The sequence below is a fragment of the Rhinoderma darwinii genome, unplaced genomic scaffold, assembly GCF_050947455.1.
Source record: "Rhinoderma darwinii isolate aRhiDar2 unplaced genomic scaffold, aRhiDar2.hap1 Scaffold_138, whole genome shotgun sequence".
NCBI lineage: Eukaryota > Metazoa > Chordata > Amphibia > Anura > Rhinodermatidae > Rhinoderma > Rhinoderma darwinii.
Window position 1 is genome coordinate 496,593 of NW_027461966.1, and position 144,179 is coordinate 640,771.

Consider the following 144,179-nt stretch of genomic DNA (forward strand, 5'->3'; position numbering starts at 1 on the left):
AACTTCTCCTGGAAAGTGTTGCCCTGGTACGATGCGTGTGGCCTCGCTTCCAGTTGTACTGGGTGCCCCCCCCCCCCCCCGTTCCTGGTCCCTAAAGATTAGGTTCTTGATAACCACCTCTTGAAATTCCAGGAAAGTTCCCCTCTGGCCTGTACATCGACGTAGCACGTACACATTGTACAATGCCATCTGTATGATGTGCACGGCCAGCTTCTTATACCACACCGCATGGCGCTGTAGGGCTTCAGGACATGATCTGACAAGTCCACCCCTCCCATTTACCTATTGTAGTCCAAGATGCAGTCTGGTTTAGGGGTCTCTGTACTGGTACCTCGTACAGGTACATGGGTACTGGTGTGGCATCTCTCTTGTACTTGACACACAATATGTTGCTGCTAGATTGTGCCCTGCGCTCACCCCTTCTTGTTTGCCCTGCAGAGTCTTAGGGAGGCCTCTCAGATTTCTTCTAGCAGTGCCGCATGCCGCCGGACTTCTGGAAGCGAGGCAGTTGAAGAGTGGGACGCCGGTATAAAAATTATCCAGGTAGAGGTGGTAACCCTGGTCCAGCAGTGGGTGCACCAAATCCCACACAATTTTTGCATTAACTCCCAGTAAGGGGGGGCATTCTGGGGGCTGAATACTGGTGTCCTTCCCTTCATATATCCTAAACCTGTAGGTATACCCTGATGCACTCTCGCACAGCTTATACATCTTCACGCCATACCTTGCCCTCTTACCCGGCAGGTACTCACGGAATTGAATCCTCCCTTTAAAATGTACCAGGGACTCATCAATAGAAATACACTTCTCGGGGGTGTATGCTTGGGAAAACCGGGCACTGAAATGGTCTAATAGGGGTCTCCGTTTATACAAACGGTCAAAACTGGGGTCATCTCGGGGCCGGCACTGCTCATTATCAGTATAATGTAAGAAGCGAAGTATTGCCTAATTTTTTATTTTTTTTAGGTTCTAGTTCAGTTCTGAAGTTGCTTTGAGGGGCCCATATATTAGAAACCCCTATGAAACACCCCAGTTTAGAAACTAGACCCCTCAAAGTATTCACAACAGCATTTAGAAAGTTTATTAACCCTTTAGATGTTTCACAGAAATTTAGAGCAAAGTAGAGGAGAAATTTATATTTTTTTTTTTGTCAGAAAATCCTCTTTATACCATTTTTTTTATAACACAAAAGGTTTTACCAGAGAAACGAAACTCAATACTTATTGCCCAGATTCTGCAGTTTTGAGAAATATCCCACATGTGGCCCTCGGGCGGTAATGGACTGAAGCATCGGCCTCCGAAGCAAAGGAGCACCTAGTGGATTTTGAGGCCTCCTTTTTATTAGGCACCATGTCCAGTTTGAAGAGGTCTTGTGGTGCCAAAACAGTGGAAAACCCCCAAAAGTGACCCCATTTTGGAAACTAGACCCCTTGAGGGATTCATTGCAGTTTTCATGGGGTGCATGCAGCTTTTTGATCAGTTTTTATTCTATTTTTAGGTGGCGTGGTGACTAAAAAACAGCAATTCTACTATTGTTTTTTTAATCTATTTTTTTACAGCGTTCACCGTGCGCTATAAATGACATATTCACTTTATTCTGCGGGGCGATACGATTACGGCGATACCAGATGTTTATAGTTTTTTTATGTCTTGTGGCGCTTTCACAATAAAATACGTTTTGTAAACAATCATTCACTTTTTGTGTTACCTTATTCTAAGAGCCATAACGTTTTTATTTTTCAATCAATAAAGCCGTTCGAGGACTTATTTTTTGCGTAACGAACTGCAGTTTCGATCAGTACCATTTTTAGGTAAATGCGACTTTTTGATCTCTTTTTATTCCCTTTTTTGGGAGGTGAAGTGACCAAACAATTGTGATTCTGGTACGGTTTACTATTATTTTCTTTTACGGCGTTCACCGCGCGAGATAAATAACGAAATAATTTTTAGTTCAGGCCGTTACGGACGCGGCGATACCAATTATGTATAGTTTATTTGTTTGTTTATATATTTTTATTAATAATAAAGGACTGATAAGGGAAAAGGGGGGATTTTTACTTTTATTACTTTTAAATCTTTTATTTTCTTATTTTTACACATCTTTTTTTAACTTTTTTTTTACTTTATTACTTTGTCCCACTAGGGGACTTGAGGGCAGGAGGCCCTGATCGCTATTCTAATACACTGCACTACATGCGTAGTGCAGTGTATTAGAGCTGTCAGCTACTCACTGACAGCAAGCATAGTGGGTCCTGACTTCGTCAGGACCCACTAGGCTTCCGTCGATGGCAGAGCCGGACGCCATTGTTTGGTGTCCGGTTGCCATAGCCACCATCGCAAGCCGCTATCACGTAGCAGGCTGGCAATTGTAGCTTAACCCCTAAAAAGCCGTGATCACTATTGAACACGGCTTTTAAGGGGTTAATCAGCGGGGACACAGCGATCGGTCCCCGCTGTAGGAGCTGTGACAGCTGCTGTACGAGACAGCAGCTGTCACAGCTCCTGTATGTGTCGGGAGGACGGCCGAAATGGCCGTTACTCCCGCGACGTAATAGTCCGTTGCTGAGCGCTAACGATATAGTTAGCGCAACGGATTATTACGCCGCTGAGCGCGAAGGGGTTAAGGACCAATGATGGGCAGATACAATAAAGCAGCTGCAGCCTAGCATCACCAGGGTGGGAAGGGCCACGATTTTTGTCCCTTCCCAGCCTCATAATACCAGCCTGCGGCCTAACCGTCGTTTCAGATGGTCAGGCACTGAATCGTAGTCGACTCTTCCCGGTATCCCTGGCGGCAGTGGGAATTGGGGTAATAATAGGCGTTAGTGATAGCCTTGTTACTGGCTAATGCTAAGCCCCAGCCTTAGTAATTGAATGCTGTCAATCAGACAGCTGCCATTACTAAGGCCATAATAAAGTATTAAAAAAAACAGCCATAAGAATTTTTTTTTATTGAAATGAAAACTCCCCCCCCCATGCAACCCTCTTTCACAATTTTTTTATTTTTTTTAAAAGTAGATCATTGAAGTAGTCCAATGAATCTACGACGTAGTCCAAACGGTCCAGCGGAACCTACCAAAAAAAGTTATGAGTATAACATTTAAAAGAACTTCAATTTGCCACAATTTGCCCTGATCCTCCTTTTGCTGCGTTGTTGATCTATGATACTAAAGTAACACAGTAAGTAGAATTCTTTAAATCTTTTCTAAACCTCAAACAGCACTTTAGCAAATAAACAACAAATGTTTTCCTATTTAACCCCTTAATGACCGGGCCATTTTGCACGTTAATGACCAAGGATTATTTTTTGCTTTTTCACGGTTGCATTCCAAGAGTCGTAACTATTTTTGTATTCCGTCTATATAGCCGTATAAGGGCTTGTTTTTTGCGGGACGAGTTGTATTTTGTAATTGTACAATTTTTAGATGCTTATAATATATCGATTAACTTTTATTAACTTTATTTTAGGAGAGAATTGAAAATAAGCAGTTATTCCAGCATTGATTTTCACGTTACAAATTTACGCCGTTTACTATGCAGCGTAAATAACATGTTCACTTTATTCTATGGGTCGGCACGATTACGAGGATACCAAATATGTAAGGGTTTTATATGTTTTCCTACGTTTGCACAATAAAAACCCTTTTAGAAACAAAATAACTTGTTTTTGAATCGCCGCATTCCAAGAGACGTAACGTTTTTATTTTTCCGTCAATGTGGCCGCATGGGGGCTTGATTTTTGCGGGCCAATGTGTAGTTTTCATTAGTACTATTTTGGGGTACATAAGACTTATAGATTAATTTTTATTACATTTTTTATGGGGGGAATGGGAGAAAAGAGAGAATTGTGCCGTTGTTTTTTGCGGTTTTTTTGGACGCCGTTCATCCGGCGGTTTAATTAATGTGTTCATTTTATTGTTCAAGTCGTTACGATCGCGGGGATACCATATATGTGTTTGTGTGATTTTTTTGACACTATTACTAAATAAAACCACTTTTTGGGCAAAAAAAGTTGTTTTATTTGATTTTCACTGTAATTATTATTTTATTTTTATTCACCAACTTTATTTAACTGATTGACATTTTTTTTTTTAGTCCCACCAGGGGACTTCACTATGCGATCTGCTGATCGCATATATAATGCTTTGGTATACTTAGTATACCAAAGCATTATTGCCTGTCAGTGTAAAACTGACAGGCAATCTGTTAGGTCATGCCTCCGGCATCGCCTAACAGGCAGTTGCGGAAGACAGACCTGGGGGTCTTTGTTAGACCCCCCGCTGCCATGGAAACCCGACGGCGACCCGCGATTTGTTTGCGGGGGCGCCGATGGGATGACAGAGGGAGCTCTCTCCCTCTGTCAAACACATTAGATGCCGCTGTCACTATTGACAGCGGCATTTAATGGGTTAAACTGACGGAATCGGAGCGCGCTTCGATTCCGGCAGTTGCAGCAGGAGCCAGGCTGTGTATAACAGCCGTGCTCCTGCCGCTGATCGCGTGGGTACAGTGTCAGTACCCGCACCATCACAGGACGGATATATCCGTCCTCCTGCGCAAACTAGCAGCTGCAGAGGACGGATATATCCGTCCTTCGGCGTTAAGAGGTTAAAAAATTTAAATGCTGCGTGTTTGTTGTGTAAAGCTAGTAATGAGAAAACTCTGATAAATGGGGGGGGGTCTTTTTATAGTTCGCCTCAGGCAGCAGAGGGGCTTGGTTCACCCCTGCTCATAGTTCTGGGTGGTCATGCACCAGGCTGATCAATTTCTCCACATCCATCTTGTCTCTTGAATGCTGGGAACTTTGGCACGCCCTGCCGTTGCTTGGCAACGGATCCGTCAAAAACTTACCCATAGGCTTCAATGGCCGTCTAAAGAGTTATTCCCAACTGGTGAGGCGCCCATTGGCCACAGATTCCAGATGGAAACTAGCAGACAGGGGGCAACGGCCCCCTGTTCACTAGTTCCAGCCTGGAATCTGCAGCCAGTGGCAGCCCCACTTCAGTGTGTGAACTACGGCATTAGGAATTTTCTCATTAGAAAGGAAATAAATTTCTTGTTTGCAATCATTTTCATTCAAGCATTGACTTCTCACTTCTGTTCAGAAACAGAACCATTATCAAGTCATTTCAGTTGTATTATAGTCAGTTCCGTCATTAATTCTGGCCTATTAGGCATCACCCGGCAGTAACAGGATCCCAGCATCATTATTCTTCATTGTTGTTCATACTTAGATGGCCAGTGGAATTATTAGACCTGACATTCCCCAATATAAAGATAAATGATATTAAGGTGTACCTTTTGTACCATTTGTGACCCGCTTAAAAACCTTTTAGGATATGAATCTCAGTGTAAAAATTCAAGTATCTAGTCTACAATACAAAACAATGAGTGCTCTATACTTTTTATTAGCTTCAGTCACTTGCAGGCTGCAGACCCATTCATTTCAATATAAAACAGAGTAGACTTTTATTTTTCGACGTGTCATTACATCTGTATATTATATGTGGAGTTGTCATTATACACCGTCTCTATGATCTGATGACGGGCATATTCCCCAAACTGCACCACCATGCTGCCCATACACTGACTGTATAGTCTGTGTCGCCAGCTAAGTCCTTGGTCTCCGTCATCTAATGTTGACGGATAACTGGCATCGCTGGACTCCACTGGCCGGTGAGTCCACGCCTTGTTCACACTCCTCGATGTAGGCCTGAGGCTCGTTCGCAAGTCAGACTGCTAGCTCTGCCCCCTAGATGTTAATATTGATGTTCAGGTCTTGACAGCTGATATTGATGTCCACAACCATTGGATAGTACATGGGGAAGTGATCTACAACCTTGATGTCTCTGTCCTCAGCGGTTCATCCCTGATAAATGCATTTTATTTGTTGGCACTGCCGATGTAAAACCACTTGGTGGCCAGGATGGAGATGACCCTTTCAGTGGCTTTTCTGATATTACATGAGAAGCCTTCGCAGTGCAGTGTGGCCAGAGCTAGGCTGAGACTATATAAGTCCAGGTCTTACATGACATCATGGTTGATGGCATCTTTAAGAAATTCAACATGTCTGACTACAGCTTCCTTGTCCTCTGAGTTGACCAGATAGCTTGGGATCTGGAGGAGCACGGTCTTCATCAATTTTGGGTGGTTATGAGCCAGACAGCTGTAGATGGATTTCAGGTCATTGATGTTTGGAGAGATTTCCGTCCGGAAAAATCCCCGAATGTTGGCTCCTTTGATGTAGGAGAGGCAGCTCTGCAGAGATAAAGTACTGGCTGCTACTATCTCCTGGTTGTCACTATGTAATTTCAGGAGTAAAGTTGGTATACAGCTCCTGACTTTGTCTGTAAAATATCCAAATAGCGGAAGGCGGCAGCTCTCTGTCAGATCTCTTAACAGGTTTATGGCTGCAATCTGGACTTCTCCGTCCGGATAGTCCATATGCTCCCGGGATATTTTAATGAATTGTCTACGGAGGACAGAAAGCTTCAGGCGTCTGATAATGGAGGACAGCGCCCTCAGTGCCGCCATGATGATCTTGATGCTGCTGGTTTTTGATAGTCTAAACTCCATGTGGGCAATGATCTTATTCTTGTAGCTCTCAACCAGTCTTGTAGCTCCGGTGGTGGCATTCCCCAGTGCCTCCATGGCGATGCTGCACAAGATGTTATCGTCCTCTTCTATGATCTTCAGCAGATGTTGGATTGCGCACTCTTGGTATTTCTGCTTTATAAGTCTTGGATGCTTCAAAGCCTCATTGAAGAACATAGCTGCTGTCATTTTGGCCTTTGGGTCCGCATTCTTCAGGGCATTGAGCAGAAACTGAAGGAAATCTTTTGTTATTTTCCTGCCAGATACCAGAGATGTCACAAGCATGTTCATCCCAATACGCTGCTTCTCTGTATCTTCCAGTTCCTTATTATCCGCCGCAACTTGCTCCCTGTACTTTTCTAGGAGCTCGGCGTGAGGAAGGGTCTGTAACTCGTCATTGACTGGCTTGGTCGGCTGGCTCTCCGATGATTCGGGTACAGTAAAGAATTCCAGGGCAACTTTGGTGGAGTCTTGAAGCTCAGCATAGACATCAGGCAACCAGGTGGAAATGTTGGCCTTCATGTTGCTTATGGCCTTCATAAGTTGCACTTTGCAGCTGCCACCCTTCACAATATATTCTTGGATGCTGCCGCATAAACGTCTTATAGCATAGCACAACGTCTCCTTAGATAGTTGGTCAGGAGCATTTTTGACCACTTGGCCCAGCACTGGCAGCATGTCCAAGATGTGTGGCATGATGACTGTAGCACACAGAGATGTCACTTCTGTCAAAGTGTCGACAATGGCAGCATTGAAATCCTCATAAACGATGTTGTATCTCATTTCCCCGACCACCGCTTCAAGATGGAGGATGCTCAGCCAGACGATAACCTTCTTAGTCATGGCGTAGGAATAGTATTGTCCCTTCATGTACTCCACCTTCAAGTGCTCACATAGCACATTGATTATATATTCCTTCAGGTAGTGTGCCGCGTCTCTTCTGTACTGAATGACTCTGATGAAGAAGCGGCACATGGCGGCGTTGTATTGAGATGGTAACAGGCTACTCAGAATGGCTTTCTGAAACACATCCGTATAAGTGAAGAGATCTTCAGCCACCTTCTCCTGGATGAAATAAGGGACACAGGCTCCTAAGACGTCTTCTTCCACCAAATTCCAGGTGTCCAAAGCATTTCTGAGCTCTTGATTTGTGTCCACACAGAATGTCTGATGTTTTCTATTCATGATCTTCATATCCACAAATCTGCTGAGGCAAGAAATCATCGTGTGGTTACTTGTTTCTAAATCATCTTCCAAAAAGAAAATAGATTCTAGACTTCTCTGTCCTCAATTATCAGCCCCCTCCCCAATAAACATGTGAGAACTGCATGAAGAGCGCCCTCCCAAGGCAGAGACAGGACAGTGCAGCCAGAGGAGACAGCGGCACTCCTCTACACTGCACCCTCTGGTGGTGTAAGAATTTAAAGGTTTCAGAAAATGGAAGCCACATATAAGATTATATAGGGTATTTTATTTGGGTAAATCAAAGATGGAGGATCATGGGTATTGTTGCGTTTCTTAATGAAATGTGTCTCATCAGTTTGCAAGATTCCTATTGTTTACCCTGATTCTCACAATAAATGACCCCGACGTTCACAGGTATCTCTTACAGGTGCTAACCAGTAGTGTGAACCCAGTCTTACCCATGGACAAACTCAGGATGTCATAAATGCTAAAGGTGGTTGATAAGTGGCACCAGTATTCTATATCCGCATGTTACATGAGGGGGGAAGTTCTTTTTATCAGGAAGGTCACACTATTTGTCTCAAAGAGGGGCAGACAAGGGGGCATAAAAGACCCAAGCATGACATGAGGGCAGCCACTTGGGAGGCCACTTGAGGAGGGACATACTGGAAAGGAGACTTCCTGGAGTGTGGGGAGACCATGGATGGTAACTATAACCTGCCATGTAATTATTGATGATAAGGAAAAAGTGTCTCTGTAAAGTTCATTGTTTATGGCTGTCGCTATGTACAAATCTCCATAGAAGTCTCAGAATAACTAACAGTCATTTCACTCTTTATACAATATACATTTTCATACACTCAATCTTGTATTTCATTTATTGCGCCTGACCTTAGAATCTAACCCAGTAAGGCCCCATGCACACGACCGTGCCCACAATCCCGGCCCGCGATTGCGGACACGGCCGGCCGCTGACTGACAGCCGCATTTTCGGGCCGTGCTCCCATACAAAGTATGGGAGCACAGCCCGCAAAATGCGAAAGAACGGACATGTTCCATAATTCCCGGAACATTTCCACGGCACTGACACCCTTCCATAGTGCTACGGAAAGGTGTCAGTGTTCAATGAAAGTAAATGGCTCCGTTTTTGCTGTCGTGTGCATGGGGCCTAAGAGGGTGAAAGAGAAACATTCTTACAGTGGCAGCACATGGAACTCGCTGCAATACTTCACAAGAAACATTCTACATGTTCTCCTCTTACCTCTGAATCGTGGATCTGAAGCTTCTGATAAAGCAAGATTTCTAGAAGTCACAGGACTCAAGAAAAAGTCAAGTGAGAGCGACGTACCAAAAAGCAAGAAACTATTGGTCTATAGCGGCTCAACAGAATGTGACCGATCAGCAGCTTTTATAGAGAAGGTGAATTATGACCAGTGGCGGATTAAGTAAACCATGGGCCCTGGGCTGTTCCACAAGCTTGGGCCCCCTTGTCCACCACCGCCCTGCCACGTCATGTCTATATTAAACACCACCTTTCTGTGTGAGCATTGACAAATGAGTGCTACGATTCCCCTTGTCAAAGGGCTGTGTCCCTACACACTGACAGTCTTCAACCATCGCTGACAGTATCACACTGTGTAGGGACACATCCTCCTGACAAGGGGAATGGTAACACGCATTTATCTATTAGTCCTGGGTACACAAAGACTTTATGTGGAATACAAGGATTTCCGATAACTGACATGTCAGGAGAGGTGACAGATCTATAAATGCAATGACTCACAGGTGATGTCTTCACTGATAGGTCATTCTCTTTTCTTCTCCATCTTACACAGACCGCTATGGCGACTTCTCCTGATGAGAAATCTTTTCCCCTTGATTCTGTAGCCATTTTCAGCGTCTATAGCAACATAAAAATTCAGAAATAAACACCATAAATTGTCTTATACCCCAGACCCCTAAGCAAATTAAGACCCAGGCCCATACATTAACTCAAATCAATAAATTCAGTCCCCAAGAGGTAACTAAACTTTTAAAAAACATTTGGCGTGTCATAGTGAGAGTGATATGTCAGAAGTTTTGATTGATGGGGGTCCCAGCATTGAGACCACCACCGATCACTAAAACAAAGCAGCAGGAGTGCCCGGGTGAGCGCGGTTCCACTTAATTTCTGATTGTCTTTCCTCGTCGCGGTGTACGGACTCATAGACTTTCTGTTGTGCCCATAGACCGCATGCTCGGCTATCAGAGGAAAGACGATCAGAAACAAAGTGGCTCCTCACTCACCTGAGCGCTTCTGCCACTTTGTTTCAGCGATTGGTGGGGTCTCAGTGCCCGGACCCCCACCGATTAGAACATTTGACATGTCACTATGACATGTAATTTTTTTTAAAAAGTTTCGTTAGTTACCCTTTAAGCAGTCAGACACCCCTCCCCAGTGCATCTGACTGACTGCTGAGTGCCCTATGGGAGGGTCTAAGTGTCTGACACTTAGAGAGGATTTACACGAGCGTGTGCGTTTTGCGCACACAAAAAATGCGGCGTTTTGCGCGCGCAAAAGGCACTTAACAGCTCCATGTGTCATCACCATATGATGCGCGGCTGCATGCCTTTCGCGCAGCCGCCATCATTATGACACTCTGTTTGTATGTTTGTAGCACCTGGTGCTTTTCTGTTTGCAATCATAGTTATACTGCTGTTGAGCAAATCACGCACGTCCCACGGAGGTGCCTCCGTGTGGCATGCGTGATTTTCACGCACCCATTGACTTCAATGGGTGCGTGATGCGCAAAAAACGCAGAAATATAGGACATGTCGTCAGTTTTACGCAGCGGACTCACGCTGCGCAAAAATCACTGACAGTCTGCACTGCCCCATATACTTGCATAGGTCCGTGCGAGGCGCGTGAAAAGCACGCGCGTTGCACGGACAAATTACACGTTCGTGTAAATCCGCCCTTATGGCTCTTGGGGGGGGAAGGAGTTATTCCCCTATAGAACCCTGAACAGTCAATCAAACGCTCTGACCCCCCCTGCAGAATAATAACTACTGAGGGCTCCATGGGGGAGATTATACTGCAGGGGGGGGTTCTGAGCATCTGACTTACTGCAGAGGGCTCTATGGGTGGGAAATTATTTTGCACACAAAAAATGTGAGATTAAACACCCTATATACAATTCACACTAACACCAAACACTATATATTCAAACCACACACACTATATAGACTTACATTATAGACACTATAAACACAGCACACACTATATACACAGCACACACTATATACACAGCACACACTATATAGACTTACATTATGACACACATAAACACACACACACTACATAGACTTACATTATAGACACTATATACACAGCACACACTATATACACAGCACACACTATATACACAGCACACACTATATACACAGCACACACTATATAGACTTACATTATGACACACTGACACACACACACACACACACACACACACACACACACACACTACATAGACTTACATTATAGACACTATATACACAGCACACACTATATAGACTTACATTAACTAACACACACACACACTTACCAGTCTCTTCCTCTGCGGTGCTTGTCTCTGGCAGCCTCCAGGACCTTAATCATGTGACTGTGACGTCACCACAGGTCCTTCACCCTCTAGTTTCAGTTTTGCCGTTATCAGGCAGCTGCTGGAGGTTTAGACAGGAGGGACAGTGCACAGCAGCACAGAGGAGCAGACTGTCAGGGAGACTCCAGCACCTGCCCATCACAATCTCTGACAGTCTGCTCTCTACAGCTGATGTGCTGTGCCCCTGTTCCCCGGCCGCAATTGACTCCCCCTGCACATTCCCCCCGCCTCTAGAATGCGGCCGGCAGCAGCAGCCCTGGAGAGTTTTGTTTCAATTGTGTGCGGTGTGGGAAGCTATGGGCCCCCCTGCAAGCCTTGGGCCCCGGGCGACCGCCCGAAACGCCCATATGGGGATCCGCCACTGATTATGACATCACTGATGACCTCACACTTACCTTACATTCTAACACACATCAAATGTTTTTTGTTTTTTTTCACATATCTTTATTGAATTTCAGTAATAAAAACATTACAACATTTCAATATCCAGTGATTATAAATATCATAATGCTCAACAATTTATCTGCACAATTTACATCAGACAACATATATCTCCCCAATCCCATCCCCCTCCCACCCCAAAGATCATTAAAGGAACAGTGTCATCACAAATATTTTATTTATATGTTAAAGATGTTAGTGCCTTAATATAAACGTTTATTTTCATTTGTGTGTTTGTGTTTTACTGTTTCTTTTTTTCACACTTTTTTTTCCCTATGGGGGCTGCCATTTTTTGTTCCATTTCTGTGTGTGTCGATTAACGACACACACAGACATGGAACACGGCAGCCACAGTCCCATAGGGACTGCGAACGGCTCCCGTCCCATTGACTGCCGTGTACGGCGTCTGTGTGGGAACTGCGCATGCGCCGCTCCCACACAGTCCTATTCGAAATTGGCGCCGTCCGGCGCCATTTTCCTGTGGACCGGAAGTCGCGGCCGGACAGTGATATTACTACTTCCGGTCGCGGCTTCCGGACAAGTGCACATGGGACAGCGGCAGCAAAGGGAGCGGACGGGCCGCGGCGGCAGGAGCAGGTAAGCGATTTCAATGTATGTTAGTGTTTGTGTGTGTTTACTACTGCATGTAAACCTACTACACTGTGAGTTACCTCAAAAAATGGCGACACACAGTGTAGCAGGTTAAACCTTTCAAACCCCTCGTTTATCCCGGCACTAGCCAGGATAAAGGAGGGGGGGATGCTGAGCGCTCACTAGAGCGATAGCTTTTAACCCAATGTTGCAATGCTGCAATTTTGGGAACTAGCTCCAAACAGCTCCATCTAGTGACCAAAAATGGGTAGTATTATAAATTTTGAAAAATTTGAAAAAATTTATAATATTTCCTGACTCGCGAAAAAAATAAAAAAAATTTGAACAATGTTTAATCACCCACACACTAAATGTTTAAATTTAAAAAAAAAAACATGTTTTTGGGGCGACACCATGCCTTTAAGTACCATAAAATTATAACCTTTTTATGATAAAATAATAATTATACCTTCCTATAGAAAACCAATCGATTCCATATCCCCAATATTTCCTCCCACTTTGTTATACAATTTTTCTTGTCTGCTCTTATTTTCTCATATTCTTTAATTGTCTTAACCAACTTCAACCAATCCATAACAATTGGGGATTTACCAGCCATCCAATTTCTTGCAATTATTATTTTTGCGTAAGAGAACATTAACCCCTTTGTGCACCGTGACGTGCTACTACATCCGGGTGCGGGTGGTGGTGTTTGGAGTGCGCTCCATATGCTGCGTGTGTCGGCTGTGTTTTACAGTGGACACCCGGGACTAACAGTCGGGAGCAGCGATCGTGCTGTTCCTAGCTGTTTAACCCCTCAAATGCTGCGGTCAATCGCGAGCATCTGAGGCATTGAAAAAAGGGGGGCGGCCCCCTCTGACAGTTCATCACCCCCCCAGTTAGATCAGGGGGTGACAATGATTGTAATGGCAGCTCATGGGCCTAATGATGGCACCCAGAGCTGCCTTCACTTAACTTAAGCCTGTAAAAATGACAATATACTGCAATACGTTAGTATGATCGCTGGTTCAAATCCCCTAGGGAGGCTAATAAAGTGTGTAAAAAAAGTGAAAAAAAGTTTTTAGTAGTGAAAAAAATTAAAAACAAATAGTTAAAAAAAACCTTTTCCCGTTTTCCCCCTAAAGTAATGTAAAAAATCAAAAAGTAAACAAAATTGGTATTGCTGCATGCGTAAAAGTCTGAACTATTACAACATAGCGTTATTTAATGTGCAAGGTGAATACTGTAAAAAATAGAAAATGTAAAACGCCAAAATCGCTGTTTCTTGGTTAACCTAGCTCCAAAAATTTTTTAATGAAAAGTGATCAAAAATTTCTACGTACCAAAAACTGCTACCTATAAAAACTACAGCTCATCCCGCAAAAAATAATCCCTCACACTGCTCAATCAGTCAAAAAATAAAAAGTTATGACTCTTAGAATGTGGCGACACAAAACATTTTTATTTTAACTAAACGTTTATTATCAATAAAAGTAGTAAAATATAAAAAAAAAAGTATATAAATTTGGTATCACCGTAATCGTATTGAGTCACAGAATAAAGATAAGTTGTCATTTGTACCGCACGGTGATCTGACATTGCTGCTGCTGCTGCCGCCTGTTACTGCCGCCTGCTACTACGGGATTCTGTCCTGTCCACTCTTTTTTTAATGTGCCGCTGTTGGTGCTGCTACTACTTCTACCACCAATCCACCCCCTGTGCCGTCTGCTACAAGCAGGCCTGCCCCACCACAGGGCTTTGTCCTGTGACTGTCCAGTGTCTTTTAATGTGCTGCTACTACTACTACTAGCACCACCCGTGCTGTCCGTTGGCTACCTCTACTACCACCAATACACCTCCACTGCCGTCTGCTACAAGCAGGCCTGGAGGGCTTGTGAAAAGCCATTGCTTGTTGCTTTTACATCCATGTATGGATGAACCCCAGCAGGCATCTGCCAATAAAAAGAGTAAATTTTTGGAGGGCTTGTGAAAAGCCATTGCTTGTTGCTTTTACATCCATGTATGGATGAACCCAGGCAGGCATCTGCCACCATAAAGGGTAAATTTTTTGAGGGCTTGTCAAAAGCCATTGCTTCTTCTTTTACCACCTTATTTGTATGAACCCTGGCAGGCATCTGCCGCCAAAAATGGTTAATTTTTGTATCTTTTTTTAACAATGCATTAAGCATACAACATGCACAAGTGCAGTGGTTTCTGTTAGTTATCACCGTGTCCCATCCGTTTTCCTATAGCCATACATGTTGGCGTAACTTTGACACTAACTTTGCCTTAAAGACAGCTCAAAAGTACTTGGATACACTCATGGGTGACCTAAGAGTGTTATACAGGGCTTCTAGGGCTTTTAAACAGTGTTATACACGGTTTTTAGGGGCTTTCTTGAATTACAGGTTCGGTCAGAACTAGTTCGGTCCAAATCGAACTTTTTCATGAAATTCGGCGAACCAGCCGAACCGAACTTTTCATAAGTTCGCTCATCTCTACTGGCTAGTGCCAGGAGAAAGGAGGGGATTGAACAGTCAAACCTCCTACACTGTGTGTCGCCATTTTTTGAGCTAACACACAGTGTAGTAGGTTTACATACAGTAGTAATCACACACTAAAACACGTACATACACAGACCTAACTTACCTGTTCCTGCCGCCGCCGCTCCCTCCGGTCCGTCCGCTCCGTCTGCTCCCTCCGCTCCAAGTGCTTGCTTCAGAACACAAGTCCGGAAGCCTCGACCGGAAGTAGTAATCTTACTGTCTGACCGCGGCTTCCGGTCCACAAGAAAATGGCGCCGGACGTCGCTCGGCCGAAGACCTTCAATTTGGACTGTGTGGGAGGGGCGCATGCGCCGTTCCCACACAGACGCCGTACAGAAGAGTGGATGGTACGGGTCCCGTTCGCATTCACTATGGGGCTGTATGTGCCGTATTCCATGTCTGTATGTGTCGTTAATCGACACATACAGAGATGGAAAAAAAAATGGCAGCCCCCATAGACAAGAAAAAGTAAAAAAATAAAAAAAAGTAAAACACAAACACACAAATAAAGAAAACATTTTTTAATAAAACACTAAAAGCAAATTGCTATAAAAAAAAATTTTTTGCGACACTCGTCCTTTAAGGACCAATGATGGGCAGATAAAATAAAGCAGCTGCAGCCTAGCATCACCAGGGTGGGAAGGGCCACAATTTTTGTCCCTTCCCAGCCTCATAATACCAGCCTGCGGCCTAACCGTCGTTTCAGATGGTCAGGCACTGAATCGTAGTCGACTCTTTCCAGTATCCCTGGCGGCAGTGGGAATTGGGGTAATAATAGGGGTTAGTGATAGCCTTGTTACTGGCTAATGCTAAGCCCCAGCCTTAGTAATTGAATGCTGTCAATCAGACAGCTGCCATTACTAAGGCCATAATAAAGTATTAAAAAAAACAGCCATAAGAATTTTTTTTTATTGAAATGAAAACTCCCCCATGCAACCCTCTTTCACAATTTTTTTTAAAAGTAAATCATTGAAGTAGTCCAATGAATCTACGACGTAGTCCAAACGGTCCAGCGGAACCTACCAAAAAAAAGTTAGCAGTATAACATTTAAAAAAACTTCAATTTGCCCTGATCCTCCTTTTGCTGCGTTGTTGATCTATGATACTAAAGTAACACAGTAAGTAGAATTCTTTAAATCTTTTCTAAACCTCAAACAGCACTTTAGCAAATAAACAACAAATGTTTTCCTATTTAACCCCTTAATGACCGGGCCATTTTGCACGTTAATGACCAAGGATTATTTTTTGCTTTTTCATAGTTTCATTCCAAGAGTCGTAACTGTTTTTGTATTCTGTCTATATAGCCGTATAAGGGCTTGTTTTTTGCGGGACGAGTTGTATTTTGTAATTGTACCATTTTTAGATGCTTATAATATATCGATTAACTTTTATTAACTTTATTTTAGGAGAGAATTGAAAATAAGCAGCTATTCTAGCATTGATTTTCACGTTACAAATTTACGCCGTTTACTATGCAGCGTAAATAACATGTTCACTTTATTCTATGGGTCGGCACGATTACGGGGATACCAAATATGTAAGGGTTTTATATGTTTTCCTACGTTTGCACAATAAAAAGCCTTTTAGAAAAAAATTACTTGTTTTTGCATCGCCGCATTCCAAGAGCCGTAACGTTTTTATTAATGTGGCCGTATAGGGGGCTTGATTTTTGCGGGCCAATGTGTAGTTTTCAGTAGTACTATTTTGGGGTACATAGGACTTAGATTAATTTTTATTTAATTTTTTATGGGGGGAATGGGAGAAAAGAGAGAATTTTGCCGTTGTTTTTTGCGTTTTTTTTGGACGCCGTTCATTCGGCGGTTTAATTAATGTGTTCATTTTATTGTTCAAGTCGTTACTATCGCGGGGATACCATATATGTGCATGTGTTATTTGTTTTGACACTTTTACTAAATAAAACCACTTTTTGGGAAAAAAAAGTCGTTTTTGTAAAGGATCTGCCAGGCACAGCTTCGGGGTTAACTCCCATAGGTAATCAGTCTGCACCTGAATCTACGTCTCTGAGACTGACTCCATCTTCCACCACTCAGGATGGCAGGCTTAGGAGTGGGAGAGCCTATCGCAGCCTGGCCAGACGGAGCTAGCTCCCGCCCTCTGTCTATTTATACCTGCCTTTCCTGTTCCTCCTTTGCTTGTGATTTCTTTTCGTGTGGTTTCCTGGCCCAGCTACAGCTCCTAACTATTTGATCCTGCTCCATACTGACCCTGGCTTACTGACTACTCTCCTGCTCTGCGTTTGGTACCTCGTGCTCTCCTGGTTTGACTTGGCTCGTTCACCACTCTGGTTGCTCACGGTGTTGCCGTGGGCAACTGCCCCTTTCCCTTTGCTTTGTATTCCCCTTTATGTTTGTCTCGTGCACTTACTGAGCGTAGGGACCGCCGCCCAGTTGTACCCCGTTGCCTAGGGCGGGTCGTTGCAAGTAGGCAGGGACAGAGTGGCGGGTAGATTAGGGCTCACTTGTTTGTTTCCCTACCCCCGTCGTTACATAATCACAAGCCCATACCTAGTCTACCCTGGTCCCTGACACCACTATGGACCCCCTTGAGACCCTGGCTCAGCAAATGCAGGGTCTCTCCCTACAGGTCCAGGCCCTGGCTCAGAGGGTCAACCAGCCTGATGCTACCTTGGTAGTTCCCCTCACCTCACCTCCTGAACCCCACCTCAAGTTGCCCGACCAGTTCTCAGGGGACCGGAGGGCTTTTCTCTCCTTTCGGGAGAGTTGTAGGCTTTACTTTCGCTTAAAGCCTCATTCCTCAGGTTCTGAGAACCAGCGGGTGGGTATAATTATGTCCCTTCTCCAGGAAGGGCCCCAAGAGTGGGCCTTCTCCTTGGCTCCTGACGCCCCTGAACTTTCCTCCGTTGATCGTTTCTCTTCTGCTCTCGGACTCATTTATGACGAGACTGACAGGACTGCCTTTGCCGAGAGTCAGCTGGTGACCTTACGTCAGGGTAAGAGACCTGTTGAGGAGTATTGTTCTGACTTTAGGAAGTGGTGCGTAGCTTCTCGGTGGAATGACCCTGCCTTAAGGTGCCAGTTTAGGTTGGGTCTGTCGAATGCCCCGAAAGACCTGCTAGTTAGCTATCCCTCTTCTGACTCCCTAGACCAGGTTATGGCTTTAGCGGTACGACTTGACCGACGTCTCAGGGAACGACAACGTGAACGTTTATGTGTTTTCTCCTCCGACTCCCCCATGATGCCTCCCGAGGTTCATTCCTCCCTGGAAGACTCAGAGGTACCTATGCAACTCGGGGCCTCCGTGTCCCCCCAACAACGTAGAGATTTCCGCAGGAAGAATGGTCTCTGCTTCTACTGTGGGGATGACAAGCATCAAGTGAACTACTGTCCTAAGCGTAAGAATGCAGCCGGAGAACTTCCGTGCCTAAGTGATCATCGGGGAGGTCACTTGGGCGCACAGGTATTTCCCGTAAATATGAAACGTAATAAGATCTTGCTTCCCTTTCAGGTCTCTTTTGGTGGTAGGTCTGCTACCGGCAGTGCCTTCGTGGATTCAGGGTCCTCTGCTAATATCATGTCTGTGGAATTTGCTATGTCTCTTGCTATGCCTTTGATTGATTTGCCTAAACCTGTCCCGGTAGTGGGTATCGACTCCACTCCTCTTACTAATGGTTATTTTACACAGCATACCCCTGTTTTTGAACTCCTTGTTGGCTCCATGCATTTGGAGTAGTGCTCTGTACTGTTGATGCAGGGATTATCGTCCGATTTGATTTTAGGCCTTCCCTGGTTGCAGTTGCATAATCCCACGTTTGACTGGAATACTGGGGAGCTTACCAAATGGGGTAATGAATGTTTGACGTCATGTTTTTCTGTTAATTCTATTTCTCCCCCTGAGGAGGAGAACACGCTACCTGAGTTTGTTCAGGACTTCGCTGATGTTTTCTCTAAGGAGTGTTACCTCCTCATAGAGAATACGATTGCGCTATCGAATTGGTACCAGGAGCTAAGCTTCCTAAGGGTAGGATATTTAATCTTTCTTGTCCCGAACGTGAAGCCATGAGAGAGTATATCCAGGAATGCCTGGCCAAGGGTTACATTCGCCCCTCTACTTCTCCGGTAGGTGCTGGCTTCTTCGTAGGGAAGAAGGATGGTGGTCTTAACCCATGCATTGACTACCGTAACCTGAATAAGGTCACTGTAAGGAACCAGTATCCCCTTCCTTTGATTCCTGATCTCTTTATACAGGTTCAGGGGGCCCAATGGTTCTCTAAGTTTGATCTACGGGGGGCGTATAACCTTATCCGCATCAAAGAGGGGGATGAGTGGAAGACTGCGTTTAACACGCCCGAAGGTCATTTCGAATACCTCGTCATGCCCTTTGGGTTGTGTAATGCTCCGGCGGTCTTCCAGAATTTCATAAATGAGATTTTGAGAGATTACCTGGGGATATTTCTTGTAGTGTACCTTGATGACATACTGGTGTTTTCCAAGGACTGGTTCTCCCACATTGAGCATGTCAGGAAGGTGCTCCAGGTCCTTCAGGAAAACAAACTGATTGCAAAAACCGAAAAATGTGTGTTTGGGGTACAGGAGATACAATTTTTGGGTCAAATCCTCACTCCTCATGAATTCCGCATGGACCCCGCCAAGGTTCAGGCTGTGGCGGAATGGGTCCAACCTGCCTCCCTGAAGGTGTTACAGTGTTTTTTGGGGTTCGCTAATTATTACAGGAGATTTATTGCTAACTTCTCGGTCATCGCTAAGCCTCTTACGGACCTCACTCGCAAAGGTGCTGATCTCCTCCACTGGCCTCCTGAGGCTGTCCAAGCTTTTGAGGTCCTTAAGAAGTGCTTTATCTCGGCCCCGGCGCTGGTTCAGCCCAACCAAATGGAGCCATTTATCGTGGAAGTTGACGCATCCGAGGTGGGAGTGGGGGCTGTCTTGTACCAGGTCCCTCACCCATCAACGCCCCTGCGCCTACTTCTCCAGGAAGTTTTCGCCCACTGAGAGTAACTATGATATTGGCAACCGCGAACTCTTAGCCATTAAATGGGCATTTGAAGAGTGGCGCCACTTCCTGGAGGGGGCTAGTCACCAGGTAACGGTCCTTACCGATCACAAGAATCTGGTTTTCCTAGAATCTGCCCGGAGGCTAAACCCGAGACAAGCTCGATGGGCGCTATTTTTTACCAGATTCAACTTTTTGGTTACCTATAGGGCTGGGTCTAAAAATATTAAGGCCGATGCACTGTCGCGTAGCTTCATGGCCAGCCCTCCTTCGGAGGAAGATCCTGCTTGTATTTTGCCTCCCGGTATAATCATCTCTTCTATTGATTCTGATTTAGTCTCTGAAATTGCGGCTGATCAAGGTTCAGCTCCCGGGAACCTTCCTGAGGACAAGCTGTTTGTTCCCCTGCAATACCGGCTAAGGGTACTTAGGGAGAATCATGACTCCGCACTATCTGGTCATCCAGGCATCCTGGGTACCAAACACCTCATTGCCAGAAACTATTGGTGGCCTGGGTTGCCTAAAGACGTTAAGGCCTACGTCGCCGCTTGTGAGGTTTGTGCTAGGTCCAAGACTCCCAGGTCCCGACCAGCGGGCTTTCTACGTTTGTTGCCCATTCCCCAGAGACCTTGGACACATATCTCCATGGATTTAATCACCGATTTGCCTCCATCCCAAGGCAAGTCCGTGGTGTGGGTGGTAGTAGACCGCTTCAGTAAGATGTGCCACTTTGTGCCCCTCAAGAAACTACCCAACGCCAAGACGTTAGCTACCTTGTTTGTCAAACACATCCTGCGTCTCCATGGGGTCCCTGTCAATATTGTTTCGGACAGATGGGTACAATTTGTTTCTTTGTTTTGGAGAGCCTTCTGTAAAAAGTTGGAGATTGATCTGTCCTTCTCTTCTGCCCTCCATCCTGAAACTAATGGCCAAACTGAGAGGACTAATCAATCTCTAGAACAATATTTAAGGTGTTTTATCTCTGACTGTCAATATGATTGGGTCTCATTCATTCCCCTCGCCGAATTTTCCCTTAAAGGGAACCTGTCACCAGCATTTCACCTATTAAACCGACTATACCTGGTGGTAGTGGGTGAGAAATCATTTCTATATAACCTATAATTATCTTCTTAGTCGGCTCTGTAGCTTTAGTATTCAGCTTTCTAGTGTTCTCACATCGTATGCTAATGAGCAGAAAAGAGTCAGATCTTCCTTTGAAAAGAGTCACTATGTCTTCATTCCTCAAGTCTTTCCGAGTTTGCCCCGCCTCCTTACTTTTGATTGACAGCTCCTCGCCTTTCCCCAGCACACTAATTCCCGCGCTTGTGCATTGATGTCCTCTTCTGGTGTGTGCGCACAAAGGGACACCGGATTATTACGATAAAAGGCGCAAAATGTTTGCAGACCGTTATTTACAGTCGGAGGAGGAGTTTAGGAGAGGGGATAACGGCAATTAACTTTTTATAGCAGCGGCCAGTGAGGGATAATTAAAGTTCAATAGGTGAAATGCTGGTGACAGGTTCCCTTTAATAACCGGGTCAGTAACTCGTCAGGGGTCTCCCCCTTTTTCTGTAATTTTGGGTTTAATCCACGGTTCTCCTCCGTTTCACCTGGTAGTTCCAACAATCCCGAGGTAGAGGTCGTTCATCGGGAACTGTGCACAGTCTGGGCCCAGGTTCAGAAGAACCTAGAGGCGTCCCAGAGCGTACAAAAAACTCAGGCTGATAGAAAACGTTCTGCTAACCCCTTGTTTATGGTCGGGGATCTGGTGTGGTTATCGTCTAGGAACTTGCGTCTTAAGGTCCCGTCCAAGAAGTTTGCTCCCCGGTTTATTGGGCCGTATAAGGTCATTGAAGTCCTCAATCCTGTCTCCTTCCGGCTGGAGTTACCCCCATCTTTTCGTATACACGACGTGTTTCATGCCTCCCTCCTTAAACGCTGCTCCCCGTCCTTGGCTCCCTCGAGGAAACCTCCTGTTCCCGTTCTCACCCCTGAGGGGGTGGAATTCGAGGTGGCCAAGATTGTGGACAGCAAGATGGTCCAAGGCTCCCTCCAGTACCTGGTCCATTAGAGAGGATACGGGCCTGAGGAGAGGACTTGGGTACCCGCCCGGGATGTTCACGCTGGGGTATTGGTCAGGAAGTTCCACCTTCGTTTCCCCAGTAAACCAGGTCCACTTAGAAAGGGTCCGGTGGCCCCTCATAAAAGGGGGGGTACTGTAAAGGATCTGCCAGGCACAGCTTCGGGGTTAACTCCCATAGGTAATCAGTCTGCACCTGAATCTACGTCTCTGAGACCGACTCCATCTTCCACCACTCAGGATGGCAGGCTTAGGAGTGGGAGAGCCTATCGCAGCCTGGCCAGACGGAGCTAGCTCCCGACCTCTGTCTATTTATACCTGCCTTTCCTGTTCCTCCTTTGCTTGTGATTCTTTTCGTGTGGTTTCCTGGCCCAGCTACAGCTCCTAACTATTTGATCCTGCTCCATACTGACCCTGGCTTACTGACTACTCTCCTGCTCTGCGTTTGGTACCTCGTGTTCTCCTGGTTTGACTTGGCTCGTTCACCACTCTGGTTGCTCACGGTGTTGCCGTGGGCAACTGCCCCTTTCCCTTTGCTTTGTATTCCCTTGTATGTTTGTCTTGTGCACTTACTGAGCGTAGGGACAGCCGCCCAGTTGTACCCCGTCGCCTAGGGCGGTTCGTTGCAAGTAGGCAGGGACAGAGTGGCGGGTAGATTAGGGCTCACTTGTTCGTTTCCCTACCCCCGTCGTTACAGTTTTATTTGATTTTCTCTGTAATTATTATTTTATTTTTTTTCACCAACTTTATTTAACTGATTGACATATTGTTTTTTTTTAGTCCCACCAGGAGACTTCACTATTCGATCTGCTGATCGCATATATAATGCTTTGGTATACTTAGTATACCAAAGCATTATTGCCTGTCAGTGTAAAACTGACAGGCAATCTGTTAGGTCATGCCTCCGGCATCGCCTAACAGGCAGATGCTGAAGGCAGACCTGGGGTCTTTGTTAGACCCCCCGCTGCCATGGAAACGCGACGGCGACCCGCGATTTGTTTGTGGGGGCGCTGATGGGATGACAGAGGGAGCTCCCTCCCTCTGTCAAACACATTAGATGCCGCTGTCACTATTGACAGCGGCATTTAATGAGTTAAACTGCCGGAATCGGAGCGCGCTTCGATTCCGGCAGTTGCAGCAGGAGCCAGGCTGTGTATAACAGCCGTGCTCCTGCCGCTGGTCGCGTGGGTACAGTCTCAGTACCCGCGCCATCACAGGACGGATATATCCGTCCTCCTGCGCGAACTACCAGCTGCAGAGGACGGATATATCCATCCTTCGGCGTTAAGTGGTTAAAAAAAATTAAATGCTGCGTGTTTGTTGTGTAAAGCTAGTAATGAGAAAACTCTGATAAATGGGGCGTCTTTTTATAGTTCGCCTCAGGCAGCAGAGGGCCTTGGTTCACCCCTGCTCATAGTTCTGGGTGGTCATGCACCAGGCTGATCAATTTCTCCACATCCATCTTGTCTCTTGAATGCTGGGAACTTTGGCACGCCCTGCCGTTGCTTGGCAACGGATCCGTCAAAAATGTACCCATAGGCTTCAATGGCCGTCTAAAGAGTTATTCCCAACTGGTGAGGCGCCCATTGGCCACAGATTCCAGATGGAAACTAGCAGACAGGGGGCAACGGCCCCCTGTTCACTAGTTCCAGCCTGGAATCTGCAGCCAGTGGCAGCCCCACTTCAGTGTGTGAACTACGGCATTAGGAATTTTCTCATTAGAAAGGAAATACATTTCTTGTTTTCAATAATTTTCATTCAAGCATTGACTTCTCACTTCTGTCAGAAACAGAACCATTATCAAGTCATTTCAGTTGTATTATAGTCAGTTCCATCATTAATTCTGGCCTATTAGGCATCACCCGGCAGTAACAGGATCCCAGCATCATTATTCTTCATTGTTGTTCATACTTAGATGGCCAGTGGAATTATTAGACCTGACATTCCCCATGACTTGCCTAAGTAGAGTCGTGTATTATTGAACATTCTACTTATCCTTTCTTTTATCACCCCTACCTCCAAGAAAAAGACATGTGACAATCGAGGTTGGATGTGATATGGCCACAGCAGCCGTTTATTAATTTACATTGTTTATAAAATTCAATTTTGATCCGAAACATTCGGATAACTAATTAGGAATCCAACCAGAGAATTCCTCCTATAATTCACATGACCCAACATGGGTCAGAATCATAAATAACAATTAACATTACATTAATCCGAGCAGGGGAAGTCCTTGAAGCCATTTTTAGATATGTTTTACCTCGAATTAGCCATCTGCAACCACCACCAACAATTTAACTCCAGCCGTAAACCAGCTCGGAGGCACCGCTCACCTCTGCAGATGGCTCCAACCACCAGAAGACCACTTCAAAGGGATAACACCCTATGAAGTCTTCAAACCATGTACCTTTTTTGGGGGACGCATACCCCCGATGCGACCCCCCCCACCATTTCGTACTGACCAACCTCAAGGACTCCCCCCGCCACAGCGAAACAGGCCTTGACCACCTTAAGCCTGTGAGTTCCGCCACACCACCACCGCCCTTTCAATTCCTTCTGCTAGTGCCAGGCTCCACAAATCAATCCCAACCTCGGTCAGATGCACCCCATCACTCCTCCCTACTCCTGACTCCAAATCCCTGTGCCGCACGCAAATGCCCCCATTCTTGGCCACAAAACGGGACACCGCCCGATTCACTTTAATGCGAGCCTTAATAACCCTCTCCACCGACCGAGCCAGCCGCCAATGTTTCCTTGGAACTATGTCGGACCAGACTATCACTAGGTCGGGATAAGATGCCCACAAACACAACATATCATGTTTGATATCCCGCACCAACTCCCGAAAAGGGCGAACCCCCAAATCATTTCCTCCCACGTGCAATACCAGGACTTCCGGAACCCTATCCAGCTGAGAGTATGTCTGAAACTCTGCTAAAACCCGGCTCCTCAACATACCTCTAAATCCCAGCCAGTGCAAAACCGCGTCCTGCCGCAGAATGCACAGCTGACGGCCGTCAGGGCGGACGTCCGCCCTCAAGGCCCCCCAATGCACGTAAGAGTGTCCTAACAACCACACAAGGCACGGGAGCTGATCTGAAACGAAAAAATACAAGCACAGACGCTTTTAACAACAAATAACAACATGACTCATAACAAATGTGGGCGCACGTAGGACCTAAACCTGTTGGACTCCCAACGGCCAATGCTCCGCACCCCCTCGTCCAATCCCCAGCGCCCCGCCTCGGTTGCTGCGCCAATCTTAAAGGAGTGAGATGAGTAAGGGCCCGCAGCGACTCCGACCGCCGCCAAGCATTTCTTAAATACTGCGCCAAATTGATATCTGGACAAAAATGACCCATTCTCGTGACGTAGCAACGGCAACTCGGGCGACCCCACCTGTGGTTTAAAAGCACGCATACAAGCGACCGGACACATCGCCGATCCCGGGAGGGCAAACAAAACTATGCGCTTTCCTCTGCCCATTTGGTCAGTTTTTGACCGCCGCAACCACAACTCGAGTCTATCCCCATATAGACCCACCTCCTCCAGTCTCAACCCCCCTGCCCGCTTGGTACTAGGTGAAACCAGCTCGCCAATTCGAAGTGCGCCAAAAACGCTAAGGAAAATGCTAACTGAAATAACTCAACCTTGGACGAAGAAAGACAGACAGACACTAGTGATACGCCCAAAGAACCGAGGAGAGCAAAAGACACGGGCCGTCTACGATCTGCTTCGACCCTACCTCGACGCAGACCCTTTAAAGCTTGTCCTACTAAAAATTCCTTAGACACATCCCGAAAACCCCGCAACTTAAAACCAAAATCCAGTGCAGAAACGAAACGATTGACCTTAGCCAGGGAAAACCCCGCCTCCCAGGCGTCCCCCAATCAATACAAAAGTGCTACCAACCTGTCTTGATCCGTGCTGACGTTACCCAACTCTCTTACCCACTCCTCCCACTGCTTCCAACAAGCAGAATAAGCACTCCATGTCGTACGTGCCAAAGACCTTTCAACCAATCGTTCTACGGGACTGAAACCAGATCCCAGAGATGTTCCGGACAAGCCAAACCGAGGCGCTCTGCTCCCGGTGCCAATTGACGAAATCGATCCCACTGCAAGCGAGAAAGAGCATCAGCGATACAATTCCGTACCCCCGACACATGCACCGCAACCACCCACGCCTTCAAAGACAAGCACACCAAAACTAAATGTCGCAACAACTGAACTACCGGAGGAGAGGATGCGGTGATGTTATTAATGGCCAGCACCACCCCCATGTTGTCACAGTAAAAACGGACCTTCTTGTCCCTAAGCCTGTCCCCCCAAATGGTTGCCGCAACCACGATAGGGAACAGCTCGAGCAGGGTCAGATTCCGCGTGAGTCCGCTAGACACCCAGCTAGCCGGCCAGTTATCTGCACACCAAGGACCACCCCCGTACGCACCAAAACCACCTGCCCCAGCCGCATCCGTAAAAAAATTTAAATCACTCGTATCCTGCGCTGGAGCCATCCATAGAGAGCGACCATTATACTGACCAAGAAAATCATCCCAAACCTGAAGATCAGCCCGATGCTCCTCCCTGAGCCGCACAAAATTATGTGGCGCCCGAACCCCCGCCGTCGCTGCCGCCAAACGTCTACTAAAAACTCTCCCCATCGGCATAATCCGGCAAGCGAAATTCAACTTCCCCAGCAGAGACTGGAGATCGCGCAACGTCACCTTCTTCAACCTACAAGCCCCCCGTACCTCCTGACTCAATGACCCTAATTTATCCACAGAAAGTCGACACTCCATTGCCACCGAATCAATTTCAATTCCCAAAAAACAAATTGTAGAGACCGGGCCCACAGTCTTTTCCGGCGCCAAGGGAATCCCAAAATCCATTGCAACCTTCTGCAATGAATGCAGCAAATTACCGCAAATAGGCGAACCCCCCGGGCCGACGCACAAAAAATCATCCCGGTAATGTATCAAAGAGTCAACCCCGGCTACGCCCTTCGTCACCCATTCCACGAAGCTACTAAATGCCTCGAAATATGCGCAAGAAAGGGAACACCCCATAGGAAGACACCTATCCACATATAAAGCCCCATTCCAAAAACAACCCAACAGCCGTTGGCTCTCTGGATGAACCGGCAACAATCGGAAAGCCGCCTCAATGTCGGTTTTTGCTAACAACGCGCCGGGCCCGCTGCGCGAACTAGCCCCACCGCCTTGTCAAATGATGTGTACACTACAGAGCATAACTCATGATCAATCCCATCATTCACCGACGAGCCCTTGGGAAAGGATAAATGCTGAATTAAACAAAATTTTTGGGGCTCCCGCTTTGGCACAATACCCAATGGGGACACCACTAAATCATTTATTGGCGGATCAACAAACGGCCCCGCCATGCGCCCCAACGAAACTTCTTTTAACAGTTTTTCCAACACGATCTCGGCATGCAAGTAAGCCGACTTAAGATTGCGCCGCGTCACCGGAACCTCATAAGGAGGCGGAGGAATAACGAAACCAACACGAACCCCTTCATAAATTAACTTGGCCGCAACCCTATCTGGATACTCATTTAGATACAGGACCATCCTTTCCACCCTCACCGGCGACAACCCCTTGACCAGCCGAGGAGGACTGGTTCCCCGACCGCTTCTTCCGCATACACTTGGCAGACCCGTGGGATGAACCATTACATTCTGAACACACGTGCTTGAACTTACATGTGGCCCCGAACTAACACTGGCCATCATTAAATTGCCAGCAGAATCCCAGTTTTGCCCCTGAACCTTGCCCGGCCTGGCTAGACTGACCTCCTTGGCCAACGCTCCCGGGAAAGGACTGCTTCACCGGAGCCGTCACCCTCAACCAAAGCGCAATATCCTTCTGGTCCCACCGAATCGCCGGCCGAACCGCCTTTCGCTGTTGAAATTGCTCATCGTACCTCAACCACGCCTGACCCCCGTATGCCCTATGAGCCTCCCTGATGGCATCAAAATAGCAAAATAATGCAGAGCAATTTTCAGGCGCCTTCTCTCCGATCACGCTGGCTAAAATGACAAACGCTTGCGACCAATTGACGAATGTCTGCGGGATAAGCCTGTACCGCCGACGTTCCTCTTCCTCCTTCTTCCTCTCGTCCCGCTTGCCTTTATCCAAATTGAATTTTGCAAGCGGCAGAAGAGAAAAAATCTCCACGTACTCGTCCTTCCAGATCCGCTCGCGGACCTCCTGTTTTAAGTGTGCCCCTAACGGACCCTCGAAGCATACATACACCTCGCCACGAGCACGATCGTCAAGCCGCACCCGATCAGCATCTTTTTGCGCCTCGGTCTGAACGGACACCGCGACCGCTTCCCTAGACGCCGCCACCCGACATAAAAATCGCTGGATACGGCAAAGAAGGAGTTACGCACTCACCGGGCTGCCCAGGCGCTGTGTTCCCGTCAGCCGGAAAATCCTGACCTCGCCGAAAGTCATCCAATTCGCCATCCTCCAGATCCTCTCTCGCCGATGACTGGCCATCCCACCGACATCTCCTACACGGGGACAACGACATGCTGACAGATGGGCCGGCCACCTGCTGCCCGACCGCAGGGACCCAGACTTCCGACCGGACCTGTTGCCTCGTCGCCGCTGATGATCTAGGCGTCCTCCCTGAAGGTCTCGAGGAAGCCTGCCCCCTGGCCGGAACATCACCATGCGGGGCGGCCGTGGGCTGCTCTCTGGATCTTGCGTCCGATGGAGGAGGGGTGACAGGGAGCCCGGGCTGCAACCCCCTGTGTACCGCCGGACCTCGTCGCGGCTGGGGATTCCTGCCAGGACGCAGGGCCTGGGAAGCGGCGGCCCTCCCAGCTGCCTGGCCTGCAGCGTCCTTTGAAGGGCTCCCCCTGCGACGCCGTGTCCGCGGGACCACCTCTGGGCTGAGGCGTTCTGGTGGGCGGGACCGCCGGGAGCGACGGGGAGACCCGGCCTGAGCCACCGCCGCCCCGACGACGCTCTCTGCTTCATACGAGCAGGAGCATGGGTTGCCAACTCCCCCCCCCGCCGCCACAGTACTAGCACTAGGGAGGGGGCCGGGGGAGGGGAGCCTGTCCCCCAGAGCTACTGACCCTGAGAGACGGGCCTGGCGTGGAGGCGAGTTAGCCTCTGGGATCCTGGACAGTGCAGCCGCACGCAGCTGCTCTAACATGCCGACCTTCGACATGGCAGGTAAGCAGTAAGCGCGGTAGCAGAGGGAGCTTGTCACTTCTGCTTGTTCTTCCTCCCGCTGCTTCCGGCTCAATGCTGAAAACAGCGGGAAGACTGGTAACGTCCTCCCTACCCCCCTTCTACCTCCCCCTACTACTCCCTCCTTCTCACACTTAATTAACCCTTTCCCTCCTATGTCCGTCATGGAGGCTTCCCTCTGAAGCCCTTCGTGCTGTGTCCAGCCTCTTCTATATAAAGATAAATGATATTAACCCCTTTGCGCTCAGCGACGTAATAATCCGTCGCGCTAACTATATCGTTAGCGTTCAGCGACGGACTATTGCGTCGCGGGAGTAACGGCCATTTCGGCCGTCCTCACCAAACACATACAGGAGCTGTGACAGCTGCTGTCTCGTACAGCAGCTGTCACAGCTCCTACAGCGGGGACCGATCGCTGTGTCCCCGCTGATTAACCCCTTAAAAGCCGTGTTCAATAGTGATCACGGCTTTTTAGGGGTTAAGCTACAATCGCCAGCCTGCTACGCGATAGCGGCTGGCGATGGTGGCTATGGCAACTGGACACCAAAGAATGGCGTCCAGCTCTGCCATCGACGGAAGCCTAGTGGGTCCTGACGAAGTCAGGACCCACTATGCTTGCTGTCAGTGAGTAGCTGACAGTTCTAATACACTGCACTACGCATGTAGTGCAGTGTATTAGAATAGCGATCAGGGTCTCCTGCCCTCAAGTCCCCTAATGGGACAAAGTAATAAAGTAAAAAAAAAGTTAAAAAAAGATGTGTAAAAATAAGAAAATAAAAGTTTTAAAAGTAATAAAAGTAAAAATCCCCCCTTTTCCCTTATCAGTCCTTTATTATTAATAAAAATATATAAACAAACAAATAAACTATACATAATTGGTATCGCCGCGTCCGTAACGGCCTAAACTACAAAATTATTTTGTTATTTATACCGCGCGGTGAACGCCATAAAAGAAAATAATAATAAACCATACCACAATCACAATTGTTTGGTCACTTCACCTCCCCAAAAAATGGAATAAAAAGAGATCAAAAAGTCGCATGTACCTAAAAATGGTACTAATGGAAACTACAGTTCGTTACGCAAAAAATAAGTCCTCGCACGGCTTTTTTGATGGAAAAATAAAAACGTTATGGCTCTTAGAATAAGGTAACACAAAAAGTGAATGATTTTTTACAAAACATTTTATTGTGCAAACGCCATAAGACATAAAAAAACCTATAAACATCTGGTATCGCCGTAATCGTATCGCCCCGCAGAATAAAGTGAATGTGTCAGTTATAGTGCACGCTGTAAAAAAAATTGATTAAAAAACAATAGTAGAATTTCTGTTTTTTAGTCACCATGCCACCTAAAAATAGAATAAAAACTGATCAAAAAGCTGCATGCACCCCATGAAAACTGCAATGAATTCCTCAAGGGGTCTAGTTTCCAAAATGGGGTCACTTTTAGGGGTTTTCCACTGTTTTGGCACCACAAGACCTCTTCAAACCGGACATGGTGCCTAATAAAAAGGAGGCCTCAAAATCCACTAGGCGCTCCTTTGCTTCTGAGGCTGGTGCTTCAGTCCATTACCGCACTAGGGCCACATGTGGGATATTTCTCAAAACTGCAGAATCTGGGCAATATGTATTAAGTTGTGTTTCTCTGGTAAAACCTTTTGTGTTATAAAAAAAATGGTATAAAGAGGATTTTCTGACAAAAAAAAAAATGTACATTTCACCTCTACTATGCTCTAAATTCCTGTGAAACACCTAAAGGGTTCATAAACTTTCTAAATGCTGTTGTCAATACTTTGAGGGGTCTAGTTTCTAAAATGGGGTGTTTGATAGGGGTTTCTAATATATAGGTCCATCAAAGCAACTTCAGAACTGAACTAGAACCTAAAAAAAATAAATAAATGAGGCAATACTTCGCTTCTTACATTATACTGATAATGAGCAGTGCCCACCCCCGAGATGACCCCAGTTTTGACCGTTTGTATAAACGGAGACCCCTATTAGACCGTTTCAGTGCCCGGTTTTCCCAAGCATACACCCCCGAGAAGTGTATTTCTATTGATGAGTCCTTGGTAGATTTTAAAGGGAGGCTTCAATTCCGCGAGTACCTGCCGGTTAAGAAGGCAAGGTATGGCGTGAAGATGTATAAGCTGTGTGAGAGTGCATCAGGGTATACCTACAGGTTTAGGATATATGAAGGGAAGGACACCAGTATTCATCCCCCATAATGCCCACCCCCCCCCCCTTACTGAGAGTTAATGCAAAAATTGTGTGGGATTTGGTGCACCCACTGCTGGACCAGGGTTACCACCTCTACCTGGATAATTTTTATACCGGCGTCCCACTCTTCAACTGCCTCGCTTCCAGTCCTGTGGCATGCGGCACTGCTAGAAGAAATCTGAGAGGCCTCCCTAAGACTCTGCAGGGCAAACAAGAAGGGGTGAGCGCAGGGCACATTCTAGCAGCAACATATTGTGTGTCAAGTACAAGGACAAGAGAGATGCCACACCAGTACCCATGTACCTGTACGAGGTACCAGTACAGAGACCACCAAACCAGACTGCATCCTGAACTACAATAGGTACATGGGAGGGGTGGACTTGTCAGATCAAGTCCTGAAGCCCTACAGCGCCATGCGATCTGGTATAAGAAGCTGGCCGTGCACATCATACAGATGGCATTGTACAACGTGTACGTGCTACGTCGATGTACAGGCCAGAGGGGAACTTTCCTGGAATTTCAAGAGGTGGTTATCAAGAACCTAATCTTTAGGGACCAGGAAGGGGGGGGCACCCAGTACTTCTGGAAGCGGGGCCACACACCGTACCAGGGCAACACTTTCCAGGAGAAGTTCCCCAAACTGGCAAGAAGGGAAAAAGTCAAAAGAGGTGAAAAGTCTGCTATAAGAGGGGGATAAGGAAGGACACAATATATCAATGTGACACGTGTCCCGAAAAACCAGAGCTCTGTATGAAAGAGTGTTTTAAAATTTATCATACATCCCTTGATTTATAATTTACCCCAATTCTACTTACCCTGATGTACTCCGCACAGCTTATCCCCCCTTATCTTTCCCTTCTGAGCCCTGCTGTGTGCCCAAGCAGCTGATAACAGCCACATTGAGGGTATTGCCATACCCGGGAGAACCCACATTACAGTTTATGGGGTGTATCTCTCCGGTCAAAATGCTCACTACACCTCTAGATGAATGCCTTAAGGGTGTAGTTTTTAAAACGGGGTCACTTGCGGGTTTCAACTGTACTGTGGCTTCTGCACACATGACTTCGCACCAGAAAATCCCCAGTAGGCCAAATGGTGGTCCTTTCGTTCTGAGCCCTCCCATGGGCCCAAACGGCAGTTTATCACCACAAATGGGGTATTGCTGCACTCAGGACAAATTGCGCAATAGAATGGGGTATTTTATTTCTTGTGAAATAAGAAATTTTCAGCCAATACTACATATTATTGGAAAAAAGTAATTTTGTTTTAATTCCCAGCCCAATTCAAATAAGTTCTGTGAAGAAACTATGGTGTCTAAATGGTCACATTACCCATAAATGAATTCCTTGAGGGGTGTAGTTTCCAAAATGGGGTCACTTCTGGTGGGTTTCCATTGCTTTGATACCTCTGGGGCTCTGCAAATGCAACATGGCACCCGAAAACCAATCCAGCAATATCTGGACTCCAACAAACACATAGCGCTCCTTTCATTCTGAGCCCTCCCATGGGCCCAAACGGCAGTTTATCACCACAAATGGGGTATTGCCGCACTAAGGACAAATTGGGCAACAAAATAGGGTATTTTGTTCCCTGTGAAAATAAGAAATTTTGATCACAAATGACAACTTATTGGAAAAAAATGTTTTTTTTTTTAATTTCACAGCCCAATTCAAATAGGTGCTGTGAAAAAAAAGTGCGGTCAAAAAGGTAACAACAACCATAAATGAATTCCTTGAGGGGAGTAGTTTCCAAAATGGGGTCACTATTCGGGGATTCCTTCTGTTTTGGCACTTCAACACCTCTTCAAACCTGGCATGCTGCCTAAAATATATTCTAATAAAAAAGAGGCCTCAGAATGCACTACGTGCTTCTTTGCTTCTAGGGCTTGTGTTTTAGTCCATGAGCGCACTAGAGCCACATGTGGGACATTTCTAAAAACTGCAGAATATGGACAATACATATTTAGTAGTGTTTCTCTGGTAAAACCTTCTGTGTTACAGAATAAAAATTTAATAAAATTGAAATTCATCAATAAAAATGAAATTTGCAAATTTCACCTCCACTTTGCTTTAATTCTTTTGAAACGCCTGAAGGGTTAAAAAACTTTCTAAATGCTGTTTTGAATACTTTGAGGGGTCTAGTTTTTAAAATGGGGTGTTTTATCAAGGTTTCAAATACATAGGCCCCTCAAAGCCTCTTCAGAACTGAAGAAGTACCTTAAAAAAAGGCTTTTGAAATTTTCTTAAAAATATGAGAAATTGCTGTTTATGTTCTAAGCCTTGTAACGTCCAAGAAAAATAAAAGAATGCTCTAAAAATGATGCCAATCTAAAGTAGACATATGGGAAATGTGAACTAGTAACTATTTTGGGTGGTATAACCGTCTGTTTTACAAGCAGATGCATTTAAATTCTGAAAAATTCTATTTTTTCCAAATTTTCTCTAAATTTTGCAATTTTTCACGAATAAACACTGAATATATCGACCAAATTTTACCACGAATATGAAGCCCAATGTGTCACGAGAAAACAATCTCAGAATCGCTTGGATAGGTTTAAGCATTCCGACGTTATTACCACATAAAGTGAAATATGTCAGATTTGAAAAATGGGCTCTGAGCCTTAAAGCCAAAACTAGGCTGCGTCCTTAAGGGGTTAAGGTGTACCTTTTGTACCATTTGTGACCCGCTTAAAAACCTTTTAGGATATGAATCTCAGTGTAAAAAATTCAAGTATCTAGTCTAAAATACATAACAATGAGTGCTCTATACTTTTTATTAGCTTCAGTCACTTGCAGGCTGCACACCCATTCATTTCAATATAAAACAGAGTAGACTTTTATTTTTTGATGTGTCATTACATCTGTATATTATATGTGGAGTTGTCATTATACACCGTCTCTATGATCTGATGACGGGCATATTCCCCAAACTGCACCACCATGCGGCCCATACACTGACTGTATAGTCTGTCTCGCCAGCTAAGTCCTTGGTCTCCATCATCTAATGTTGACGGATAACTGGCATCGCTGGACTCCACCGGCCGGTGAGTCCGAGCCTTGTTCACACTCCTCGATGTAGGCCTGAGGCTCGTTCGCAAGTCAGACTGCTAGCTCTGCCCCCTAGATGTTAATATTGATGTTCAGGTCTTGACAGCTGATATTGATGTCCACAACCATTGGATAGTACATGGGGAAGTGATCTACAACCTTGATGTCTCTGTCCTCAGCGGTTCATCCCTGATAAATGCATTTTATTTGTTGGCACTGCCGATGTAAAACCACTTGGTGGCCAGGATGGAGATGGCCCTTTCAGTGGCTTTTCTGATATTACATGAGAAGCCTTCGCAGTGCAGTGTGGCCAGAGCTAGGCTAAGACTATATAAGTCGAGGTCTTACATGACATCATGGTTGATGGCATCTTTAAGAAATTCAACATGTCTGACTACAGCCTCCTTGTCCTCTGAGTTGACCAGATAGCTTGGGATCTGGAGGAGCACGGTCTTCATCAATTTTGGGTGGTTATGAGCCAGACAGCTGTAGATGGATTTCAGGTCATTGATGTTTGGAGAGATTTCCGTCCGGAAAAATCCCCGAATGTTGGCTCCTTTGATGTAGGAGAGGCAGCTCTGCAGAGATGAAGTACTGGCTGCTACTATCTCCTGGTTGTCACTATGTAATTTCAGGAGTAAAGTTGGTATACAGCTCCTGACTTTGTCTGTAAAATATCCAAATAGCGGAAGGCGGCAGCTCTCTGTCAGATCCCTTAACAGGTTTATGGCCGCAATCTGGACTTCTCCATCCGGATAGTCCATATGCTCCCGGGATATTTTAATGAATTGTCTACTGAGGACAGAAAGCTTCAGGCGTCTGATAATGGAGGACAGCGCCCTCAGTGCCGCCATGATGATCTTGATGCTGCTGGTTTTTGATAGTCTAAACTCCATGTGGGCAATGATCTTATTCTTGTAGCTCTCCACCAGTCTTGTAGCTCCGGTGGTGGCATTCCCCAGTGCCTCCATGGCGATGCTGCACAAGATGTTATCGTCCTCTTCTATGATCTTCAGCAGATGTTGGATTGCGCACTCTTGGTATTTCTGCTTTATAAGTCTTGGATGCTTCAAAGCCTCATTGAAGAACATAGCTGCTGTCATTTTGGCCTTTGGGTCCGCATTCTTCAGGGCATTGAGCAGAAACTGAAGGAAATCTTTTGTTATTTTCCTGCCAGATACCAGAGATGTCACAAGCATGTTCATCCCAATACGCTGCTTCTCTGTATCTTCCAGTTCCTTATTCTCCGCCGCAACTTGCTCCCTGTACTTTTCTAGGAGTTCGGCGTGAGGAAGGGTCTGTAACTCGTCATTGACTGGCTCGGTCGGCTGGTTCTCCGATGATTCGGGTACAGTAAAGAATTCCAGGGCAACTTGGGTGGAGTCTTGAAGCTCAGCATGGACATCAGGCAACCAGGTGGAAATGTTGGCCTTCATGTTGCTTATGGCCTTCATAAGTTGCACTTTGCAGCTGCCACCCTTCACAATATATTCTTGGATGCTGCCGCATAAACGTCTTATAGCATAGCACAACGTCTCCTTAGATAGTTGGTCAGGAGCATTTTTGACCACTTGGCCCAGCACTGGCAGTATGTCCAAGATGTGTGGCATGATGACTGTAGCACACAGAGATGTCACTTCTGTCAAAGTGTCGACAATGGCAGCATTGAAATCCTCATAAACGATGTTGTATCTCAGCTCCCCGACCACCGCTTCAAGATGGAGGATGCTCAGCCAGACAATAACCTTCTTAGTCATGGCGTAGGAATAGTATTGTCCCTTCATGTACTCCACCTTCAAGTGCTCACATAGCACATTGATTATATATTCCTTCAGGTAGTGTTCCGCGTCTCTTCTGTACTGAATGACTCTGATGAAGAAGCGGCACATGGCGGCGTTGTATTGAGATGGTAACAGGCTACTCAGAATGGCTTTCTGAAACACATCCGTATAAGTGAAGAGATCTTCAGCCGCCTTCTCCTGGATGAAATAAGGGACACAGGCTCCTAAGACGTCTTCTTCCACCAAATCCCAGGTGTCCAAAGCATTTCTGAGCTCTTGATTTGTGTCCACACAGAATGTCTGATGTTTTCTATTCATGATCTTCATATCCACAAATCTGCTGAGGCGAGAAATCATCGTGTGGTTACTTGTTTCTAAATTATCTTCCAAAAAGAAAATAGATTCTAGATTTCTCTGTCCTCAATTATCAGCCCCCTCCCCAATAAACATGTGATAACTGCATGAAGAGCGCCCTCCCAAGGCAGAGACAGGACAGTGCAGCTAGAGGAGACAGTGGCACTCCTCTACACTGCGCCCTCTGGTGGTGTAAGAATTTAAAGGTTTCAGAAAATTAAAGCCACATATAGGGTTATATGTAATATTATATAGGGTATTTTATTTGGGTAAATCAAAGATGGAGGATCATGGGTATAGTTGCGTTTCTTAATGAAATGTGTCTCATCAGTTTGCAAGATTCCTATTGTTTACCCTGATTCTCACAATAAATGACCCCGACGTTCACAGGTATCTCTTACAGGTGCTAACCAGTAGTGTGAACCCAGTCTTACCCATGGACAAACTCAGGATGTCATAAATGCTAAAGGTGGTTGATAAGTGGCACCAGTATTCTATATCCGCATGTTACATGAGGGGGGAAGTTCTTTTTATCAGGAAGGTCACACTATTTGTCTCTAAGAGGGGCAGACAAGGGGGCATAAAAGACCCAAGCATGACATGAGGGGAGCCACTTGGAAGGCCACTTGAGGAGGGACATACTGGAAAGGAGACTTCCTGGAGTGTGGGGAGACCATGGATGGTAACTATAACCTGCCATGTAATTATTGATGATAAGGAAAAAGTGTCTCTGTAAAGTTCCTTGTTTATGGCTGTCGCTATGTACAAATCTCCATAGAAGTCTCAGAATAACTAACAGTCATTTCACTCTTTATACAATATACATTTTCATACACTCAATCTTGTATTTCATTTATTGCGCCTGACCTTAGAATCTAACCCAGTAAGAGGGTGAAAGAGAAACATTCTTACAGTGGCAGCACATGGAACTCGCTGCAATACTTCACAAGAAACATTCTACATGTTCTCCTCTTACCTCTGAATCGTGGATCTGAAGCTTCTGGATAAAGCAAGATTTCTAGAAGTCACAGGACTCAAGAAAAAGTCAAGTGAGAGCGACGTACCAAAAAGCAAGAAACTATTGGTCTATAGCGGCTCAACGGAATGTGACTGATCTGCAGCTTTTATAGAGAAGGTGAATTATGACATCACTGATGACCTCACACTTACCTTACATTCTAACACACATCAAATGTTTTTTGGTTTTTTTCACATATCTTTATTGAATTTCAGTAATAAAAATATTACAACATTTCAATATCCAGTGATTATAAATATCATAATGCTCAACAATTTATCTGCACAATTTACATCAGACAACATATATCTCCCCAATCCCATCCCCCTCCCACCCCAAAGATCATTCAGTACCATAAAATTATAACCTTTTTATGATAAAATAATAATTATACCTTCCTATAGAACACCAATCGATTCCATATCCCCAATATTTCCTCCCACTTTGTTATACAATTTTTCTTGTCTGCTCTTATTTTCTCATATTCTTTAATTGTCTTAACCAACTTCAACCAATCCATAACAATTGGGGATTTACCAGCCATCCAATTTCTTGCAATTATTATTTTTGCGTAAAAGAGAACATTAACCCCTTTGTGCACCGTGACGTGCTATTACATCCGGGTGCGGGTGGTGATGTTTGGAGTGCGCTCCATATGCTGCGTGTGTCGGCTGTGTTTTACAGTGGACACCTGGGACTAACAGTCCGGAGCAGTGATCGTGCTGTTCCTAGCTGTTTAACCCCTCAAATGCTGCGGTCAATCGCGCGCATCTGAGGCATTGAAGAAAGGGGGGCGGCCCCCTCTGACAGTTCATCACCCCCCCAGTTAGATCAGGGGGTGACAATGATTGTAATGGCAGCTCATGGGCCTAAACATGGCACCCAGAGCTGCCTTCACTTAACTTAAGCCTGTAAAAATGACAATATACTGCAATACGTTAGTATGATCGCTGGTTCAAATCCCCTAGGGAGGCTAATAAAGTGTGTAAAAAAAGTGAAAAAACGTTTTTAGTAGTGAAAAAAATTAAAAACAAATAGTTAAAAAAAACCTTTTCCCGTTTTCCCCCTAAAGTAATGTAAAAAATCAAAAAGTAAACAAAATTGGTATTGCTGCATGCGTAAAAGTCTGAACTATTACAATATAGCTTTATTTAATGTGCAAGGTGAATACTGTAAAAAATAGAAAATGTAAAACGCCAAAATCGCTGTTTCTTGGTCAACCTAGCTCCAAAATTGTTTTTAATGAAAAGTGATCAAAAATTTCTACGTACCAAAAACTGCTACCAATAAAAACTACAGCTCATCCCGCAAAAAATAATCCCTCACACTGCTCAATCAGTCAAATCAATAAAAGTAGTAAAATATAAAAAAAAAAGTATATAAATTTGGTATCACCGTAATCGTATTGAGTCACAGAATAAAGATAAGTTGTCGTTTGTACTGCACGGTGAAAGCCGTAAAAACGGAACCCAAAAACAATTGAGGAAAAAGTTAGTTTTTTATGTCATTTGGCTGCTCTGAATTTTTTACCCCAGATTGTGTTGGTCATCAAGGCTTTACTTAGAAGGATGGGTTTTGTTGTCGCATTACCACTGTCATGTTGGTATCTCCACACGTTTGATGGCTTCTGCTTTCGGATTATTAAAGAGGCTCTCTCACCAGATTTTGCAACCCCTATCTGCTATTGCAGCAGATCGGCGCTGCAATGTAGATTACAGTAACGTTTTTATTTTTAAAAAACGAGCATTTTTGGCCAAGTTATGACTATTTTTGTATTTATGCAAATGAGGCTTGCTAAAGTCCAACTGGGCGTGTTTAAAGTAAAAGTCCAACTGGGCGTGTATTATGTGTGTTACATCGGGGCGTTTTTACTTCTTTTACTAGCTGGGCGTTCTGACGAGAAGTATCATCCACTTCTCTTCACAACGCCCAGCTTCTGGCAGTGCAGACACAGCGTGTTCTCGAGAGATCACGCTGTGTCGTCACTCACTTCCTGCCCCAGGTCCTGCATCGTGTCGGACGAGCGAGGACACATCGGCACCAGAGGCTACAGTTGATTCTGCAGCAGCATCGGCGTTTGCAGGTAAGTCGATGTAGCTACTTACCTGCAAACGCTAATGCTGCTGCAGAATCAACAGTAGCCTCTGGTGCCGATGTGGCCGACACGATGCAGGACCTGGGGCAGGAAGTGAGTGACGTCACAGCGTGATCTCTCGAGAACACGCTGTGTGTCTGCACTGCCAGAAGCTGGGTGGTAACGAAGAGAAGTGGATGATGCTGATTCGTCAGCATCATACACTCCCATTCCTAACGCCCAGCTAGTAAAAGAAGTAAAAACGCCCCGATGTAACACACATAATACACGCCCACTTGTACTTTTAATGTAAACACGCCCAGTTGTACTTTTGCAAGCCTCATTTGCATAAATACAAAAATGGTCATAACTTGGCCAAAAATGCTCGTTTTTTAAAAATAAAAATGTTACTGTAATCTACATTGCAGCGCCGATCTGCTGCAATAGCAGATAGGGGTTGCAAAATCTGGTGACAGAGCCTCTTTAAGTATGGTACTGTGCTTTTCCTCAATTAACGTCAGAGGACTTAAAGGAACAGTGTCATCACAATTTTTTTTTTAATATGTTAAAGATGTTAGTGCTTTATTAAAAACGTTTATATTTATTTGTGTGTTTGTGTTTTACTTTTTCTTATTTTTACACTTTTTCTTCCCTATGGGGGCTGCCATTTTTTTTTTCCATTTCTGTATGTGTCGATTAACGACACATACAGACATGGAATATGGCAGCCACAGTCCCATAGGGACTGCGAACGGGGCCCGTTCCATCCACTAACATGTACGCCGTCTGTGTGGGAACTGCGCATGCGCCGCTCCCACACAGTCCAATTTGAAATGCGCGCCGTCCGGCGCCATTTTCCTGTGGACCGGAAGTCGCGGCCGGACAGTAAGATTACTACTTCCGGTCGCGGCTTCCAGACTTGTGCACTTGGACCAGCGGCAGCAGACGGAGCGGACGGGCCGGAGGGAGCCGCGGCGGCAGGAGCAGGTAAGAGATTTCTATGTATGTTCGTGTTTGTGTACGTTTACTACTGTATGTAAACCTACTACACTGTGTGTTAGCTCAAAAAATGGCGACACACAGTGTAGGAGGTTAGACCGTTCAAACCCCTCGTTTATCCCGGCACTAGCCAGGATAAAGGAGGGGGGGATGCTGAGAGCTCACTAGAGCGAGGGCTTTTTACCCAATTTTGCAGCATAAAGCAATGTGGTTGCTTTACCACATGCAATGCTGCAATTTTGGGAATAGCTCCATCTAGTGACCAGCAATGGGAAATATTATAAATTAGAATTAATTTATAATATTTCCTGACTCGTGAAAAAAATAAAAAAAATTTGAACAATGTTTAATCACCTACACACTAAATGTTTAATTAAAAAAAACAAAACATGTTTTTCTGGCAACACATTCCCTTTAAAAGCCCCTTTAAAAGAAGCTTGTTATGGCGTGAGGCCAAGGCTTTAAAATGTGACGTTCTATTGGTGTAGGAAACACATTTTCATGTGGAGAAGATTCCTAAATTCTCGAATAAATATTTCCCACATATTTTCACCTCTTCGTGCCCGGCTAAACATAAGGGGGTTATGATCGCTATTAAAAACTCGGTAGTTTTCACTTTTAAATCTCTTATTAAAGATCCCCAAGGAAGATTCTTGGGATTGGTGTGTGAAATCAATAACATACTGTATACTATCTTTAATGTGTATTTTCCCAATAAACGCCAATATCATTACTTGAATTCCCTACTCCCGAAAATCAAGGCGTTAACACAAGGTATGCTAGTTGTAGGTGGAGACTTTAATATGACTATTGACCCAGATATAGACTCCACTGCTAGAACTAGACAGTCTTCTCCTTTTGCATGGTCTTTGTTAGAGGGAGGCCTGTATGACGTGTGGAGATGCCAACAGGGGGGTGAGAGGGATTATACTTTCTTTCATGTTTCTGGGATCGGTTTGTTTCTGGGTAATAATAGGGTACTCCTACAGTCACAATCTTCTGTAATTGGACAGATAACCTGGTCTGATCACGCTCCAATCTCGCCTTCCATAAATGAGAAAATGTCGTCTTCTTTTCCTTCACAATGGCGTTTGAATGATTACATACTCCATCACTCTGATCATGCCCCAACCTTGCTAAAAGAATTGAAGCATTATTTTTCAGACAATGTGGGTTCTGTTTCATGTCCTTACATTTTGTGGAATGCGCATAAAGCATTTATGAGAGGGTTATTGATTAAAGCTTGTTCTCAGGCTAAGGCCGGGTTTACACGAGCGTGTGCGTTTTGCGCACACAAAAAACGTGGCATTTTGCGTGCGCAAAAGGTACTTAACAGCTCCGTGTGGCATCAGAATATGATGTGCGGCTGCGTGATTTTCCACAGCCGCCATCATTATGACACTCCGTTTGGATGTTTGTAAACAGAAAAGCACGTGGTGCTTTTCTGTTTTCATTCATCCTTTTCAGTGCTGTTGCGCGAATCACGCTTGTCCCACGGAAGTGCTTCCGTGTGACATGCGTGGTTTTCACGCACCCATTGACTTCAATGGGTGCGTGATGCGCAAACAGCGCACAAATATAGAACAGGTCGTGAGTTTTTGGCAGCGGACTCACGCTGCGTAAAAATCACGCACCTGTCTGCACGGCCCCATAGACTATTATAGGTCTGTGCGACGCGCGTGAAAATCACACGCGCTGAACGGACGTATAACACGCTCGTGTAAATGAGCCCTTAGAGAAAGAGGGAAAAGGAGATTTTTAATATCACTAATCAGATAGCAGTTATAGATTTAAAAAATAAAGCTACGCCCACACCTGCTTACTCTTCAGAATTGAGGACCTTGCGTTTGACATTACAGTCATTGCTTGCGTCTCAGTACGACATTTATCTCAAACGCATGCAAATGACTACCTATGCACATAATAATAGAGCCGGTGCTTTTTTGGCTAAAAAAATTAAAAACAGTCCTCGCCACGCTCCCGCATTATGTATCTCTTGGATAAAAAGGGTAATAAAGTTATAGATCCTAGGCCGATAGCCGAACAGTTCCAATCTTACTATAGTGCCCTTTACAATATACATATGGGCGACAACACTTATCAGCCTTCACAGTCTGAAATTGCTGATTTTCTGCACTCAGTCCCATTGCCACAGGTTTCCCAGTCCCAACTTGCAGTTTTATCCGCCCCTTCACTGAATCCGAGATACTTAAAGCAATAGCATCGCTTAAACTTTTTAAAGCCCCGGGTCCGGATGGCTACACGAATAACTATTATAAGGACTATGCACAGATTCTAGCCCCTCATTTAGTGCAGATATTTAATCAAGCAGCACAGGATGGTGCTTTTCCTACGGAAATGCTCCTGGCCACGGTAGTCACCCTTCCTAAACCAGATAAGGATCCCACGTCCCCAGCTAATTTTCGTCCTATTTCTCTGTTAAACTCAGATATTAAAATATATGCAAAAATCCTCTCGACTAGGTTGTATCATATTATTCCTCAACTGGTTAATTCAGATCAAGTTGGGTTTGTGGCGGGACGTCAGGCCCCTGATGGAACTCGGCAGTTTATGGACTTGGTTCAGTGTGCAGAGACCTCTCGGACGCCTTCTCTGCTTCTTGCTTTGGACGCAGAGAAGGCGTTCGATAGAGTACATTGGGGCTATCTGTCTCAGCTTCTTGAATATTTTGGATTTAAGGGTCGTATAAAATCCTCCATTCTTGCATTATACCCATTTCCCTCTGCTAGAGTTCTCTCTTCTGGGTTTTTGTCTGACCCTTTTATAATAAAGAACGGTACGCGTCAGGGTTGCCCACTCTCTCCCATTGTGTTTGCCTTAGCGATGGAACCCCTCGCAGAACGTATACGCTTAATCCAAAAGATCAGGGCATTAAAGTAGGATCTAAGGCTCATAAAATTGGTCTTTAGGCTGATGATGTGCTCCTGGCAGTCTGTGACCCCTTTAATTCTCTATCCGCCATCCAAGATAACCTTTCTCATAGTTACATAGTTACATAGTTAGTACGGCTAAAAAAAGACACATGTCCATCAAGTTCAACCAAGGGACGGGAAAAGGGAAGGAAAAAATTTCAACACATAGGAGCTAATACTTTTTTGTTCTAGGAAATTATCTAACCCTTTTTTAAATCCATCTCCTGTCCCTGCTGTGACCAGCTCCTGCGGTAGGCTATTCCATAGATTCACAGTTCTCACAGTAAAGAAGGCTTGTCGCCTCTGCAGGTTGAACCTTTTTTTCTCCAGACGGAGGGAGTGCCCCATTGTTTTTTGAGGGGGTTTTACATGGAACAGGATTTCACCATATTTTTTGTATGTGCCATTAATATATTTATATAAATTAATCATGTCCCCCTTAGTCGTCTTTTTTCAAGGCTAAATAGGTTTAATTATTTTAATCTTTTCTCATAACTTAAATTCCCCATGCCCCTAATTAGCTTCATTGCTCTTCTTTGTATTTTTTCCAACTCCAGGGCATCCTTTCTATGAACTGGAGCCCAGAACTGAACTGCATATTCTAGATGAGGCCTCACTAATGCTTTGTAAAGTGGCAATATTACATCCCTGTCCCGCGAGTCCATGCCTCTTTTAATACACGACAATATCCTGCTGGCCTTTGAAGCAGCTGATTGACACTGCATGCTGTTATTTAGTTTATGATTTACAAGTACACCCAGATCCTTCTCAACAAGTGAATCCTCCAGTGTAGCTCCCCCTAGGACATATGATGCATGCAGGTTGTTGGTACCCAGATGCATAACTTTACATTTAAACTTTATTTGCCAACTGGATGCCCAAACACTTAGTTTGTTTAAATCGGCTTGCAATTCATGAACATCTTCCATAGACTGAACTATATTACATAGCTTGGTGTCATCTGCAAAAATAGAAATAGTGCTATTAATCCCATCCTCTATATCATTAATAAATAAGTTGAATAATAGTGGTCCCAGCACTGAACCCTGGGGTACACCACTTATTACCGGGGACCATTCAGAGTAGGAATCATTGACCACAACTCTCTGGATACGGTCCTTGAGCCAATTCTCAATCCAATTACAAACTATATTTTCTAAACCTATAGTCCTTAATTTACCCATTAGACGTCTATGGGGGACAGTGTCAAATGCCTTTGCAAAGTCCAAAAACACTAAATCCACAGCGGCCCCTCTGTCTAGGCTTCTGCTCACCTCATAAAAACAGATTAGGTTAGTTTGACAACTTCTGTCCTTAGTAAAACCGTGCTGGCTGTCACTTATAATACTATTTTTTGTCACATAATCCTGTATATAGTCCCTCAATAGCCCCTCAAACATTTTCCCCACGATAGATGTTAAGCTTACTGGTCTATAATTACCCGGGGAAGACCTAGAGCCCTTTTTGAAAACAGGCACCATATTTGCCCTGCGCCAGTCCCTTGGCACTATTCCAGTCACTAGAGATTCTCTGAATATTATGAAAAGGGGGACAGAAATAACTGAACTAAGCTCTTTAAGAACTCTAGGGTGTAACCCATCTGGTCCCGGGGCCTTGTGCACATTTATTTTGTTTAATTTAGCTTGGACCATCTCTACATTCATCCAATTCAGTATATCAACTGATATATTAACAGCACTGGCAGCGGCTACATCAGCTGCTCTTTCTTCTGTTGTATATACAGAGCTAAAGAACCCATTTAGTAACTCTGCCTTCTCTTGATCCCCTGTGACCAATTCCCCATTACCATTATCTAGGGCTCCTACATGTTCAGACCTTGGCTTTTTAGCATTTATATACTTGAAGAATTTTTTGGGATTTGTTTTACTATTCTTGGCCACCTGCCTTTCATTTTGTATTTTTGCTAATTTTTATTACATTTTTACAGATTTTATTAAGCTCTTTATATTTTACAAAGGCTGCAGCTGTACCCTCAGATTTGTATTTTTTAAATGCCCTTTTTTTGTCATGTATTGCCCCTTTCACAGAAGGTGTAAGCCATGTGGGATTTAGTTTTAGTCGTTTATACTTGTTACCTATAGGAATACATTTTGCACTATAATTTCCCAAAGTAGATTTGAAAATCTCCCATTTATCATTTGTTCCATTATTTGACATTAGTTCTTCCCAGTCCATATCCTGAATTGCAGCCCTCATCCTAGGGAAATTGGCTTTCTTAAAATTAAATGTTTTTGCCCTCCCAGCCTGCGTTTGTTTTTTACAGTATAGGTAAAATATAACTATATTATGATCACTGTTACCGAGGTTTTCACGAACATTGACATTCCCAACAAGATCTGCATTATTAGAAATGACCAGATCCAACAGAGCTTCACCTCTAGTCGGGTCTTCCACAAACTGGCCCATAAAATTTTCCTGCAACAGGTTGAGGAAATGTCTCCCCTTTGCAGTTGAAGCCGAACCATGACACCAATTAATATCCCGGAAATTAAAATCTCCCATTATCACTACAGTACCCGCCTGTGCAGCCCGCTCCATCTGTTTATATAGCTGACCTTACATCTCCTCAGTTATATTGGGGGGTCTATAGATTACACCAAAAGTAATTTTTTCAGTGTTTACCTCCCTTTCTAGTTCCACCCACAAGGTTTCAACCTCCTCACAGTATTCACCCACTATTGTCTCTTTCACGCTCGCCTTCATATCACTTCTCACATACAGACATACACCACCGCCTTTCCTATTTATCCTGTCTTTCCGAAAAAGTGTAAAACCCTGTAGATTTACAGCCCAGTCATGTGAAGAGTCCAGCCATGTTTCAGCAACACCAACTATATCTATATTTTCTTCCAGTACCAAGGCCTCCAGCTCCCACAGAGAAAAAAAATGTCTAACCAACCTGAGTCCATATTTGGACCATCCACTCCAGTTATCAGTTATTTTATTAACCTCGAATATATTAAAGTTGCCAATTAATGTTGTGAAACTCAATGCTCCATTTAAATGAAAAAATTTTCTTAATTTAACCCCAATTTCATGCATCATATATATTGTTGGATACTCCTTACAATTTCTCAATTGCCCAGACTCCATTACCTCAAGTATATTCTGAAGATGGCCCCTACTAGACTTAGTAATATTTTGTATAAATGGAGATTGTTTCCCACTCAAAATATTTCTCCACTGTCCTGACAAAAAAATATATTCTCAAGTCAGGTACTGCCAGTCCACCCTCTTCTCCTCTATCCATCAAGTATTTTAACTTTACACGGGTTTCCTTCCTCTCCAAATTAGCTCCCTCATTAAACTTTCTATGTCTTTTCTCCTATCCACATGGGACTGTTAATCAGTGGATACAACAACTGGGGTAATACTATCATTTTAATTACGGCTATTCGATCTGCTATAGAAGGGGGTAACCTATTCCATATCTTAATTTTTGGGTGAGAATTTTGTAGCGGGTGTCGATCCACGTAGGGTAGTCTCTTCAATCAACCCATCGGGTTGACCACCAGATCATGGGCGCAGGGGATTTAACAGGAGAGTAATGGCTGTTTTTTCATTTCAAAACATTCCATGCAACTAGTTTAATTTCTCGGACAATCCTTTTAAGGAAATATTTATCGGGCACAATGCACCATTTCTGGGCGCTGTATCCAATGTTTATCTGGACAGTCGTCTGGTTATTTTTCTGGACTTTGTATGCACTATTTACCTGGATGCTGGGTAATAATTATCTGAGTTAGAAACAGGAGGACCTGCAATCTCATCAACATTGTCCTTTCCTCATAAAATGTTCTTCTTGAGACATCTGATGGATTACTCTGAAAATATGGCGTAGGTGCCAATCAAGGTCCAAAGGTTGACATCCTCAATGGCCTCCAGGATCTGAATTATACCTTTTTCTTTCACTAACCCATTTCTTTAGGAGTCATATATAAAGGTTGGGTCTATGGAGCCCAGATGAGCTACATTAGCAACTTTGAAAGAGCAGCCTCAGAGACATTCAGCTCCAGGATGGTCTGTGTCAGATAAGTAGTGGTTCAGAACGCACTGGACGATGTAGGTGCACGAATAGGGTCCCAACCCAATCGTAGTCAAAATAAGTATTCGGCAAACAAAGCTGAGGTTTAAAGAAGAAATCTTGTTTTATTTCAAGTGGTTGTAGATGCCAGAGGCTAAGGCTGGATTCACACGAGCATGTTACGTCCGTAATAGACGGAAAGTATTTCGGCCGCAAGTCCCGGACCGAACACACTGCAGAGAGCCGGGCTCCTGGCATCACAGTTATGTACGATGCTAGGAGTCCCTGCCTCGCTGCAGGACAACTGTCCCGTACTGTAATCATGTTTTCAGTACGGGACAGTAGTTCCACCGAGAGGCAGGGACTCCTATCTTCATACATAACTATGATACTAGGAGCCCGGCTCCCTGCAGAGCGTTCGGTCTGGGACTTGCGGCCGAAATAAGTTCCGTCCATTACGGACGTAACATGCTCGTGTGAACCCAGCCTTAGTGCGACGCTTCGGTCATTACATGACCTTCATCAGGCACTGTGCCGTTCTGGTTGCTGGTACATCCAGTAGTTGGCGCTTCGTTCCGAATGGCGGCTGACCACTGTAGTTGGCGCACTTGAGATTTCTTAAAACTTTAGCTTTGAGTGCCGAATACTTATTTTGGTCTGTGTCAGATGTTAGGGATGAAGTCTACAACTGGCCAGACCACCTATCTTTCCTTCGCTCTGGAAATATAGGACAGTCCACGAGGCAGCACATCATGTCTGGTCAATTCCCCTACTACTCTGTACACTAACATCTTCAAAAGAGAAGAGGAAGGTGCAGATGTGACGTTCAGGTTAGGTATTCGCAGTATTGAAGTTGTATTGTGCTCCCCTTGGAGCACTGTGCAAAGGCAAAACTCCTTTATTGGCATGATGCGTAGATGGTTGGTACTCTATTTGGGTGCTCAGGCTTACTTTGTTGTGTGCTCACTTGGCTAGGTTGGCATTAATGAGTGAAATGTATACAGTACCTTAGGAAAATACAGTGTGAGAAAAAGATGTTAACAGGAGCGCTCCCTAGGATAATACCTTGAAAAAAAATGTAAACTAGTCTTCTCACCTTGTGAACCTCTTGGTTGATAAGAACATCGACTGGATGCAGTTGTCTCTCTTTTTGTAGATTCTTGTTCTTCTGACACGGAGTACAGTATGTCTCAGGCTGGGGGATTTCTTTGCTGGACTTTGTTGTATGGTGGTGTACGTTCGTTCTGATTATGACCTGTTTTTGTAGCAGGAAGAGGTCTTTCTTGTATGGATGTTACTCCATGGGTTACCTAGCCTACTCATTCTTCAATGAATCAGTGACCATGTCCACAATTGATTACACATGTATAATATAGATTTCATGATAGTTCTTTGGAATTAAAACAAATTCTTTTTATGTATTTGTCTATCCATTTTTATTAGAAATACAATAAATACATTGAGGTATGTTTTTATTGACATGTGTTGCTATCAGCCAGACGGGAAAAAAATATAGAAGGCCTTGGGAATCTGTAGAGGCAGCTGTTCTACAGGAAAGGGAGTGCAGAGACCCTACCAAACAGGACGAGGGGAGGCAGTCCATTGCCGGGCATCTGAAGAGACTTGCCATTAAACACCCAAAACCATTGTACTTCACCGCAGCCCTGCGAATCATGGACAAGGCTTCATTTTCAAAGACTTCTGGACAGTTGTCTTTTAATTGGATGGATCTTAAAAACCCCTTCTGGACAGTGGGGGATGGGAAGGAGGAGGTGTGGACGGATGACGTTCCGGCATTCTTAGATGGACATTAGTGGTTCATATCTGCTGCCTCTTTAGCTTTCAGACCTTGATCTGGCACATCCCTTTCCATGGCTGACGTTCTCGACACCAGGGCTTCCTCCTGCTGATGTTGTACGGTACATTCCCTTCAGTTCTGAAACAAGAATAAATAAAATGTCCTAGTGAAGAGTTGCTCTCTTGAAGATATTCCCCGTGACCCACACCAAGACCCTTTGTCTGCCAGGTAGGTAGATAGTGCGTTCTATGTTCAACTAAGTTAAATAAATTCACAAGTAAATCTGCTCAACTTTAAGATGCGGTTAACAGAAATGTTTAAAAATGGGGACATATATAGGGCACCAAGCGATGGTAGAATTTTATTTAAATACACGTTTCTGGCACGACTGGTCCCTTTATCTGGTGTTAACCTGACGAAGGGATCAGTCAAGTTTAGTCCCGGACCAGTCCAGAAACACAGTCAAAACAAAATGGGCTTTACTTTACTGTCCCCGTGTGAAGTATTTGTGTTACCTTACGCTTACCTATTTTTGAAGGGGAACTCCAAGAAAAATGTGTCATGCAATCAAAGGCGCAGTGCCCACCCAAACTACATTGCAAGATTTTATTTAAAAAATTAGCTTTTATCTATTGAATTACTCCAATATGTAAAGGCCAATATCACTAACAGCTCCTGGCTCAGCCAGCAGAGGTGGGGTCCGGAGCCGAATGGGACCCAGAGCTGCTGAAGGAGCGGAAAGTACATAAAGGGGATTTGTCCGGGGTCTGAATACATTTTAGCGTTTGGTATTAAAGGGGTTTTCCAGGCATTATAAAAATTGTAATTCAAACTGAAAATTGCACCATTTAGCAAATACCCACCTTCTAATTCTCTGCGGCTCCAGTGCCGGCGGTTCACAATCCCCTGCCGGCCTGTTTACATAGGCTGGACCAGTGATGTCCCGTATCGGCACATGATCGAACTAGTCAATCACTGGCCACAGTGGTCACGTGCCATACTTACTTAGATCACTTCTGCAGGCGATACCCTCCCTCTATACTGTCCTTACTGCAATGTTTTTATAGTGAGGACAGAATACAGGGAATATCTGGTACACAAAGTGTATTCTCACTAACCCTGCCCCATGACAAGCCATGCCCAATGAACCACGTTCTGTCAAAGGTAGGCCCTGTCAAGTCCTGTCTCAATCCATCTGAAACCGAAGTGTCCCTAGAAAGAAATTCCAAATATTGTCAACTATGCTATATTAGGGTATAGTATGAAGAATCAGTGCAGTAGGGTCTATATACTACTATATACACAAAGCTGCCATGTGCCGAACATTGCAAAACACCCTTTTCATAAAAGAGCGTTAATTCCAGTCCTGCAGTCACCCTGATCACCTTATACTGTGCCAATACTTGAGGTAGGTGTGCCCCTTTATATATTACTTGCAGCCAGAATTGGCACCGGGATTATCAGCTCATTGACGAATTCTTGAGGCCACATTTGTGTCTTGATGTCACCAGTCATATCAAATCCTACGCCACTTGCTCTTTATAGAATTTTCAGAAAAAAAAATACCCCTAGCAATAAATACTGCATGTAAATAATATTCTCATTGCAGTACAACAACAAATAAATGGAAAAAGCGCCATATCCCTATTAGGTCCCGCGGACATCATAGAGGTGGTCCTTGACTTCCAGTCCTGCAGTCACCATGAAGACTTTGTGCTGTCAGTGCAGGCAGAATAAAGCTGACATGGTGACAATGTAATGTTTTATATGTACTACTACTCCCTGTACTGACTGATAGTAGAGAGAATGGACTAAGCTGAAGGATTCCCGACTCTTATCAATTCTTTAAATAGGGAATATGCCCTGAATACTAACCCCAAATTTATATTATATTTATAGTAGGCAGATTTACTATTCAAATTGAGCCAGAATTATGGCGTACATGTTGTGCGCCATATTTATTCATTGTTTTAGACACATTTTGTGGCGTGCTTGACAAGGGGCGTGGCCTAGAATAAAGGGGCGTGTCTTAAACTAAGCCAACCAAGAGGTGGTATAAGGAAGAGAAAAGTGTCTAACATGTCTAGTAAAATCTATCATACATCGTGCACCACTGTGATAAATTTGGCGCAATTTCTGACTTCCTTGTATCAGTTTACACTGTGTAAAACTCAGATAGTTTTAGGCCCCATGCACACTAAAGTATTTTTGTGGCCGCAATTCACCCGCAAATCTGCAGGTGAATTGCGGCCCCATTCATTTCAATGGGCCCATGCACACGACCTTGGTTTCCACGGTCCGTGCATTGCCCAGGAACCTGTACAGGCTCATAGAAAATAATGCACGCGGTCATATGCACGGCCTGCGATTTGAGGGCGGCCGTGGGTGACACTCCGCGGACGTACGAGCCGCAAGTCACGGTCAATGCACCTCACTACGGTCGTGTGCATGAGGCCTTAGTAAATCTGCCCCATGGTAATACCAGTGACAGCCCGCTCTTTCCCGGTGGGGTACAGTCCTCCGCACATCTTCATCCACGTCTCATCTTGTATGTGCCAGTTACTTTTCTCCTTATACCTGAGAAGTAACAAAAATAACATCAGAAACTAAAAAAAACACAATTCCAAGTATTTCTCCCCATTTCTAAAAATAACATTTCCTGCAGGTGAATAATGGAAAATATAAAGATATAAATATATTCAGGCCTATGTGTCTGTCCAGGGGGTCAGTGAGGGTCCTGCCTGCTATATGTGGGGAGGTCGTGCTGCACAATAACGGAGGGGAAAATGTCTGTACATCAATATATATTTGTCTCTAGGAGCCCCTACAAAGTCTCAGTGAGGGCCCTGTCCAGTGGCGGATTATCATTAGGGCGTTTCGGGCGGTCGCCCGGGGCCCAAGACTGCCAGGGGGCCCAACCCCCTCATGCCCAGTGGCGTCGCTAGCACCGGAGGGAGCCCCGGTGCCAGGACCGCACCTGTCAGGCGAGGGGAGCTTTGCTTCTACTTAGCAGCCGTGGTCTGTGCTGCTTTAGAAGCTCCCCTTCCAGCCCCCCTTCCCTGCTCTAAACATCTCTGCTGCTAGCTGTCGGGACATGGGGGAGGGGAGACTGTCGGCGGGCTCTGTGCTGTGAGCAGGAGAAGAGCTGCAGTGAAGACATAAAAGGTAAGTGCATGTGTGTTTAATATCCATATTCATGTGTGTTTAATGTCCATATTAATGTATGTTTAATGTCCATATTAATGTGTGTTTAATATCCATATTCATGTATGTTTAATGTCCATATTCATGTATGTTTAATGCCCATATTCATGTGTTTACAAGGTGTACTTTGTGTATAATGTGCATACTCGTGTATAATGTGCCTACTTAGTGTATAATGTGCATACTCGTGTGTACTTTGTGTACTATGCATACTTTGTGTATAATGTGCCTACTTTGTGTACTTTGTGCATAATGTGTGTACTTTGTGTACTGTGCGTACTTTGTGCATAATGTGTGTACTGTGCGTACTTTGTGCATAATGTGTGTACTGTGCGTACTTTGTGCATAATGTGCCTACTTTGTACTGTGCGTACTTTGTGCATAATGTGCGTACTTTGTGCATAATGTGCGTACTTTGTGCGTACTTTGTGCATAATGTGCGTACTTTGTGCATAATGTGCGTACTTTGTGCATAATGTGCCTACTTTGTGCATAATGTGCGTACTTTGTGTACTTTGTGCATAATGTGCGTACTTTGTGCATAATGTGCGTACTTTGTGCATAATGTGCATAATGTGCGTACTTTGTGCATAATGTGCCTACTTTGTGCATAATGTGCCTACTTTGTGTACTTTGTGCATAATGTGCCTACTTTGTGCATAATGTGCCTACTTTGTGCATAATGTGCCTACTTTGTGTACTGTGTGTACTTTGTGCATAATGTGGTACTTTGTGTACTGTGCATACTTTGTGCATAATGTGCCTACTTTGTGCATAATGTGCGTACTTTGTGCATAATGTGCGTACTTTGTGCATAATGTGCCTACTTTGTGCATAATGTGCGTACTTTGTGTACTTTGTGCATAATGTGCGTACTTTGTGCATAATGTGCGTACTTTGTGCATAATGTGCATAATGTGCGTACTTTGTGCATAATGTGCCTACTTTGTGCATAATGTGCCTACTTTGTGTACTTTGTGCATAATGTGCCTACTTTGTGCATAATGTGCCTACTTTGTGCATAATGTGCCTACTTTGTGTACTGTGTGTACTTTGTGCATAATGTGCGTACTTTGTGCATAATGTGCGTACTTTGTGTACTGTGTGTACTTTGTGCATAATGTGCCTACTTTGTGTACTAGTGTTTAGGTAGTGTTAGCAATAGTTACGGCGCGGCAGGGTGGTGGTGGAGAAGGGGGGCCCAAGTTTGGGTAACAGCCCAGGGCCCATGGTCTTCTTAATCCGCCACTGGCCCTGTCTGTTATACGTGGGGAGCTTGTATACAGCGTTAGTAACAGGCATGTCACTCCAGTATAGATATTTTGGGTGCGGGTTCTTCGACCTCACTGTCCATAGTTTAATTAAACACCTTAAGAAAATGGATCATCACTAAGAAGTTTTATTTAAAGGGGTACTCCCATCTTACTATTTCTCTGGGACTCACACCTATGTGGAAAACGGAGGTCTCTCCCTGACCCTCTCCTGCTTTGTTCCCAGATCCCTGTCCCGTCTAATGGCTGCTGATTCCAGGTGGAGAATGACTTTGGAAAGGCCTCGCACGTCCCTCTCTCTATTCTGTTCTATGGAAGTTTCGGAAACAGCTGAGCGCTGTTGAACTATTTGCGTAACTCCCATAGTACAGAACGGAGAGAGCTGCGTGCATGAGCATAGGTGGATATCACATAAACGTCTGAGATGGAGAAAACCCTCTAAAGAGATTATTTCATTAAAGGGGTTGTACATAATTAGAAAAATAGAGCTGATATCTTCCAAAAACAGAGCCACACCTGTCCACAGGTGATGTGCGGTGTGTGGACAGCTTAGCCCTATACATTTCAATACAGAAAAGCTGCAATACCACACACAGCCTCTGGACAGAGGTGGCGCAGAGCTTCCATTTGGGTCATAGAGAGGGTCTCCAGCGTGATACCCCCCTCTATGATATCTAAATACCCTTATAGGGCATTTCAGGTGTAACCAGAAGTTAAGGTGATACAAAAAAATATTCCATACATGAGATTTCCTTAATGGAGATATTGTAACAATAATTACTGAAAATATGTAATTGACTTTTTCCTCCATTGTAGGAATAGAACCCGAGAAGTGACGTTTTGGACTACGGAACAGTCGATCCTCCGGATGAAATGCTGTGTGGTTGGAGCGCAGTCCCAGGAGCGCTGGTGTTGTTGTGCTGATCCATGTTCTTATCTGGAGCTTGTATACAGAACACGCGATCCTTCTGGTCCGACCTACTAACATATATAAGCACAGCCTAAACACACACGTAATGATATATAATGACATAACATTAACATAACATTACTATGTATCAGCCCTGATACGTCAGTGTCATCATATTTCTGGGGTCCCCGCACACAGGATATACGTTACCTCCTGTGATGATGTCACTTCCCTGTATTTCCTGTATGACATGGCTGCTCTTCCTCTTCCCGTTTCCCTTTCTGATGTATTTCCTCCTCCTGTGTGATAAGACGTGTGTTGTTACCTCCTGCTGTGTATAACACGAGATGCAACATGTCTTATAAAACATGTAAATAATAATCGCAGAAAGCGAAAAGGATTTTGTTCATTTCCATTCACATCAATGGTTATTTGTTTGCAGCCGTTTTTCTGAGCCATACTTGTCTGTATTTAGAATCAACTACAGGGAGATTTGAGATGTGGTTTGAGAATTTCTTTCCTATGTAAACCCCACCGATAAGGACAGCTAAGAAGCCTCAGTTATCAGCGAGCGAGCCCATCATTAGACTAAGCAGAGTGCCCCCATACAGTGCCAGCAGAGTATTGTCCCTTACACAGTGCCAGTATACTGCCCCCTCATAAACAACACTACCAGCAGAGACCCCCTCAATAAACCATATTGCCAGCAAAGTGCCTCCAATAATTAGTGCCAGCAGACTGCCCCCAATAACCACTACAAGCAGAGTTCCCCCTCACAAATAGTCCCAGCAGAGTGCCTTCCTTTATGCAGCTACATCATGTAAGATCTTCCCTAGTTTGGAAGTCTCCAGGACAATCTGGGAGAGAAGACAAGTGTGATGTAACCTGGTTGCAGTGTGTAAATGTAGCCTGAAACATCACGTGTAGCCCCTAAGTCTATGTTCACATGTTACATATTTATTGCAGATTTCCATGGTCAAATTGACACATAAAGTATGAATGTGAATAGGGTTCTAGAAAACTGCATAAACTTGCAGCAGTAACAATCTGCAGTAGATTGTAATGCAAAGGATGCACAGCCAAATATGCTGCAAAAGCCACATGTAATACATGGAGAAATATTAGGCCTAGTTCACACAGAGTTTTTTTGGAGCGTTTTTTTAAGTGGAAAACGCATCGAAAACCGCACCAAAAAACGTCCGAAAACTAATCTTATTGATTTCAATGGGATGCAGAGGCGCTATTCCCACGAGAAAAAAACACTCACAGGAAAAAGCAGCGTCAAGCCCTTTCTTCAAGCGTTTCCGTCTCTGACCTCCCATTGCCATCAATGGGAGGCAGAGAAAATGGTTTTCGCAGCATTTTTGCCTGCGGTGCTCAATGGCCGTGGTCGAAAAATGCGTAAAAAAAGCGGCAGAAGGAATTTTGAGGCAGATTTTTCCACCTGCAAAAAACTTGGTGTGTAAACAGGGACTTCGTGTCCACATGTGACCTACTCTATCCAATCACAGCTGTAATTCCAGCCAAGGCTGCCTAAGATTATGTTCACACCCCCCACTTCTCCTGCGGTTTGGCCGCTGCAGCCCGATGAGGAGGGATTATAACTAGAAATTGTGGATATAAAGAACATGCAGAGGTTTCTGTGTGACAGTCTAAGGGCATGACCAGACGTGGCGGAGTTCTGCATACACTGTCCGCATCAATGCCGCACATAATCTGCGTTGCAGATTCTGTCGCGGCTTTGCCTAAAATGGGCATTAAATTGATGCGGACTGGCCGTTGCGTATTGAGGGGGAAAGGGCTTCCCTTCTCTCTATCAGTGCAGGATAGAGAGAAGGGACAGCCCTTTCCCTAGTAAAAGAAAAAGAAATTCATACTTACCCGGCCGTTGTCTTGGTGACGCGTCCCTCTTTCGACATCCAGCCCGACCTCCCTGTATGACGCGGCAGTTCATGTGACCGCTGCAGCCTGTGATTGGCCTGTGATTGGCTGCAGCCGTCACTTGGACTGAAACGTAATCCCGGGAGGCCGGACTGGAGGAAGAAGCAGGGAGTTATGGGTAAGTATGAACTTCTATTTTTTTTACAGGCTGATGTATATTGTGATCGGATGTCACTGTCCAGGGTGCTGAAACAGTTACTGCCAATCGTTTAACTCTTTCAGCACCCTGGACAGTGACTATTTACTGACATCGCCTATTAACGCTCCTGTAATTACGGGTGCACACACGTAATCACCCGTAATTACGGGAGCCCCATTGACTTCCTCAGTCTGGCTGTAGACCTAGAGATACATAGGTTTAGCCAGAATGAAGAACTATCATGTTAGTAAAACCAACACGTTCCGCAGCACACATAACATCTGCGGACTTCATTGCGGAATTTTCACTCTCCATTGAAGTCAATGGAGAAATTCCGCAATGAGTCCGCAACAAGTCCGCTACACGTCCGCAACAGCCAGTGTATGCTGCGGACACCAAATTCCGCACCACAGCCTATGCTCCGCAGAATTGTCCGCAACGTGTAAACGAACCCAACTAAAAAGCTGTGGAAAGCAATGGAGAAACGTGTACGCTGCGGATTTCCGCTGCGGACTATCCGCAGCGGAATTGCAGAGCAATTCCGCCACGTCTGGTCATGCCCTAAGGCTCTGTTCACATCTGCATTGGGGTCCCGTTCTGACGTTCCCGTCAGAGGTTTCCGTCAGAACAGGACCCTGAGCAGACACAAACTGACACCGACGGAAACCAGGGGTTTCCGTTTCCATCACCATTGATTTCAGTAGTCGACTAAGCTATTGCTTCCGGCAAAACGAAGGGTCCGGAGCACAAAAGAGACAAACGGAAACCACGGGCACCGGCTCCGTCACCATTGAAATCAATGGTGATGGAAACGGAAACCCCTGGTTTTCGTCGGTGTCTGCTCAGGGTCCCGTTCTAACGGAAACCTCCGATGGAACGTCAGAACGGGACCCCAACGCAGATGTGAACAGAGCCTAATATGGATGAGAAAGGGGAGGTGGGACTACTCATTTATTATGCCCTGATACTGAACTGGTATTACTAGTATTATACCCTGTTCTATGAACTCTACCCGCTGGAGTACCCCAAAGATGCTTGTACCACTGATCGAGGTGCTATGTGTTTTGTAGTAAAATTAAATTGGTATTTGATTATTTTTTTTTACAGTTAATATTTATTAAAAATTCTGTTTTAAAGTTTTTTGCCTGGCAGTGATAGTTTGATATTTGTCCAAAACCTATTTATTTCCATATTTCATGGATATTATGAGGTGGGACTACTCACCTAACCAGTATGTTCCTGACGGGAGCTGCATGCGTCCATCTCATCAAGTCTCCGATCTCCTGGCAGCTCCACTTTGTACAGATCCTACAATGAAAATCTATGCAAAAAGTTTACACCAAAAAAACAGAAAATTCTACTGCGGAACCAGGATTGTTGTTGTGTGGCAGGGCTGCACCTCGCCCTTCTGCTGCCGGAGGTAAACAGTGAAATAGCGCCACCACCTGCATCACCATAGAGTGGCCATGTGGGGTAGAGAAAAGATAGCAAAGAAAATATAGAAAACCTTTATGTTTACATGTAGTAGAAATCTATTTAATACAAGTGAATAATATTTATAAAAATCGTAATCACATGCTGCGTTAGGCCTCATTCCCACGACAGGGTTTCCCGGCCGGGTGCCGGCCGTTCATAAATCGGCCGGCACCCGGCTGCATTAGGAATAATAGACCCCTAATGGGGCTATTCACACGACCGATTTTTTGACGGCCGGGGAAACCGGACGTCAAAAAATAGGACATGCTCTATCTTCGGCCGGGTGCCCGGCCGCCCGGCTCCTATAGAAGTCTATGGGGCCGGGTAATACCCGGCCATCACCGGGATGTGTCCCGAGTGATGGCCGGGTTTTCCGGCGCTTGCGCTCTATCTCCTCCTCCTCACAGCGCAGAGTGCATGTGAGGAGGAGGAGTTGATGCCATTCTGACGAATGGCATCGCTGTACACTGTGTTGCAGGGCCGGGGTGTACAGCAGGTGGAAGGGAGCGCAGCGCTGGCTCCCTTCCCCTGCTTGTTTTAAAAGCACCCTGGCCCGGCGACACCTTCGATGGCGCCGCTAGCAGCTGCTGCGGCTGTTACTACTGCAGCGACGCCACTATCGTAGAGCAGGGATGTATCTCCCCGCTCTGCTATGTGCTAGCCGCACTTTAGCTCCTTGAAGGAGCGGAATCCCCATGTTTTCGGAGATTCCACTCCTGGACAGAGCGCTTGATGTCTCTGTCCATATCTGGGCAGTGACATCAGGGGAAACTCCTGAAGCGGAATCCCCGAACACATGGGGATTCCCCTTCAGGAGTTGCCGCTGATGTCACTGTCCAGATCTGCCCGGCCCGGATGCAAAACTTTATGCAAACCGGCCGGGCAGAATGGCCGATTTTACCGGCCGGCACTCAGGCTCGGGCGCGACCCGGTCGTGTGAATCCCGCCTTAGGCCTCATTCACACGACAGGGTCCGAGTGTCGGCCGGGAAAATCGGCCATTTTTGGCCGATTTTCCCGGCCGGTTTGCATCCGTTCCGGGCCGTGTTGCTGTTTTTACCGGCCGATTTGGACCCGATTTGCATCCGGTTTTTTCCCTGACCGTTTTTTAATCGGATTAATTTTTTACACTTTACTTATTTTTTTATTATTATGTTCTGTCCCTCAAAGGTCAAAAAAGACCTTTTTGGAACTTTTAATATTTTTTTTCTTTCTTTTACACCATGTTTTTCCCTGTAACTGGAGCTGCACAGCAGCCCCAGTTACAGGGGAAATCAGCCCTCTCACAGTGACGATTGTCACTAATAGGATTGTGCTAGGTCTAGTAAGACCCAGCAGCAGTCTGTCACTAACGGCACCCGGCGATCATGTGACCAGTCACATGATCACCGGGAGGAATAGAGACAGCACCGCTGCTGTCTCTATTTCTATACACAGCGTTCATTGAGCGTTGTGTAAAAAGACATCGTAGAAGACAGAAGCAGTGAAAGCTGCTTCTATCCTCTCCTCAGGGTCCCCGGCAGTCACGGACAGCCGGAGACCCGACATTCAGCTGCCCGATCGCGCGGGCAGCAAGTTAAAACCCGAGCCATAAAAAGTCTATGGCTCGGGTTTTAAGGACCCTGACCGCTGGCCGTAAAAACACAGCCAGCGGTCGGGAACCGTAACAAGCAGGGGAAGGGAGCCTGCTGTACACCCCGACCCTGCCACACAGTATCACCAGCGTAGCCATTCATCCGAATGGCATCAACTCCTCCTCCTCACATGCACTCTGCACTGTGAGGAGGAGAGAGTGCGCAAGTGACGGTTGACCCGGCCATCACTCGGGACACATTCCGGTGCTGGCCGTGTATTACCCGGCCCCATAGACTTCTATGGGAGCCGGGCGGCCGGGTACCCGGCCGAATATAGGGCATGTCCCATTTTTTGACGGCCGGTTTTCCTGGCCCGTCAAAAAATCGGTCGTGTGAATAGCCCCATTAGGGGTCTATTATTCCTAATGCAGCCGGGTGCCGGCCGATTTATGAACGGCCGGCACCCGGCCGGGAAACCCTGTCGTGTGAATCCCACCTTAATTCTGCAGTGTATTACTGACATACCTACCTACCTGCACTCATTATATTACACTCATCCATTATATACCTACCTGCACTCATTATATTACACTCATCCATTATATACCTACCTGCACTCACTACATTACACTCATACATTATATACCTACCTGCACTCATTATATTACACTCATACATTATATACCTACCTGCACTCATTATATTACACTCATCCATTATATACCTACCTGCACTCATTATATTACACTCATATATTATATACCTACCTGCACTCATTATATTACACTCATCCATTATATACTTACCTGCACTCACTATATTACACTCATCCATTATATACCTACCTGCACTCTTTATATTACACTCATCCATTATATACATACCTGCACTCACTATATTACACTCATCCATTATATACCTACCTGAACTCACTATATTACACTCATCCATTATATACTTACATGCTGGCCCTTTAAGAAACGGCCTGGGCCAGCGCGCACTTGGGATCCGGCTGCCGTGAGCAGGAGACATCAGTGGACGTTAGCGACCTCGTGGTGGAGGAGGCTGTCAAGCAAGGTACAGGATCCAGCGACGGAGACCACTGGCAGGAGAGGGACCTGCCGCCAGCGTTACAATAACTTTACCCCAGTCCTCTGCAGTCCAATCAATATACTTAAAACAGGATGTCAGTCTGTCCTTGATGTTTTTCTTGGAGAGAAGTGGCTTCTTTGCAGCTCTTCTTGACACCAGTCCAGCCTCCAAAAGCCTTCACCTCACTGTGCGTGCAGATGCACTGACAGATGTCTGAGGAAGCGCTGCACTGCTGTTGAACTGATCCCATAGCTGAATCCTCTTTAGGAGAAGGTCCTGGTACTTGCTGGAATTTCATGGACACCCTGAAGCCTTCTTCATAGCAAATGAACCTCTCTCCTTGAAGTACTGGATGATCCGATAAATGGTTCATTTTGGGGTAATCTTACAAGCAGCAATGTCTTTGCCTGTAAGGCTCTTTTGATGCAAAGCAATGATAAGCAAGTTAACGACATCCACCGGGATCTGTTATATGTCAATGTGGTGATGTATCTAGACGACATCAAGATTTTCTCACCCGCTTTGACTACACATTGGAAACGTGTTCGACAGGTCTTTCAACGGTTGCTGGAGAATAAGTTCTGTGCAAAGTTGGAGAAGTGGGTCTTCCAGAAATCCTCCCTTCCCTTTCTAGATTATATAGTCTCTGACCAGGGATTGAAGATGGACACCAACAAAACATCTGCTGTGTTGAACTGGCTTTGTTCTCAGGGTCTCCGTGCAATTCAACGATTTCTGGAATTTGCACATTTCTACCGGCAGTTTATTCCCCACTACTCTTCATTACTGGCGCCTATTTCAGCTCTTACAAAGAAAGGAGTGAATGCCAAAAATGAGACCCAAGAGACCAAATTGGCATTTCTTCAACTCAGTCTGTCTCTGCCGCCCCTATATTGCAGCATCCGGACGTCTCCAAGCAATTCTTCTTTGAGGTGGATGCCTCTACTATCGATGCAGGTGCAGACCTGACGCAAAAAGGTCTTACCGGCAAGACTGTCACCTGCGGCTTCTTCTCCTAGTTATTTTCTCCTGCCGAGAAGAATTACTCTTAGAGATCAGGAGCTTCTGGCCATTGAATTGGCATTGGAAGAGTGGAAACATCTGCTAGAAGGGGTCATGCATCCTGTAATTATTTTCAGACCACGAATATTTGGTCTATCTACAGACCGCTCAGCGGTTGAATCCGCGCCAGGCCAGGTGGGCGCTCTTCTTTGCCTGATTTGAAATTCTGTTACATTTCCATCCTGCCGAAAGGAATACTAAGGCTGACGCTCTGTCTCGGTGAATTGAAATTAACTTGGTTTTTATTTTTCCAAAGTACAATACAAAAGTATACAACATCCCAATGATACAGTCTCACAGTGTTGTATACAGAACACAGAAAAAGCTTGCACCTTTAGATATCAGAAACGTGCCTCGGACGTTGACATACTGACATATTAACAGACAAACAAACATAAAAACAGACATACAAAGAGTGGTGGTGATAAATACAAGCAATTATACATATGAGATGTCAAAAAGGAACAGGATGATGCAGGATACGAAAACCATGTATAAGTTAGCACAGATACATTCACAGAGTGACAGAGTTCTTGCGGAGCAGAAGTTGAACATGGGGTAACTCCGTCCAAGGGGCCCATTGAGACAAACACTTCTGCCTATAACCTTTAGATGTAGCAAAGTGCAATACGTAATAGAAGTGAAGATAAACCCTGTTTAGCACCTCCGAGAGATTCAGAGCCTCAGCTGTTTTCCATCTCTTGGCTATATGGAATCTGGAAGCGATAAGAATATGGCTTATTGGCCACCTATATTCTAAAGGGATCTCATCCATCTGCATATCAGTTAAAGCCAATGCAGGGGAAGGTAAAAGTTCTGCTCCCATTAATTCTGATATGTAGCGGAAGATAAGCTTCCAGAATGGGTAGACTGATTTACCTGTCCACCATAGATGAAATAATGTGCCCCTTGCTCCACATTCCATCCAACACAAAGGAGAAGCCCTGGCTTGCATATGTTGTAACAGGTGTGAGGTACCAACGAAACTGAATTTTCCTAACGGCTTCTATATGATTGACACATTTGGATATCCTATGTGAGTGATGTAAAGCAGCCCTCCAGTCCTCCTCCGAGAACTCCCGACCCATATCCGTCTCCCACTGAGACATGTATTTCAATTTGAGAAATGAGCTGTGGGTGTTTAAGGACAAGTAAGCTGAGGCCAAACCTTTCAGCGATGTAATATCCGAATCTGTCTCGGTGATTTGATGACTCTGATCAAGTGAAACATATTATATCGATCCTTCTCGCATCATTCTGGTGGCTCCGGTCCTACTGAAGGATATCCATCATCGTAAAACCTTTGTTCCCTCAGCCAGAAGAAGGACAGTGCTTTCCTGGGGACATAACCCTAAACTGGCCGGTCACGCATGTGTGCGTAAAACCAGAGAGCTCATTTCTCATCAATTTTGGTAGCCAGCCATGGTCCAGGATGTTCAGGACTATGTGGCTTCCTGTTCCTTCTGCTCCCAGAACAAAACCTCCAAGTCCAGACCACCTGGTCTTCTTCTACCTCTTCCAGTCCCTGATTCTCTGTGGCAACATATTGCGATGGACATTGTGAGGGATCTACTCCTTTCATCCAAATGCAATACCATCTGGCCGGTGGTAGATCGCTTATTCAAAATGGCACATTTTGGTATTTTGTCTTGTTTGCCTTCTGCTCCTCATCTTGCCGGTCTCTTTATACAGCATATATTTCGCCTGCATGTTCTTTCCCATCATATTGTTTCAGGCCACGGTGTACAGTTCACCTAAAGATTTTGGAGAGCTCTGTGTGGCCTGCTGGAAGTCAAGTCAGATCTTTCTTCTGAATACCATCCACAGTTCAATGGCCAAGTGGAGAGGGTCAACCAGATCCTAGAGAACTTTCGACACCATTTCAGGCAACGTGTCCGCTAGTATCAATTGTATCAGTTATTACAAAATGTTTCTTCACATTTAAGTGTTTTATCTGCTGCTGGGGCGCAATCGCCACCTCCTCAATTTGCTGCCTTCAGTCCTGGATTGCATCTTCCAACTCCTCCACGTTACAAAGGCGACTCCAAGCCTTGTAGAGGATTAAATCAATGCACAATCCGTTTTGAGCTAGTAGCGCAGCAATTAGCTTCCGACCACGCTAAGGTAGCCAACATCTTGTCTCTACTGTCTGGGCTTCACCTCTATGGAAAAGGAAAAACCCATCATCTTTGTTATCCAAGAATTTTTCACGACTTTTAAAAAAGTCATCATCTGCTTCTTCGTCACTACTCCAGTAGGACAATATGCCATCCAGTTTTGCACATTATCCACAGAGTTACAGTGGAACATTGATTCTCTTGTCCTATGTTTTGGAAAGGTCTGGCAGACCGCATCAAGGATGAACAGGCCCTGTATTAACTACCGAGGTCTTAATGAAATCACGATAAAAAAAAAAAAACACGTTCATTTCCAAGCTCTTTGACTGACTGCAAGGTGCTAAGATTTTCACCAAGCTAGACTTACGTGGTACTTACAATTTGATTCACATCTGTGAAGGGAATGAGGGAAAAATCATGTTTAACACTAGAGATGGAAACCATGAATATCTAATTGTGCCTTTTGGTCTCAGAAATCCCCCGGCTGTCTTTCAAGAACAAGTTAACGACATTTTGCAAGATCTATTATACGGCTGTGTTTTGTTATATTTGGATGCCATTTTTGTTTTCTCCCTAGACCACTATACTCATCGCAAGCAATAGAGTCTTGTTCTGCACCGACTCACAGAGAATCATCTATATGCCAAGCTTAAAAAATTGCTTTTTGAGTGATCCAGACTGTCTTTTGTAGGATATATCTCTGATCAAGGAATTCAAATAGATCCAGCAGTACTTAAATTGTCTAGTCCCCATGGACTCAAAGCCATACAACGACTTCCTGAAGTTACTAATTATGATCGACAATTAATTCCTAAATTTTCTTACCTGGTGGCACCCATCTCTGCTATCACCAAAATGGGTTTCATTGCCAAAATTCGGACTTCTAAAGCTGTTTCTGCTTTCCTCAGCCTTAAACAGGCCTTCTCCTCTGCCTTAGTTCTCCATGGACCGGACTACAGTAAAACCTCCATCTTGGAGAAGCAGGTCTCATCTGTAAGGAGTGCGTGCTGTTCTTTTTCAAAAAAATTATAAAGCAAAAACGCTTTCCTGTGGATTCTTCTCCAATGCCTTGTCCCCTACCCAGAAAAATGATGGCATTGGAGATCAGGAACTCTTGGCCATAAAATTAGCTCTCGAAGAATGGAGACGTTTGCTAGAAGGTGCTCATTATGCCATCACTGTCTACACCGATCACAAAAATGTATTGTATCTGCAAACGACATATAAACTAAACCCTCATCAAGCAGGTTGGACTTGGCTTACCAAGTTGCTCTGGTTGTACTGTAATCTGGTTCGTAGTTGACTGTTTTTTGAAGATGGCACACTTTATTCCTCTGACCGGCCTTTCTTCTGCTAAAAGTCTGTCTAATCTCTTCAGTAAACACATTTTTCGTCTGCGATGACTCCCTAAGCATATCGTGTTCGATAGAGGAGTGAAATTTACTTCAAAGTTCTAAAGGCCACTCTGCAAGTTGTTTGAAGTTAAGTTGGATTTTCTTTCCGCCTACCACCATTAATCTAATGGAGAATTGGAATGGTTCAACCAGGTTTTGGAAAACTTTTTCAGCAATTTTGTGTCCGCACTTCAAGATGACTGGACTAGTCTCCTTCCCTGGGCAGAGTTTGCTTATAATAACTACACCTGGGAATTCACACCTTTTTTCTTGATTTATGGACAGCATCCAAGAATCCCTCTGCCAGTCCCAACACTGTCCAAAGTTCCAGCAGCCAGTTTCACTCAATTCTTGCACAAAGGGCAGGAGGCCAAGGAGTCTATAAGTAAAGGAGTAGGCCGATTGAAGGGAAATGCATACAAGAAGTATAGAGTTCCTCCACAATTCCACCCAGGAGACAAGGTCTAGTTATCCACCAAGTACATTTGTTTGAGGACCCACTGTTTTAAATTGGATCCTTGGTTTTCTACAAGCTCCGACTCCCACAGTCTTTGAAAACTCCCAAATGTTTTCATGTGCCTCTTCCCAAGTCTCTGTTCCGGAATCACTTCTCCAAGAAGTTTCCTCGTTGTCCTGCTTCCTCCACTCCTGATAGAGAGTATGAAGTCAACGGGATTCTGGGCACCAAGAGGTCCAGAGGGAAGCTCCGGTACCTGGTCAATTAGAAAATCTTTGGTCTGAGGAGAAATCTTGGGAACCTGAGGAAAATGATCATGCTTCATCTCTCCTCTGGAAATGTTGTCTTCACTTTCCCCACAAGGCTAAAAAGAGGGGGCATAAGGCTCTCTGCGGCTGCCATATACTTACCTCTACATGACGTCCTCTGGCTCCTGGCCACCACCACATACCTCCATCACTACGTGACATACACCTACTAACCCACACTTACTATATTGCACACATCCATTACATACCTACCTTCCTACCTGCACTCACTATATAACACTCATCCATTATATACCTACCTATCTGCACTCACTATATTACACTCATCGATTATATACCTACCTACCCAAACTCACTAATTTACACTCATCTATTATATACTTCTTTGCACTCACTAAATAACACACTTCCATTTTACACAAACCTACCCACACTCACTATATTATACTCATCCATTACCATTTATTTTAGCCTCTTTAGGGCTCTATGTGCTCTGACCCTTCTAGGGCATCTGTTTTTGGCCCCACGCAGGCACCATTTCAGTGGTCCTCGGGCACTATTTATATAGTCCTTACTCGGGAACCATTTCTATGGTCTTCATCTAGGTACCATTTATTTTGCCTCTTTAGGGCTCTCTTTGTTTTGGCCCTTTTCTAGGGCATCATCTCTTTTTGGCCACACGCAGGCACCATTTCAGTGGTCCTCGGGCACTATTTATATGGTCCTTTCTCGGGCACCATTTCTATGGTCCTCATTTGGGTACCATTTATTTTGGCCTCTTTAGGGCTCTATTTGTTTTGACCCTTTTCTAGGGCATCTGTTTTTGGCCACACGCAGGCACCATTTCAGTGGTCCTCGGGCACTATTTATATAGTCCTTTCTCAGGAACCATTTCTATGGTCTTCATCTAGGTACCATTTATTTGGCCTCTTTAGGGCTCTCTTTGTTTTGGCCCTTTTCTAGGGCATCATCTGTTTTTGGCCACACGCAGGCACCATTTCAGTGGTCCTCGGGCACTATTTATATGGTCCTTTCTCGGGCACCATTTCTATGGTCCTCATTTGGGTACCATTTATTTTGGCCTCTTTAGGGCTCTATTTGTTTTGACCCTTTTCTAGGGCATCTGTTTTTGGCCACATGCAGGCACCATTTCAGTGGTCCTCGGGCACTATTTATATGTTCCTTTCTCGGGCACCATTTCTATGGTCCTCATTTGGGTACCATTTATTTTGGCCTCTTTAGGGCTCTATTTGTTTTGACCCTTTTCTAGGGCATCTGTTTTTGGCCACACGCAGGCACCATTTCAGTGGTCCTCGGGCACTATTTATATAGTCCTTACTCAGGAACCATTTCTATGGTCTTCATCTAGGTACCATTTATTTGGCCTCTTTAGGGCTCTCTTTGTTTTGGCCCTTTTCTAGGGCATCATCTGTTTTTGGCCACACGCAGGCACCATTTCAGTGGTCCTCGGGCACTATTTATATGGTCCTTTCTCGGGCACCATTTCTATGGTCCTCATTTGGGTACCATTTATTTTGGCCTCTTTAGGGCTCTATTTGTTTTGACCCTTTTCTAGGGCATCTGTTTTTGGCCACACGCAGGCACCATTTCAGTGGTCCTCGGGCACTATTTATATAGTCCTTACTCGGGAACCATTTCTATGGTCTCCATCTAGGTACCATTTATTTGGCCTCTCTAGGGCTCTCTTTGTTTTGGCCCTTTTCTAGGGCATCATCTGTTTTTGGCCACACGCAGGCACCATTTCAGTGGTCCTCGGCCACTATTTATATAGTTCTTACTCAGGAACCATTTCTATGGTCCTCATTTGGGTACCATTTATTTGGCCTCTTTAGGGCTCTCTTTGTTTTGGCCCTTTTCTAGGGCAACATCTTGTTGTAACCTTTCATCTACAGCGTAATCTCGCGAGATTACGCTGTGCTCTACTGTAACTACCATAGACACATTAACGAAGTGCAGGGATTGTGAATAGACATCCCGTGGAATGTCTATTCACTGTCAAAACTGTCTTCGGTATTGTTAATGTGTTAGTATAAGACAGCACATAGCGATCTAAAAGGATCCCTATGCGCTGCCTAAATGAATGGAGAGGAGTGCATGACGCTGATTGGTCAGCGTCATACACTCCTCTGTACAACGCCCACTTGGTCTGAAGTAAAAACACGCCCACTTGGGCATTAAGACACTCATTAGCATAAATCTAAAATCGCTAATAAAGTGGTGAAAATAGATCGTTTTTTTTTTTAAATAGAAAGCATTACTGTCACCTACATTACAGCGCCGATCTCCTAATGTATGAGATTGGGCACTTATAATGTGGTGACAGAGCCTCTTTAACCCCCTCCCGCTGTGGCCACTTTTGACCTTCCTGACAGAGCCTCATTTTTCAAAGCTGACATGTTTCAATTATGTGGTAATAACTCCAGAATGCTTTTACCTATCCAAGCGATTCTGAGGTTGTTTTCTCGTGACACATTGGACTTTATGTTACTGGCAAAATTTCCCCGATACATTCAGTATTTAATTGTGAAAAACACCAAAATTTGCATTTTTCTCAATTTGAATGTATCTGCTTGTAAGACAGGCAGTTATAACACACAAAAATGTTGCTAATTAACATCCCCCATATGTCTACTTTAGATTGGCCTCTGTTTTTGAAAATCCTTTTATTTTTCTAGGACGTTACAAGGCTTAGAAACTTAGCAGCAATTTCTCACATTTTCAAGAAAATTTCAAAAGGCTATTTTTACAGGGGCCAGTTCAGCTGTGAAGTGGCTTTGAGGTCCTTATATATTAGAAACCCCCAATAAGTCACCCCATTTTAAAAACTGCACCCCTCAAAGTATTCAAAACAGCATTTAGAAAGTTTCTTAACCCTTTAGACATTTCGCAGGAATTAAGGCAAACTAGAGGTGAAATTTACAAAGTTCATTATTTTTTTCCAGAAATTCAATTTGAATCCATTTTTTTTTGTACCACAGAAGGTTTTACCAGAGAAATACAACTTAATATTTATTTCCCAGGTTCTGCAGTTTTAGGAAATATCCCACATGTAGCTCTAGTGTGATAAAGGACTGAAGCACCGGCCTCAGAAGCAAATTAGCACCTAGTGGATTTTGGGCCTCCTTTTTATTAGAATATATTTTAGGCACCATGTCAGCTTTGAAGAGGTCTTGTGGAACTAAAACAGTGGAAACTCCCCAAAAGTGACCCCATTTGGGAAACTACACCCCTCAAGGAATTTATTTAGGGGTGTAGCAAGCATTTTGAGCCGCCAGTTTTTTTGCAAAAATTTTTGGAACTAAGCCATGAAAATTAAAATCTAAATTTTTTACCACAACATTTGTGGAGCAATTTCTCCCGAGTAAAACAATACCCCACATGTGGTAATAAACGGTTGTTTGGACACACGGCAGGGCTGAGAAGGGAAAGAGCGCCATTTGGCTCTTGGAGCTCAAATTTAGCAGGAATGGTTTGCGGAGGCCATGTCTCATTTGCAAAGCCCCTGAGGGGACAAAACAGTGGAAACCCCCAACAAGTGACCCCATTTTGGAAACTACACCCCATGAGGAAATTATCTAGGGGTATAGTGAGCATTTTGACCCCACAGGTTTTTTGCAGACATTTTTGGAAGTAGGCTGTGTAAATGAAAATCGAATTTTTTTCAAATAAAATGTAGGCTTAGCTATTTTTTTTTTCATTTCCACAAGGACTAAAGGAGAAAAAGCACCATAAAATTTGTAAAGAAATTTCTCCCGAGTAAAACAGTACCCCACATGTGGTAATAAATGGCTGTTTGGACACACGGCGAGGCTGAGAAGGGAAAGAGCGCCATTTGGCTTTTGGAACTCAAATTTAACAGGAATGGTTTGCGGAGGCCATGTTGCATTTGCAAAGCCCCTGAGGGGACAAAACAGTGGAAACCCCCAACAAGTGACCCCATTTTGGAAACTACACCCCATGAGGAAATTATCTAGGGGTACAGTGAGCAGTTTGACCCTACAGGCGTTTTACAGAACTTATTGGAAGTAGGCCGTAAAAATGAAAATCTACATTTTTTCAAAGAAAATGTAGGTTTAGCTAATTTTTTTTCATTTCCACAAGGACTTAAGGAGAAAAAGCATTTGTAAAACAATTTCTCCCGAGTAAAACAATACCCCACATGTGGTCATAAACATCTGTTTGGACACACGGTAGGGATCAGAATGGAAGGAGCACCATTTGGATTTTGGAATGGTTTCTGGGCGCCATGTCACATTTGCTGAGCCCCTGTAGTACTAGTAGTCATTTGTGTTGCACATGATTAGAAATTCCCATGTAGCCCCAACCTAAAGCATAAAGTTCCTTCATGGGCAAAGCTGCCAACAAAAATAGGTATTTCCCATGATGCAGTAAAGTGATTTGGAAGTATATGGGGGCTGTAGATGGGATCTGCTCCCAATCGTACACGCATTCTCATATGTCTCACTATAGAGACTCTCTCCATGTAAGGGGCAGACATTACAAGATATCTGCAACCCCGGCATTATTCCCCATGTAGAAGATCATTCCCACAAAAATCCTTCATGTGTCTACAACTGTCCATAAAAGAGAGTCATTCATTCCTAAATATGTCACCAATCTTTCCTGATTACGCCATTTTATGGGTGCAACACGTCCGGCCATGTGTAGCAGTATACATATATACTCTATGTGAATAACGCAGACAATACATTCATATTAAATAGTCACCTACCTCTTGTAACTTACCTGTACACCACATAGGATTATGACTGATGACATCACATGAAGACACGTCATCTCTAAAAAGGGAAGAAAAAACAGTAAATAGATTGTAAATAAAAATAATAATTCTCAGTTAGACCCCGTTTACACAGAGTTTTTTTGCAGGCAGAAAAATCTGCCTCAAAATTCATTCAGGAATGGAAAATCTGCCTGCAAATTCTTGCCTCTATTTTCGTGGCCTTTTTCGCTGCATTTTTCGGGTAAAAAACGGCGGAAAGAAAGAGTATGCCGCTTTTTTGTAACACAAGCGGCTGAAAGCCGCCGCGGAAAAAACCGCCTCCGCCTCCCATTGAAATCAATGGGAGGTGGTTTGGGACTTTTTTTTACACTAAATCTGATACGGTTTCCGCATAAAAAAACTTTGTGTGAACTGGGCCTTACAGATGTGTTAACCCTTAACTTGCATCAAGTTATACAATGTATCATAATACCAATTCAATACAATCTCGTGCCATCTAGCAAAAAAAAGCAACATACACTTGTTTTTAACATGGGAGTCTATGGGCGACATATGGCATCCGTCGGAGTAAATACTTTCTTTTACATCTTCGTTTAACATCTCGCGCCATATATCTCGGGTTAGGCCCCATGCACATGACCGTATTTTCATCTATCCGTAAATACTGTCGGTAAATACGAATCCGTAGTCATCCGTATATATATGGAACGATATCCGCAAATACGGTCTGTAGTGCATCCATATTTGATCCGTATATACGGATACGTAAAAAAAAGGGAGGCTGCAAATGATGTCACTAACATGTTGCTTAGCAACGCTTCTGTAAATACGGATGGTTTATGCATACACATCCGTAGCCGTCCATATATACGGAAGCGCCCATAGGCTTCTATGGGAGAGTGGCAGGTTCTATCATTTTTTCAGCAAAAATACAGAAAGGTGTCCGTGGCCAATAGAAATGAATGGGTCCGTAATTACGGATGAAAAATACGGTGTACATAAATTAAAGAGGCTCTGTCACCAGATTTTGCAACCCCTATCTGCTATTGCAGCAGATCGGCGCTGCAATGTAGATTACAGTAACGTTTTTATTTTTAAAAAACGAGCATTTTTGACCAAGTTATGACCACTTTTGTATTTATGCAAATGAGGCTTTCTAAAGTCCAACTGGGCGTGTTTACAGTAAAAGTACAACTGGGCGTGTATTATGTGTGTTACATCGGGGCGTGTATTATGTGTGTTACATCGGGGCGTGTTTACTACTTTTACTAGCTGGGCGTTCTGACGAGAAGTATCATCCACTTCTCTTCACAACACCCAGCTTCTGGCAGTGCAGACACAGCGTGTTCTCGAGAGATCACGCTGTGTCGTCACTCACTTCCTGCCCCAGGTCCTGCATCGTGTCGGACGAGCGAGGACACATCGGCACCAGAGGCTACAGTTGATTCTGCAGCAGCATCGGCGTTTGCAGGTAAGTCGATGTAGCTACTTACCTGCAAACGCTGATGCTGCTGCAGAATCAACTGTAGCCTCTGGTGCCGACACGATGCAGGACGGGGGCAGGAAGTGAGTGACGTCACAGCGTGATCTCTCGAGAACACGCTGTGTGTCTGCACTGCCAGAAGCTGGGTGGTAACGAAGAGAAGTGGATGATGCTGATTCGTCAGCATCATACACTCCCATTCCTAACGCCCAGCTAGTAAAAGAAGTAAAAACGCCCAGATGTAACACACAATACACGCCCAGTTGTACTTTTACTGTAAACACGCCCAGTTGTACTTTTGCAAGCCTCATTTGCATAAATACAAAAATGGTCATAACTTGGCCAAAAATGCTCGTTTAAAAAAAAATAAAAACGTTACTGTAATCTACATTGCAGCGACGATCTGCTGCAATAGCAGATAGGGGTTGCAAAATCTGGTGACAGAGCCTCTTTAAGGAAGGACACTTCTGTATATCTGCCCAGAGAAAACCCAGACAACTGTTGTCACCCAAATTGTCCACACTCCTGAATGGCAAGACTGCTTAGTAATGTAACGCTACAGTATGGTGAGGTGACATATCACTTCATAACTAGACAGATTTACTATTTATATAGAGATGTGATAAAATCAATGCTACGGGGGCTGAAGGGAGGCAGAAAAGAAGAACGTTTTGCTTCTGAGTTGTTTCCTGTTAACCCTTTCCTGTCGCTGCACTGGCTATTTATGTAAAGGAAAGGGTATTTAAATATGGCGCCTGCTCAGAAGCAGAGCGGGCGTCATAGCCGCTGGGTCTCTGCTGTGTAACACCGGCTCACACGCGGCAAGATGGTGGGAGCCGGTGTGTTCCTCTAGCAGCTGGCCGCCTTGTGAACGCTCCCAGCCCTGCTATAGGAAGATTGCTATTAGGACCTGCCTGTGGCAGGTCTCAATAACAAAGTACTGATTTCACCATAGACTGCAATACTGTGATATTGCAGTCTATGGCACAAGCGATCCAATGATCGCAGGTACAAGTCTTCTAGAGGGGCTAAAAAAACAATAAAAAAATTCCCTAGATCACAATATAAAAATAAACATAAACACATTAGGTATCCCTGCGTCCGAAAATACCCAAACTATAATAATATAAAAATATTTATCCAATATGGTGAACACCGTAGCGTGAAAAAAAAAAAATGTCTGAATCGCTATTTTTTTGCCACTACAACCGCCCACAAAATTTAATGAAGTGTTTGAAATGCCCGATATTCCCCAAAATGGTATCAATAAAAACCACATCTTTCCACGTACAAAAAGACGCCTTACACAGCCCTGTACACAGAAATATAAAAACGTTATTATGGGGGTCACAATATGGTGCAAATATTTTTTTCAAACGTTGTCGTTTTTTTAAAGGTAATAAAACATAACAAAAACTATATAAATTTGGTATCACCGCGATCGTACTGACCCTCAGAATAAAGGTAACACGTCACTTTCACTGTACAGTGAACACCGTAAAAACGAAATCCATAAGAAAATGCCGGCCTGCTGTTTTTTTCCAATTCCACTCCATTCTAAAAAAAAATTCCAGCTTCCCAGTACATCACACATAATATTAACCCCTTCCCTCTTTAGCCACTTTTGACCTTCCTGACAGAGCCTCATTTTTCAAATCTGACATGTTTCCCTTTATGTGGTAATAACTTCGGAATGCTTTAACCTATCCAAGCGATTCTGAGATTGTTTTCTCATGACACATTGGACTTTATGTTACTGGCAACATTTGCTCGATACATACAGTATTTAAATGTGAAAAACACCAAAATGTAACGAAAAATTGCAAAAATTAGCATTTTTCTAAATTTAAATGTATCTGCCTGCAGATAGTAATACCACACACAATTATTGCTAATTAACATCCCCCATATGTCTACTTTAGATTGGCCTCGTTTTTTGAACATCCTTTTATTTTTCTAGGATATTACAAGGCTTAGAACTTTAGCAGCAATTTCTCACATTTTCAAGAAAATTTCAAAAGGCTATTTTTACAGGGGCCAGTTCAGTTGTGAAGCGGCTTTGAGGTCCTTAGATCTTAGAAACCACCAAAAAGTCACCCCATTTTAAAAACTTCACCCCTCAAAGTATTCAAAACAGCATTTAGAAAGTTTCTTAACCCTTTAGACGTTTCACAGGAATTAAACAAAAGTAGAGGTGAAATTTACAAACTAAATTTTTTGTTGTTGCAGAAATTAATTTTTAATCCATTTTTTTTGTAACACAAAGTTTAACCAGAGAAACGCAACTCAATATTTATTGCCCAGGTTCTGCAGTTTTAGGAAATATCTCACATGTGGTCCTAGTGTGCTAATGGACTGAAGCATCGGCCTCAGAAGCAAAGGAGCAACTAGAGGATTTTGGGGTCTCCTTTTTATTAGAATATATTTTAGGCTTCACGTCAGTTTTGAAGGGCTCTTGTGGTACCAAAACAGTGGAAACCCCCCAAAAGTGACCCCATTTGGGAAACTACACCCCTCGAAGGAATTTATTTAGGGGTATAGTGAGAAATTTGACAAGACAGTTTTTTTGCAGAAATTTTTTGGAAGTAGGCTGTGAAAATGAAAATCTACATTCTTTCAAATAAAATGTATTTTTAGCAAATTTTTTTTTATTTCCAAAAGGACTAAAGGAGAAAAAGCACCGCAACATTTGTAGAGCGATTTCTCCCGAGTAAAAGAATACTCCACATGTGGTCATAAACGTCTGTTTGGACACATAGCAGGGCTTAGAAGGGAAAGAGCGCTATTTGACTTTTGGAGCTCAAATTTAGCAGGAATGGTTTGCGGAGGCCATGTCGCATTTGCAAAGCCCCTGAGGGACGAACACAGTGGAAACCCCCCACAAGTGGCCCCATTTTGGAAACTGCACCCCTTGAGGAAATTATATAGGGGTATAGTGAGCATTTTGACACTGCAGGTTTTTTGCAGAAATTATTGGAAGTAGGCCGTGAAAATGAAAATCTATATTCTTTCAAAGAAAATGTAGGTTTAGCTAATTTTTTCTCATTTCCACAAGGATTAAAGGAGAAAAAGCATTTGTAAAGCAATCTCTCTAGAGTAAAACAATACCCCACATGTGGCAATAAATTGCTGTTTGGACACACGGCAAGGCTTAGAAGGGAAAGAACTCCATTTGGCTTTTGGAGCTCAAATTTAGCAGGAATGGCCAGGACACATTTTCAGAGCCCTTGAGGGGACAAAACAATGAAAACGCCAAAAAAGTGACCCCATTTTGGAAACTACACCCCTTGAAGATCTAAGTGTGTGGTGATCATTTTGACCCCCACAGGTGTTTCATAGAATTTATTAGAATTGGGCAGTGAAAATAAAAACAATCCTTTTTCATCAATAAGATGTAGCTTTAGGTCAACATTTTTAATTTTCTCAACAAATAAAGGAAAAAAAGAACCCCCCCCCCCAATATTTGTAAAGCAATTTCTCCTGAGTACGGCAATACCCCATTTGTGGTCATAAACTGCTGTTTGGGCACATGGCAAGGAACAGAAGAGAAGGAGCGGCATTTCGCTTTTGGAGCCCAGATTTTGCTGGATTGGTTTCTTGACACCATGTCACTTTTGCAAAGCCACTAAGGTACCAGTACAGTGGAAACTACCCAAAAGTGACTCCATTTGTGATACTACACCCCTTCAGGAATTAATCTAGGGGTGTAGTGAGCATTTTGACCCCACAGCTGTTTCATAGATTTTATTTGAATTGGGCAGTGAAAATAAAAATTACATTACACGTAGCTTTAGCTCAAAAAATTTAATTTTCTCAAAAAATTAAGTAGAAAAAGAACCCAAAATTTGTTAAGCAATTTCTCCCGACTACGGCAATACCCCATATGTGGTTATAAACTCATTTTTGGGCACACAGCAGGGCTCAGAAGGGAAGGAGCGCAATTTAGCTTTCAGAGTACAGATTTTGCTGGATTGGTTTCTGGTCGTTATGTCGCATTTGCAAAACCCCTGTGGGACCAAAACAGTGGAAACCCCCCCAAAAGTGATCCCCATTTTGGAAACTACACCCCTCAATGCATTTACATAGTGGTGTAGTGAGCATGTTAACTCTGCAGCTGTTTTGCATAAATTAGTGTGCACTCGATATTGCAGAGTGAAAATGGGATATTTTCCATAGATATGCCAATATGTGGTGCCCAGCTTGTGCCACCATAACAAGACCGCGCTCTAATTATTATGCTGTGTTTCCCGGTTTTAGAATCACCCTACATGGGGCCCTAATCTTTTGCCTGGACATTTGACAGGGCTCATTGCGAGAGTACCATGCGAAATTGAGGCCTAATTTGGCGATTTACACAGAATTGGTTCACAATTGCAGAGGCTCAGATGGGAAATAATAAAATAAACCCCCCAGAAGTGACCCCATTTTAGAAACTACACCCCTCGAGGCATTTAGTAAGGGGTGTAGTGAGCATTTTCACCCCACAGGTTTTTTCCATAAATAAATGTGCTGCGTATGGTGCAAAGTAAAAATTAAATTTTTTCCCCAGAATTGCCAATTCAGTGGCAAGTATGTCGTGCCCAGCTTAGGACACTGTAGACACACACCCCAAAAATTGTTAAAAGGGTTCTCCCGGGTATGGCGGCGCCATATATGTGGAAGTAAACTGCTGTTTGGGCACACTGTAGGGCTCAGATGGGTGGGAGCGCCATTTGGCTTTTGAAGCGTAGATTTTGCTTGGTAGTAGTTTTGTTTGAGTATTACTGGTGTTTCCATTTATAATGTGGGGGTACATGTAAGCTGGGCAGAGTACATCAGGGGCATAGTCAGGTGGCATAATAATGGGGTAAAAAAACAATAAAATGATCCATAGATGTGTGCTACGCAGTGAAGCCATCCTTTCTGCACAGGCCCGTGTCGCACTCATATATGGCGTCCTTTCTTATCCCCCTTTGGTCCACACTCCGCACCTTTGCAGTTTGTGGAATTTTGCTGGGAAGTGTTGTCCTGGTATAATATGGGCACCCTCGCTTCTAGCAGATATGTTTGGGTCCCCCCTTCATGGTTCAATAATTTGAGGGCCCTGATAAATCGTATCTTGAAACAGATGAAATGTTCCCCTCTGATCTGCACAACTGCATGTTTTTATTTCCTGACTTATTGGAGCCATAACTAATTTTATTTTTTCATAGACGTAGTGGTATGAGGGCTGTTTTTTTGAGGGACAAGCTGTAGTTATTATTGGTACCATTTTGGGGTACATGCGACTTTTTGATCACCTTTTATCCTATTTTTTGAGAGGCAAGGTGACCAAGAAACAGCAATTCTGCCATAGTTTTTTTAGGGTTTTTTTATACAGTGTTCACCATGCGTTATAAATTACATGTTAACTTTATTCTGCGGGTCGGTACGATTCCGGCAATACCTAATTTATGGCACTTTTTTATGTTTTACAACTTTTTGCACAATAAAATTACTTTTGTAAAAAGAATGTATTTTTTCTGTCGCCAAGTTGTGAGAACCAAATATGTATGCTTTATTTTTTTTTTTCAATAATAAAGGACTTGATAAGGGAAAAAGGGCGATTGTGTTTTATTTTATTACTTAAAACTTTTATTATATTTTTTACAACTTTTTTTACACTTTACTTTAGTCCCGATAGGGGACTTGAAGGTCCAACTGTCAGATTTTTTTTTCTAATACATTGCACTACCTACGTAGTGCAATGTATTAGATCTGTCAGTCATTCACTGACAGCAAGCAGATTAGGCTTCGCCTCCGAGCGAGGCCTAATCGGCTTCCGTAATGGCAAACAGGAGGCCATTGTTAGGTCTCCTGGTGTCATAGTAGCAGTCGGCAGTTGTGCGATTGCAGGGCACAGCTGCCGATCTGCTAGCAACCACAAAGATCCAGCGATCGGATCTGATCGCTGCATCTGAGGGGTTAATGGCAGGGATCAGCGCTAGCTCCAGTTCCTGCCGTTACATGTGGATGTCAGCTGTAACATAAAGCTGATATCCACCGCTGATGGCTCCGGCTCATCTCCTGAGCCGGCGCCATCTTGCCGGCAGCTACGGAAGCCTTTCAGGCCACGCCTCCGGGCGGAGGCAGGAAGTTTTCCGTTCTAGGCACACCGGGAGGCCACTATTAGGCCTCCGGTTGCCATTGCAGCCACCGACACCCCAGCGATTTCATTGCTGGGGTGTCGATGAGATGCAAACACCTTTAATGTAGGCATCGCTTTTGACGGCTGCATTTAAGGGGTTAATGTCGGGGATCGAAGTTAACTTCGGTCCCGCCGTTACAGCAGGATGTCAGCTGTCAGATACAGCTGACATCCGGGGATGATGGCACCGACTCAGCTTCTGAGCCGGTGCCAAACATTTGGTGTAAGTATACGACATTTTGCGGAAAGCACTGGCTTTCCATCTCGTATACTTACGACAAATTCGGGAAGGGGTTAAATAGCACCATTAGAAAGTACAACTTGTCCCATAAAAATGAAACCCACACATGGCCGTGTCAACAAAAAAATAAAAAAGTTATTACTCTTGGAAGGCAGGGCGGAAAAAAAAGCATAAAAACGAAAATCAGTCTGGTCCTCAAAGGGTTAAAGGGCTATTCCAGTTTCTGCGAATAAAAATAATTTTTTGTATAAAGGAAAGATATAACATTTTTCAATATACTTTCTGTATTATTTCCTTACGATTTTAAGATCTCTTCTTGCTGTCATTGAATAGTAATGTACATTTTTTTTACTTACATTGGATAAAAATCTGTCAGATGTCAGCCTCCAAAATTAAATTCAGACCCCAGACCAGAACCCTAAATTAATTCAGACCCCGATATTAATACTGTCTCTAGACCAGACACCTGAATATATTCAGACCCCTGACTAGACCCCAAATTCAATTAAGACACCAGACCCAGAGCGGCCATTAGTAGTATCTGGGCCCTGTACTGACAAATGGTTAGGGCCCCTTTGGCTCCCAACCTCCATTGTTTACTTTTGGTGGAGACTTGGGTATTACATGATCCTGCTCCAGTATAATTGGGGGATCCCCACACACAGTGCTCCTTGATTTGTGGGTTTATATTGCAGTTCTGTGCTAGAAACAAGTGCTGAATTATCAGAGTGTCTGTATTATTGGATGCCGGATTAAAGGAATTACACTCTATGTTTATATTAACACACAACCTGTAGACATATGAACATTATATACACAACATATATACAGCGTGGCTGCGGGGGAGGGGGGGCTGCTCTGTGTAATGACGGCCATGTGGTGTAATAGAGTATATGGACAGGGGGTGTATAAAGCAGATAGACCCTATAAGTGAGCAGGTGAGAGGGGTAAAGACAAGGAGAATTGTGGGTAAACCAGTGGGCGGACAGGTGTGAAGCTCCACCCCCGCTCTCACCTGTCTTACAGGAAACCTCCGGCCACAGATGAAGACTTCCCAGCGCTCCTGAATCCTCCGCTGCAGTATCTGGGTGACGTCTTTCTGTTCAGGGCTCGGCCGTTTGCTGTGCTGACGTCTCCTGCCTCCTAATGCAGAAGCAGGAGGGTCTGTCACACGGGAGGACTTGATGGAGGAGCTGCTCGGTCCTCTGGTCTGGACGCTGCTGCCGTCCCCTCGTCCTCATTTCCATGGAGTGATTGACACCCCCAGAGTCATGGAACTGCTGAATAGTGACGTCACTGGGAGGTCCTGAAGCTCCGGCGTCTGCAGAAATGGAGGGATCGCAGGTCCTTGTGCAGCTTCACTCAGATCCAGATAAGATAAAACCGCTCTCCTGCAGGAGTGTCCCCATAATCCAGCGCTTTTATTATCTCCCCTGTGGACATGTCCTGGCGTCTTCTTGTTATAGTCACCGGACGTCTGATTTACCCTCTAACACTGAGATGTCGGCTTCTGATCAGAGTTATGGCGCTCTACCTGCCCCCGATATGTCACCTGAATGGCGCCGTTCTGGAGATCCCCCGCTGTCCTCTACTAGGCCGCAGCTGAAGCCGGTAATAACCATGACAACAGAGCAGCGTTGCCATGAGCCACCCAGGAGCTCGTATAGGAAATATTACAACTGCCATTACCAGTGAGCGGAGATATTGGAAGAGATTTATTATTAGTGTCATGAGGAACATTGTACATAATAAATGACTTGTGACGTTTCTCTTCTTTACGACACCTCATGACTGACATTTATATGCACCCCAAAAAATTGGACAGCTGCGTGTATGGTAAAATTAAAAAAAGCCCATAGTCCCCTGGAAATTCCCCGCTGCTCCAGCGCCGATGACCCTGTGGTCTCCCGCCAGTCTCTGGTTTATTTCCTCAAAACCTGGACAACCCCTTCATTTGTGAGAATTGAGAACCTCCAAGAAGAAAGGCCGAAATAAAGAGCTTAAAGAGGCTCTGTCACCACATTATAAGTGGCCTATATTGTACGTGATGTGATCGGCGCTGTAATGTGGATCACAGCAGTGTTTTTTTATTTAGAAAAACGATCATTTTTGACGGAGTTATGACCTATATTAGCTTTATGCTAATGAGTCTCTCAATGGACAACTGGGCGTGTTTTACTATATGACCAAGTGGGCGATCACATCATGTACAAGATAGACCACTTATAATGTGGTGACAGCGCCTCCTTAAGGTTTGTCTCATGAAGAACAGCCTCTTCTGCAATCAGGGTATGATCACACGGAGTGTTTTCAGGCGTATTTTGGGGCGTTTACGCATCGAAAAATGCCTGAAAAAAATGGAAGAACGCCTGCAAACATCTGCCCATTGATTTCAATGGGAAATACGGCGTTCTGTTCCAACGGGGCGTTTTTTTACGCCTCGTTTTCCAAAATAAGGGTATTCCTTTAACATGGAATATGCTGCGATCACTTTTTGAGTCATACCTGCCATACCTGCCCACAGGTTGTGTGTGTTATTGCAGCCCTGCCTCTTTTACTACAATGAAGCTGAGCTGCAATACCAGGCACGACCCATGGACAAGTGTGGCACTGTTTTTGGAAGAAAGCAGCCATGTTTTTCTAATCCTGGACAACTTCTTTAACCCTTCCCTGTCAAGATGGGAATCTCATACGTCCCGGCAGGAAGGCACCTTGGTAGACAAGGACGAATAAATCAGGAACCAACATGAAGTTTAACCCCTTCCCGACATTTGACGTATCCATACGCCAAAGTCGGGAAGGGGAAGTATGGAACAGGCTCACGGAGTGAACCCGCTCCATACGATGCCGGTGTATATGTATATGACACTCGTGCACGATCCCGCTTGTTTAACTCGTTAAATGCCACGGTCAATAGCAACCACAGCATTTAAATCGTTAGAAAGAGGGGGCGACCCCCTCTAACAGCTCATCACGCCCCCCCGCAATGCAATCGTGGAAAGCGGCAGTTATGGGAGCACTCGTTGGCACTTTTATGGGAGCACTGGATGGCAGTGTTATGGGAGCACTGTGGTTGGCACTGTTATGGGAACACTGTACTTGGCACTGCTGTGGGAGCACTGTGGTTGGCACTGGTATGGAGACACTGTGGCTGTCATTTATTATGAGGGCAATGTGGTATTTCGTTGCACTGTGAATGTCCTTAACCCCTTCCCGCTCCTGGACGTACTATTAGGTCATGGTAGCTGTATCGTTCGCGCTCCATGACCTAATAGTACGTCTCGGGAGTAACGGCCATTTCGGCCGTCCTCCCGACACATACAAGAGCTGTGACAGCTGCTGTGTCGTACAGCAGCTGCCGCAGCTCCTACAGCGGCGACCGATCGCTGTGTCCCCGCTGATTAACCCCTTAAAAGCCGCGTTCAATAGGGATCGCGGCTTTTTAGGGGTTAAGCTACAATCGCCGGCCTGCTACACGATAGCGGCCGGCGATTGTAACTATGGCAACCGGACACCAAACAATGGCGTCCGGCTATGCCATCGACAAAGTCAGGACCCACTATGCTTGCTGTCAGTGAGTAGATGACAGCTCTAATACACTGCACTACGCATGTAGTGCAGTGTATTAGAATAGCGATCAGGACCTCCTGCCCTCATGTCCCCTAGTGGGACAAAGTAATAAAGTTAAAAAAAAGTACAAAAAAGATGTGTAAAAATAAGAAAATAAAAGATGCAAAAGTAATAAAAGTAAAAATCCCCCTTTTTACCTTATCAGTCCTTTATTATTAATAAAAATAGATAAATAAACAAATAAACTATACATAATTGGTATCGCCGCGTCCGTAACGGCCTGAACTACAAAATGATTTCATTATTTATCCCGCGTGGTGAACGCCGAAAAGAAAATAATAATAAACCGTACCAGAATCACAATTGTTTGGTCACTTCACCTCCCAAAAAATGGAATAAAAAGAGATCAAAAAGTCGCATGTACCGAAAAATGGTCCTGATGGAAACTACAGTTCGTTACGCAAAAAATAAGTCCTCGCACGGCTTTATTGATGGAAAAATATAAAAGTTCTGGCTCTTAGAATAAGGTAACACAAAAAGTGAATGATTTTTTACAAAACGTATTTTATTGTGCAAACGCCATAAGACATAAAAAAAACTATAAACATCTGGTATCGCCGTAATCGTATCGCCCCGCAGAATAAAGTGAATATGTCATTTATAGCGCACGGTGTAAAAAAAATAGAATAAAAAAACAATAGTAGAATTGCTGTTTTTTAGTCACCGCGCCACCTAAAAATAGAATAAAAACTGATCCAAAAGCCGCATGCACCCCAAGAAAACTACAATGGATTCCTCAAGGGGTCTAGTATCCAAAATGGGGTCATTTTTGGGGGATTCCGCTGTTTTGGCACCACAAGACCTCTTCAAACCGGACATGGTGCCTAATAAAAAAGAGGCCTCAAAATCCACTATTTTATTGCTTCGGAGGCCGGTGCTTCAGTCCATTACCACCCGAGGGCCACATGTGGGATATTTCTCAAAACTGCAGAATCTGGGCAATAAATATTGAGGTTTCTCTGGTAAAACCTTTTGTGTTATAGAAAAAAAAGGTATAAAAATGATTTTCTGACAAAAATAAATATGTCAATTTCACCTCTACTTTGCTCTAAATTCCTGTGAAACACCTAAAGGGTTCATAAAATTTCTAAATGCTGTTGTGAATACTTTGAGGGGTCTAGTTTCTAAAATGGGGTGTCTAATATATAGGCCCCTCAAAGCAACATCAGAACTGAACTGGAACCTAAAAAAAAAAAAATCCTAATGAGCATTGGCTACTCCAAGATGACCCCAGTTTTGACCGTTTGTATAAACGGAGACCCTTATTAGACCGTTTCAGTGCCCGGTTTTCCCAGCATACACCCCCGAGAATTGTATTTCTATTGATGAGTCCTTGGTACATTTTAAAGGGAGGCTTCAATTCCTCGAGTACCTGCCGGGTAAGAGGGCAAGGTATGGCGTGAAGATGTGTAAGCTGTGTGAGTGCATCAGGGTATACCTACAGATTTAGGATACATGAAGGGAAGGGCACCAGTATTCAGCCCCCAGAATGCCCCCCCCCCCCCCTTACTGGGAGTTATGCAAAAATTGTGTGGGATTTGGTGCACCCACTGCTGGACCAGGGTTACCACCTCTACCTGGATAATTTTTATACCAGCGTCCCACTCTTCAAGTGCCTCGCTTCCAGAAGTCCGGCGGCATGCGGCACTGCTAGAACAAATCTGAGAGGCCTCCCTAAGACTCTGCAGGGCAAACACTCAGAAGGGGTGAGAGCAGGGCACAATCTAGCAGCAACAGATTGTGTGTCAAGTACAAGACAAGAGAGATGCCACACCAGTACCCATGTACCTGTACGAGGTACCAGTACAGAGACCCCCAAACCAGACTGCATCCTGGACTACAATAGGTACATGGGAGGGGTGGACTTGTCAGATCAAGTCCTGAAGCCCTACTGCGCCATGCGGTGTGGTATGAGAAGCTGGCCGTGCACATCATACAGATGGCATTGTACAATGCGTACGTGCTACATCCATGTACAGGCCAGACGGGAACTTTCCTGGAATTTCAAGAGGTGGTTATCAAGAAACTAATTTTTAGAGACCAAGAAGGGGGGACACCCAGTACTTCTGGAAGCAAGGCCACACGCATCGTACCAGGGCAACACTTTCCAGGAGAAGTTCCCCAAACTGGCAAGAAAGGAAAAAGTCAAAAGAGGTACAAAGTCTGCTATAAGAGGGGGATAAGGGATGACACAATATATCAATGTGACGTGTCCCGAAAAACTAAGGCTCCGTATGAAAGAGTGCTTCAAAATGTATCATACATCACTTGATTTTTAATCTACCCCAGTTTTACTTACCCTGATGCACTCCGCACAGATTATCCCCCTTATCTTTCCCTTCTGAGCCCTGCCGTGTGCCCTGGCAGCTGATAACAGCCACATTGAGGGTATTGCCATATCCGTGAGAACCCACATTACAGTTTATGGGGTGTATGTCCCGGTAAAAATGCTCACTACACCTCTAGATGAATGCCTTAAGGGTGTAGTTTTTAAAATTGGGTCACTTCTCAGAGGTTTCAACTGTACTGGTACCTCAGGGGCTTCTGCATACATGACTTTTCACCAGAAAATCCCCAGTAGACCAAATGGTGGTCCTTTCCTTCTGAGCCCTCCCATGAGCCCAAATGTCAGTTTATCACCACAAATTGGGCATTGCCGCACTCAGGACAAATTGGGCAACAAAATTGGGTATTTTATTTCTTGTGAAAATAATATATTTTGAGCTAAAAAAAACATATTATTGGAAAAAATTATATTTTTTTTAAATTCCCAGCCCAATTCAAATAAGTTCTGTGAAGAAACTATGGGGGTCTAAATGGTCACATAACCCATCATTTAATTCCTTGAGGGGTGTAGTTTCCAAAATGGGGTCACTTCTGGTGGGTTTCCATTGCTTTGATACCTCTGGGGCTCTGCAAATGCGACATGGCACCCAAAAAACAAACCAGCAAAATCTGGACTCCAAAGAACACACAGCGCTCCTTCCCTTCTGAGGCCTCCCATGGGCTCAAACGGCAGTTTATCTCCACAAATGGGGTATTGCTGCACTTAGTAGAAATTGGGCAACAAAATGGTGTATTTTGTTCCCTGTGAAAATAAGAAATTATGATAAAAAATTACATGTTATTGGAAAAAATTTCATTTTTTTTATTTCACAGCCCAATTCAAATAGGTGCTGTGAAAAAACTGTGCAGTCTAAATGGTAAAAACAACCATAAATGAATTCCTTGAGAGGTGTAGTTTCCAAAATGGGGTCACTTCTGGTGGTTTTCCATTGCTTTGATACCTCTGGGGCCAGGGCCGATTCTAGCTTTTCTGCTGCCTGAGGCGAAAATGGAAATGGCGCCCACCCCCCCCCCCCCCCCCCCCCCTCCACACAAAAAAAAAAAAAATTGTAAGTAAGAAACAACTTGTAAAACGAAACAAAAAAATTAAAGCTGTGTGAACAAAAAAATACATTAGGGCCTGTTCACATCACCGTTCGCTTCTGTTCCGAGGTTCTGTCGGGTGAACCCCGCAACGGAAAGTGAAAGTGACAGCACAGCTTCCGTTTCAGTCTGGTTTCCGGTTTTCCGACGGAATCAATAGCGGAGTCGACTACGGAACGGAACGGAATCGAACGGTGATGTGAACAGGCCCTTATTGAACATCATTGTTATAAACTGCAAGGTCTCATAATGCTACAGGCAATTGTGTAGTAAATATCCCTATATTGCCCCAGCTATAAATACTAGTAAAATGACCAGGGCAATGTGTATCCAAAATTCAAACACGAAAATGAAAGAACAATGTCAGTGTTCAAACTTGTGTCAGGGCTCCTTTAATGGCTCTTTACAGTCAGTATAGTAACACATGCGGCACTTTACAGTCAGTATAGTAACACATGCGGCACTTTACAGTCAGTATAGTAACACATGCGGCACTTTACAGTAAGTATAGTAATACATGCGGCACTTTACAGTCAGTATAGTAACACACGCGGCACTTTACAGTCAGTATAGTAACACATGCGTCACTTTACAGTCAGTATAGTAACACATGCGGCACTTTACAGTAAGTATAGTAATACATGCGGCACTTTACAGTCAGTATTGTAACACATACTGCTCTTTACAGTCAGTATAGTAACACATGCGGCACTTTACAGTCAGTATAGTAACACATGCGGCACTTTACAGTCAGTATAGTAACACATGCGGAACTTTACAGTCAGTATAGTAACACATGCGGCACTTTACAGTCAGTATAGTAATACATGCGGCACTTTACAGTCAGTATAGTAACACATGCTGCTCTTTACAGTCAGTATAGTAACACATGCGGCACTTTACAGTCAGTATAGTAACACATGCGGCACTTTACAGTCAGTATAGTAACACATGCGGCACTTTACAGTCAGTATAGTAACACATGCGGCACTTTACAGTCAGTATAGTAATACATGCGGCACTTTACAGTCAGTATAGTAACACATGCGGCACTTTACAGTCAGTATAGTAACACATGCGGCACTTTACAGTCAGTATAGTAACGCACGCTGCACTTTACAGTCAGTATAGTAACGCATGCGGCACTTTACAGTCAGTATAGTAACACATGCGGCACTTTACAGTCAGTAAAGTAACACATGCGGCACTTTACAGTCAGTATAGTAACACATGCGGCACTTTACAGTCAGTATAGTAACACATGCGGCACTTTACAGTCAGTATAGTAACGCACGCTGCACTTTACAGTCAGTATAGTAACGCATGCGGCACTTTACAGTCAGTATAGTAACACATGCGGCACTTTACAGTCAGTATAGTAACACATGCGGCACTTTACAGTCAGTATAGTAACACATGCGGCACTTTACAGTCAGTATAGTAATACATGCGGCACTTTACAGTCAGTATAGTAACACATGCTGCTCTTTACAGTCAGTATAGTAACACATGCGGCACTTTACAGTCAGTATAGTAACACATGCGGCACTTTACAGTCAGTATAGTAACACATGCGGCACTTTACAGTAAGTATAGTAATACATGCGCCACTTTACAGTCAGTATTGTAACACATGCTGCTCTTTACAGTCAGTATAGTAACACATGCGGCACTTTACAGTCAGTATAGTAACACATGCGGCACTTTACAGTCAGTATAGTAACACATGAGGCACTTTACAGTCAGTATAGTAACACATGCGGCACTTTACAGTCAGTATAGTAACACATGCGGCACTTTACAGTCAGTATAGTAACACATGCGGCACTTTACAGTCAGTATAGTAACACATGCGGCACTTTACAGTCAGTATAATAACACATGCGGCACTTTACAGTCAGTATAGTAGCACATGCAGCACTTTACAGTCAGTAAAGTAACACATGCAGCACTTTACAGTCAGTATAGTAACACATGCGGCACTTTACAGTCAGTATAGTAACACATGCTGCACTTTACAGTCAGTATAGTAACACATGCGGCACTTTACAGTCAGTATAGTAACGCACGCTGCACTTTACAGTCAGTATAGTTACACACGCTGCACTTTACAGTCAGTATAGTAACACATGCGGCACTTTACATTCAGTATAGTAACACATGCGGCACTTTACAGTCAGTATAGTAACGCACGCTGCACTTTACAGTCAGTATAGTAACACATGCGGCACTTTACAGTCAATATAGTAACACATGCGGCACTTTACAGTCAGTATAGTAACGCACGCTGCACTTTACAGTCAGTATAGTAACACATGCGGAACTTTACAGTCAGTATAGTAACGCACGCGGCACTTTACAGTCAGTATAGTAACACATGCGGCACTTTACAGTCAGTTCAGTAACACATGCGGCACTTTACAGTCAGTATATTAACACATGCAGCACTTTACAGTCAGTATAGTAACACATGCTGCACTTTACAGTCAGTATAGTAACGCATGCTGCACTTTACAGTCAGTATAGTAACACATGCGGCACTTTACAGTCAGTATAGGAACACATGCGGCACCTTACAGTCAGTATAGGAACTCATGCGGCACTTTACAGTCAGTATAGTAACACATGCGGCACTTTACAGTCAGTATAGTAACGCATGCTGCACTTGCTTTCTGTCCACGTCTATTGGATCTGTACTACCAATCCGTAATATTTGTAAACCGAAACTGCACAGACCAGACTAGGAATGAATGTGATCATCGAGCCAGTAATATAATCTGAAAACTATTCACTGCATGTTCAGGTCTTAAAGAATTGAGATGATTCAGGAAAAAGGACCACCGGCGCTGCTATATAGGATGTCGAGGCAATGAAATAAATAAATAATATTTATTTGTAAAGACAGGGCTACGCGTTTCGACGCCGGACCGGCGTCTTCATCAGGCCAGCTTGATTTATTTATTTTATTGCCTCGACATCCCATATAGCAGCGCCGGTGGTCCTTTTTCCTGAATCATCTCAATTATTTACCTTGACAGCAAAACTTTTTGCATGTGTACGGACCTGGCTGCAGCTTCATGCTTTTGTGATACCTACTGGTATCCATTCTCTAAGGTGAGCAATTTTCTTGTTGGTCATATTGCTCAATATACTCCCTCGCTTTATTGCACTATGTGGCGCCGTGTCTCCTTTTTATTTTTCTAATCCAGGTCTTAAAGAGGCTCTGTCACCAGATTTTGCAACCCCTATCTCCTATTGCAGCAGATCGGCACTGCAATGTAGATAAGAGTAACGTGTTGTTTTTTTTAAAAACGAGCATTTTTGGCCAAGTTATGACCATTTTTATATTTATGCAAATGAGGCTTTCTAAAGTACAACTGGGCGTGTTTAAAGTTATGTACAAGTGGGCGTGTATTGTGTTCGTTACATCTGGGCGTTTTTACTTCTTTTACTAGCTGGGCGTTGTGTATAGAAGTGAATGATGCTGACGAATCAGCATCATCCACTTCTCTTCTTTACCACCCAGCTTCTGGCAGTTCACAGACACACAGCGTGTCCTCGCGAGATCATGCTGTGACGTCACTCACTTCCTGCCCGAGGTCCTGCATCGTGTCGGACGAGCGAGGACACATCGGCACCAGAGGCTACAGTTGATTCTGCAGCAGCATCGGCGTTTGCAGGTAAGTCGATGTAGCTACTTACCTGCAAACGCTGATGCTGCTGCAGAATCAACTGTAGCCTCTGGTGCCGATGTGGCCGACACGATGCAGGACCTAGGGCAGGAAGTGAGTGACGACACAGCGTGATCTCGCGAGGACACGCTGTGTGTCTGTGAACTGCCAGAAGCTGGGTGGTAACGAAGAGAAGTGGATGATGCTGATTCGTCAGCATCATTCACTTCTATACACAACGCCCAGCTAGTAAAAGAAGTAAAAACGCCCCGATGTACGCACACAATACACGCCCAGTTGTACTTTAGAAAGCCTCATTTGCATAAATATACAAATGGTCATAACTTGGCCAAAAATGCTCGTTTTTAAAAAAAATTATTTTTTTACTCGTATCTACATTGCAGCGCCGATCTGCTGCAATAGCAGATAGGGGTTGCAAAATCTGGTGACAGAGCCTCTTTAAAGGGGTTGTTCCAAGATTAAATGTTATCCCCTGTCTACAGGACAGGACATAACATGCTGATCAGTGGGGCTCCCTCGTACCCCTGAGTTAATGACGATGGAGGTCAAGCATACACCCTGCCGCTCCAGTTACTCAGGGGTACAAGGGACCACCGTTCCAGTTATCAGTGGGGGTCCCAGTGGTCAGACCCCCACCGATCAGCATGTTATGTCCTGTCCTGTAGACAGGGGATAACATTTAATCTTGGAACAACCCCTTTAACTGCAAGGGGCAAAAATTTATATTTAGAAAAAAAGGCATATGGAACAGTAGCAAAGCAAAAAATAAACTGCGCACAACCTATAAATAAATATGTACCAGCAGTGTATATACCGCACAGATCCATATATAGCAGCAGTGTATATACCGCACAGATCCATATATAGCAGCAGTGAATATACCGCACAGATCAATATATAGCAGCAGTGAATATACCGCACAGATCCATATATAGCAGCAGTGAATATACCGCTCTGATCCATATATAGCAGCAGTGTATATACCGCACAGATCCATATATAGCAGCAGTGAATATACCGCACATATAAATATATACCAGCAGTGTATATACCGCACAGATCCATATATAGCAGCAGTGTATATACCGCACAGATCAATATATAGCAGCAGTGTATATACCGCACAGATCAATATATAGCAGCAGTGTATACAGTGGCGGATTAAGTAAACCATGGGCCCTGGGCTGTTCCACAAGCTTGGGCCCCCTTGTCCACCACCGCCCTGCCACGTCATGTCTATATTAAACACCACCTTTCTGTGTGAGCATTGACAAATGAGTGCTACGATTCCCCTTGTCAAAGGGCTGTGTCCCTACACACTGACAGTCTTCAACCATCGCTGACAGTATCACACTGTGTAGGGACACATCCTCCTGACAAGGGGAATGGTAACACGCATTTGTCTATTAGTCCTGGGTACACAAAGACTTTATGTGGAATACAAGGATTTCCGATAACAGACATGTCAGGAGAGGTGACAGATAAATGCAATGACTCACAGGTGATGTCTTCACTGATAGGTCGTTCTCTTTTCTTCTCCATCTGACACAGACCGCTATGGCGACTTCTCCTGATGACTGCAGTTTCCTGATGAGAAATCTTTTCCCCTTGATTCTGTAGCCATTTTCAGCGTCTATAGCAACATAAAAATTCAGAAATAAACACCATAAATTGTCTTATACCCCAGACCCCTAAGCAAATTAAGACCCAGGCCCATACATTAACTCAAACCAATAAATTCAGTCCCCAAGAGGTAACTAAACTTTTAAAAAACATTTGGCGTGTCATAGTGAGAGTGATATGTCAGAAGTTTTGATTGATGGGGGTCCCAGCATTGAGACCACCACCGATCACTAAAACAAAGCTGCAGGAGTGCCCGGGTGAGCGCTGTACCACTTAATTTCTGATTGTCTTTCCTCGTCGCGGTGTACGGACTCATAGACTTTCTGTTGTGCCCATAGACCGCATGCTCGGCTATCAGAGGAAAGACGATCAGAAACAAAGTGGCTCCTCACTCACCTGAGCGCTTCTGCCACTTTGTTTCAGCGATTGGTGGGGTCTCAGTGCCCAGACCCCCACCGATTAGAACATTTGACATGTCACTATGACATGTAATTTTTTTTAAAAAGTTTCGTTAGTTACCCTTTAAGCAGTCAGACACCCCTCCCCAGTGCATCTGACTGACTGCTGAGTGCCCTATGGGAGGGTCTAAGTGTCTGACACTTAGGGCGGATTTACACGAGCGTGTGCGTTTTGCGCACACAAAAAATGCGGCGTTTTGCGCGCGCAAAAGGCACTTAACAGCTCCGTGTGTCATCACCATATGATGCGCGGCTGCGTGCCTTTCGCGCACCCGCCATCATTATGACACTCTGTTTGTATGTTTGTAGCACCTGGTGCTTTTCTGTTTGCAATCATAGTTATACTGCTGTTGAGCAAATCACGCACGTCCCACGGAGGTGCCTCCGTGTGGCATGCGTGATTTTCACGCACCCATTGACTTCAATGGGTGCGTGATGCGCAAAAAACGCAGAAATATAGGACATGTCGTCAGTTTTATGCAGCAGACTCACGCTGCGCAAAAATCACTGACAGTCTGCACTGCCCCATATACTTGCATAGGTCCGTGCGAGGCGCGTGAAAAGCACGCGCGTTGCACGGACAAATTACACGTTCGTGTAAATCCGCCCTTATGGCTCTTGGGGGGGGAAGGAGTTATTCCCCTATAGAACCCTGAACAGTCAATCAAACGCTCTGACCCCCCCTGCAGAATAATAACTACTGAGGGCTCCATGTGGGAGATTATACTGCAGGGGGGGGTTCTGAGCATCTGACTTACTGCAGAGGGCTCTATGGGTGGGAAATTATTTTGCACACAAAAAATGTGAGATTAAACACCCTATATACAATTCACACTAACACCAAACACTATATATTCAAACCACACACACTATATAGACTTACATTATAGACACTATAAACACAGCACACACTATATACACAGCACACACTATATACACAGCACACACTATATACACCACACACACTATATAGACTTACATTATGACACACATAAACACACACACACTACATAGACTTACATTATAGACACTATATACACAGCACACACTATATACACAGCACACACTATATAGACTTACATTATGACACACACACACACACACATAAACACACACACACACACTACATAGACTTACATTATAGACACTATATACACAGCACACACTATATACACAGCACACACTATATACACAGCACACACTATATACACAGCACACACTATATAGACTTACATTATGACACACACACACACACACTACATAGACTTACATTATAGACACTATATACACAGCACACACTATATAGACTTACATTAACTAACACACACACACTTACCAGTCTCTTCCTCTGCGGTGCTTGTCTCTGGCAGCCTCCAGGACCTTAATCATGTGACTGTGACGTCACCACAGGTCCTTCACCCTCTAGTTTCAGTTTTGCCGTTATCAGGCAGCTGCTGGAGGTTTAGACAGGAGGGACAGTGCACAACAGCACAGAGGAGCAGACTGTCAGGGAGACTCCAGCACCTGCCCATCACAATCTCTGACAGTCTGCTCTCTACAGCTGATGTGCTGTGCCCCTGTTCCCTGGCCGCAATTGACTCCCCCTGCACATTCCCCCCGCCTCTAGAATGCGGCCGGCAGCAGCAGCCCTGGAGAGTTTTGTTTCACTTGTGTGCGGTGTGAGAAGCTATGGGCCCCCCTGCAAGCCTTGGGCCCCGGGCGACCGCCCGAAACGCCCATATGGGGATCCGCCACTGAGTGTATATACCGCACAGATCCATATATAGCAGCAGTGAATATACCGCACAGATCCATATATAGCAGCAGTGAATATACCGCACAGATCCATATATAGCAGCAGTGAATATACCGCACAGATCCATATATAGCAGCAGTGTATATACCGCTCTGATCCATATATAGCAGCAGTGAATATACCGCTCTGATCCATATATAGCAGCAGTGAATATACTGCACATATAAATATATAGCAGCAGTGTATATACCGCACAGATCCATATATAGCAGCAGTGAATATACCGCACAGATCCATATATAGCAGCAGTGTATATACCGCTCTGATCCATATATAGCAGCAGTGAATATACCGCTCTGATCCATATATAGCAGCAGTGAATATACTGCACATATAAATATATAGCAGCAGTGTATATACCGCACAGATCCATATATAGCAGCAGTGAATATACCGCACAGATCCATATATAGCAGCAGTGTATATACCGCTCTGATCCATATATAGCAGCAGTGAATATACCGCACAGATCCATATATAGCAGCAGTGAATATACCGCACATATAAATATATACCAGCAGTGTATATACCGCACAGATCCATATATAGCAGCAGTGAATATACCGCACAGATCCATATATAGCAGCAGTGTATATACCGCACATATAAATATATACCAGCAGTGTATATACCGCACAGATCCATATATAGCAGCAGTGAATATACCGCACAGATCCATATATAGCAGCAGTGTATATACCGCACATATAAATATATACCAGCAGTGTATATACCGCACAGATCCATATATAGCAGCAGTGAATATACCGCACAGATCCATATATAGCAGCAGTGTATATACCGCACAGATCCATATATAGCAGCAGTGTATATACCGCACATATAAATATATACCAGCAGTGTATATACCGCACAGATCCATATATAGCAGCAGTGAATATACCGCACAGATCCATATATAGCAGCAGTGAATATACCGCACAGATCCATATATAGCAGCAGTGTATATACCGCACATATAAATATATACCAGCAGTGTATATACCGCACAGATCCATATATAGCAGCAGTGAATATACCGCACAGATCCATATATAGCAGCAGTGAATATACTGCACATATAAATATATACCAGTAGTGAATGTTATCAGCCACAGTCCGCCCTTCTCCTCCTCCTCTCATCCAATAACATGTGGAGGCTGAGGAGAGGTGCAGAGTTGCCATACTCACTCGTTAGACGCGCTCTCTGTATCGTGGTCCGCAGGGGCGTGCGCTTCTCTGCTGCAAGCTCTGTTGTGAACTTGTGATATTCTGCACACAGGGGCAGATATAGGACTGAAATCTAGGACAGGGGTGGAAAAAACACAACCTGTCAACGGAAAAATCATCTGTCAGAAGTAAAAATGTTTCCCCGATGAGTACAAGAAAGCCCCACCTGGGAATTAGACTTTCTTGTACTCCACAATGGGGAAACATTTTTTCCCTCTGGCGGATGACTTTTCAGTTGACAGGAAGCAGAGTTACATGAAGGGAAATTATTTTTCCTTGACCTCTAGTTTCTATTGTGGCGCAGGGGAGTATAAAAAAGTATAGGTTTTATATTTGTAATACTGCTAACTTTTATTTTTTTGCTATGTTCGGCTGGACCATTTAGACTAAGGGTATGTGCACACGTAGTGACCAAAAACGTCTGAAAATACCGAGCTGTTTTCAAGGGAAAACAGCCCCTGATTTTCAGACGTTTCTTGAGCAACTCGCGTTTTTCGCGGCGTTTTTTACGTCCGTTTTTGGAGCTGTTTTCATTGGAGTCTATGAGAAAACGGCTCCAAAAACGTCCAAAGAAGTGTCCTGCACCTCTTTTGACAAGGCAGTCATTTTACGCGTCGTCGTTTGACAGCTTTCAAACGACGACGCGTAAATGATAGGTCGTCTGCACAGTACGTCGGCAAACCCATTCAAATGAATGGGCAGATGTTTACCGACGTATTGTAGCCCTATTTTCAGACGTAAAACGAGGCATAATACGCCTCGTTTACGCCTGAAAATAGGTCGTGTGAACCCAGCCTTAGTCATAGATTAGTTGGACTACTTCGATAATGTACGTTTTTTTTTTTTTAATAAAATGGTGAAAGAGGGTTGTGCGGGGGAGTTTTTATTTCAATAAAAAAAAAAATCCTATGTCTGTTTTTTTAAAATTAAACTAGCGGCCGGCCTTAGGTTGGATGGCGCACTGTGCGGGGGACTCTATTGCTGCCCTCTACAAATACAGGCAAATATACACATATATATATATATATACACACACACACACACACACACACACACACACACACACACACACACACACACACACACACACACACACACACAGACACAGACATAAAGCATGTTAACATATACAGACACATATATATATAAACACACACACACACACACACACACACACAGACACAGACATAAAGCATGTTAACATATACAGACACATATATATATAAACACACACACACACACACACACACATATACAGACAGACAGACAGACAGACAGACACAAGGCATGTATACACATACCAACACATATATACACACATAGACGGACCCAAGGCATGTATACATATACAGACACATATATACACACATAGACATATATACAGACAGACAGACACAAGGCATGTACACACATACCAACACATATATACACACATAGACGGACCCAAGGCATGTATACATATACAGACACATATATACACACATAGACATATATACAGACAGACAGACACAAGGCATGTACACACATACCAACACATATATACACACATATACAGACACATATATACACACACACACATACAGACAGACAGACAGACACAAGGCATGTATACATATACAGACACATATACACACACATAGACGGACCCAAGGCATATATACATATACAGACACATATATACACACACACACACACACACACACACACACACACACACATATATACAGACAGACAGACACAAGGCATGTATACACATACCAACACATATATACACACATAGACAGACACAAGGCATGTATACATATACAGACACATATATACACACACACACACACACACACACACACTCACACTCACTCACTCACAGGAACTTACCATCTCTCCAGCTGCACAGGTTTCTTGCAGGTCGGACTGTGGGCGGAGCTTCCTCCTGGCTCTGCACTTGCTTCCTCTGCTTCCTCAGTGTGTGTAACGAGGAGCAGAGAATATAGAGTCCAAAGCACGGCCTGCACAGTTGCGCCCCCTACATGGTGGGAGGATGCAGCACCATGTCGCACACATCTAAGGCTGCCCAATGCAGTCAGTCAGATGCCCCCCTCTTGTCAGTATGGTAGCAGCCCATCACTTTTAAATTAGTGAGGGCAGGAGGCTGAGCGCAGTAATTGGCACTCTGCCACTCTAGTCTTTATCAACAACTCAGCCTCCTGTCTTCAACTCATTACTTACCAGCTGCTTTTCTTTTCTTCAGGAGAGAGCGTTCGGTCGCTCCTCCCGGAGTCCTCCAGGTTCCCTATGCTCCTCTCTCGCGGCGCGTGCAGCGTCACAGAGGGGGAGTGTACTAGCAGACGTGCGCCTATCGTGCTGCACGTCTGCTAGGTAAAGTACTCTCCCCTGCCTTCCCCACGCATCCCCCCTGGCCCTGCCACAATATGCCGCCCCCCGTTTTTAGCTCGGTGGCGCCGCCTGAGGCCGCTGCCTCACCTCGCCTAATGGCAGGTGCGGCCCTGCCTGTCGTCACTGTCCATATATGTACAATTACATCAAGGTCTCCTCCTGGAGTGCGATCCCTGGCCACAGTGTGGCCGACGCTCTGGACAGGGATTCTGCTCCTATAGGGAATGCCTTACGTCACTGTCCATATATGGACAGTGACAGCAGGGGCTCCTCCTGGAGTGGAATCCCTGGGGTGTGTGGCACCATCTACATGGGCACTGTGTGTGACACTATCTATATGGGCACTGGCGCTTTATATCAGCGCACTGGTACTAGGGGCAGCTAAGGGCATTAAACTGTATGGGGGCAGCTATTTGTCATTACACTGTGTGGGGGGTCCTATGGGAACATAATACTGAGTGGGCTGTACCGGTTATGTGTGGGCAGAGACTACTTAGATTAGATACTTGAAAGTTGGTAGGTATGTTTACTGGTGTGTGCTGGGGCAGAGCGAGTGTGTCTACTCCAAATTTGCAGCATAAGGCAATGAGGTTGCTTTACCACATGCCAATGCTGCAATTTTGGGATTTGCTCCCTCTAGTGACCAGCACATGGAAATGTTATAAATTAGAATCTAATTTATAATATTTCCTGAATTGTGAAAAAATTAAAACAATGTGTAATCACTTATATACTAACTGTTTAACTGAAAAAAATAAAAATAAATTCCTAGCGACACATCCCCTTTAATTCTGGCGTTTCATACAGCAGTCCTATTAAACAGTTTGCTGGAGTAAGATGCAACACATTTATTAACAGGCGAACGACTCTTAATAAATGTGTCGCATCTTTTAGCTGCAACGCGGCCTGTCATCAGTACTTTCTACGTGCTTCGGCCTGCTGTACAGTTAAAGTAAATTTTTACAATTTATTTTATTGTCTGATTGGGGGGGCATACAGTCTGATTGGGGGGAGGTATGGGTCTGGCACGGACCTTTGCCTTGTTACGCCCCCCAGAGATAAATCTGGGCCGCACTATACATATAGATTTCTGCTATAATTTACATCAGTTACTGGCGTAAATTATAGTAAAATTGTTGGCCATTTCTGCTAAGCCCCGCTCAAAGGCTACAGACCGTAATACAATATCTTAATGTAAGGATGTGTACACTTAATTGTGCAGCAACGCTTGTTGTCTCCATTCTATGTCAGTGTGGGAAGTAGATGTCCGGCCTTATGATTTTGTGATATGTGATAGACCCAGAATCCCAATCACCAAACCAAAGAATGCAAAATAAAGACACAAAACATTATAATTGGGTGTTAAATGGTCAAAACTTTTATTATATTATATGACCAAACTCAAAATGGCAAACCTCCGACTCACGAAGAGTCACCCTCCAGCACGCAGGAAAGGAAAAACCCCCTGTGGGGGAAACCTCTAGGGAAACCATGGCTGGAGGATTGCCCTTCCTCTGGGCTTAGAAGGTGCCAAAATATAATTTGTAACAGAATTTGTACATTTTCTCAGATTTTCAAGGAAAGACATTACAATGAACGAACGACATAAAACACATAAATCGGCTGATCTGGTTGGCTAGGCGGATGTCTCTCTTCCTGGGCACCCATTAAAATGAATGGGTGATCCACGGATGAGACGGGTCCTCCAGATGCCTCCTTGTAGCACCTGTCTCCGCTCTGGCTAATAGGGGGGGGGATCTCCTGCTGGAAACCTCCTCTATTACAGACAACCCGTATGAAGAGGATGGCATCACTGTGATGAAGAAGTGCTCTTGGGTGAAGGGTTTCCCTGCTAGAACCTACAAATTACATCAGGTCGACATTGGTGGGGAAGTCAAGCTCAAGGTCCTCAGTCCCATCCAATATGGCGCTAAATGTGGCAGTAAAACCTTCTAATATGGAATCTTCTTTATGTCATAAACATTTGTGTTTATGACATGAGCGCATTCATCATCATTGCTACAGGAGTTTCTTACCACTGCCGCCTCGTTCATTGTGACATCACCCACAGTGGTCTGAAGTGTTAACCCTTTAATGACTGGCAGTGTACTTACCACAGAGGCCATAAAGCTGAATAGTACATATCAGCGGCCATAAAGGAAAAGGGATAATGCAGGGAGCATCTCCGCACAAGAACAATCCATGACAAAGAGTTCTCCAGGATAAGATAACTTGTCTGCTTTCTCCAAAAACCAGCACCACACCTGTCCATAGGTTGTGTGTGGTATTACAGCTCATTACCATTCACTTCAATGAAGAAAACCTGCAATACCAGATACAACCTGTGGATAGGTGTGGTGCTGTTTCTGGAAGAAAGCAGCCATATTTTTCTAATCCTGCACAGCCCCTGTTAGAAATAGTTCAAAAAAAGGGGGAGAGAAGAAATTAAAAAAAGGGAAAAAGAGGAACTCTGAGGTAAAAGAAATCAAACTAGACTGAAAGGAGTCTGCTGGAGGTGCCAGATGGAAAGACATGTTTCTGCCATGGGGACCAGATTAGTTGAAAAACTATGCAGTTCATCTTCGAATGCAGCGTGACAAAAACAAATTATTTTGTAAAAAAATTAAAAAGTGTTTTTATTGTGCAAAACTAGAAAAACTTTTACGTACATGTTGGTTCAGGAGTCCTGGTGGTCCTCCATGGGCTTTACCCATGGAGTGTTTGGAGACATGTTGGAGCTGTGGGGGAATGGTAGGTACGCTTACTGACATCTGATGGGATTGTAGGCACATCGCACCATTTTGGTTGGCAATAAATGCTCTCTTTGAACATGCCCTCTCCGCTCCATTCTCTCCAGATCTATTTCTTTCCAGAAGAAGGTTCTCCACCATTTATTCAGACTAGGTTGTGCCTAGACATTGGAAGTCTACAATTCCCCGGTACAAATCTAAATGTTTGGCCACATTCACTGATATTCAGAATCCAGCAACTCTGCCGATTGTTGAAGTAATCTCAGGCATTTTCTGAGTAGTTGACCGCTAACTCCCTCCACTCTGCTACCTCGCTGTAGTGCCCGACCATTCAATTTTTTTCTTCTCTCTCTGTAATTGTCGTCTGTCTATTGCTTGTTGTTTTAACCTTTCTCATTGATAAAAGTACAGATTTGGTAAAGACGACGCTTACATTGTTTCCTAATTGTCTTTTGGTGAGCTGCATTTTTTTTTAACATTTTGTACTGCTTTATGGTTTTAATAAAGATTGAGCAGAGTTACTGCAGTTAAGCGGTGATAAATATTCTTCTACGTCCTGCTCCTGAGATGACCTCAGGGAGAACAGAAGCCTCCCATAAAGCAGAAGGAGACCGGGGTGGTGGACATTGTTAGGTAAAAGTTAAACAGACTTACCATCAGGGGTGCTCAGGGATATGCCGCTAATCCCCAAGTCAAGACTAGCTAGGAGGTCAAGGCTTCCTGAGCCCTGCTCACACCATAGTCAGGAGCCCCCAGCTTGACAGTGTCTGATTTGGGACAGGTAGTGGCTCAATTACTGGCTGGTGTTAGAGAGGCTTTGGTGCAGCGTGAGGTCCCACCACCTGTGGTCCCCCTTGCTCCTTCTCCTGTTGCGGCATGGTACGGTTCGGTATCTGGGGCTGCGGCGCTAGGTTCTAAAGTCACTGGGAGTGCTGGTGGGTCTGGCGCTCCTGTTGCGGTTCAACTGCATGGGGTTCGGTTAGCCAAATGTTTGTTTTGAGAGCTCCCTTAAGACGGAGATTAGAGATCGTATTTGGCGTGATGAATATGTTGAGATTTTCTCTCTTTTGCCGTTAGAGAAATTAAATTTGAATAGAGGAATGTCTGACGAGAGTAAGGCTGGATTCACACGAGCACATTACGTCCGTAATGGACGGAACGTATTTCGGCCGCAAGTCCCGGACCGAACACACTGCTGGGAGCCAAAATAAGTGTCAGACAATATTAGCACCATACAATACAATACTGCTATAGTACAGTGCCCTAATAATACAGTGTACTTAACACTAAATGAATTTTACTACATATTTCAAGGAGTTTTCCAGGAACATTTAAATGGCTTTATATGGCCACAAAACATTAAAAAAAAAAACCTTTACAATATACCGATGTTCTCCATTCCAGGCTGTATCACTTGCTTGTATTGTCAGGTCAGTTTGATCGCTGTTGTATCTGATCCCATCAGAGGAAAGCAGGAAAAACCTTCCCACATCTCTCCCTTATGGAAAAGTTTTCCCTTCATTCCACTAATGGGAGCCATATAAAAAATACACAATGCTCACATTGCCTAATACGACAGAATACATACAGGAGAAAATAAGAAAACAGCGTCTAAGCTTTACAATATAGTACCGGGGGGGATTGTGTACAAAAAGGAAAAATAAGTTGTACGGCCACCAAGACGAGCTGGAGATCCTTCAGCTTCAATTAGAGTCTGTTCACATGTGGATTTTCACCACATTTTATTAAATTGGCATTAGAATTTTAGTGATCTGAATAGTAATCTGAAAATTGTTAACTGTTTTCCTGCCATTTTTTTTTCACTTTTCAAAGGTTTAATTTATAATTTTGCAAAAAAAAAAACGGACAAAAAAACTACAAGGCATGAAAAGCAAATAATAACACATTGAATTCTATTTAACCAACAAACCCAACCAGTCACACAGAGAGGCGTCCATTTCCTCATCTAAGGCTTCATTCACATCTGCATCAGGACTCCGTTCATGGGTTCCGTCGAACCTTTCCGTCAGAGGAACCCATGAACGGAATCCAAACTGAAAGAAACAGAAACCATAGGTTTCCGTTTGCATCACCATGGATTTCAATGGTGACGGATCCGGTGCAAATGGTTTCCGTTTATCACCGTTGTGTGAGGGTTCCATCGTTTTGACAGAATGAATAGCACAGTTGACTACGGTATTTATTCCGTCAAAATAACAGAACCCTTACACAACGGTGACAAATGGAAACCATTTGCACCGAATCCGTCACAATTAAAATCAATGGTGATGCAAACGGAAACCTATGGTTTCAGTTTGGAGTCCGTTCATGGGTTCCCCTGGCGAAAAGGTCCGACGGAACCCATGAACGGAGTCCCAACGCCGATGTGAACAAAGCCTTAGTTATAAGGATAGATAATGATTTCCTTCACATTTGAGCTACAAGTTACGTAGCCGTTCCTTTCAGCTTAACCCATCGGGACCAAATCTTTTCTAATTTGTAGGGACATTTCCTACTCATATATAAAATGTTATACAGGAGGACATATTTATTGACAAGTTGTAACTAATGAGAAAGGGCAGGGGGGAAGTGTCTGTGGATTTCCAGGTCATATTTCCCTGTGTTTTTTAAATGTTGTAAGAATCCTCGAAGGAAACACCACGTTGGTACATATCGTATAATATGTCCCTGAAAAATCTGAGAGCTCAAAATATGCATGAAAAGATTTAGGCCTCGGTCACACAGTGCAGAACATGCACTTCTATTAAATACAGGATTGCTGACAACATGTTGCCAACTGCAATTTCGCCATAGCAGTTTCTTCTGGGGCCAGTGTGAGGAATGGGGGAAACCACTTTGTCCATTTTGCTGCAGGTGGAGAGAGACTTTTTCTGTTATTTGCCCCTTGTCCTGAGCTCAGGAGGTTCTTAATTCAAATGAGACAAGCAGCCGATCAAACTGAGAAACCAGTGAACCAGTCCAAACCAGTGTAGAAGTGTCTGAAAATAATCCTCTCCACTGTCACCTTCAGACTGTCCGACCACAATGGTGAGGATATGCGTAGCAGCAGCCGCAGGTGGGCATGGATTATAAACTTATAGTTGATGATACTTTTGATTGTTGTGTTTTTATTTACAAGTTGAGCACCAAGCGCGTCACCTATGTAAACATGTATGCCACCTATGTAAACATGTATGCCACCTATGTAAACGTGTATGTGTATATCATTTCAGTGCTTTGCTGCCATCTAGTGAACAAACTGCATAAATAGTTTGTGTAGTGCTGTTGTGTTATGCGTGCAGGACCTGTGATCACATGACCAGAGAGGCAAATTCTCAAATTCGTGCAGGTGCTGCACAGCTACTCAAGTAGGGGAGAAGCTGAATCTTTATTTAACAGGAGTTTAGCACCATATTTAAATATGCAATATTTAAAAAACAAATCGACATAAAAGTCATCAAACTGCATATTATGAGAGGAAAATGACTGTTATGCTATGTCGTTGATATATACATTGTGTATTAAGTGTTATTCCACTTAAGTAAACATATAACAGATCATTCCTCCAATTAAGACCCTTCGGGAATCTTGTATGAAGCTGCAGATCGAAGGAAACGCCTCCCTATTCAGGAAGTGTCTTCTCCAATATCCACCCGTCTTTGGTTTCTTCACTACTTCAAGGCCATAAAAACATTGGGGGGAATTTATTAAGATGGCATTTCATATGCCAGTCTTAATATAAAGAAAGTTGGAGTAAGATGCAATACATTTATTAAATGTGTCACATCTTTCGGCCGTTCTTGCGCCACAATCGTTATGCAGCGACTGCGGCCATGCTCCATCTATTCCCCCTACCCATCGGACAAAATGTAAAATAAAAAATAAGTATAATCTTTTTTCCGCTTCTCTTCTTCCCCCTTGATCCCCTAAGGCTCCCTGCTGCCCATACAATGCACTGACACCGAGCAGCGTCAGGTACTTTATATGTGACACAGCACTCAACGTCATCAGTGCATTGTTTGAGCCGCAGGCTGCGGAGAGAACATGAGGGGACCAGAAGAGGAGAGGTGAGGTGAGCATTCATTTTTTATTTAATTGTCCGATAGAGGGGACGGAGAGGAGCCTGGCATGGGCCTCTACCTTGCTACGCTCCACATAGTGACATTTTTGCCAGTTATTAGCAGGCGGAGATTTCGACTATAGTTTACGCCAGGTGTAAATTATTATAAATTTGTTGTGCTGCTGTCACCTTGCCCCCTTTTGGGAAGCCCCCTTTTAGAAAACTGGCGTAGAAAGGTTAATATATTTCCCCCATAAGCTTTAAAAATTACCATTATGTGTTTCTAAGAAGTGTTTTTCTGCCCCAGAGAGGCATTAGTGTTTTTTTTGTTTTTGCATCTGAAATGTGTTCTACAATGCGCGTTTTGAAGTTTCTAATCGTGCGACCTACAGATGTAGCCGGCTTTATCTTGACTTTCAACGCCTTAAAGAGGCTCTGTCACCACATTATAAGTGCACTATCTTCTACATAATGTGATTGGCGCTGTAATGTAGATTATAGCAGTGTTTTTTATTTAGAAAAACGATAATTTTTGACGGAGTTATGACCTATTTTAGCTTTATGCTAATGACTTTCTCAATGGACAACTGGGCGTGTTTTACTATATGGCCAAGTGGGCGTTGTAAAGAGGAGTGTATGACGCTGACCAATCAGTGACAAATCAGCGTCATACACTTCTCTCCATTCATTTACTCTGCAGATAGCGATATATCTATATCGCTATGTGCAGTCACATAAACACACTATAACGCTACTCATGTGTCATGACCATGAATATACATTACCTACAGCCAGGACGTGATGTGTATTCATTCTCCAAACCACTTCTCTGCACGTCTCTGTGATTTACAGCACAGCACAGCGAGATCTCGCTGTGAATGACAGTTTACAGCGTAATCTCGCGAGACTACCCCTGCTATGCTGTAAATCACAGAGACGCTACAGAAGTGGTCAGGAGAATGAATACACGTCACGTCCTGGCTGGAGGTAATGTATATTCATTGTCATGACACATGAGTAGCGTTATAGTGTGTTTATGCGACTGCAAATAGCGATATAGATACAGTATATCGCTATCTGCCGTGTAAATGAATTGAGAGAAGTGTATGACGCTGATTGGTCGCTGATTGGTCAGCGTCATACACTCCTCTTTACAATGCCCACTTGGCCATATAGTAAAACACGCCCAGTTGTCCATTGAGAAACTCATTAGCATAAAGCTAATAAAGGTCATAACTCTGTCAAAAATGATAATTTTTCTAATTAAAAAACACTGATGTAATCTACATTACAGCGCCGATCACATTATGTAGAAGATAGGGCACTTATAATGTGGTGACAGAGCCTCTTTAAATACACAGTGGCTGTGTTTTTTCAATGACTTTTTAACGACTTTTGTTGTGTGATATCACGCTTCAGCAAGTTATCCGAGTCAAGATAAAGATGGCTACATCCGTACATACACGCGATCACATTGTTTGCAGTTAATGGCATAAATTACATGATGCTTAGTACAATTTTTATAAACACATCAATATCGTAAGTACTTTTGAAAAAATAAAAAACTTTTTGGGAAAGTCAAGTTTTGTTGTTAGCGACACTGTAGAAAAGACTTGTGACAACATGTAACTAAGAGATCTCATCCTCTAGGTGACCCAAGGGCTGCCTTTACCCACAATTTGTGTCAGGACTGGATTCGGATTTAACATGGGTTCATTTTTTCTGAATAATGTTTTGATATTTTTCCAAACTTATGGCTCTATGCCGTTGAAGAAACTGGTAATTGATCTCTCGTGCTTCAGTATTTATTATTAAACAAGATGGATTATTGTGTCCTTTGTTTTGATGCCCTTCTTAACATCCATTGTTAACCCCTTCCCGACATTTGCCGTATAGGTACGTCATGGAAAGCATTGACTTCCCGCGTCTTGACGTACCTATACGCCGAATGTTTGGGACCGGCTCAGAAGCTGAGCCGGTGCCTTCCATCACCGGATCTCAGCTGTATCTTACAGCTGACATCCGGCTGTAACGGCGGGGACCGAAATTAGCTTCGATCCCCGCCATTAACCCCTTAAGTGCAGCGCTCAAACGCGATCGCTGCACTTAAGGTGTTTGCAGCTCATCGGAACCCCAATAATGAAATTGCCGGGGTTCCGGTGGCTGCAATGGCAACCAGAGGCCTAATACTGGCCTCCCGGTCTGCCTAGCACCGAAGCCAGTCAAGATCTGCCCGGCGGCGGAGCCTGATAGGCTTCCGTAGCTGCTAGCAAGATGGCGCCGGGTCAGGAGCTGATCCGGCGCCATCAGCGGTGGAAGTCAGCTGTACTGTACAGCTGAAATCCACCTGTAACGGCAGGAACCGGAGCTAGCTCCGATCCCTGCCATTAACTCCTTCGATGCAGCAATCAAAAGCGATTGCTGCATCGTAGCGGTTACTAGCAGATCGCCAGCCCTGACAGGCAATCAGGACTTGTGACTGCTGTTATGGCAACAGGAGACACAATGGTCTCCTGCTCTGCCATTACGGAAGCCGATTTAGGCCCTGCCGGGAGGCTAAGCCTGATCGGCTTGCTGTCAGTGAATGACTGACAGATCTAATACATTGCACTACATAGGTAGTGCAATGTATTAGAAAAAAAAAAAATCTGACCGTTGGACCTTCAAGTCCCCTAGTGGGACTTGAGAAAAAGTGTAAAAAAAAGTATAAAAAAGTGTAAAAAAAAGTGCAAAAAATAAAAGTTTGAAAACAATAAAAGTTTCAAGTAATCAAATAAAACACAATCCCCCTTTTACTCTTATCAAGTCCTTTATTATTGAAAAATAACAATAAACCATATGTATTTGGTATCGCCACGACCGTAACGACCGGAGGTATCAAAATATTATATTATTTATTGCACGCGGTGAACAGCGTAAAAAAAACCCGTAAAAAACGTTACCAGAGTTTCTGTTTTTTGGTCACTTTGCCCTACAAATATTAGAATAAAAAGTGATCAAAAAGTCGCACGTATCCAAAAATGGTACCTATAAAAACTATAGCTCGTCCCGCAAAAAACAAGCCCTCATACAGCTCCGTCGACAAAAAATGTTAAAAGTTATGGTTCTCACAACTTGGCGACAGAAAAAATACATTCTTTTTACAAAAGTAATTTTATTGTGCAAAAAGTTGTAAAACATGAAAAAGTTCTATAAATTAGGTATCGCCGGGATCGTACTGACCCGCAGAATAAAGTTAACATGTAATTTATAACGCATGGTGAACGCTGTATACAAAAAAACGAAAAAAGCTGTGCCAGAATTGCGTTTTTTGGTTTACCTGGCATCCCAAAAAATAGGATAAAACGTGATCAAAAAGTTGCATGTACCCCAAAATGGTACCAATAATAACTACAGCTCGTCCCGCAACAAACCAGCCCTCATACCGCTACGTCTATGAAAAATAAAATTAGTTATGGCTCCAATAAGTCAGGAAATAAAAAAATATGCAGTTGTGCCCGAGGGGAACATTTCTTCTGTTTGAAGAGGCGATTTATCAAGGACCTAAAATTAGGGAACCAGGAAAGGGAGGGCCCAAACATATCCGCTGGAAGCGAGGGTGCCCGTATTATACCAGGACAACACTTCCCAGCAAAATTCCCCAAACTGCAAAGGCGCGGAGTGTGGACCAAAAGGGGGATAAGAAAGGACGCCATATATGAGTGCGACACCAGCCTGTGCAGAAATGATTGTGTCACAGCGTAACACACATCTATGGATCATTTTATTTGTTTTTTTACCCCATTATTATACCACCTGACTATGCCCCTTTTATACCCTGCCCGGCTTACATATGCCCCCACATTATAAACGGAAACACCAGTAAGACTCCAAACAAAACTACTACCAAGCAAAATCCACGCTCCAAAAGCCAAATGGCATTTCCTCCCATCTGAACCCTACAGCGTCCCCAAACAGCAGTTTCCTTCCACATTTATGGCATCGTCATAACCGGGAGAACCCTTTTAGCAATTTTTGGGGTTTGTCTCTCCAGTGTCATAAGCTGGGCACGACATATTTGCTACTGAATGGCATATCTAGGGAAAAATATAAATTTTGAATTTGCACCATCCACAGCGCATTCATTTATGGAAAAGACCTGTGGGGTGAAAATGCTCACTACACCCCTTAATAAATGCCTTGAGGGGTGCAGTTTCCATAATGGGGTCACTTCTCAGGGGTTTATTTTTAGTATTTCACATCAGAGCCTCTGCAGTTGTGAACCAATACTTTGTAAATCGCCAAATTAGGCCTCAATTTTAAATGGTACGCTTTCACTCCTGAGCCTGGTCGACTGTCCAGGCAAGAGATTAGGGCCACATGTAGTGTGTTTCTAAAACCAGGAAACCCAGCATAATAATTAGAGAGCTGTCTTGTTATGATGGCACAAGCTGGGCACCGCATATTGGCATATCTATGGAAAAAAATCCCATTTTCACTCTGCAACATCGAGTGCACACCAATTTCTGCCAATCACCTGCAGGGTTAAAATGCTTACTACACCCCTAGGTAAATGCATTGAGGGGTGTAGTTTCCAAAATGGGGTCACTTCTGGGGGGTTTCCACTGTTTTGGGCCCACAGGCGCCCAGAAACCAATCCAGCAACATCTGCACTCCAAATGGCGGTCCTTCCCTTCTGAGCCCTGCCGTGTGCCCAAACAGCAGTTTATGACCACATATGGGGTATTGCCGTACTCGGGAGAAATTGCTTTACAAATGTTGGGTTCTTTTTTTTCCTTTATTTGTTGCGAAAATGAAAAAATTTGAGCTAAAGCTACGTCTTATTGAAGAAAAAGGATTGTTTTTATTTTCACTGCCCGAATTCTAATAAATTCTATGAAAAATCTGTGGAGTCAAAATGCTCACTACACCCCTAGAGGAATTCCTCAAGAGGTGTAGTTTCCTAAATGGTGTCACTTTTTGGGCGTTTTCATTGTTTTTTCCCCTCAGGGGCTTTGTAAATGTGACATGGCCTCCGCAAACCATTCCTGCTTAATGTGATCTCCAAAAGCCAAATAGCGCTCTTTCCCTTCTCAGCTTCGCCGTGTGTCCAAACAGCCGTTTATTACCACATGTGGGGTATTGTTTTACTCGGGAGAAATTGCTTTACAAATTTTATGGTGCTTTTTCTCCTTCAGTCTTTGTGGAAATGAGAAAAAATTAGCTAAACCTACATTTTCTTTGAAATAAGTTAGATTGTCATTTTCAGGGCCTACTTCCAATAATTTATGCAAAAACCTGTGGAGTCAAAACACTCACTATACCCCTAGATAATTTCCTCAATGGGTGTAGTTTCCGAAATGGGGTCACTTGTGGGGGTTTTCCTCTGTTTTGTCCCCTCAGGGGCTTTGTAAATGTGACCTGGCCTCCGCAAACCATTCCTGCTAAATTTGAGCTCCAAAAGCCAAATAGCGCTCTTTCTCTTCTAAGCCCTGCCGTGTCTCCAAACAACCGTTTATTACCACATGTGGGGTATTTTTTTTACTCGGGAGAAATTGCTTTACAAATTTTACGGTGCTTTTTCTCCTTTAGTCCTTGTGAAAATGAGAAAAAAAATCGCTAAACCTACATTTTCTTTGAAAAAATGTTGATTTTAATTTTCATGGCCTACTTCCAATAATTTCTGTAAAAAACCTGTGCGGTCAAAATGCTCATTGTACCCCTAGATAATTTCCTTGAGGTGTGTAGTTTCCCAGATGGGGTCACTTTTGGGGGATTTTGACTGTTTTGGAACCGCAAGAGCCCTTCAAACCTGACATGATGCCTAAAATGTATTCTAACAAAAATAAGGCCCCAAAATCCACTAGGTGCTCCTTTGCTTCTGAGGCCGGTGCTTCAGTCCAGTAGCATGCTAGGGCCACATGTGGGATATTTCCTAAAACTGCAGAAACTGGGCAACAAATATTAAGTTGCATTTCTCTGGTAAAACCTTCTGTGTTATAAAAAAAATTGTATTAAAAATGTATTTCTGCAAAAAAATATGAAATTTGTAAATTTCACCTCTACTTTGCTTTAATTCCTGTGAAATGTGTAAAGGGTTAAGACATTTTCTAAATGCTGTTTTGAATACTTTGAGGGGTGAAGTTTTTAAAATGGGGTGACTTTTTGGGGTTTCTAATATATAAGGCCCTCAAAGCCACTTCACAACTGAACTGGTCCCTGTAAAAATGGCCTTTTGAAATTTTCTTGAAAATGTGAGAAATTGCTGCTAAAGTTCTAAGCCTTGTGATGTCATAGAAAAATAAAAGGATGTTCAAAAAACAATGCCAAACTAAAGTAGACATATGGGGGATGTTAATTAGCAACAATTTTGTGTGCCCGAAGAGTGTTCACAAAATTATTCCTTTTCTGTATTACAATTCCCCTGTAACATAATCTCTAAGAAGGTAACAGAATCCATGGATGCCGAGCCTGTAACATTGTAAATTAAATATATTGGTTTTATTGTATTCCATAAATGGTGGTACAGACGCCACATCACGACCCCTAAACAAAAAAAAAGTCATCGATGTATCGTCCATCCCACACAATCCACTCGTAAAAGGGATTATTGGCTGAAAAAATGTTGTTCTCCCACCATGTCATAAACAAATTGTCCATGGAGAGGGAGAATTTTGACCCCATCAGGGCGTCTTCTATCTGCAATAAAATAACACTATCAAGGCAGAAGTAATTATGTGAGCGCAGATACTCCGCTCACATTAAAATAAATTCTTGTAGATATTTGGAATACCTGGTGTATTTCCGCAAATGGAATTCCATTGCCTTGATTGCCGGAATATGTGGTATGCAGGCAGGCCCGCCATCAGAAATTTCTGGGCTTCACACAGTCAGTGGAATCCATTTGAGGAAATACATCTGGGTCCCCCATTATTAGGGGATTTGGAGAGGTGGCAACGGGAAGTCGTGGGATGGGAGCAGGACGCAAAGTGCCAGGGACTCTGTGAGCGGGCGGAGGAGTAGGCTAAGAGAACGGAAGGTGGCCGAGGCGGGAGTTGGGCCAGAGTGGATATGACGCTTGACCGGGGTCTGGGGAGGGGAAGGGGAGAGAGACCGGTGGAAAGGGGAGTGAGGCCGGTGGGAAGGGGAGAGAGACCGGTGGGAAGGTGGGAGAGAAGGGGCAACATAAAAAAATAATTAAACTGAATCTGCTGCTTTAAAACAGAGTCACTCACCAAGTTGCAGAGCTGGCCGCTGCTTCTGGCCCCTGCATGGGTCCCATTCCTTTCTACAAACCAATTACCGCTGATCATAACCTTGATGAGCGGCAGCTGCCCCCTTTATTTTACTTTTGTGGCCAGGCCCCTGACAGTAGTACTAGCGGTACTACCCTGATGGCAGGACTGTTTGCAGGAGTACTAGCCAACTATGTCACAGATAACCCAAGTTTCAAGACCATGAAAAGTTATGGATTTTTGGCATCCCATGGAATATGGGAACAATAGGGAATTCTATCAGTAAGTATTCAGCCTGTTTCTTGGCTAATACTTCTAATTCAATTCCTTCTTCTAGCAGATTTTTTAAAGGTTCTTTACATGTGGTGCTTGGTTTCGCCACAAGTTTGCGATATGTCGATTCATTGTCTAAAATGGTGTGAACGTGTCTGGGATATAAACAGGAATCTAGAACAACTCCTGCTCCATGCACTCCTAAGATTTGGAGGACACAGTTATACGCTGGATATATGGTGAGCACCTCTGTGTTTTCACCTTTAGCCCTTATGTGTATATAGTGAACCTTTTAGATGGTTAATCTTTACCCGCTAAGGTGGAAGGGTTGGTTCCAATGCCTAATTATGGTGGTGTCTGAGGAAATAAAGGTCCTTTTAGATGTCCCGATACTGACCATTAAAACCAGCGCCAATCGACGATACAGCGTATCACAAGGAGCAATCATCAGTAATGTATGGGGAAAACAATCGTTACTACACGAGACCCCGCACCGATCTGCCAGTCCAGCTGCCTCCGGGCACTGGACAACACTGCCGGAAGCAGATGGTTCTGACCACTGCATAGCGGCCGTTCAGCAGAACTGCAGCTCGGCCTCTATTCTTGTGTACCTTTTGTACCATTTGTGACCCGCTTAAAAACCTTTTACGATATGAATCTCAGTGTAAAAAATTCAAGTATCTAGTCTACAATAAAAAACAATGAGTGCTCTATACTTTTTATTAGCTTCAGTCACTTGCAGGCTGCACACCCATTAATTTCAATATAAAACAGAGTAGACGTTTATTTTTTGACGTGTCATTACATCTGTATATTATATGTGGAGTTGTTATTATACACCGTCTCTATGATCTGATGACGGGCATATTCCCCAAACTGCACCACCATGCTGCCCATACACTGACTGTATAGTCTGTCTCGCCAGCTAAGTCCTTGGTCTCCGTCATCTAATGTTGACGGATAACTGGCATCGCTGGACTCCACCGGCCGGTGAGTCTGCACCTTGTTCACACTCCTCGATGTAGGCCTGAGGCTCGTTCGCAAGTCAGACTGCTAGCTCTGCCCCCTAGATGTTAATATTGATGTTCAAGTCTTGACAGCTGATATTGATGTCCACAACCATTGGATAGTACATGGGGAAGTGATCTACAACCTTGATGTCTCTGTCCTCAGCGGTTCATCCCTGATAAATGCATTTTATTTGTTGCCACTGCCGATGTAAAACCACTTGGTGGCCAGAATGGAGACGGCCCTTTCATTGGCTTTTCTGATATTACATGAGAAGCCTTCGCAGTGCAGTGTGGCCAGAGCTAGGCTGAGACTATATAAGTCCAGGTCTTACATGACATCATGGTTGATGGCATCTTTAAGAAATTCAACATGTCTGACTACAGCCTCCTTGTCCTCTGAGTTGACCAGATAGCTTGGGATCTGGAGGAGCATGGTCTTCATCAATTTTGGGTGGTTATGAGCCAGACAGCTGTAGATGGATTTCAGGTCATTGATGTTTGGAGAGATTTCCGTCCGGAAAAATCCCCGAATGTTGGCTCCTTTGATGTAGGAGAGGCAGCTCTGCAGAGATGAAGTACTGGCTGCTACTATCTCCTGGTTGTCACTATGTAATTTCAGGAGTAAAGTTGGTATACAGCTCCTGACTTTGTCTGTAAAATATCCAAATAGCAGAAGGCGGCAGCTCTCTGTCAGATCCCTTAACAGGTTTATGGCCGCAATCTGGACTTCTCCATCCGGATAGTCCATATGCTCCCGGGATATTTTAATGAATTGTCTACTGAGGACAGAAAGCTTCAGGCGTCTGATAATGGAGGACAGCGCCCTCAGTGCCGCCATGATGATCTTGATGCTGCTGGTTTTTGATAGTCTAAACTCCATGTGGGCAATGATCTTATTCTTGTAGCTCTCCACCAGTCTTGTAGCTCCGGTGGTGGCATTCCCCAGTGCCTCCATGGCGATGCTGCACAAGATGTTATCGTCCTCTTCTATGATCTTCAGCAGATGTTGGATTGCGCACTCTTGGTATTTCTGCTTTATAAGTCTTGGATGCTTCAAAGCCTCATTGAAGAACATAGCTGCTGTCATTTTGGCCTTTGGGTCCGCATTCTTCAGGGCATTGAGCAGAAACTGAAGGAAATCTTTTGTTATTTTCCTGCCAGATACCAGAGATCTCACAAGCATGTTCATCCCAATACGCTGCTTCTCTGTATCTTCCAGTTCCTTATTCTCCGCAGCAAATTGCTCCCTGTACTTTTCTAGGAGCTCGACGTGAGGAAGGGTCTGTAACTCGTCATTGCCTGGCTCGGTCGGCTGGTTTTCCGATGATTCGGGTACAGTAAAGAATTCCAGGGCAACTTTGGTGGAGTCTTGAAGCTCAGCATGGACATCAGGCAACCAGGTGGAAATGTTGGCCTTCATGTTGCTTATGGCCTTCATAAGTTGCACTTTGCAGCTGCCACCCTTCACAATATATTCTTGGATGCTGCCGCATAAACGTCTTATAGCATAGCACAACGTCTCCTTAGATAGTTGGTCAGGAGCATTTTTGACCACTTGGCCCAGCACTGGCAGCATGTCCAAGATGTGTGGCATGATGACTGTAGCACACAGAGATGTCACTTCTGTCAAAGTGTCGACAATGGCAGCATTGAAATCCTCATAAACGATGTTGTATCTCAGTTCCCCGACCACCGCTTCAAGATGGAGGATGCTCAGCCAGACAATAACCTTCTTAGTCATGGCATAGGAATAGTATTGTCCCTTCATGTACTCCACCTTCAAGTGCTCACATAGCACATTGATTATATATTCCTTCAGGTAGTGTGCCGCGTCTCTTCTGTACTGAATGACTCTGATGAAGAAGCGGCACATGGCGGCGTTGTATTGAGATGGTAACAGGCTACTCAGAATGGCTTTCTGAAACACATCCGTATAAGTGAAGAGATCTTCAGCCACCTTCTCCTGGATGAAATAAGGGACACAGGCTCCTAAGACGTCTTCTTCCACCAAATCCCAGGTGTCCAAAGCATTTCTGAGCTCTTGATTTGTGTCCACACAGAATGTCTGATGTTTTCTATTCATGATCTTCATATCCACAAATCTGCTGAGGCGAGAAATCATTGTGTGGTTACTTGTTTCTAAATCATCTTCCAAAAAGAAAATAGATTCTAGACTTCTCTGTCCTCAATTATCAGCCCCCTCCCCAATAAACATGTGATAACTGCATTAAGAGCGCCCTCCCAAGGCAGAGACAGGACAGTGCAGCCAGAGGAGACAGCGGCACTCCTCTACACTGCGCCCTCTGGTGGTGTAAGAATTTAAAGGTTTCAGAAAATGAAAGCCACATATAAGGTTATATGTAATATTATATAGGGTATTTTATTTGGGTAAATCAAAGATGGAGGATCATGGGTATAGTTGCGTTTCTTAATGAAATGTGTCTCATCAGTTTGCAAGATTCCTATTGTTTACCCTGATTCTCACAATAAATGACCCCGAGGTTCACAGGTATCTCTTACAGGTGCTAACCAGTAGTGTGAACCCAGTCTTACCCATGGACAAACTCAGGATGTCATAAATGCTAAAGGTGGTTGATAAGTGGCACCAGTATTCTATATCCGCATGTTACATGAGGGGGGAAGTTCTTTTTATCAGGAAGGTCACACTATTTGTCTCAAAGAGGGGCAGACAAGGGGGCATAAAAGACCCAAGCATGACATGAGGGCAGCCACTTGGGAGGCCACTTGAGGAGGGACATACTGGAAAGGAGACTTCCTGGAGTGTGGGGAGACCATGGATGGTAACTATAACCTGCCATGTAATTGTTGATGATAAGGAAAAAGTGTCTCTGTAAAGTTCCTTGTTTATGGCTGTCGCTATGTACAAATCTCCATAGAAGTCTCAGAATAACTAATAGTCATTTCACTCTTTATACAATATACATTTTCATACACTCAATCTTGTATTTCATTTATTGCGCCTGACCTTAGAATCTAACCCAGTAAGAGGGTGAAAGAGAAACATTCTTACAGTGGCAGCACATGGAACTCGCTGCAATACTTCACAAGAAACATTCGACATGTTCTCCTCTTACCTCTGAATCGTGGATCTGAAGCTTCTGGATAAAGCAAGATTTCTAGAAGTCACAGGACTCAAGAAAAAGTCAAGTGAGAGCGACGTACCAAAAAGCAAGAAACTATTGGTCTATAGCGGCTCAACGGAATGTGACTGATCTGCAGCTTTTATAGAGAAGGTGAATTATGACATCACTGATGACCTCACACTTACCTTACAGTCTAACACACATCTAATGTTTTTTGTTTTTTTTCACATATCTTTATTGAATTTCAGTAATAAAAACATTACAACATTTCAATATCCAGTGATTATAAATATCATAATGCTCAACAATTTATCTGCACAATTTACATCAGGCAACATATATCTCCCCAATCCCATCCCCCTCCCACCCCAAAGATCATTAAGTACCATAAAATTATAAACTTCTTATGATAAAATAATAATTATACCTTCCTATAGAACACCAATCAATTCCATATCCCCAATATTTCCTCCCACTTTTTTATACAATTTTTCTTGTCTGCTCTTATTTTCTCATATTCTTTAATTGTCTTAACCAACTTCAACCAATCCATAACAATTGGGGATTTACCAGCCATCCAATTTCTTGCAATTATTATTTTTGCGTAAAAGAGAACATTAACCCCTTTGTGCACCGTGACGTGCTATTACATCCGGGTGCGGGTGGTGATGTTTAGAGTGCGCTCCATATGCTGCGTGTGTCGGCTGTGTTTTACAGTGGACACCCGGGACTAACAGTCGGGAGCAGTGATTGTGCTGTTCCTAGCTGTTTAACCCCTCAAATGCTGCGGTCGATCGCGAGCATCTGAGGCATTGAAAAAAGGGGGGCGGCCCCCTCTGACATTTCATCACCCCCCCAGTTAGATCAGGGGGTGACAATGATTGTAATGGCAGCTCATGGGCCTAATGATGGCACCCAGAGCTGCCTTCACTTAACTTAAGCCTTTAAAAATGACAATATACTGCAATACGTTAGTATGATCACTGGTTCAAATCCCCTAGGGAGGCTAATAAAGTGTGTAAAAAAAGTGCAAAAAAGTTTTTAGTAGTGAAAAAAATTAAAAACAAATAGTTAAAAAAAACTTTTCCCATTTTCCCCCTAAAGTAATGTAAAAAATAAAAAAAGTAAACAAAATTGGTATTGCTGCATGCGTAAAAGTCTGAACTATTACAATATAGCGTTATTTAATGGGAGGCGCGAGAACAGCACCGGCGGACGTCATTGCTCATCAGCGCATGGGTCGGCAGCCCGCGCTGATGCGCTCCCCTCCCCCGCTCCCCTCTTAGACGATGGGGATACAGCGGTGGGGGGAGAGCTGTTGATGTCTGCCCCTGCTGTAATAAAGCAGAGGGCTTCGGGGGGAGCGGCGGCTGCTCAGGCTAGGTCACCCCGCCGCTGCCGTAGAACTCGCCCACCAGAGCGCCTTAGTCCAGACATGGCCCCGCGGGCCCGGCGTCGCAGGGGGAGCCCTTCAAGGGACGCTGCAGGCCAGGCTGCTGGGACAGGCGCTTCCTCCCAGGGCCTGCGTCCTGGCAGGAATCCCCAGCCGCGACGGGGCTCGGCGGTTACCAAGGAGTCGCAGGCCGGGCTCCATGTCACACCCCCGCCTTCAGCTGCTGTGTTCGGAGGGCAGTAGACGGCCGCCAAGATCAGCGAAGACGACGAGGCAACAGGTCCGGTCGGAAGTCTGGGTCCCTGCGGTCGGGCGGCAGATTGCCGGCCCATCGGTCAGCGTGCCGGGATCCCCGTGTCGTAGATGTCGGTGCGAGTACCAGTCGGCTGCGAGAGAGGATTTGGAAGATTGAGAGCTGGATGAGTCGCATCGCGGTCAGGATTTTCCGGCTGGCGGGAATACAGCGCCTGGGCAGCCTGGTGAGTGTGTAACTCCTACGTTACCGTATCCAGCAATTTTCATGTCGGGTGTTGGGGGTGGGTCAGCGAGCGGGGTAGCGGCTGTCGGTAGTGGCGTTGCCGGGCGCGATGGTTTAACAGATTTAGTGGGTTGTTTGCGCGAGCTAGTCGGGCGCTTAAATAGGACAGCGGCGCCGGTAGCGCCGGCGGGGTCTCCTGTGTTGGTATGGGAAGGGCCTCGTGAGGTACAGTCGCGGTCCATGGTCGGGGAGGTCCCGGGGGTGGCAAAGGAAGCGGTAGCAGTGTCGGTCCAAACCGAGGCGCTGAAGGATGGGGATAGGATTCGGCTTGATGATCGCGCTCGGGGCGAGGTTTACGTCTGTTTCGAGGGCCCGTTAGGGGGTCACCTGAAGCAAGAGGTACGCAAACGGATTTGTAAGGATGAATACGTGGAGATATTTTCTCTTCTGCCGCTTGCAAAGTTCAATTTGGATAAGGGCAAGCGGGACGAGAGTAAGAAAGAGGAAGAAGAACGCCGGCGGTATAGGCTTATCCCGCAGACGTTCGCCAACTGGTCGCAAGCTTTCGCTATTTTGGCAAGCGTGATCGGGGAAAAGGCGCCGGAAAATTGCTCGGCGTTGTTTTGTTACTTTGATGCCATCGGGGAGGCCTATCGGGCGTACAGGGGCCAGGCGTGGTTGCGGTATGATGAGCAATTTCGCCAGCGGAAGGCGGTCCGGACGGCGATCCGGTGGGATCAAAAGGATATTGCGTTGTGGTCGCGGGTTACGGCGCAGGCTAAGCAGTCCTTTCCCGGGAGTGTTGGCCAAGGGGGCCAGTCTAGTAAATCCGGGCAAGGTTCCGGGTCAAAACTGGGGTTCTGCTGGCAATTCAACGATGGCCAGTGTAAGTTCGAGGCCACCTGTAAATTTAAGCATGTCTGTTCGGAGTGCAATGGCTCCTCACACGGGGCCTCAAAATGTATGCGGAAGGGTAGGCGGTCAGGCCCTCAGTACGCTTCAGTTGGTCAAGGGGCGGTCGCCGGTGAGGGTGGAAAGGATGCCCCCGTATCTAAGTGAATATCCGGATAGGGTTGCGGCCACGTTAATTTACGAGGGGTTTTTGTTTGGTTTTGTTATCCCCCTCCTCCATATGAGGTTCCGGTGACACGGCGCAACCTTAAGTCAGCTTATCTGCACTCGGCGGTCGTTTCAGAAAAGCTTTTGAAAGAGGTGTCTTTGGGTCGGATGTCCGGTCCTTTTGATGAGCCGCCGATTGAGAATCTAGTGGTATCACCCTTGGGAGTTGGGCCAAAGCGGGAGCCTCACAAATTCCGGTTGATACAGCATTTGTCGTTTCCAAGGGGAGCGTCGGTGAACGATGGGATAGATCACGAGTTATGTTCGGTTATTTACACTTAGTTTGACAAAGCGGTGGCGTTAGTGCGGGAGGCGGGGCCCGGTGCGTTGTTGGCAAAAACTGACATTGAGTCGGCCTTTCGCTTGCTGCCGGTACATCCAGATAGCCAACGGCTGTTGGGTTGCTTCTGGAACGGGGGGTTTTATGTTGATAGGTGTCTTCCAATGGGGTGCTCCCTTTCTTGCGCATACTTCGAGGCGTTTAGTAGCTTCGTGGAGTGGGTGACGAAGGGTGTGGCCGGGGTCGATTCCTTAATACATTATCTTGATGATTTTTTGTGCGTAGGCCCTAGCGGGTCCCCGGTTTGCGGGAATTTATTGTATTCCTTGCAGAAGATTGCGACGGATTTCGGATTCCCTTTGGCGCCTGGAAAGACAGAGGGCCCGGTATCTACCATCTGTTTTTTGGGGATCCAAATTGATTCGGTGGCAATGGAGTGTAGGCTGCCTGAGGATAAATTATTGCCATTGCGACAGGAGGTCAGGCGGGCTTGTCAATTGAAGAAGATCACGTTGCGCGATCTTCAGTCGCTGCTTGGAAAGTTGAACTTTGCCTATCGAATTATGCCAATGGGTAGAGTTTTTAGCAGGAGGTTGGCGTCAGCGACGGCGGGGATTCGGGCGCCCCATTATTTTGTGAGGATTGGTGGGGATCACAGGGCGGACCTGCGGGTCTGGGATGAGTTCCTTGGGCAGTATAATGGTAGATCATTGTGGATGTCGCAGGTACAGGAGATGGGAGAGTTGGAACTGTTTACTGACGCGGCAGGGTCTGGTGGTTTTGGCGCGTATGCAGGAGGACAATGGTATTGCTGATGCTCTTTCTCGCTCGCAGTGGGATCGTTTTCGGCAAATGGCCCCGGGAGCGGAGCTGGTCGGTTTGGCTTGCCCGGAACATCTCTGGGGTCTGATTTCGGTCCCGTGGAACGGTTGATTTAAAGGTTATTGGCTAGCACGACGTTGAGCGCTTATTCGGCGTGTTGGCAGCAGTGGGAGGAGTGGGTAAGAGTGTTGGGTAACGTCAGCACGGCGCAAGACAGGTTGGTGGCGTTATTGTACTGGTTGGGGGATGCTGGGGAGGCGGGGTTTTCCCCGGCAAAAGTGAATCGTTTTGTTGCTGGTTTGGCGTTTGGATTCAAATTACGGGGTTTCCAGGATGTGACCAAACATTTTTTAGTACGGCAAGCTTTAAAAGGTCTGCGTTGGGGTAGGGCGGTAGCAGATCAGAGGCGACCCGTTTCTTTTTCCCTGCTTGGGTCGTTGGGTGCATCGCTGGGGGCTGTTTGTAATTCGCCTGATGAGGTAGTTTTGTTCCGGTTGGCTTTTTCCCTCGCGTTTTTCGGAGCACTCAGAATTGGGGAGTTGGTTTCTCCTAGTGCGGCAAGAGCTGGGGGATTGCGGCAGGCTGATGTGGGTCTATATGAGGATAGATTTGAGTTGTTTTTGCAGCGGTCCAAGACTGATCAAGCAGGTCGGGGTAAGCGGATAGTGTTGTTTGCCCTCCCAGGGTCGGCAATGTGTCCAGTCGCTTGTATGGCGGTTTTTAAGCCACTGGTTGGGGGGCCTGAGGCGCCATTGCTCCGTCATAATAATGGCTCGTTTTTGTCCAGGTATCAATTTGGTGCAGTGTTTAAAAAATGCTTGACTGCGGTTGGCGTAGGGCAGGGGTATTACTCGTCTCACTCGTTCAGGATTGGCGCTGCTACTGAAGCGGGGCGGTGGGGGCTGGATGACGAGGGTGTGCGGCGCATAGGCCGGTGGGAGTCCAATAGGTTTCGGACTTATGTGCGCCCTCATTTGTTGTGAGTCAGTCAGGTGTTTTGATTGTTTGACATGTGCGGTTTTGTTTCTCTTTTCAGATCATCAACCTTGCTTAGTCTCGATTTTAGGACATTCTTTTGTGCACTGGGGGGCATTGCGGGCGCACGTTCGCCCAGATGGCCGCCAGCTTCGCATTCCGCGGCACGATGCGGTTGTACACTGGCTGGGCTTCCGAGGTATGTTGTGGAGCCGGGTACTTGCTGAGTTTCAGACATACTCTCAGCCATGACTAAGAACGCAGGAAGCGTTTGAAACGCGTAGGCTCCCTAAAATCCCGCACAACTCTCCTAAGCACCTCAGGACATCGTCTGGATTGCTCCTGAGCCTTTTTAAGAAAATTGCCCATTAAACTTGGAACAAGTTCCGTTTTATCTACAGCTCCGCTGGATCCACATCGTCCTTGTCTCCCATTCAGTACATCGCGTGCCGACGCGAGGATCCGTGCGGCATTTGAAGTGCAAAATCTTCACACAAAAGGTGAGCTGGAGGTTTCGTCTCCCCCTCTTGTTTATACTCTCAGTTAGACAGGGTTCCGGAGGTTCTGGTGTTACATGTGGGGGGGAATGATCTGGGGGTGCGCCCGTTTCGCGAGTTAGTGCGGGATATTAAACACGATCTATTGAGTTTATGGGTATCTTATCCTCAACTGGTGATTGTTTGGTCGGACATCGTTCCGAGGAAGTTTTGGCGTTTGGCAAGATCGGTCGAAAGGGTTAACAAAGCCTGTATTAAGGTAAACCGGGCGGTGTCACGTTTTGTTGCTAAGCATGGGGGCATTTGTGTTCGTCACAAGGATTTGGAGTCAAGGGTGGGTAATTATTGGAGAAGTGATGGGGTACATTTGACCGAGGTTGGAATTGATATGTGGAGCCTGGCTTTAGCAGAAGGAATTGAGAGGGCGGTGGTGGTTTGGAGGGACTCACAGGCTTGAGGTGGTCAAGGCCTGTTTCGCTGTGGCGGGGGGAGTCCTTGAGGTTGGTCAGTACAAAATGGTGGGGGGGTCGCATCGGGGGTATGCGTCCCCCAAAATGGTACATCATTTGAAGACTTCATAGGGTGTTATCTCTTTGAAGTGGTCTTCTGGTGGTTGGAGCCATCTGCAGGGGTGAGCGGTGCTTCCGAGCTGGTTTACGGCTGGAGGTAAATAGTTGGTGGTGGTTTGCAGATGGCTAATTTAAAGGAAATCGGAAAAAATGGCTTCAAGGACTTCCCCTGCTCTGGTTAGTGTTAATTGACCCACGTTGGGTCATGTGAATTATAGTAGGAATTCTCTGGTCGAATTCCTAAAAGAGTTATCCGAATGTTTCGGATTAAATTGCATTTAATTTATGTTAAATAAATAAACGGCTGCTGTAGCCATTTCACATCCAACCTCGGTTGTCATGTGTCTTTATTGGGAAGGGGGCGAAAGAAGGGGAATAAAGGTAAAATGGTTAATCAGCACATGACTCTACTTAGGCTAGTCAAGCAGAGGCTGGACGGCAGCACGGAGGGCTTAACGGGAAGCCTCCATGACTGCCGTAGGAGGGAAGGTTCAACCAATAGGAAGACAGGTGGGTGAAGTAGGAGGGGGAGTGGGCAGGAGCCGGGGTGTGGTAACTGTTCCTCCCGCTGTTTTCGGCATTGAGCCGGAAGCAGCGGGAGGAGAAACAAGAAAAATTAGTTCCCACCCACCCGCCCTGAATTAGGTCCGGTTATGAGATCAGGGTGTGGGTTTATCTGTTTACGTGTTTTGAAGTATGCTTATGTAACTTGTGTTTGTTTTATTTCTTTTAAGCAGGTCCGGGTGTCATGGCAGCTGGCGGGGGGAGTCCTTGAGGTTGGTCAGTACAAAATGGTGGGGGGGTCGCATCGGGGGTATGCGTCCCCCAAAATGGTAGATCATTTGAAGACTTCATAGGGTGTTATCCCTTTGAAGTGGTCTTCTGGTGGTTGGAGCTATCTGCAGGGGTGAGCGGTGCTTCCGAGCTGGTTTACGGCTGGAGGTAAATAGTTGGTGGTGGTTTGCAGATGGCTAATTTAAAGGAAATCGGGAAAAAATGGCTTCAAGGACTTCCCCTGCTCTGTTTAGTGTTAATTGACCCACGTTGGGTCATGTGAATTATAGTAGGAATTCTCTGGTCGAATTCCTAAAAGAGTTATCCGAATGTTTCGGATTAAATTGCATTTAATTTATGTTAAATAAATAAATGGCTGCTGTGGCCATTTCACATCCAACCTCGGTTGTCACGTGTATTTATTGGGAAGGGGGCGAAAGAAGTGGAATAAAGGTAAAATGGTTAATCAGCACGACTCCACTTAGGCTAGTCATGGTTTGCGGAGGCCATGTCACATTTACAAAGCCCCTGAGGGGACAAAAGAGTGGAAACCCCCCACAAGTAACCCCATTTTGGAAACTACCCCCATTGAGGAAATTATCTAGGGGTATAGTGAGCATTTTGACCCCACAGGTTTTTTGCAGAAATTATTGGAATTAGGCCCTGAAAATGTAGGTTTAGCTAATTTTTTCTCATTTCCACAAGGACTGAAGGAAAAAAAAGCAGCACAAAATTTGTAAAGCAATTTCTCCCGAGTAAAACAGTACCCCACATGTGGTAATAAACGGATGTTTGGACACACGGCAGGGCTTAGAAGGGATGGAGCGCCATTTGGCTTTTGGAGTTCACATTTAGCAGGAATGGTTTGCGGAGGCCATGTTGCATTTACAAAGCCCCTGAGGGGACAAAACAGTGGAAACCCCCCCCACAAGTGACCCCATTTTGGAGACTACCCCCATTGAGGAAATTATCTAGGAGTATAATGAGCGTTTTGACCCCACAGTTTTTTTGCAGATATTATTGGAAGTAGGCCCTGAAAATAAAAATCTACATTTTTTTCAAAGAAAATGTAGGTTTAGCTAATTTTTTCTCATTTCCACAAGGACTGAAGGAGAAAAAGCACCGCAAAATTTGTAAGGCAATTTCTCCCAAGTAAAACAATACCCCACATGTGGTAATAACCGGCTGTTTGGACACACGGCAGGGCTTAGAAGGGAAAGAGCGCTATTTAGCTTTTGGAGATCACATTTAGCAGGAATAGTTTGCGGAGGCCATGTCACAATTACAAAGCCCTGAGGGGACAAAACAGTGGAAACCCCCCACAAGTGACCCCATTTTGGAGACTGCACCCATTGAGGAAATTATCTAGCGGTATAATGAGTATTTTGAAACCACAGTTTTTTGCAGAAATTATTGGAACTATGCCCTGAAAATAAAAATCTACATTTTTTCAAAGAAAATGTAGGTTTAGCAAATTTTTTCTCATTTCCACAAGGACTGAAGGAGAAAAAGCACCACAAAATTTGCAAAGCAATTTCTCCCGAGTAAAACAATACCCCACATGTGGTAATAAGCGGCTGTCTGGACACACGGCAGGGCTTAGAAGGGAAAGAGCGCTATTTGGATTTTGGAGATGACATTTAGCAGGAATGGTTTGCAGAGGCAATGTCACATTTGTAAAGCCCCTGAGGGGACAAAACAATGAAGACGCCCAAAAATTGACTTCATTAAGGAAACTACACCTCTTAGTAAGCATTTTGACAGCACAGATGTTTCATAGAATTTATTAGAATTGGGCAGTGAAAATAAAAACAATCCTTTTTCTTCACTAAGACATAGCTTTAGCGCAAAATGTTTCATTTTCCCAACAAATAAAGGAAAAAAAGAACCCAACATTTGTAAAGCAATTTCGCCCAAGTACGGCAATACCCCATATGTGGTCATAAACTGCTGTTTGGGCACACGGCAGGGCTCAGAAGGGAAAGAGCGCCATTTGGAGTGCAAATGTTGCTGGATTGGTTTCTGGGCGCCTGTGGGCCCAAAACAGTGGAAACCCCCCGGAAGTGACTCAATTTTGGAAACTACACCCCTCAATGCATTTTAGTAAGCATTTTAACTATGTAGGTGTTTTGTAGAATTTAGTGTGCACTCGATGTTGTAGAGTGAAAATGGGATTTTTTTCCATAGATATGCCAATATGTTGTGCCCAGCTTGTCATCATAACAAGACAGCCCTCTAATTATTATGCAGTGTTTCCCGGATTTAGAAACACCCTACATGGGGCACTAATCTTTTGCCTGGACATTCGACCAGGCTCAGGAGTGAAAGTGTACCATGTAAAATTGAGGCCTAATTTGGTGATTTACAAAGTATTGGTTCACAACTGCAGAGGCCCAGATGTGAAATAATAAAAAGAAACCCCTGAGAAGTGACCCCATTTGGAAACTACACCCCTCAAGGCATTTTCACCCCACAGGTCTTATCCATAAATGATTCCCTAGATATGCCATTTCAGTAACAAATATGTCATGCCCAGTTTCTGCCACACACACCCCAAAAATTGTTAAAAGGGTTCTCCCGGGTATGAAGATGCCATATATGTAGAAGTAAACTGCTGTTTGGGCACATTGCAGGGTTCAGATCGGAGGGAGCGCCATTTGGCTTTTGGAGAGCAGATTTTGCTTGTTAGTAGATTTGTTTGATTATTGCTGGTGTTTCCATTTATAATGTGGGGGTACATGTAATCTGGGCAGAGTACATCAAGGGCATAATCAGGTGGCATGATAATGGGGTAAAAAAACAATAAAATGATCCATAGATGAGTCCTTTCTTATCCCCCTTTTGGTCCAGACTCCGCACCTTTGCAGTTTGGTATAATACGGGCACCCTCGCTTCCAGCAGATATGTTTGGGCCCTCCCCTTCCTGGTTCCCTAATTTGAGGGCCCTGATAAATCGTATCTTGAAACAGATGAAATGTTCCCCTCTGATCTGCACAACTGCATGTTTTTATTTCCTGACTTATTGGAGCCTTAACTAATTTTATTTTTTCATAGACGTAGTGGTATATGAGGGCTGTTTTTTTTGCTGGACGAGCTGTAGTTATTATTGGTACCATTTTGGGGAACATGCTACTTTTTGATCACCTTTTATCCTATTTTTTGGGAGGCCAGGTAAACAAAAAAATTCAATTCTGGCATAGTTTTTTTAGTTTTTTTTATACAGCGTTTACCAAGCATTATAAATTACATGTTAACTTTATTCTGCGGGTCCGTACGATTCTGGCGATACCTAATTTATAGTTTTTATAGGTATCATTTTTGTATACGTGCAACTTTTTGATCACTTTTTATTCCAATATATGTAGGTCAAAGTTTTCAAACTTTTTTTTTCACTTTTTTTTCCACTTTTTTTTCCACTTTTTCTCAAGTCCCACTAGGGGACTTGACGGTCCAACTCTCAGCTTTATTTTTTTCCTACGTAGTGCAATGTATTAGATCTGTCAGTTATTCACTGACAGCAAGCCGATTAGGCTTCGCCTCCCGGCAGGGCCTAATCGGCTTCCGTAATGGCAGAGCAGGAGGCCATTGTGTCTCCTGTTGCCATAGCAGCAGTCGCCAGTCCTGATTGCCTGTCAGGGCTGGCGATCTGCTAGCAACCGCTAAGATGCAGCAATCGCTTTCGATTGCTGCATCAAAGGGGTTAATGGCAGGGATCGGAGCTAGCCAAGGTGCAGATGTGACATTCAGGTTAGGGATTTGCAGTATTGAAGTTGTATTGTGCTCCCCTTGGAGCACTGTGCAAAGGCAAAACTCCTTTATTGGAATGATGTGTAGATGGTTGGTACTCTATTTGGGTGCGCAGGCTTAGTTTGTTGTGTTCTCACTTGGCTATGTCGGCATTAATGAGTGAAATGTATACAGTACCTTAGGAAAATACATTGTGAGAAAAAGATGATAACAGGAGCGCTCCCTAGAGTAATACCTTGAAAAAAAAATGTAAACTAGTCTTCTCACCTTGTGAACCCCTTGGTTTTTTTCGTTATCAAAATTTTTTATTCTAAAATAAACAGAGCAGATAAAACAGTACACAAAATTGCAAAAGTTGGCACGCAGTGCAATACAATAAAGTCAAACTGTAAGAAATGTTACAGAAACATATGAGTAGTTGTAGGAGGTAGCCTCCCAAACATCAAAAGAATAGGAAGTAAAATAATAAAATCTAATGGTAAGTAACAATACCATAACCACAGCAAAAGTAGTGCAATATTTAGGGAAACCAGTCCCAAAAACAATTAGTAATGACACGGTTAAGTGCAAATTCTAACACAAAGTTACATAAACACAAGACAACAAAGGGGAACACATACGGACAAAAGCACACAGAATTTGGCGAGATGAGTGTTCAATAGAGGCCATCCAACCAAAGAGGCAGATCAGGACCCCCCCGGAATCCGGACCATACTGACCAAGTTCGAACAAAAATCTCGGACTTACCACGATCAGCAGACATCAGCTCCTCCATCCTCATAATCCCATTCAGCTCCGTTACCCATTCCTCCAAAGAAGGCACAGTACTAGACTTCCAATGACGTGGAATTACCGTTCTAGCTGCAGTCAGAAAATGTCTAAAGATCCCGTTTTTGAGGTATGGGAGTGATCCAGGAATCATGGAAAGCAATCCAACAGAAGGCGAGGTAGGAACGTCAGTGCCAAAAAGCTTATTGCCAAGATTTTAAAAAAATTCCCAGAAGGGACGGAGCTTGGGGCAATCCCACCAAATGTGCAACATGGTTCCAGGAGCCTCCCCACACCTCCAGCAAGCTGCAGACACATCAGGAAATATCCTATGTAGAAAGGAAGGACAGCGGTACCATCTGGTAAGGATTTTATACTTTTTCTCCTGAGCAAAACAGGAAGTCGGTAACTTATGAGCCAGGAAGAAAGAAGTTCCCCACTCCTCCTCAGAATATTGAACCCCCATTTCCTCATCCCAAGCTGTGGTGAATGTTAACTGAGAGGAGGAGTAACCAGGTTGGAGGATCCCATGTAAATAGGACAGCACATGAGAAGGAGCAGAAGTCAAAGACAGATAATGTTCCAGAGGAGTCTTACCCTGTAGCAACACAAGACAGTCACCCATGGAAGAAAGATAGGAACGTAGCTCAAAATAGTACCACCATATTGATCGTCTCCCCGGGCAGGCCTCAGAAACAGCAGCAAGCGACAAAATTGCACCGTCAGGTGTAAGGGTCTGAGCCAAATATCCGCCATCCTGTCTCCCCCAACAGAGGAATGTGTCCACACCCACCGCCGGAGGGAAGGAAGGATTATCAAACAGAGGAGTCAAAGGACCCGGACGGTGAGCAATGTCCAGGGCACCAATGATCCGCTCCCATACCACAAGAAAATGACGTGTGAGGAAAGGCAGAGAGGACGTTGGTCGCTGTACACCAGACAACCAAGGTAAAGAGGACAAGGCAAGAGAGGACATATTATTCACGATTCGCACCCATTGCTTACCCGCAGCCGCACGGTACCAATCCACCAACCTCATGAGGATCGCTGCATGATGGCAGCGCTTAAAGTCCGGCAAGCCCGCACCTCCCTCCACCTTGGGCCTACTGAGAATAGAATATCTAATCCGAGGCCGAGAAGAGCAGACAAATGTGTGGGGATATATATCCCTAAATATTTTAAAGATGCAGTTACCCACTTAAACGGGAAAACCCGAGCGAGATGAGCAGCTAGAGGGGCGTCCAGAGATACATTCAGCACCTCCAATTTAGAATAATTGACCTTGAAGTTACTCAAGTGACCAAATCGCTCAAACTCCCCAGTCAAAGATGGCAAAGAAATCATAGGAGTCGTAAGGTACACTAGAAGATCATCAGCGTACAGTGCTAACTTGTGATGCTGAGCACCAACACATATGCCCTTAATGCTAAGGTTAGTCCGCAGTGCCACAGCCAGGTGTTCCATGACTAACACATATAACAGAGGCGAAAGTGGACACCCCTGTCTTGTTCCATTTGTAATAGACAAAGAATCAGACAAAAGACCATTAACCCCTTCCCGCACCTTGACGTTAATGCACGTCAATGTGTGCAGTCACTTCGCGCACCTTGACGTGCACTAACGTCAGTGCTTTGACAGTTAACCGCCGCACGGCGCTACATCTCAGCGGCAGTTAACTGTGCAGGGTGTCAGCCCTGCTCTCCCCGTTGCCGATCAGCGGCCTGTCGCCGCTGAAATCGACAATTAACCCCTTCGATGAGGTGGTCGATTGCGATCACCACATTGAAGAGGTTTACAGCGGATCGGCAGCCCCCCACATGCATTTGCGGGGGCTGGCGATCCTTATCACGGCAACCAGAGGCCAGACAGTGACCTCCGGGTTGCCATGTACGGAAGCCTCGGAGGATCAGCCTCCGGCCGCTCCTCCGATGCTTCCTGTTAGTGTGACTGTCACGTCACAATGACAGTTAGAACACATTACACTACGTGTGTAGTGTAATGTGTTCCAGCAGCGATCAGAGCTGCAAGTCTAAGTGTCCCCTAGTGGGACAAGTGAAAAAAGTAAAAAAAAGATATTAAAAATGTTTTTAAAAAGTGTAAAAATAAAAGTTATAAGTGACATAAACAAAGAAAGCTTGTTTTCCTATAATAAGTCTTTTATTATAGGAAAAAAATTAACACGTTAAAAAAAGAACACATATTTGGTATCACCGCGTTCGTAACGACCCCAACTATAAAACTGTAATATTATTTTTCCTGCACGGTGAACACCGCAAAAAAAAATAAACGAAAAACAGTGACCGAATCACAATTTTTTGGTTACCACCCCTCCCAAAATATACAATAAAAAGTGATCAAAAAGTCGCATGTACGCCAAAATGGTACCAATACAAACTACAACCCGTCCCGCAAAAAAACAAGCCCTTACACTGCGTTTTTGACTGAAAAATAAAAAAGTTGTCGCTCTCAGGATATGGTGACACAAAAAATAATTAATTTTATAAATAAGTGATTTTATTGCACAAACGCTGCAAAACATAAAAAAATTATATACATCTGGTATCGCCGTAATCGTACCTTCCCGCAGAATAAAATATAATTGTAATTTATAGCCCAGGGTGAACGCCATGAATAAAAGAATAAAAAACATTGTCAGAATTGATGGTTTTTGGTCACTTTGCTTGCCAAAAATTGGAATAAAACGTGATCAAAAAAATTTCTGGTACCCCAAAATGGTACCAATGAAAACGACAGATTGTCCCGCAAAGAATAAACCCTCACACCGCTCTGGCTCCCAGAACAGTTCTGGCTCCCAGAATATGGCGATGCAAAATGTGCAGAGTGTCCAAAAGCGGATAAGATTGGGCGCCATTTATCAGTGCGACACATATCTGCGGATAATTATTTATTTACTGCATTATTATACCCTCTTATTATATCCTGATGTACCCCGCACAGATAACATTTACCCTGATGTACTCCGCACAGATAACATATGCCCCCACATTATAAACTGAAACACCAGTAAAACCCCAAACAGAACTACTACCAAGCTACATCTGCGCCCCAAAAGCCAAATGCCGCTCCCTCCCTTCTGAGCCCTGCAGCATGCACAAACACCAGTTTACGTCCATAGATATGGCATCGCCATACCCGGGAGAACCCGGTTAATATTTTATGAGGTATTTGTCTTCAGTGGCACAAACTCGGCATAACATGTAGTGCACTAAAATGGCATATGAGTGGAAAATTGTAATTTTCACTCTGCACCATCCGCTGCACATTAACCCCTGCGCGCACCACGACATAGCATGTCGTAGTGTGGGGGGTGATGTATGGAGCGTCTCACGTGAAAAATAAAGCATTTAAAACGGCAAAATCACTGTTTTCTGGTCACCTTGGCTCTACCTAAAAATGTTATAAAAAGTGCTCAAAAAGTTGTATGTACCAAAAAATGGTACCAATAAAAACGACCGCTCGTCCCTCAATAAATAAGCCCTCATCCCGCTCTATTGACTGAAAAATAAAAAAGTTGTGGCTCTTGGAACGCGGGGAGGAAAAAACTAAAAAGGAAAAGAAAAAAATGGATCAGTCCAGAAAGGGTTAATTACTTTCTAATGAAAAACCATTTATGCCCACACGTGGGGTATTGCCGTACTCGGGAGAAATTGCTTTACAAATGTTGGGCAGCTTTTACCCCCTTTATCCTTTGTGAAATTGAAAAAATGCAACATTTTAGTGGAAGAAATGTCGATATTCATTTTCACAGCCTAATTCTAATAAATCCTGCAAAAGACTTGTGGGGTCTAAATGCCCACTATATCTATATCCCTAGATAGATTCTTTAAGTGGTGTAGTTTCCACTTTTGGAGGGTTTCCACTGTTTTGGCCTCTCAGGGGTTTTGCAAATGCGACATGGCACCCAAAAACCATTTCAGCTAAATTTGAGCTCCAAAAGACAAATAGCGCTCCTTCCCTTCTAAGACCTGCTGAGGGTCCAAACAGCAGTTTATTACCATATGGCATATTTCCGTAATCGGGAGAAATTGTTTTACAAATGTTGGGGTGCTTTTTCTCTTTTATTCCTTGTAAAAATTAAAAATGGCTACCTTTTTTCAGAAAAAAAGTAGATTTTTACCTTTACAGAATAATTCCAGTGAATTCAGCAAAACAACTGTGGGGTCAAAATGATAACTTTACCCTTAGAAAAATTCCTTGATGAGTGTAGTTTCCAAAATGGGGTCACTTTCCGGGGGTTTACACTATTTTGTTCCCTCCAGTGCATTTCAAACGTGACACGGCACTGAAAACTATTCCAGCAAAATCAGAATTTCAAAATCCAAATGGTGCTCCTTCCCTTCTGAGTCCTGCTGTGGGTCCAAACAGCAGTTTATTACCACATATGGGGTATTGCTATAATCGGGAGAAATTGCTTTACATATGTTGTGGTGTTTTTTCTCTTATATTCCTTGAAAAAATTAAAAATTTCTAAGTTTTTTCAGAAAAAAAGTAGATTTTCATCTTCACATACTAATTCAAATAAATTTAGCAAAAAAACCTGTGGGTTCAAAATGCTAACTATACCCCTAGATAAATTCCCTGAGGGGTGTAGTTTCCAAAATGAGGTCACTTTTGGGGGTTTTTATTGTTTTGGCCCCACAAGACCTCTTCAAACCTGACATGGTACCTAAAATATATGTTAAAAAAAAGGAGGCCCCAAAATCCACTAGGTACTCCTTTGCTTCTGAGGCCTGTATTTCAGTAAATTACTGCACTAGGGCCACATGTGGGATATTTCTAAAAACTGCAGAATCTGGGCAATAAATAATAAGTTACATTTCTCGGGTAAAACCTTCTGTGGTATAGATTTTTTTTTATTACAAATGAATTTTGTAAAGCAGAGCTCCCTAAGCTGTCAGGAAGCGCCAAGGCACTTCTGGATTCTCCACTCACGTTGGAGGAATTGGAAGAAGCGGTCAAACAGATGGCTAATGATAAGGCACCTGGGGCGGACGGGCTACCAGTTGAAATATATAAAAAATACTCTGAGGTGCTCTTGCTCAAATTATTAGAAGTATTTCATTATTCATTGGATTGTGGTTCTTTGCCGGCTTCTATGCAAGAAGCCATTATTGTGGTCTTGCCAAAACCCGGGAAAGATCCTCAATTAGCTGATTCTTATCGACCGATTTCATTATTAACATCTGACATTAAGATTCTGGCAAAGGCATTAGCCCTGCGGTTGAATGGCGTTCTTTCTTCCATTATACACCCGGATCAGACCGGTTTTATGCCTGCTAGGTCGACAGCCATGAATTTGAGACGTTTATTTTTAAATCTTCAGCTGAGGGCAGACAATGTAGGCGAAAGAGCAATTTTTTCACTGGACGCTGCCAAAGCGTTTGACAGTGTGGAATGGCAATATCTTTGGTGCACCTTGGAGGCTATGGGTTTTGGACCATCTTTTATAGCATGGATTAAGGTCCTGTATTCTTGCCCTACAGCCAGAATACAGGCAAATGGAGGATTGTCTCCCCGGTTTGCTCTTGAAAGAGGGACTAGACAGGGATGCCCATTATCGCCCCTCCTGTTTGCCGTGGCAGTAGAGCCCTTGGCAGCACGCATACGTCTGTCTGATGATATTAAGGGCTTCTTGTATGGCTCGGTGCAAGAAAAGGTAGCGCTTTATGCAGATGATATGCTTCTATACTTGGGGGATATGGGTGGCTCTCTGGCAGAAACAATATCCCTAATTGAGAAATTTGGGGCATTGTCTGGGTTTAAAATAAATTGGGATAAATCCCATCTGCTCCCTGTGGATTCAAAGTGTTCTATACCAGGGGTGCATGGGGTACCTGTAGGATGCGTTAAACATCTAAAATATTTAGGGATCAAGATCTCGACCTCCCCTTCTGAATATGTTGCTCTCAATTTGCAACCCCTTCTGGTCAAATTTAAAATGAAAATAATGGCTTGGTGTAAATTATATCTGACAGTTGTGGGTAGGGTCAATCTTATTAAGATGATCCTAATGCCACAATTATTGTATATTTTACATAACTCCCCTGTATGGATCTCATTACGCAATTTTTATTACATTAATGCACTTTTTAGGGACCTAATATGGCGGAAGGGTCGCTCAAGAATTAGATTAGAAATTCTACAGCGCGCAAAGCATGACGGCGGTCTGGCCCTACCCAACCCTTGGATATATTTTCTTGCCTCCCAATGTCAGCACTTTAAGGGGTGGGGGGAAATTATATCAAAGGGATACAATGGATCGATTCTACAGGCACAGTTTGGACCATCTGTTTTATTCTCAGTATTGGAGGCAGGTCACTCTATGTTGGCGGGCAGGAATACGCCCACATATACACTAATGCGTAAAGTATGGGATAAAGTCCGAGCTATTAGAGATATGGGGGTTTGCACAATTTTTACACCTTTATGGGGGAATAAGGCACTTCCGGAATTCTTCTCTCTTCAAGGATTTGAGGGTTGGAAAGCAAAAGGCATCCTTTATGTCTCACAGTTGCTCCAGGAGGATGTATTTAAAACTTATCAACAGATCCAAGAGGAGTTTGAATTATCTCGAAATTCCCTCTATCAATACTTACAGATAAGACATGCTTTTGATGCCCAGAAGAAGGCGGTGGATTTGGCAATACACGCAGATGGGGTGTTGTCTGTTTTACATACCGGGAGTGTTACATCGGGGGTTATTTCACATATTTACCAGTTGTTGATCAGTACATTTTTTGATAAATACCCCCTGATGGCTTCTAAAAAATGGGAAAGAGATATGGGTCCCATCTCTGAAGAACAATGGATAGATATTATGAAAGCAGTTCTGAATACTTCTCTTAGTGAGGCTGGGCGCCTTTCTCAATTATATATTATCCATAGAGTATACAGGACTCCTAAATTTCTTTTTCATATTGGGGTAAGGAGTGACTCGAAATGCCCCAGATGCGCGGAAGAGGGGGCTGACCATATGCATATGTTGTGGTCCTGTCCACAGTTAAACACGTACTGGATGGATGTACTAAAGGTGATTCAGGAGGCCTATGGACCTGTGTTGCAAGGGACTCCTATGGAATGCGTTTTGGGATGTATTATGGACACCCCAACCTCTACTTTGGAGTGGTTGGCTATTGTAAGGTTGCTATATATATCTAGAAAACTAATTGCCCTACATTGGATACAAGGCGCCGACTATGAGCGAATTCATTGCAAAAGTGAATAAAATGATTGTATTGGAAAAGGCTGTCTATGTAAAGCGCAAAACGCTTAAAAAATTTGAATCCATATGGGGACCATGGGTAGGGGTAATGGAATCTGTATTATAAAATTTATTCAGGGACTCTGTATGACTGCCAGCCTTTACACGGTATTGGGGTTATGTATATAGATGTGGGATAAGGAGAAGGGGGGAAATAGAGAGGATTAAATATCTGCCATATATTATATCTGTTTTGTATTATACATGCTTGTACATGATTAAGCTACTTGACATTTGGAAAATGATCTGTCCCATGTACCTTGTATTTTGTGAATAATGTATTCGATATTTGGTACAATTTCTATTTCATATACTATCTAATTTGGAATTTTGTGACGGTGCCTGGGGGGAGGGTTTTGGATAGGGTTTGTTTAGTATGTTTTGTACTATATCATTTTGAAACTTCAATAAAAAAATTATCTGATTTTAAAAAAAACAAATGAATTTTGTAAAAAAAAAATGAAATTTGTAACTTTCACCTCTACTTTGCTTTAATTCCTGTGAAACACCTAAAGGGTTAAAACACTTTCTGAATGCTGTTTTGAGTACTTTGAGGGGTGCAGTTTTCAAAATGGGGTGATTTATGGGGACTGCCTAATATATAAGGCCCTCAAAGCCACTTCAGAACTGAACTGGTCCTTGTAAAAATCGCCTTTTGAAATTTTCTTGAAAATATGAGAAATCGCTGCTAAAGTTTTAAGTCTTGTAATGTCCTAGAAAAATAAAAGAATGTTCAAAAAATGATGCCAAACTAAAGTAGACATATGGTAAATGTTAACCAGTGACTATTTTGTGTGGTATTACTATCTGTTTTACAAGCAGATACATTTAAATTTAGAAAAATGCAAATTTTCTTCAAATCTTGGTGTTTTTTACAAATAAATATTAAATTTATCGACCAAATTTTTTCCCTAACATAAAGTACAATATGTCACGAGAAAACAATCTCAGAATCACTTGGATAGGCAAAAGCATTCTGGAGTTATTACCACATAAAGGGACACATGTCAGATTTGAAAAATCGGCTTCGTCCTGAAGGCCAAAACAGGCTCAGTCCTGAAGGGGTTAAGGATAATTGGTGTTGAAAAAAATCTTTGTATACTAAACCGCCATTTGATTAACAAGGAATGTGATGGGGGAGGGACCCGTTGGTATGGACAGTTAGGTGTCATCTGTAAAAGCCGTGAACATTGACAGGTAATATTAATTATTAGACCATATTAAATTCTGCCGATAATTTCATAGATTCTTTTACTAATAATGGAACATTAATTCTTTTTTTATGTTCAGACCTTTAGGAAACCTGGTTTTTGTGTAAATATCCAGTATGCTTCTCGTGATAAGATTTTATGTTTGATGTTCCCCCCTCTGGTTGGAGTTTTGACTTTTTCTATTGCATAACATCTCAGACTTATAATTGATCTATTATGGAAGGTTATGAAAAGTTTTGCAACGTTAGAGATGTTAGTGAGGTTAGGATTTCTTATATAGCCCAAATGTTCTAGTATCCTAGCTTTAAATTTGCGGCTGGTGCAACCCACATACATTAGATTGCATTTGATGCACTCCACAATGTATATTACTGCCTCACTGTTGCAATTAATGTAAGTTTGAATTGAAAAACTTGTATTGTTATCTGAATCTCTGAAGTTCTTAGTAGGCTTAGCATATGAACAGATTTTGCATGGATGCGATCCGCATTTAAAGAAACCCGTATATTGAAGCCATGTCAGTTTGGGAATGTTTGAGGAAAATATAGAAGGAGACAACAGGTCACCTAAGGAAGGAGCTTTTCTGGATACAACACGGCAACCATCTTTCAAAATATCTGACAGGGCCTCGTCTTCCATTAGGATGGCTAAATTTTTATGGACGATTTTCTTTATTTCATTAAACTGACTACTGTGTTGTAACACCAAAGTAGGTACGTTTAGACCAGTATCTTTATTATTATGTTTTGGCTCTAGAAGTATATATCGGGGCTTTTTTTCTACAATGGAGGTTGCTCTTTTGAGGGTCCATTCTGCATACCCTCTTTTGCGTAGTCTCCTACAAATTTGCTGTTGTTCCACCCGGTAATTGGGGTCATTACTACAATTTCTTTTTGCTCTGTACATTTCTCCCACTGGGATTGATGAGATGGTTTGTCTGGGGTGACCGCTTGTTGCATGCAAGATAGTGTTCCCTGAAATCGGCTTACGATATGTTTTAGTGTTGATTATTTCCCCTGCATGTCCTTTGAGTTCTAGGTCCAGAAACTGGATAGTATCTTTTTGTGAAGAATAGGTAAATTTCAAGTTGAGTTGGTTATTAAGATAATTGATGAAATTTGGGATATCTGACATATTGCCTTCCCATATAAATAGCATGTCGTCTATATACCTTGCATACCAGTTAATAGATCTGCCAAAAGAGTTATCACTAGAAAAAATGAAAAGTTCCTCCCACCAAGCCATCACAAGATTAGCCAAAGAAGGGGAGAATTTAGCTCCAATTGATACTCACTTAAGTTGTAGGTAAAACAACCCATCGAACTGGAAGAAATTGTGTGTCATCAGGAAGACAAGGACCTCAAGTGTATATGATTGTAGCTCATAGCTGTAAGTGCTGTGTTTAAAAAGATGATATTCTAGTGCCCTATGGGCTATTTCGTGTGGAATGCTGGTATAAAGTGAGGTCACATCAAAGCTCAGCCATGCAAATTTATTTTCCCATTTTTTTTTGTGAAATGAGCATAAAACATCTCTGGTGTCACGTAAATGGCCCAGGGTTCTTAATGCAAGGGGTTGTAACAAGGAGTCTAGCCATTCAGATAGTTTTTCTGTGAATGATCCTATCCCTGACACTATGGGGCGCATAGGTGGGGGGGTTTATGCCTTTATGTGTCTTGGTCAATGCGTGCATGATTGGAATTGAGGGACATTGGACCATAATATATTCTGCTTGCTTACTTGTTAATACGCCACTACCTAAACCATCGTTTATCAGTTTGTTGAGCTTTTTTTGGAACATAGTTGTTGGATTGCACGTTAGTTTTTTATATGTGTCTGTATCTGCTATGAGTTTCAAAATTTGGGTCTTATACATTTCCCTTTCTAACACAGTGATACTGCCCCCTTTTCCCGACATCTTAATAATGATATCCTTATTATTTTTTAACGATTTTATTTGCCATATTCAGCTCTTTAGAGATATTACAATTCTTATTACAACACTACGAATTTTTGGATAGTTGCTGGAGATCCTTTTCAATTGCCCATTGAAATCTGTCCATAGAGTCTATCCTGGATGCCAGAGGATGGAAGCTTGGATTTTTTGTGACAAAGTCCGGGGAAAAATGAATATTTCTTGTAGGAAGGTCTGGGTTCAGACTCTCTAAGCATTGGATTGCCCTATGTTCCTCAAACGATAGTAATCTATGGTCGTGGATATTTGTATTGGGTTCTTTGAGATTATAATCTTCGGAGTCTGTTGTCATTTGGGAGCGTGTTGTAGAAATGCCTCTTTACTGTTAAATTCCTTACAAATCTATTAATGTCCAGAAGTGTGTTGAAAGTATCGAACGTACGATTAGGGGCAAAATTGAGGCCCAACGAAAGAACCTTGACTTGTGTGGAGTTAGTTCGGATGAGGAACGGTTGATCACATTAATGCTGGGTGTGGGTTCCTGCGGTTCCGTAGGCGACGGTTTTGTTCCTGGTCTGTTTGGGTGATGTTTCCTACCGCCTCTCCTTCCCCATTTTTTTACTTCCTTGACTTGCTGACTGATTGGTATCCTTGGGAATATAGGATCCTAGAGTTATCACTATCTGAGGCTTCATTTATTCCTTCGATTGAATCAGGTTCAGAGGAGCTAAAACTGACTCTGTTCAGACTGCTGCCGGATCTTCTCTCTTGTCTGCGATTTTTTAAGATGGGTCTGATTTTGTTGTGTACTTTGTCTCTTTTATTCCAATCATACACCTCCTTGTTTGCATAGTCCCTGAGGTCTCGTTGGAATTTATTTTTCTCAGTTTCAGCTATGGATTTATTTAATTTTTCCAAGTGTAGAGAAGTACGTTGTTCCAGTATAGTAAAGTCGGGTGAGCTGGAGGAAGCATTAATTTGTTCTTTTAGAGCGGAAATGTCAGTTTCCAATTTCTGTCAATTTGGCCTCCTCTTGTCTGGTAATTAGTTCCATTAGTTTTATAGAACATTCTGTTAATATAAAATTCCAGTGTGTGCTGAATTCTTCAGAGTAGGTAAAAGTAGAACTTTTTCTTAAACGTAGACCCCTTGGGATCATTTATTTTGTAATATAATTACGTAAAGTCGTCAGGTCCCACCATATCTTAGCCTCCTGTACTGATAGTTTCTCTAGATCATGGAACATTTCCTGTAATGCACGATCACCTCCTTCTGGAGTATCATAATTGCCAAACACTTGGGCGGCCATTTCCACTCTGGAACATCGTGTATCTTGAGACATGGTAATTACTTGTTGTATATATATATATACAGTGAAGGAAAAAAGTATTTGATCCCTTGCTGATTTTGTAAGTTTGCCCACTGTCAAAGACATGAACAGTCTAGAATTTTTAGGCTAGGTTAATTTTATCAGTGAGAGATAGATTATATTTAAAAAAAAAACCAGAAAATCACATTGTCAAAATTATATATATTTATTTGCATTGTGCACAGAGAAATAAGTATTTGATCCCCTACCAACCATTAAGAGTTCAGCCTTCTCCAGACCAGTTACATGCTCCAAATCAACTTGGTGCCTGCATTAAGACAGCTGTCTTAAATGGTCACCTGTATAAAAGACTCCTGTCCACAGACTCAATTAAACAGTCTGACTCTAACCTCTACAACATGGGCAAGACCAAAGAGCTTTCTAAGGATGTCAGGGACAAGATCATAGACCTGCACAAGGCTGGAATGGGCTACAAAACCATAAATAAGACGCTGGGTGAGAAGGAGACAACTGTTGGTGCAATAGTAAGAAAATGGAAGACATTCAAAATGACTTTCAATCGACATCGATCTGGGGCAACATGCAAAATCTCACCTCGTGGGGTATCCTTGATCCTGAGGAAGGTGAGAGCTCAGCCGAAAACTACACCGGGGGAACTTGTTAATGATCTCAAGGCAGCTGGGACCACAGTCACCAAGAAAACCATTGGTAACACATTACGCCGTAATGGATTAAAATCCTGCAGTGCCCGCAAGGTCCCCCTGCTCAAGAAGGCACATGTACAGGCCCGTCTGAAGTTTGCAAATGAACATCTGGATGATTCTGAGAGTGATTGGGAGAAGGTGCTGTGGTCAGATGAGACTAAAATTGAGCTCTTTGGCATTAACTCAACTCGCCGTGTTTGGAGGAAGAGAAATGCTGTCTATGACCCAAAGAACACCGTCCCCACTGTCAAGCATGGAGGTGGAAACATTATGTTTTGGGGATGTTTCTCTGCTTAGGGCACAGGACTACTTCACGGCATCAATGGGAGAATGGATGGAGCCATGTACCGTCAAATCCTGAGTGACAACCTCCTTCCCTCCACCAGGACATTAAAAATGGCTCGTGGCTGGGTCTTCCAGCACGACAATGACCCGAAACATACAGCCAAGGCAACAAAGGAATGGCTCAAAAAGAAGCACATTAAGGTCATGGAGTGGCCTAGCCAGTCTCCAGACTTTAATCCCATCAAAAACGTATGGAGGGAGCTGAAGATCCGAGTTGCCAAGCGACAGCCTCGAAATCTTAATGATTTACAGATGATCTGCAAAGAGGAGTCGGCCAAAATTCCATCTAACATGTGTGCAAACCTCATCATCAACTACAAAAAACGTCTGACTGCTTTGCTTGCCAACAAGGGTTTTGCCACCAAGTATTAAGTCTTGTTTGCCAAAGGGATCAAATACTTATTTCTCTGTGCACAATGCAAATAAATATATATAATTTTGACAATGAGATTTTCTGTTTTTTTTTATATAATCTATCTCTCACTGGTAAAATTAACCTAGCCTAAAAATTCTAGACTGTTCATGTCTTTGACAGTGGGCAAACTTACAAAATCAGCAAGGGATCAAATACTTATTTCCTTCACTGTATATATATATATAACCGAAATTCCAGTTAAGTTTTAAAAATTTGTATTTTAAAGCCAGAAGAAAAAATATATATATAAAGAAAAATTGTTGTACTTTAATAACTCTGTGAGTATATTAGTATGTTATAGAACTCTTTAACATTCGGGATATGGTCAAAATACAATTGTGCTTTTGTATTGTGAACCCTATATAACGGGCAGTGGGTGTGCACAGATGGATGCAGCCGTATAGCTATACAAACAAACAGTGGGAGGGATCCTCCAGCTCACCTTGATGCAAGTTTTAGACAGAAGAAAAATGGGCAAAAGTAGATGGTCCAGCGCAGTCAAGTTTAAAACAGAACGTAGTTCCAATTTTATTTGGATGGTTAAAACAAGATCATTCCCGAATGCAAGGGTGAAAATGTAGGTAAAGTGCCTACGCGTTTCAGATGTATACCACGTTCTTCCTCATGGCTTTAATGCTAACAACTATTTGTCAGAACGAGGTTTATATCCGTTGCCAACAGGTGAAAATTAGTGCTGTCACAGCAAGGTGGTGCTGTCCAGCAGAGTAGTGTTGAACTAAGGAGACGCCTTAGAACATCGGCAGTCTATAAATAAAAGCTATCCAGCACAGTGGAGCTGTCCAGCAAAAGTGGTGCTGAAACAGAGAGTCGGTGATAGAACATCACTGCTCTAATAGTAAGTTGTGTACTTACAGCATTGTTTGATAGATAGTTATCAATGATAGGATGAGGGATAACAATGATCCAATTTTATCCATGAGTAGTGGATAGAGTATTAATGCTTATTTTTGTTTATTAGGCTGTCGGATATGAACCTCTGCAATACTCACATCGAGATATTAAAACATAAATAGACGCTAAAAAATACATCATTTAAACAGTTTAAGACAATACATGAACTGGAAAAAAGGGAATTATATACTGGTTTTTAAAGGTAATTGGTGTTGAAAAAAATCTTTGTATACTAAACCGCCATTTGATTAACAAGGAATGTGATGGGGGAGGGACCCGTTGGTATGGACAGTTAGGTGTCATCTGTAAAAGCCGTGAGCATTGACAGGTATTATTAATTATTAGACCATATTAAATTCTGCCGATAATTTCATAGATTCTTTCACTAATAATGGAACATTAATTCTTTTTTTATCACAACTTTTTTTTATTTTCACAATCCTGACCCTTATGTAGCGTCTCTGTGATATTTACAGCAAGGCAAGCGTAATCTCGTTTTAAATGACAGGTTACATCGTACAGGTCTTTACCACTTTGGAATTTTTCTCAGACCCTCTCTCTTTCTCCACCATTACATGATCCACTGAAACCAAATATCACAAATTCTCGTCTGTGGATCTTGTCCCCTATATTGGTGGACAGGTAAATTCCCAGAGGAGCCACACCACAGAATAATAAGCCACAAAAGGTTAATCTGTACAAACCATCTAGTCAGGCGGGGTATTAACGTACTGGCTTTACTGGCATAGCTTATACTCCACCCTTTGCCACCCAAACAAGCCCAAGTTGTCCTTTAAAACAGAGAACAAATCCTCATCCGTCAACACATTTGTGCTTGAGTACGCAGCCAAACATGAAGGTGACTCACCACTCACAGGAATCCTGGCATCACCCAAGGGTGCCTCCAAGATTGTTCCAGCAGCTGGACGACCAGTCTCTTGACCGTGGTCAGCTGCAGATCCCAATGATGCAATAGGAGGCAGTCTTCGTCCGTATCCTATGACAACGGTCTCTCCCACCAGCAGCAAGGAGGGGGCAATAAACTCCTTTTGGAGTCTACACCTGTCTCACCACTGATGCTACCGACTGCCCTCCATAGTCTGCCTGTACATTATAATCACAGGACTGCTCCTCCCACCACACCTCGAGCCATCCATGCCCCTACTGCTTCCTCTGGGGTAGAGCAGAACCCTGCCTCATGGACCTGTTAGATGAGGGTGCAGTACAAGGACTGACTCCTCCTTCCTGTACACCAGCGCTGTCCCACATCCCTGGACCACTTTACTGCAAGCCGGGAACTTCCGGCCATGCCACATGCAGGGAAGGGGGGGGGGTGGAGGAACTATTTTTAGAGCATAACACTTCCCTCTAAAAAGCATGGGACAACAATAACAGTCCATAAGCTTTTGGAAAGGGCTCTTCAGCTCCTTTGCTTTGGGAAAATAGTTACTGCCAGACTCCAGCCATCCCTTAATAAGTGGATTTCCACGCCGTTGCATTCACTCCACCACTGAGGACCCTGTGTGGTAACAATCCTGAATCTTTTTGGAGAACTGTTGCCTACTAGGCACAGGTAACCCTTTATAACGACTCAGAAAAAATAATTGTGTTAACCATTTAAGATTACATTGATAATAAACATTAATTTAAACTATATAAGCAATATACCCATAAGCTCCATAATTCTAGGCACCCAAGGGGCCTTACAATAGAATACACTTGTTATGCTACTTTTTACCATAAAATGGGGGTTTGCCATACAGCACAGGCAAGGGGGGGCATGTTATTTTGTTTCATTTTTGAGGGGTTAACCCGACGGAAACCTCAGACGGAATCCCTCAACGGAAGGGCAGCGGTGATGTGAACAGGTCCTTAGTGTCTTCTTTTTCTTTATTTTCTATTTGTACATTATACCTGAGATAAATAACTATGTCCCTAGTGTGTTATACATATTAGGCTGGGTTCACACGACCTATTTTCAGACGTAAACGAGGCGTATTATGCCTCGTTTTACGTCTGAAAATAGGGCTACAATACGTCAGCAAACATCTGCCCATTCATTTGAATGGGTTTGCCGACGTACTGTGCAGACGACCTGTTATTTACGCGTCGTCGTTTGACAGCTGTCAAACGACGACGCGTAAAAATACAGCCTCGTCAAAAGAAGTGCAGGACACTTCTTTGGACGTTTTTGGAGCTGTTTTCTCATAGACTCCAATGAAAACAGCTCCAAAAATGGACGTAGAAAAACGCCGCGAAAAACGCAGCGAAAAATGCGAGTTGGTCAAAAAACGTCTGAAAAGCAGGGTCTGTTTTCCCTTGAAAACAGCTCTGGATTTTCAGAAGTTTTTGGTCACTACGTGTGCACATACCCTTAGTGTCTATAACATGTATCAGGAACATATTATCACACCTTTGATTCTTTACAGATGACTGATCCCAGTGAGAAGAAGGAACGTGACATATAATCCTGTCAGCAGCAAGAAAGGAATCACAAGACAGGTAATTAATATTTATATTAATTACTGATAACACTCAGGCTAGATATGAGTTCTAGACCCGCAGAGGTGTGACAGTATCTTCCTGATACATCAGAATATATGTGTTTTTAACCGCTTCCCGACCACCCACTGTATATTCACGTTGGCATTTGCTGGGCTCTGTGCAGTGCCGACGTGAATTCACGGTGGGTGTTAAAAGCGCGATCCGGGTGTCTCAGAGTAGCGCTGACACCCGGATCGCGCTGTTAACCCCTGCCTCTGGTCCTGGAGTCATGACCGGGACCTAATTGGTTCAGGTCCCAGTCATGTGATCGCAGGGAAAGCTTGTTGTAGCAA

At 44.0% G+C, this 144,179-nt stretch overlaps 2 protein-coding genes and 2 long non-coding RNA genes across 5 annotated transcripts; all 4 read right to left on the reverse strand.

The window, feature by feature from the left end:
* Positions 1–5,091: 5,091 nt before the first annotated feature.
* Positions 5,092–37,780, reverse strand: LOC142699163 (uncharacterized). Its single transcript, XM_075848026.1, has 5 exons — positions 37,676–37,780; positions 35,600–36,682; positions 9,041–9,064; positions 6,343–7,798; positions 5,092–5,097 (listed from the first exon to the last, which is right to left on the reverse strand). Exons 2-5 carry the CDS (start codon positions 36,670–36,672, stop codon positions 5,092–5,094), a joined length of 2,559 nt encoding a protein of 852 aa, XP_075704141.1. The 5' UTR covers positions 36,673–36,682; positions 37,676–37,780.
* Positions 37,781–49,205: 11,425 nt separating this feature from the next.
* LOC142699152 (uncharacterized) lies at positions 49,206–58,644 on the reverse strand. 2 transcript variants are annotated; one of them, XR_012866035.1, is made up of 5 exons: positions 58,256–58,644; positions 55,162–55,250; positions 54,823–55,022; positions 52,049–52,143; positions 49,206–49,704 (listed from the first exon to the last, which is right to left on the reverse strand). It is a non-coding gene; the product is annotated as an uncharacterized LOC142699152 (long non-coding RNA). The 2 variants fall into 2 exon arrangements; XR_012866034.1 differs by having other exon boundaries at positions 54,823–55,250.
* A 9,577-nt stretch (positions 58,645–68,221) lies between these two features.
* Positions 68,222–93,365, reverse strand: LOC142699143 (uncharacterized). Its single transcript, XR_012866024.1, has 3 exons — positions 93,292–93,365; positions 91,374–91,507; positions 68,222–71,291 (listed from the first exon to the last, which is right to left on the reverse strand). It is a non-coding gene; the product is annotated as an uncharacterized LOC142699143 (long non-coding RNA).
* A 1,709-nt stretch (positions 93,366–95,074) lies between these two features.
* Positions 95,075–115,901, reverse strand: LOC142699164 (uncharacterized). The gene is made up of 3 exons (XM_075848027.1): positions 115,798–115,901; positions 113,109–114,804; positions 95,075–95,101 (listed from the first exon to the last, which is right to left on the reverse strand). Exons 2-3 carry the CDS (start codon positions 114,792–114,794, stop codon positions 95,075–95,077), a joined length of 1,713 nt encoding a protein of 570 aa, XP_075704142.1. The 5' UTR covers positions 114,795–114,804; positions 115,798–115,901.
* Positions 115,902–144,179: the final 28,278 nt, after the last annotated feature.

What these genes read in the sequence shown, in the direction of transcription:
- LOC142699163 (XM_075848026.1), bottom strand. Translation starts at nt 36,672, where the DNA reads ATGAAGATCATGAATAGAAAACATCAGACATTCTGTGTGGACACAAAT. An exon ending in ATAAAGCAGAAATACCAAGA is followed by an intron (nt 9,065 to 35,599) that starts GTGCGCAATCCA and finishes TTGCTTTATCAG; the next exon opens with AAGCTTCAGATCCACGATTC. An exon ending in TTCAGATCCACGATTCAGAG is followed by an intron (nt 7,799 to 9,040) that starts GTAAGAGGAGAA and finishes TTGCCTCAGCAG; the next exon opens with ATTTGTGGATATGAAGATCA.
- LOC142699164 (XM_075848027.1), bottom strand. Translation starts at nt 114,794, where the DNA reads ATGAAGATCATGAATAGAAAACATCAGACATTCTGTGTGGACACAAAT. An exon ending in TCCAGATCCCAAGCTATCTG is followed by an intron (nt 95,102 to 113,108) that starts GTCAACTCAGAG and finishes TTCCGTTGACAG; the next exon opens with GTTGTGTTTTTTCCACCCCT.